Source organism: Channa argus, chromosome 6 (genome assembly GCF_033026475.1).
Source record: "Channa argus isolate prfri chromosome 6, Channa argus male v1.0, whole genome shotgun sequence".
In the NCBI taxonomy this organism is placed as follows: domain Eukaryota; kingdom Metazoa; phylum Chordata; class Actinopteri; order Anabantiformes; family Channidae; genus Channa; species Channa argus.
Window position 1 is genome coordinate 10,859,710 of NC_090202.1, and position 130,575 is coordinate 10,990,284.

General features: G+C 39.5%; 8 protein-coding genes and 4 long non-coding RNA genes across 18 annotated transcripts; 4 read left to right on the forward strand and 8 right to left on the reverse strand.

Moving 5' to 3' along the window:
• Nucleotides 1-15,138: 15,138 nt before the first annotated feature.
• On the reverse strand, nucleotides 15,139-27,693 carry scn3b (sodium channel, voltage-gated, type III, beta). 7 transcript variants are annotated; one of them, XM_067508436.1, is made up of 7 exons: nucleotides 27,285-27,674; nucleotides 26,882-27,143; nucleotides 25,267-25,433; nucleotides 24,942-25,170; nucleotides 20,538-20,676; nucleotides 18,100-18,183; nucleotides 15,139-16,131 (listed from the first exon to the last, which is right to left on the reverse strand). In XM_067508436.1, the coding sequence occupies exons 2-6, from the start codon at nucleotides 26,934-26,936 to the stop codon at nucleotides 18,120-18,122; spliced, it is 654 nt and encodes a 217-aa protein (XP_067364537.1). In that variant the 5' UTR covers nucleotides 26,937-27,143; nucleotides 27,285-27,674; the 3' UTR covers nucleotides 15,139-16,131; nucleotides 18,100-18,119. The 7 variants fall into 7 exon arrangements, with proteins under 7 accessions (XP_067364537.1, XP_067364539.1, XP_067364538.1 ...); XM_067508438.1 differs by having other exon boundaries at nucleotides 18,118-18,183; nucleotides 26,882-27,676; XM_067508437.1 differs by having other exon boundaries at nucleotides 18,112-18,183; nucleotides 26,882-27,676.
• A 5,557-nt stretch (nucleotides 27,694-33,250) lies between these two features.
• si:ch211-286b4.4 (uncharacterized) lies at nucleotides 33,251-58,961 on the reverse strand. Its single transcript, XM_067508170.1, has 42 exons — nucleotides 58,838-58,961; nucleotides 58,555-58,734; nucleotides 58,233-58,454; nucleotides 57,681-57,860; nucleotides 57,362-57,553; nucleotides 55,121-55,270; nucleotides 54,917-55,020; nucleotides 54,277-54,479; nucleotides 51,266-51,486; nucleotides 51,029-51,175; nucleotides 50,761-50,925; nucleotides 50,446-50,597; nucleotides 50,080-50,248; nucleotides 49,622-49,730; nucleotides 48,186-48,322; nucleotides 47,893-48,018; nucleotides 45,399-45,578; nucleotides 44,268-44,492; nucleotides 44,058-44,184; nucleotides 43,685-43,884; nucleotides 43,372-43,584; nucleotides 43,048-43,193; nucleotides 42,615-42,742; nucleotides 41,337-41,481; nucleotides 40,481-40,613; nucleotides 40,164-40,325; nucleotides 39,931-40,057; nucleotides 39,614-39,825; nucleotides 39,360-39,522; nucleotides 39,099-39,187; nucleotides 37,663-37,823; nucleotides 37,443-37,548; nucleotides 36,514-36,710; nucleotides 36,392-36,434; nucleotides 36,047-36,193; nucleotides 35,606-35,947; nucleotides 35,360-35,457; nucleotides 35,171-35,277; nucleotides 35,006-35,085; nucleotides 34,712-34,740; nucleotides 34,481-34,612; nucleotides 33,251-34,128 (listed from the first exon to the last, which is right to left on the reverse strand). The coding sequence occupies exons 1-42, from the start codon at nucleotides 58,959-58,961 to the stop codon at nucleotides 33,742-33,744; spliced, it is 6,660 nt and encodes a 2,219-aa protein (XP_067364271.1). The 3' UTR covers nucleotides 33,251-33,741.
• Nucleotides 58,962-59,339: 378 nt separating this feature from the next.
• LOC137129486 (uncharacterized) lies at nucleotides 59,340-63,201 on the reverse strand. The gene is made up of 7 exons (XM_067508701.1): nucleotides 63,054-63,201; nucleotides 62,676-62,894; nucleotides 62,306-62,476; nucleotides 61,858-61,992; nucleotides 61,095-61,310; nucleotides 59,609-60,479; nucleotides 59,340-59,496 (listed from the first exon to the last, which is right to left on the reverse strand). The coding sequence occupies exons 2-6, from the start codon at nucleotides 62,824-62,826 to the stop codon at nucleotides 60,238-60,240; spliced, it is 915 nt and encodes a 304-aa protein (XP_067364802.1). The 5' UTR covers nucleotides 62,827-62,894; nucleotides 63,054-63,201; the 3' UTR covers nucleotides 59,340-59,496; nucleotides 59,609-60,237.
• Nucleotides 63,202-63,300: 99 nt separating this feature from the next.
• LOC137129487 (uncharacterized) lies at nucleotides 63,301-65,860 on the reverse strand. Its single transcript, XR_010914715.1, has 5 exons — nucleotides 65,714-65,860; nucleotides 65,005-65,529; nucleotides 64,622-64,750; nucleotides 64,121-64,276; nucleotides 63,301-63,419 (listed from the first exon to the last, which is right to left on the reverse strand). It is a non-coding gene; the product is annotated as an uncharacterized lncRNA (long non-coding RNA).
• A 337-nt stretch (nucleotides 65,861-66,197) lies between these two features.
• LOC137129490 (uncharacterized) lies at nucleotides 66,198-67,305 on the reverse strand. The gene is made up of 3 exons (XR_010914718.1): nucleotides 67,075-67,305; nucleotides 66,735-66,922; nucleotides 66,198-66,315 (listed from the first exon to the last, which is right to left on the reverse strand). It is a non-coding gene; the product is annotated as an uncharacterized lncRNA (long non-coding RNA).
• Nucleotides 67,306-69,401: 2,096 nt separating this feature from the next.
• On the reverse strand, nucleotides 69,402-70,320 carry LOC137129489 (uncharacterized). Its single transcript, XR_010914717.1, has 3 exons — nucleotides 70,114-70,320; nucleotides 69,676-69,894; nucleotides 69,402-69,509 (listed from the first exon to the last, which is right to left on the reverse strand). It is a non-coding gene; the product is annotated as an uncharacterized lncRNA (long non-coding RNA).
• A 145-nt stretch (nucleotides 70,321-70,465) lies between these two features.
• LOC137129229 (multiple epidermal growth factor-like domains protein 11) lies at nucleotides 70,466-75,125 on the reverse strand. Its single transcript, XM_067508171.1, has 8 exons — nucleotides 75,032-75,125; nucleotides 74,243-74,422; nucleotides 73,618-73,734; nucleotides 72,317-72,466; nucleotides 72,031-72,183; nucleotides 71,653-71,868; nucleotides 71,121-71,225; nucleotides 70,466-70,626 (listed from the first exon to the last, which is right to left on the reverse strand). The coding sequence occupies exons 1-8, from the start codon at nucleotides 75,123-75,125 to the stop codon at nucleotides 70,466-70,468; spliced, it is 1,176 nt and encodes a 391-aa protein (XP_067364272.1).
• Nucleotides 75,126-75,369: 244 nt separating this feature from the next.
• On the reverse strand, nucleotides 75,370-76,541 carry LOC137129488 (uncharacterized). Its single transcript, XR_010914716.1, has 4 exons — nucleotides 76,467-76,541; nucleotides 76,172-76,298; nucleotides 75,951-76,084; nucleotides 75,370-75,561 (listed from the first exon to the last, which is right to left on the reverse strand). It is a non-coding gene; the product is annotated as an uncharacterized lncRNA (long non-coding RNA).
• Nucleotides 76,542-86,514: 9,973 nt separating this feature from the next.
• Nucleotides 86,515-89,021, forward strand: LOC137129099 (uncharacterized). The gene is made up of 10 exons (XM_067507952.1): nucleotides 86,515-86,625; nucleotides 86,781-87,077; nucleotides 87,217-87,270; nucleotides 87,391-87,426; nucleotides 87,549-87,665; nucleotides 87,773-87,797; nucleotides 87,887-87,927; nucleotides 88,018-88,068; nucleotides 88,164-88,276; nucleotides 88,718-89,021. The coding sequence occupies exons 1-10, from the start codon at nucleotides 86,526-86,528 to the stop codon at nucleotides 88,847-88,849; spliced, it is 966 nt and encodes a 321-aa protein (XP_067364053.1). The 5' UTR covers nucleotides 86,515-86,525; the 3' UTR covers nucleotides 88,850-89,021.
• Nucleotides 89,022-89,083: 62 nt separating this feature from the next.
• On the forward strand, nucleotides 89,084-98,313 carry spa17 (sperm autoantigenic protein 17). The gene is made up of 9 exons (XM_067508174.1): nucleotides 89,084-89,174; nucleotides 89,440-89,619; nucleotides 89,710-89,789; nucleotides 89,895-89,941; nucleotides 90,591-92,220; nucleotides 92,363-92,369; nucleotides 94,379-94,395; nucleotides 95,732-95,887; nucleotides 97,359-98,313. Exons 2-9 carry the CDS (start codon nucleotides 89,466-89,468, stop codon nucleotides 97,380-97,382), a joined length of 2,115 nt encoding a protein of 704 aa, XP_067364275.1. The 5' UTR covers nucleotides 89,084-89,174; nucleotides 89,440-89,465; the 3' UTR covers nucleotides 97,383-98,313.
• A 3,285-nt stretch (nucleotides 98,314-101,598) lies between these two features.
• Nucleotides 101,599-107,773, forward strand: hepacama (hepatic and glial cell adhesion molecule a). The gene is made up of 7 exons (XM_067507951.1): nucleotides 101,599-102,089; nucleotides 103,694-104,041; nucleotides 104,274-104,555; nucleotides 105,760-105,850; nucleotides 106,054-106,121; nucleotides 106,246-106,316; nucleotides 106,840-107,773. Exons 1-7 carry the CDS (start codon nucleotides 101,993-101,995, stop codon nucleotides 107,200-107,202), a joined length of 1,320 nt encoding a protein of 439 aa, XP_067364052.1. The 5' UTR covers nucleotides 101,599-101,992; the 3' UTR covers nucleotides 107,203-107,773.
• A 4,437-nt stretch (nucleotides 107,774-112,210) lies between these two features.
• On the forward strand, nucleotides 112,211-122,295 carry pde9ac (phosphodiesterase 9ac). Its single transcript, XM_067508667.1, has 19 exons — nucleotides 112,211-112,414; nucleotides 112,750-112,921; nucleotides 114,261-114,331; nucleotides 114,922-114,999; nucleotides 115,243-115,286; nucleotides 115,409-115,463; nucleotides 115,732-115,802; nucleotides 115,924-116,011; nucleotides 116,111-116,174; nucleotides 116,273-116,347; nucleotides 116,432-116,518; nucleotides 116,692-116,796; nucleotides 117,001-117,083; nucleotides 117,335-117,491; nucleotides 117,669-117,782; nucleotides 118,076-118,180; nucleotides 118,300-118,428; nucleotides 118,515-118,610; nucleotides 120,321-122,295. Exons 2-19 carry the CDS (start codon nucleotides 112,853-112,855, stop codon nucleotides 120,369-120,371), a joined length of 1,542 nt encoding a protein of 513 aa, XP_067364768.1. The 5' UTR covers nucleotides 112,211-112,414; nucleotides 112,750-112,852; the 3' UTR covers nucleotides 120,372-122,295.
• Nucleotides 122,296-130,575: the final 8,280 nt, after the last annotated feature.

Sequence of the window (130,575 nt, forward strand, 5' to 3'; positions counted from 1 at the left end):
GAGAGACAGAGAAAGGACAACGAGCAGAGATGGAGAGACAAGTTAGACTAAGAGGGTAAAGATTTTTTTAGACCAGCCTAAAGGTACCAGACAACAAGAGTTTGGATACCGAGATGCAGGGAGGAGAAAGATAAGAGCCAGACCTGACAGAGGTGAAAAATATCAGCATCCGCTGACACTCCATCCATAAAACTTTGAGGAGTAAAGGTAGAGAGCAACAATTCGTCTATGTCGGAAAGAACTGTAGGAGGCGTCTGCTGCTGTTTGTGCTGGATTGCATGGCAACATGAGAAATGGGGCCAATGGTGCTCTGTTGCTATACCTGGCCTCAGTGTGGTGAAGGCAATGACTGGATGCTGTTTGAGAGATGGATGCATAAGTGCACTTCAAAGGGTTACGCTTTTGTTGGATGAGTGGTATCTGCTTTTACAGCAAAATACTGAAACCGCTGCCAATCACATTACATTAAATGTCTCATTACTGCTTGTTGCATTTGGTGCCTTTTTCTCGACGGGGACTGACATACAGCATGGCACATACAGGCAGACATTTGAAACAGCGTACGCATTACAAGCTGGTCCTGGGTGATGACACTACAGCTGTGGGCCTGTGAGCAAACTACTGCTGCTAAACATTTTACCCACCTGGAGTTCAGGCTTTTGTAATCTAATATTTAGGCACAGCAACCTGCACATAGTAAGAGAAGCCTTACTAATTCCTCTTCCAGGTGATGGGCTTCTGCCCTTTACTGCTGGGCCGAGCCAGCCATCTGACCGCAGTGCCCTTCTCTAATTAGTTACAAGTGGTCTAGCTAAATATTTTATTTAGTAGTGAAGGTCACAGCCAAACTCTGTATAGGATGTGTTATTTGAGAAAACGTGTTAATTTATGCCTGCAATTATCAAAACCAGGTACTGTGACCAAATCCAGCCTCATTCTGCATTACTCAAGGAAATATAATGAAGCAATAGGAGCAGAGACCTCTGTGGATGTGTCAGCAAACAGCAAATGCGTGAAAAATGGCGAAATGAACCATGTATAACATGCAACCCCGCAGAGACAGTAAAGCAAATCCCACCTGCAGCATAGTGAGTGTAAAGCCTGCACAGTCAGTGAAAGGCCCGCATGCTGATTTTCATGACAGTGTAATCACTGCACATGGAGGTTTAGACTTACCTGTTTATATTACAATCCCTATTTCAAAAAAGTTTTGAAGATGTGAATAAAAACAGAATACAATGATTTGCAAATCTCAACAACCCATATTTTATTCGCAATAGAACAGAAATGACTTATCAGATGTTGAACCTTAGAAATTTTACCATTTATTTTTTAATATTTTCAATTATTAATTTGATGGCTACAACACATCTCAAAAAAGTTGGAAGAAGGAAAACAAAATGCTCAAAAAATCCAAAACAAATGGAGGAGCAATTGAAACCTAATTAGGTTAGTTGGCAGCAGGTCGCTAACCTGACTGGGTATAAAAGGAGCATTTCAGAGAGGCAGAGCTGCTGGAATGTGAAAATGGGCAGAGGTTCACCAATCTCGGACAAAGTGCGGCTAAAAATTTTTAATTGTAAATATCAATGGAAAATTGCTACAACTTTAAAGATCCCACTATCTACAGTCTACTACTCTCCTTTTGGCTTATCCCGTGAGTTCAGGGTTGCCACAGCGGATCATTGTCTGCATGTTGATTGCGGACAATTTGGCACAGTTTTTATGCCGGATGCCCTTCCTGACGCAACCCTCCCCAATTTCTACCAGGCTTGGACCAGGACTGCACAGCTGGGGAGGGGAGCGGGCTGGTTAGGGGTTCAGTGTCTTGCCCAGGGACACTTTGACATATAGCCAGGGCTGGTGATTGAACCACTCACCTTGTGGTCCATGGATGACTGCCCTTACCAACTGAGCTAAAGCCGCCCCCATCCCACTATCTACAGTATATAATATAATCAGAAGATTCAGAGAATCTGGAAGAATCTCTGTGTGCAATGGATGTGCATGATTTTCAGGCCTTAGGCAGCACTGCATTAAAAACAGACATGATTCTCTACTGGAAATCACTGAATGGGCTCAGGAACACTTCCAGAAATCACTGTCTGAGAACACAGTTCACTGTGCAATCCACAAATGTAAGTTATGCAAAGAAGAAGCTATATTCGAACATGATCCAGAAACACCCCTATGTTTCTCTGTGCCAAAGCTCATTTAAAATAGTCTGATGCAAAATGGAAAGCTGTTCTGTGGTCACTTCAATCAAAATTTGAACTTCTTTTTGGAAACCATGAACGGCGTGTCCTGCGGACTAAAGAGAAGAGGGATCCATCAGCGGAAGGCTCAAAAGCCTGCATCTCTGATGGTATGGGGGTGCATTAGTGCCTATTGTGTGGGCAGCTTACACATCTGGAAAGGCACCATCGATGCTAAAGAGTACATAGAGGTTTTAAGCTCCCATCCAGACAATGTCTCTTTCAGGGATGGTCTTGCATATTTCAGCAAGACAATGCTAAACCATATCCTGCATCCACCACAACAGCATGGCTTAGCAGGAGAAGAGTCTGGGTGCTGAACTGGCCTGCCTGCAGTCCAGACCTTTCACCAATAAAAAATATGTGCTGCATAAAAAAACAAAGACCAAGGACTGGTGAGCTAAGTCAACATTGCCCTGTTTCAATTTTTTGGAACTTTTTCCAAACAAGCTAATATTTTCCATGAAATGGTAAAATATCTCAGTTTCAACATCTGATATGTTGTTTATGTTCTGTTGTGAATAAAATAAGAATTGATGAGATTTGAAGTTTTTATTTACTGTTTACACATCTTCCCAACTTTTTTGAAATTGGGTTTGTAAAAGCATTACTCTTTTAAGTTCCACTTCTTTCATGTCTAGGTAGTGTGTTTATTTGTCTTCTCACAGCGGGAAGAATGCTTTTCATCTGCATTTTAGGATATTCATCCCCCTAAAACACTGAGAAACTGTGATCTGTATTTACATAAGGAGTCTGGTCCAGCCAAGGGGTCTCCTTGCCCACGGTGTGTTGGTTGTACCCAAGCGCTGTCTCCTCTGACTCTAGACACGCGTCCCCAGGCAACCTATGTACTGTTTGTATTCAGCCATAGAGCCTGTCAACTGTCATGCTGTCTCTCTTTTTCTCACTCTCCATCCAGCCCTTTTCTTCTTTCTCCTCTCTCACTTCATCGTGCAGTACCTCCACTGTCACTGTCAGCAGAAAGTCATCTTTTCGTGTCCTGCCTTCCCCTTTCTCGTTCTTCGTTGCTCTGCTCTTTCCTCTGCCTTTAGGATATTTCTACAGAACTGTATATGGAGTGTATTTCGCCATCTTACACATCAGCATTTTTTTTCAGAAGTTTTAATGTTGCACTAAAGTCAGTGCATCCATTAGGAGAACCCAGGGTAGGAGCCAACTGCAAGCCCTTTTACTTAGCATTTGCTTGTGCCACCATAAACCTGTGTTTGCCTTCAGCTTGTGTGTTAATGGATCTGTGGCATCCTTTCCTATTGGGGCACAATAGCATGCAACAACTCAATCGGCTGCCATGTGAATGATGTGAGGCAGAAGGGGAAGGGGGAAAAAGTGGGTTCAAAGAGAAGAGAAAGAGTGACAGCTTGGGCAGGGGGCCGAGTGAAGAACGAAAAAGAGACACATATGGAGGTTTTGGGGGAGGCCATGAATTATGTGAAATGACACCACAAAGGAAAGATCTGAAGTACCCTGCTGTCTCAAAATCAACATGGAATACAGTAAAAAATAAAACTCTGGGGGATTTAAAAATTCAGTCATTTATTCAGTGGAATACTGTATAATTAAATAACACATCCACAGGGGTTTCCTACCATACAGACTGTGGCTCAATATCAGTAATGCTTATGTGTAAACAAACTTCTGTTTTCTTGCAAGATGTTTAGTGAGTGGAAATATTCAGTGATTCAACTCTTTAAAGGGACATGTAAAGGACTGAGTACTGCAGCCTCAGGACTACGGGGCACAACAGCATATGGCATTGCTTTTCCCTCTGTGATCGTGCCACTTGAATGACACGTGTGTTGTGCTGTATGTGTCCATACACTGGTCCGTATCTAGTCAAATGGCAGAAGTTCTCACTACTTAATGTGTTATTGACTGTCACTTAGTGGAACCTTCACAACCATCACCATCAATTAATGTCTCAGCATATAGCCACACAGTTGGCAGAAGTGTTGCTTTCAAGGGCAACATGGAAATGAGCAGAGTAATCCACCCACACAGTTTACAATGGTGATTGATCAGCACACAGAGGAAATGAGAGAATCCTCAAGGTGGAACAAAGAGAAGTAACTGCTGTGCAATCATAAAATGGACTGTTGTGAACAACCTGCGTAGCCGAAAGATTCACTTTAGACATCTTATGTTTTGTACAATGTGTTATAGCACAAGAGACTTGAAGAACAAAGACTTATATCAAATACAGAAAAAGTAAAACTTTTTAAAGAATGTTTAAGCACATTGAAACACCAGTATATAAAGTATAAGTATCTACCTTTAATAATCACTGCTCATTAGTACTATACCCATCCCTCCTAACAGCAAACCCCTCATACTGCAAAACTGCAATTCTCCAACTAATGAGTTCAAATGTTGTGGTGGTGCCAGCTGAGTTACATTCAATTAGAGTGAATGTGTCCATGCTGGGGATAAACTGTAGCTCTCTCTAAAACCCACCTCAGAGTAATTTTAAAAATCTCTGCTGTCCTTTGCTGCACTCCGACATACTATGCTCAGTGTTTCAGGGTAGTGTCATTGTGAAATAAAATGCTGCGAAATGTTTTCCCTAATTGGTTAGAAAAGGGAATTAAAAAAAAAACTTACAAGTAAATATCCCTGTACGTCTTGCAGGGCTGTTTAGTGTCTTTGGGTCAAAAGAGGCTTCAAAAGTACTGCTCCACGTTGTGATTAGTTTTAGAACATGTTCACAATAAACAAATATTGGAAATAAGTTATGTACTAAGGCTTAAATTAACCTATTTTATTTTGCTTTCTACTTTTTACAGTAATTTTCTTATTAAATGTCAGACTTCACAAACGAAAAATTATTGGGTGCAAACAATTGTTTGTCTTTTACATGTACCAGGTCTTAATGGAAGAAAACAAACACAGCACCAGAACATCTCACAAGGTCGTCAGTCAGACTTGTATGTACTCTGACTTTGCTTTTTGTCTTGCTCAGTTTGGCAGCATGTGATTTAAAACAGCGACTCATAGAGGAACATAGTGCTCTTCTAGTATATTCAATTGTAAAGTAAAAAAGAAGTATGAAGGACCTGAAGAAATATAGGAAAATCTCTTTCATCTTCTCAAATAATAGTCTGATATTTTACTGTGACCTAAGCCCATCAACAGCACATCCAGAGCTTCAACATTCTCAACAGTGTATGATATTGATCCTCAGATGAGTGCTTCAGCATGGATTTATATCAATGTAGAAAGAATTATATAGCACCCAAAGTTTAGACTCACCTTAAGTCACACCAAATTCTCATTTGATATTTTATGAAATAATATGGGCTACGGGTGCTCTCCCAACTCTTCACTGCAACCATCTTCAGCTTGTGCTTGTTGTTGCCTACATCAGGTGGAATGCAGCACAATGAGATTGAGATCAGGAGTCGGAGTCTGTCAGTTGAGGATATTCTACTGCTTCACCTTGAAAAGATCGTTAGCGAATCCTCTGAGGTTATGGTTATGAAATGTTTTCTTTATCTTTGACAAGGAAAAACATAGCCAAACATTCTTGACTTGCTGTACAATCATTAAGGGATTTGTCTTCACCCAGACTTGAGTTCTTTCGTCTTCCAGATTATCTGACATTTATTTGTTTTGTCTCTGCCTGTTTTTGCAAGTGCTGATTTTGAAAAGTCCTGATCAATTTTGCTTATGGATTTGTCAGGATGTTGATTTGGCACAGTCTTTACGCTAGATGCCCTTCCTGACATAAACCTCCTTAATTTCTACAGGGCTTGGGACCAGCACTGTGCGGCTGGGGGTGGGGATCGGCTATTGGGGGGTCAGTGTGTAGCACAGTCGGGTGTGGTTGGGAAGAGCAGGGCGCTAACGTCTGACCTTATAGTAGGTAGGCGGGGGCTCTACCGACTGAGCCACTGCCACCCCCAAAGATCACCAGCTTAAGTGGAGGATTAATGGGCAGGAACCCAGCGTCTGTTTAGGTGCTGTCATTCACTATGCAGATAGACACAGAGTTTCCTGCTCTGTTCATTTATACAGTTGGCTCATCAGAGTCGGCCGAAATCCAGCAGCATACAAAAGATCAGGAAGTTATTTAAACAGTTCACAGTTTGCCAAGGGCACTATTTTATGTGGTATGTTTAATTTAGTGCTTTCAAATACATTAAATCCATTTGTTACACTTATTTGCTAAATTTCTGCTCAATGCTAAGCTTAACACTCAGGTGTCTCATGAAAGATTCACATCTTTTTGCACAGTTTACATACTGAAAGAAGGTTATAAGCTGCAAAGCAGCAAAGCCACACAAATGGAAACGTGGCAAGTGGAAGCATACACTTTACAAACCATATGACAATGTATGTGTGTAGTATTGTGTAGTCTGAACACAAGTAAGTAACAGCAAAATAACTAAAGGTGACAATCATAACCCTTAGTTTTTTAATACATTTTTGGTCAATAGAAACATCTTCCTCTTTTTGCCACAACTGTGCAGTATAACCTAGCTGTTATATAATTCCTTTAGACAGCTGGAGTTGAATGTTAGATGCTCTGCTCATGGGCACATTGACATTTGTTACCTCATGATCGTCCGTCACTTTCAACCCATGCACAGAACCACTGTTCCTCACTCTTGTTCTCCAACATTAAGGCTTCCATCAACCCCCAGTTTTGACTCTGCAACAATCAGACAGGTTTTTTATGAGCACAGTTGACCCGCCTTGTGATTTCTCACCAAGCTTTACCCGATTGATGTTTATCCATTCATGTTCAAAAATCTGCTGAATCCTGTTATTTACTGTTATACTGTTGTGTCATCCTAAAGCTTCCCACAGTCTCCACAGTGTTAGTTTTTTAAAATTTGGCATTAGTATGTATTTGCGCAAACTATTAAGAATAAATATTCCTAGAAGCAGCCATTTTCCAAACATTGCATAATAAAGAATGCAGGGAATGTAAAAATCTTTTAATGTGTCAATGAAAAAAAAGGTTTCTAAAGGTTGAAAGCATCCTGTTAGGTCTTATATTAACAGCAAGACAGTTTTTTATTATTATTTTTTTTATTATTTAAAAAAAAAAATTTATTATTATTATCTTGTTTCAGCATATCCTGTAACCTCGGGGTCACCACACCAGATCATTTGGTCTGCACACCAATTTGGCACAGTTTATTTACACCGGATGCAAGAAGGCCTACTGATGCAATCCTTCCCGTTTCTTTTACCAGGCTTTGGCCTGGTGCTTATGTGCTCTAGCTTGTGGGTGTGGAGTTTGGGGGTTCAGTTTTTTGCCCAGGGAAACTTAAATATGTGGCCAGAATCAGTTAGGATGCAAAGCTACAGCTGATGGTCAGCCACTCTATCAATTGAGCTACTGCTGCTCCCTTTTCCCATAAATGGAAAAAGAGGGAAAATGCCAAGAGACCGACTGAAAAGGTTTTTCCACATGTGGAAAAATCCCACATGTGCGAAGTATTTTGAGTTCAATGACAGAGGTTCAGTGACACATGTAATCTTCTTCAGTTTTGCTTTGAAATGTTTAGTTTATCCTCTGGCTCTAACAGTGAAGAGAAAAAGTCCACAGTATAATTTGTTATTTGACTGAGATAACTAAAAATATTCAGTCTGCCTGTTAGGACAAGATTGAAACAGGAAAAGCTCCAGCATAACTTTTTCCCCCAGGAAATTATTTACTGCACAGTTTATATCATGTAGTGTGTGTATGTGTATGTGTCTGCATACATGCATTTGTATATGGATGGATGTGTGTTTCCACCACTCTCAATTAAGGCAGCCTCTTAGTGACCGATAAAATGACCAATACCCCAGAAAAAAAACTGCAATACCTAAAATATCATTATCTTGTTTATACGTTATGCTCCTGTTCTCTCACCCTGTACAGACCACTCACAGTCACAGAAAGACTTATCTGCACCATTAGGAGAACTTTGGGAAATAAATTGATCTTTTAGATTAAAAGGAAAACCAGAGACACTTGCAGATTCCTGGTTGACTGGATAATCAGCTCAATTACTTCTATATTCTGTACCTAGCTGCGTGTGGTAATAATGAATATAAAATGTATTTTTTAATCTTGTGTTGGTTAAAGGAAACCTCAAAGTGAAGAGAAGCAAAGGAGATCCAGAACTGCAGCTGCCATGTGTCCCATTAGTCCTAGATTATAGACCCAGAGCTCAGAATCCCAAAGTTGGCTCTTTAACAAGATATGCTTAAAATTCACATTTCTAAAAAAATGTAAATCTGTCATCATTTTTTTCTTTTTATTCCTTATATGTATGTAGTCATACATGCAGACATTGTTATCATGCCATTCTCAGTTTCCACTCAAAGTGTACTACTCATATTTGTAAGTTCACAGGATAATTGTTTCAGGACAGCTGCTGAGAAGCAACTTATCTGCTTTTATCAGACAAGGCTTACCACAGTCAAGGTCTGTTCTAATATCCCATCACACCATCCCTTTGCTGGTTTCAACAGACGCACAAGACATAACCCAATCTAACTCCAGCTAGATCATATTCATTGGGTTAAGTGATTTTCATGGTGTCGTGTAGGTCAAATTTACTACGGGAGGCAAATTTGATACAATGCTGACAGATACAACAGAAGCACACTGTTAGGGAAAATGTAATGTTGTGTGGTAACTGTGGCAATGGTGTGGTCTGTTTTTGTCTTATCTCTGTTTCATACTGAAACAAATTAGTAGAGATGTACCAAACAGAGGTAGACATCACACAAGGCATTGGTGCAAATTGTAAATATAGCATGAGAAGCTAACAAATTCCTTTTTTTTATCCAGATGTAGAAACTCACTTTTGTTACTTTTGCTTTGGTTCAGTTTAGTTATGATTTTAGGCACACATAAAATTCTGTACACATATTCATGCTCCCCACAGGTTGAATTGTAAAAACTTTGCTCATAAATTTTGTAGCAGCATTGTTAGATCAACATTTTATTTTGTACTTTTTTATGACCATGATGTGTGGATTATGACCACATATCTGCAAGGGTGTTTGTGTTTAGCGCTAACAAGTTCATGCTAAGATATGTACAATTTTGCAGTAGAAACATTCTCCAAAATGTTCAGTGGGAGAAGTACGGTCAAAGGCATCTTTGACCAGCCATTTCTGAACAGCCTGACAACAGTGCAGAGATTTTTAATTATACAGCTTTTCAGTGAGACTCACCATTCTAACCAATCAGAGGAAGATAATTATTTCTGCTTGATCATTACCACCCACAGAGGTAATTTGTCCCTAACATCTCCGATGACCCATTAGGATGGTAAATACACATTAACCAGCTAACTGTTAACAGGTGAATGTACATTAAGATTGCGATTTAGAAAATAAGCTACAGGATGTGACTGACCACAAAGGTACAATGCACTCACTAAGCACAGTGATAATCTTTCTAAACTACAACTCTCTGTAATAAACAATGAGCTTCCCTTTTGAATTTGAACATTTAAAATGAGTTTTTGTAAACAACTTAATTCCCCAGTTATATAACAACAAAATATTCTATGCTGTACCATGAACCTCCATTTGATTGTTATTGATTTGGTCGGTTTTAAATTTTGCCCAAGGAAAACAGCTAGATGGCAATGGACCTTTCAATAATACCTCCTTTCCACTAATGTAACGTCCTGCATCTCACTAACACTTCCTGTTTTTTCCAAGCCTTTTGACCTGACTTGAGCCACATAGGGTCAGCTGTTCCCACTGGTAGTCAACTGGTGCAGCGATGTGAAAAGAATACTCCAGTAACTAGATTTGATATGTGGTTTTACCATTGATCCACTGTGTTCATTAGTTGCTGCCCCAACTTGTTAGTTAAGGATAGTCACATTCATCTCTGCCAGATATGCTTGATGTCTCTATCAAACAACAGAGGCCATGCTGCAAAAATTGAAAATAAAACTTCCTCGCAAATAAAATGTTCTGGGATTCTAAAAAGATTAAAGTTGCAGATAAAATTTCCCATTTCTTTGTGCCCCCTGTGTTAATTGATCCCAGAGGATTTGTGGAAAGGAGTTTTGACTTAAGTGCCTTCACAGACTTGGGATTTATTGTTGAAATAAGGGTCTCCCACCTTGCATGAGAGAGCAGTAGGAAAAGAACAGCTGTTATTTCTTACTGCTCATCTATTATCCTGCACAGATTGAGCCTGCTGGTATAAGAGAGAACTGAAGAGTTCAATTAATTGGGTCTTGATCCACAACAACAGGCATATAAGTCTCTGGTTGTGAGACACAAGTTATCATTTCTAATGATTGCCCTTGATTAAGACATGCTTGGGAGCATACTTTGGTGAAGACTGCATTTTTAATGATGGGGTAAAATAACATTCATCAGTCATAGTGGAGCTCCATCTAACTACCAGCGTCAAGAAAGATAGCAGCCAACTGCTGTCTTGGCTGCAGCACAAATGTAATAAAGCCACAGGGTTGTCAGAGGTCTGTTAAAGTTTTCAAACCTTCCTTATCAACTTTTGACTACACAGCATAATTAGAAATGCTCTAAAATGTGCACGGCTAATTTACCTTTTCACCACCATTGTAATCAAGTTTGGCAATATTTCATTGTCGGTGCGTCTTCTCGGTGTTGGAGGTCATGTAGCTCCACACAATAAATTGGAATCTAAACTGAACCAAACAATTGATTGATTAAATAAAAAAGCTGCATCTCAGGCACAGTACCTTTGAATTCAGCCAGCCTGCAATGTAATGTTCTGCTTTGTGTCACTTTGTGTGGAGGGCCTCAGGTGTGGCGAAACACACAGCAGTGATTTAGCACTTCTCTGGCAGCCAGGTGTTCATTTCACTAACAATAGAGCTGCGACGTCATTGTGCAATGGGCCAGCTCGATCCTCTCATCGCAAATTAGAAAGCAGGGCCCAGTCACAGCCTCGCTGCCGAGTCTGACTTGTAAATGGTCTTTTTATTTAAGGCATCCTCTTTGTCTCGCTAATCAAAGATGCCTCTTGTTTGAAATACGAGTGAATGAAACGGAGGCTGGGATGGTGGATAGGAGAAATGGATGGGAGAGAGGAAAGGTTAAGGTATACGGTGAAAGGCTTTCTGATTAATTCATGGATTCAGTTTTGATTAGGAGTTTTAAATAGCTGGGGTTTGGGTATCTTCCTAATATCGACTCTCAGTTTCACTTGTTACCTCATGAAAATGAACAAAGACCAAGCAAAGGTTTGAATTCAGTGATTTGTTTGCAAAAACACACTATAAAGGAAATTGTTATAGCATAACAATAAAAAAACAAAAAAACAATACCTCTCTTCTCCAAAGTAGGCAAGGAGAGGTACTGGCAGTCTGCCCTATGGATACATGTAGATTTACTGCACCTGTCGCTGCATCTGATTTTGCACTGGAAAACTCTTAAAGAAAACTCAAATCACCCAAAATAGTTCTTGCTGTGATAACAACAAAAACTGTCAAATCAGAGAAGCCACAACCGGTTAGAGGAATATTTCTTCACACATACACACATAACACCATGGTGAGATACAATATTTGCAATTAAAATCTACTGCTGCTCACAAAAGGTGAGAAAAGTGAAATACCCGACAGACCACTTGTTTAAAAAAGGAGCTATGATGGATTACAAGACAGCAAATGAATCTTCCTGAAAGGATATGCGTCTCATTCGGTAATCAGGAGCAGCTTTCTATTAGGCATACACATCTACCTCTTTGCTCATCTTTATGCCAACAACACAGCAGGGGGATGATAACAACTCAGTAACACAAGGTTGATATCATTATGCATACACTCAGGAATAATCCACGGGGACTGCGTACATTGTCCAATATCACATTATGCTAAACTTAAGTAGGAAGGTTCACCAGAGGTGCTTCAAAGTTGTGCAGGTTCAATTTAATAGCAGACAAAGACGCTATAAACACTTTACCGATTTCTGCTTTCATAATAAGCATTGACTTTGAACATTCAATGAATCAGAGGAGCAGGTTAAATCTCAAATCTAATATTGACCAAATCATAGGCTGCTAATGTGGCCAATTAGAATCACATCCAGACATAAGTATTACTGTACTGACAGAGTGTGTCTTTCAAAAGCTTTGTGACCTAGTTTTTTTTTTAATAAAACGTACATTTAAGATGCATTTGGAGTGATTTAAGCTACACGTTTACGTTAATAGGAAAATGCATCTTAATTTAAGGACATGTTTCCATGTGTGCGTGTTTAGTGAATGTAATGCTAAAATTTGTAGACAGTTTTACCTAAAATAAAGATGGGAATCGGGGACAACAGATAGACTGGCTCTGTCCATACAGTGTATGACAAAGTCTGTCTCCCAACACTTAACTACTAAAACAAAACATTAAGATGCTCTCTCATGGGGTGTACTTTGCCCCTTAAAGCTTTAAATAAAGATAACTGGCTGCTATTACATTTCTAAATTGGTTTGCCTTTTTTAAATAAGGCACAGAGGTGTTTTTCTATAACATCATTTGTTTTCAGAGGGTGAGTCTAATTATTTCTGATTTATTATCCACAGAGCCTGATCAGAACAAAACAACCTGACTTTAAGTCTATCTTTGGTCTGTGATTGTCTGTTTACTAAAAGACATATAGTTTGCAAACCAAAAATATCCATAATCAAGCTGAAACATTTTAGAAATGAATTAATAAGGTGTGGGCTTCTTTGCATGGCAAAGTCAACAGCCCTTCCCTGTCCCTTAGTATATGGCAGGAAATTTGTGAAGATTTACAGTATAATTATAAGTGGGCTGCCCATGGTTATCTCTGAAGAGCCTCCTTGAAATGATTCAATTTCTGTGCCTCAATTTGAAATGTGTGCATTCGTCCTCAGCTACTAAAAGAACTGGAAATCAGCAGGCAGGAGAATTACTCTGGAAACACCTTCTTGGTCCCAGCTTGGTCTGGTACAATGCTATGAAAAACCCCTTTAGAGACTGCACCACACACAGTGTGGACCCCCCAGGAGGAGAAGAGAGGAGAGGAAACAGGCCATGGTATCCTAATTTATAAGCAGAAAAGCAAAACAATAATTACTGATTGTGTATGCTATCACCATGTGCTCATTTATCATAACCAAATGGGAACAAAACAGATGCGGGAAAGTGAATATTGATCAACAATCAATAAAGTGTTTCTTGGTTGCTGCAATTTCTGGCAGCACACAGCAAGCTGCTCTAATGCTCAGGTCACAGCTGGGAGTTTCCTGCCAATATAAAATATTAATTGTTTATTTAAAAAAATAAACAATTGTAATCAGCACCAAATTTCCAACCAGAAGTCAATAAATTGAACAACATATCATAGTAAGAGCCTTGTTTGATAGAGAAGAAACCTTGACAATTGATTACATGTCAACCTTGATGACATGATGTGCTTTACACTAGGGGGAGACAGAGACCCTTTATAGATGGACAAGCTTTGTTTTCTGCATTTTACATAATTAACGATTTAATGTCCTTCTATGAAAAATTGCTACAACTCTTTTGGTCGTCTTCAGGCAGTGACTTGAGGCACCTTCAAAGCGAACAACTCATTACAGAAAGAACAAAAAGCAATATTGTATGTGCAGACTCCTTGCCAGTGGGAAATAGAGCTACTAAATCTCTTTGTGTCAATAGTGGCACTTTGTGTGATTAGCTATTCCCATTTACGAGCACAGAACATGAACTCCAAATTAAGAGTGTTTATAGTCACAGCTAGTTTGCCTTGATGATGTGACTTAAATGCTTACCAGAGTACAGAGGAAGTTGAGGCCCGGTTTGTTTAATTGAAATTTATTTCAGTACAATGTGGGCCATATTACTGGGTTGTATCCTCAGGGAGGCACATTGTAACAATAGAAAGTGATGAGGGAGAGATGCAGACAGGGAGAAAGAGCGATGAGACGGGGTTACACAATTGCACTTTCACAATACATCCAAAGCCATAATGCCACACCGTTGAAGAGTTTATGGGATATGTTGCAGAATCAATAACTAATTTATGTGAACTTGATGGATGGATAAAGGGTACACTTGTTACTGTACATTACCTTGGCATTCAGACAGTATACCTGACCTTGGAAGGTTTGTGGAGGCATTTCTTCTGCTCCATAATGGTCTATCAAGCCCGATCTATTTCTCTTAAAGTAAAGCAGGCGTCATGGCTGCTAACTTCTTCACATTATGTGCATAGTAAGTAATAACTTACGTTACTACGCATAAATAAGTGTGCCTCATCTATTGCACAGTAATGTCTTTGCAAGGCGGTCTGCCTCGCTACAGGCATGCCTGGGTTGCTATAACAACAGCTGCTGCTATATCTGTCACTGCTGTGGGTCACGGCTAGCTAAAAGAGCAATGCACATCACATCTCTCTCCAACTGCCAGTCTTTTTCACATCCTCTCTTGCAGTACCTTCACCTTTTGCTGTCTTTCTTTGTCTTCCACAACCTTACTGGTCTCACTCATCTGGCCCAGCTCTGCTCCCACACAATGAAATTCTCTGCTATACAGCACTGTGTCTCAGCCCTGTGAAGACTGAAAATTAAAATACTCATATGATTACTTCAAATAGAAACAAATTGAAAGCCCTTTTGATAGCTGCTACTCTGCAGTGCAAATGAGAGCGGGACAAACCAGAGGTGTTTACTGTGATTGATTTAGAGCCTACTTATTTTCTTTCATCACCACCACAGTAAAAGATAATAAGGAGAACAAAAGACAGAGGCTGCTGAGAGTCAATACTACATTTACCTCTCAAGGCCTTCTAAAAAGTTGACAAATTTCATTTTGCAATTTTAGTTAGCATTAGCATTTAACACTGAGGCTAAGATGTTTTTTACTGAAACAAATAACAATAACACAAGCAGCAGAATGTATTGTATTTAATAGTTCAGAAGCAGTTCACTCACACAGGAGATATATGTGTAGTGGACAAAGAATGGCGTGTTATGGTTGGATCACAAAATATATACATGTCTACAGTGTTGTAGAAGTAGGCACACATTTAGTCTCAATAGCAACGCTACTGTAGAACATCAGCGACAGTCAACGCTTAATACATTTTAAAGTAAGACTAGTAATTTTATTTTGATGTCAGTGTTGAAAATGGCTTCAAGATTTACACAGAGAAGAGTACAGAAAAACCTCTAGATTAATTTTGAGCAACTGAAATAGTGTCACTTGAGTGGAATCTGTCCGTTTTATACGTTTAAATGACACTGATACTATGAGCAAAACAGGGATAAATGCACATCCATACAGTATAAAAGCTTTGCAATCCATCTCCTGAAAAAAAGATACTGGCCCATAGAAATAAAAATGTGACTGAAAAGTTCAAAGTGGTCTATAAAATTGTAATTCAACAAAAAGAACTATACAAGTACTATGTAGTCAGTATACCAACCTTGACAGCAGTAGGTCAGTTTCTCTTATCTGAAATCATATACTGTTTATATTTGCTAAAAAATCACAGAGGCATCACTAACTACTAGGAAAAGTAAGTAGACACACTGACAGGTCCAAGTGAAGCATGGCTTGTACTTATATGATAAGAAGTGCAGCACACTGACATTTTTGTTCTCTAACCTGCTGTATTTGTCAAAGCACTTGATTTCTGATGCCTGGCACGAAGGAAAAAAAATAAAAACGAGAGGAACAGGAGCAGTAAAGTTGAGAAGTTGGACATTTTTGACTGGTTCTTCACAAGATGCAGTCGGTACATGGGGGAGCAGGTCAGTTGGCAGGATTATCATGGCTTTTCTGGGAGTAATGATACCTTCATAGTGACATAGATGGGATTGTGAGATCTTTGCCAGTTTCAGTCACATGACACTGAAAGTCTCATCCTGATTGGTCAATACCTAAAAAGAGCAGGAAACACATTGGCACTTGTTTATCATGGAATGGTTTATATGTTTAACCACCTGTGTTTTATCTGCAGTATTAAACAATAACTAGATTCCACATCATCTGATTCGTTTAACCAAACTGTCCTTATCATTATTGAAAATTATTATCCTTATTTCATATACATGCAAATACCATGCACTGTGATAACTGACTATTGGAAGAGAGTTTGAGGGGCATATATGTATCTGAACTTCATGCTAATGCTAATATGCAGAATTAATTATTCATTCATTATTTCAGTTTCCACGATTTTTGTGCCTATAGAGTATTCGGCCCCTTAGAGGATTTTACCTTTTTCTTTTTTTACATCATTGAATCATGGTTGATTTCATTTGGCCTTTTCCACATTGAAACTAAGTGAAAACAAATCTCTATAAATCAGTTTATTGCATATAATTATAAATGTAAAATTAAAAAAAGTAATAATAAAGTAAAAAAAGTAAAAAAAAAAGTAAAGTAATAGTAAAGTATTTCCCCACTTTAAAGCAAATAAATCATCACTGTTAAAGAAAGCAGGTCTCAGTGGATGGGTACAAAAGAATTTCCTGAACATCCCTTAGAGTACATGTTACATATAAATTCATCATTAAGAAATAGAAAGAATATGCCATGTTTCTTTAATCTACAGCAAAATGTCCTCAAATACTGAGTGACTGCAAAAGGGGATTAGTGAGAGAGGCCACCAAGGCAAGATTCCTCTATCATAGTTACAGCCTCAGCAGCTGAGATGGGAGTTTTGACTTGTGGAAGTTGGAAAAAAAAAGCTCATGGAGTTTGTCAGAAGGTATGTAGAAGGCTCTGTCTTCCAATGTCTGGAGAATCGGGTTTTGGACATGGCCCAGAGTTGGACACAGTGGGAGATTTTCTAAGTCAAAAGTGTTCTCACGTGGGAGGAAACTCTTTTAATTTTACTGAGGGTTGGTACCTGGTGAGAACATGCAGTAGGCAAAACAAGCAGTGTACTGTAGGACACACACAGTGTTTTCTTTACAGTGCAACAAAGCTTTGTCAGTCAAAAAACAAAGATTTTGTATCTAGGGGGTAGGATAAGTCTAGGTAATGACCAGGCCACCTGACTCGGACATTCGCATAGTCACATGCACCCCTGGCTTATGTCTAAAGAAGTTTATGTGTGAAAGTAGCTCACTGGCTTCCTTCACTACTCTGCTTCTTACACACTTTGTTTCTGAAGACACTTTAGATTTAACATGTGCCACATTTCCTCCATTTGATAATGATGAATTTAACTGTACTCCGGTGACTTGGATATTTTCTTGTATTAATCCCCTGACTTCTGTTTTGCTTGATTGTGTAACTTTTGGCAAGTATAGTAAATAACCAGTAACTGGACCTTCGAGATAGAGGTGTATTTATGCTAGTACCCCTGAAAACACTCTCTCTGCATACAGGTGGTCTACAAAAACCAAATTGCTGCAACAGTGATAATTTAGTTGTTCTAAAATCAAATCATTTTCGGTTTTATATATTTTAAATTAATTTCAATCACTTTGTACTGATATTTTGACTTGAACGCGTCTTTTTGTTTTTGTTAATGAAGCCATAATAAATCAACCACAATTTTTTTTTTTTTAGTGAAAACTTCTACAGGTACTGTAAAATCTAAACTTTTTTTACACACATGTTTAACAAACCTGGATGCAATACCTTCTAACATTTCTTGATAGAAGGATAATAACGCTGAATGGAAAGCGAGTGCGAACGGAGGACTTGTGATTTGACAACAATTTCAAAAATGGCAGGCATGAACACCCTTGTTAAGGGAACTAGAAAGAGGAGACACAGAGGGGGCTGATGGAACAGGACTTCACTACAGAGAAGCACAGTAATGACTAATAAAGAAACAAACAATGATTAGACAGAGTGGAGATGATTTCAATCGAGAGTCACATGTAAAATACCGTTTCACTGACAATCACTTTTATTCGGGAACAGGAGCGGCTGGACTGTCTTTCTGCTCAGAAGGAATGGCTAAGTAGTTTGTCCTGCAGGCAGTAGAAAAACAGAGGAATGTCTAAGACCCTGAATGTCTATTTCCCCCTGATTAATGAATTGACACCTCAGAGGGAACACGTTTTAAAATATAAAACCTCAGACCACAATGCCTTCTATATGCACAAAGTCCAGTAGATCTGCACAGATACTAGCAGAGAAAGATTTATAACTTTTGATTGAAAACATAATCTCGGTTCATATTACTTTATCACATTATGATATTTGCTGCTGCATTCATCTATCCCCTCAGTAAAATGACTAACATGATTGGAGGCACTAATGCATCACAATATCTAACCTCAAATTGTTGAAGCTCTGGTACATATCCATTAAGCCTGAGTAGCTAAGAGACCAACCACGAAACAGCCTCTTTGAGTGGGTGTAGCTCTTCACTGATGTGTTGTCACACAGGTCAATAATGGCTGTGAGGTGGCCACAACCCATTAACTCTTTCAGGTGCGGGAGCTGATTCGGAAGTTTACAGAATTATGCACATTCAATCACTTGATGCTTAACTTAATGTGTCCTCCTGATCTTTGTGTGGATCGATACATTTTACCTGAATGCTGAAAGCAAAGTGGGGTTTAATTCCTGCTTGAAAAACTAATTAATTAACAGTCCACTGCTGTCTCAAATGTTTTGGTGCATCAAAAGTTACTACTTTGATTATATGAGCAGAAACCAAACCTGTTTATATAATGTGTTCCCTGCTGAGTTCTAAAACTGCAGTTATTTAACATATTATCAGGAATGTATGTACTGCAAAACATTTGTTAAAATGCCATCTACACGAATATCTCTACTTTGAATTTTAAGTTGTTTTGTTTTAATAGATTCAATGTTAATTACAAAAAAGAAATGCTGATCACAACTTTGCAGAGCTGACGGTCGCATCTTCAAATTGACATTTGCATCAGCTCCCACCAGCAAATATTTAGAATTTTCTGTTACTGAGTATAATAAACGATTATTCAAAACACTGGTAGAATAATTTTACTTTAATTATTCATTTCAGCTCTAGCACTAACTAAATGGGAAGTCATAGGTTGTGCTTTGGTTATAGAACTGTTTTATATATATACTGTACAATTTATTTATTTTAATATTTTGTTCAGTTAGCTTTTATTTGCAACATTCAAATAATTCCATATCTTTTCCAAGGAGTTTGCTGAAACAAACTTAAAAAATAGAGGTTTATTTGGTGCTAATTCAAATTATTAAAACAAAATAGTTCTTAGTCAAGAGTACAATCAAGCATAGTGTGTGCATAGTGACAAAAAAGTTTAAAGTAATCAAGACTCCCTGGTAAATAACTTACTGCAGCAAATACAGTAGAAACTACTATTGCACTGCAATATATGTAAAAGGTATCTGAATATGTTGTATTGTATCCACTCCCTCTTTTGAACACATAACTTGCATTAGCTTTATGCACTACGTTGTGTGTTTCTGTTTAATTCAGATTTGGAATAAGGAATAAATGTCTGCAAAGCCAAACTAACTGGATCAGCACATGTGCTGTGTGTTATCTGTGATCGTTCTGTACTTGACATAAATTGCCTATTCAAAATTTGTCAACCTGGACGGACAGGCCCAGTCAACAACATGACAATCCAGTGAGAGCTGACTATATAAGTGCATTTGGCTTTTTGTCAGTGCTGACAAAGTGACGCAAAAAGCTAGTTTCTGATGAAGTTGCAAATCCACCATAGACATGAAAAGGTTGTTTAAAAAAAGGAGCAGTCAGCAGTGCTTAGAATCATTCAGTCCTGTCAGGCAGCCTAAGTGAAAAGACAGATTAGTGTTGCAGGAGGGTTCCAAAACTAATGCAGTGTAGACTCAATTACCTCTCTGTCAGTTTGTCTGTTTGCCTTCCTGATTCTCTAACTTTCTCTCTATCCCGCCTTCTTCTTCTTGCCTCTCCATATTTTAATTTATTGTGTTTAATGGCTTGCTGTGTTGAATCATTAAAATGTCGAAGTCATTAGAGATTTGTACCTGCATATACAGTTGTATGCAAAACTTTAGGAACCCCCGACAATGTACACGATTTTCATTTATAAATATTTGGGTGTTTGGATCAGCAATTTCACTTTGCACATATAGCGCATTTTCTGTTAATCCAATAACCCTCATTTCACGACTGAAATATTACTGTGTCATTCAGTTATTTGATAGATCAAAAGGAAATTGCTGATCCAAACACCTAAACTTTTGCATACAACTGTAGCATGTTAGTTTTCACAGTTTTTCAAAAAGCAATATTCAGCTGTACCTCGACTCACACGTGTCTGCGATGGTGTCTGTGTGTGCATCTGTACATATATCTCTGTGTGAGACTCACGCTGTATCCTGAGCCTGTTCCTCAGATTTGGAGATCTTCCTGTAGCAGTAGACCATTTCTACCAGAAGCCAGAGGGTCAAGAACACCAGCAGCATATACATCGTGATCTCAGAGTAGACCGCTGTGGTGTCTTCACTGGCTGTGGAGCAAAAACAACCGCACAGGACATGTATTATTCAGTATGCAGCTTTTCTCTGAATGCTTTTGTGGTTAACAGAGCATGGGAGGCTTATTTATGATGGGTTTAAAAAAGTATACTAAGTTGTTCGTGTATCTACAACCATTTTAGAACATAATCAACAGTGAGACAAAAGGAAGGGTCATATTCTACCGCATACTGTAGCAGTTCACTTTTATCTCCCTGCACTTCCAACTCAGTATATACAATTCTGATGTGCATAAAGAAAAAGTGTTGATGCATTTTAAAAATGGCGCAGAAACTATGTTGCATACAAAGTTTTATGGCCATACCTGGGGATCAATAAAGCCTGGGGAGTTAAAAGTAACCTGTGGAGTTTTCTTGCTTAAAAAAAGGTTTTGTTAACATTCAGTTGTTCTCTCCAGAATACATTGCACCATTGTTTGGTGAATACAGTTGCTCATAAAACATTTATTGTTTTGAGTTGTTATGTTGGACATGCTTACTTGCATATAAGCTGTTTTCTTGATGGATCTATTTGCTGGTGTTCCCCCATCCATACAGTAAATCAGTAGAACTGTGGGTATTTAAGTGCATGGATAGCCTTGTGGTTGTGAACAAAGAACACTGGGTCCCACTCATAAAAATATTGCTCCTCTGCACAGCTAGTGATGAAAAACTCCACAGTGCACCTTTAAATATGAAATAAAATGGATATGGAAAGTCACAGTGTTTCTCAGGGAATGACACCAATATATCTTCTGGATATTTTAAGTCATGTTAGATGAGTCACTGCGTTACTGTAAATCATTGCATGTTTCTCTCAAGTATTTATTAAATCAATATTCATATGCCCGTATAAACAATAAGACAGCTTTATCTGTAACTATTCTTCTTGTTCATACTGATCATTAAAGATCCTCCCGTGTTTACAGTGGTGGACAAAAATCCAGCAAAGATTTGGCTTCATTTTAGGCTTCAGCAGCCTGAGCTTATTAGATATAATTGGTACCTATTACAGCATTTTTAGTAGAGAATACCTTCTTTGTGTTTCCATGGACACCATACGTTACACTGGAAATGCATTAGGAGGTGATCTTTTAATGGCCAGCATGACAAAGTGAAATTACTTTGGCTTGAAAGAACTGTTTGTACAAACCAGCACACAACAATTGTTTAAAGACGATTTGAAAAAATGTGACCCTATTGTTCAATCAATCAATATTGTTGTGAGCAACTGGGAACCACTGTGCTTTTGAATGTGTACCCAATCCCAGAAAGCCCGTTGACCAGAGTGTTGACAGCTTTTACTGACAGGATTCTGCAATCCCTGCAAATAGAGGCTATTAGTGTAATATAATCTCCTACATGGTAAAGCATAGAGACATTTGCCGCGAGCAAATCCATTCTACTACTCTGGACATTATTACTGTAACATGATGCCAATACTATAATGTGCAGTACACTGGCGGAAGGCTTTGTGAAATTTGATACCACTGCTGTATGAAACACGAATAAGAGTCTTTTAAGTATGTGTAAAATGATATATTGTAGAATACTGTCTATATTGTAGAAAGTTGTACTTCAAAAAACAAGCTCATCTGATTGGCACTTCTCTTTTTCTAGGTATAAACCAAACACTGAAGTAACCTCTTTATTTGCTGCTGATTGTGAACTATAATTGCAAGAAAAAGTAATGGCACTGGTTTTTTGCATAAATTGATTAAGAAATGTGATGTGATCTTCACCAAAGCCACAAACATCAACAAAGACAAGATTTCTTAGGTGATAAAGGACAAAACGTCATGTCTTCCATGAACACACCCATTAAAATGTACAAAATGATAGTGAAAAAAGTAATGGCAACACTAGGCTTATGATGTCACTAAACGTCAACTGAACTCAGGTGTTAGCAAAGCTCAATGAAAAGAGAATGGAGGTTAGGTTTAGGACTGACTGAAAAACATTCAAATACTCTTAGTGGGCTATTGACAAGCAACATTAGCTGATGTGAGCCATGCATCGCAAAAAAAGAGATCTCAGAAGACCTATGATTAGGAGTTGTTGATTTGCATGTAGCTTCAAAGGGGTGTTAACTCAATAAAGATGATGTTCAATGACCTCAAGAGAGCCGTTCATGCGAGGCTCCTAAGAATGTGGCTGATCTGAAGACGTTCTGTAAAGAAGAATGGTTGCCATTACTTTTTCCACCTTCACTTTGTATGTTTTAAGGGTGTGTTTGTGGATATTAGTGACTTTGGTGAAGATCAGATTACATTTCATGACCAATTTATGCAGAAAACAAGAAAATTGCAAACAGGGCCATTACTCTTTTATGTGACCGTATATACAATGAGCAAGCAGATATAGAAAATGTAAGTTATACAAATGAAGAGAACTAAGTTATGGCAAACATACATGTTGTATATTCGATCAAGGTGAAAAATGACACATTCAGCAAGCCAAGCATTCGAGAAGCAGAATACATTACCCCTTATAACAGAAAGTAGCAAAGAAGTTGGTTTGAATTAACCCCTTCACTGACAACAGAAGTAAGCTTCGATGGCAGACAAAACAAAACACACAAAAATTATTTTTCATCATACGGATACAACAAAGGGGAGAGAAGGAAAGTGGCGTTGTTAGTGACAGGCTGCCTTCACGGTGATGCATCACTTAGTGAAAACAACCCACTGAAAATCTACCCTCACTGGCCACCTTCTTTGGTACACCTGTTTAACTGCTTATTAGCACAAACAACCAGCCCATTACATGGCAGCAACTCAGTGCATTTAAGCATATAGACACGTTAAAACCAATCTGCTGTAGCTTCAACTGAGCATCAGAATGGAAGATAAAGGTGATTTAAGTGACTTTGACCGTGGTCACCAAATTTAAGAACTGAGGAGTAAAAAACGTGTTGCCTGATGAGTCTCGATTTCTGCTGCAAAATTTGGACAACAGGGTCAGAATTTTGTGTAAACAACATAACAACATGGATCCATCCTGCCTTGTATTAATGGTTTAGGCTGCTGGTGGTGTAACGGTGTGGGGGATATTCTCTTGGCACACTTGGGCCCTTAGAACCAACTGAGCATTGTTGAAATGCCACAGCCTAGATGGTCAGTGTTTTCTACTGACCATGTCCATCTCTTTATGACCAGAGGATAACACACCATGCGACAAAGCTAAAATCATCTAGAGTGGTTGAACATAACAGTTCACTGTACACTAATGACCTTCCTGGTCACCAGATCCCTAGCCAATGGAGCACCTCTGGAACGTGGTGAAACGGGAGACTCACATCATGGATGTGGAGCTGACAAATGGGCAGCAACCACGTGATGCTATCATATAAATATAGACTAAAATCTCTAAAGAATTTTTTTAGCACATTATTGAATCTATGCCATGAAGTTCTTAAGGCAAAATGGGTTCCAACCCATGACTAGCGAGGTGTACCTCTTAAATTGGTCGGTGAGAGCACAATAAAATACAAAACTCACTTAAAGCACTATGCAACACTAAAAGAAGGGGAATGTTCAGCACAAAGAGCACTCTGAGGACACAGAAGTCAACCCGGCACACAGCAGGAATTGTAAATTAATAATTAATACTGTGTGTAGCTGTATCATTAATGTCATATTTAAAATAACACAATAGCTTGTACCATACTGCAGTGAAATGATCAGTTGTACTGACCCTAAATTTTCGTTTGAATAAATGTATATCAGGTCTGAGAGCTTTGGTTAACATCAGGTTTGCTGATATGGCCTAGCATGTAAGGAAAGTTGCGTATCATATATAGTTTAATGCTCAGTAGATTTCTTGGCAGTAAACCAAACCCTTTTATGATACTTCTGGACCATTGCTGGCACTGACTTATATTAAGGACAAATTTGAATTATGTATTTGCTTTGAGATTTTGAACATATTTCCTGTTGTGTTCATTTTTAACACGTCAAATGAAATTTATATCTGATACCAATAGCAATAACAGCCTCTAAAAGACAGCTTGACGCAGATTTGAGTTGTTGATCTCATGGGACTGCAGTCTATTTTTGGTAACCTTACAGAGGCATGCCACTGCCTGAGAAGCACTTAACAGCAAACACAGGTCTGAGATTTGAAAAATCTTATGTACAGCTGTGAAATCGCCCTGGTAAACTGATTTATATCATCACAGAAACCACGCATCTGTCCAAACATTAGCACTGAACAGGACATAATAACATAGAAGGAATTGGAAAACAAAATAGCCACACCTTTCTCTTTCACGCTCAATGTGAAGTTCTTGGATATGGAGACTGAGGGAGTGAAGACATCAAACTCAAACTTGCGAATCACACGGCACTCATAGATACCACTGTCATTAAAGGTGACGTTAGTGATTTGAATGGAGACATCTTGCAAGTCCTGGCTGCCATTCCATGTCAGGCGGCCCTTAAACGGTCCTTCTGATTCTTTAGGAGTATCTTCTTCATACTTGTATATCTAGGAGAGAGGGACAGCAAAATATCATTGATGTATCTATGGACAGGCTACACTAGTATGAATAAACACAAAATCAATAATGTAGCAGCAACTTACGCTAATTCGTGGGGTATCTTCATTTGGTAGGAAGTACCAGTCCACACGTGTCTTTGCTCGGACTTCCTCCCGCCTCATACAGGAGATGCAGGTCAACATCATTGGTTTCCCCAGGACTGCTTCCGTGTCTGACGGGACATCGACACATACTGGCAGGCTCGGGTGAACTGGAGGAGGAATATTGCACTTTTAGTTCAGCAGCTAATCTGATAGGCTTGAGTCAAAATGTTGATGTTCAAAGCTCCTCTCCACTTAAAATTTCACCTCAGGTGGATGTTTGACCTTCATAGACTAGACTATAGCAGAACTTTGCACTGGTTTTATGTGAAAACTTGAATTCACTCATGAACAAACAGACTTTTTAGTTTAGTAGAAGGTGCAACCAAAAGCTTTTGAATACAAACATTATTTGCATAATAATTAATTTCTTTGAATTTTTATATAAATATAAATTTATATTTTATAAATTTTATAAATTTTATATAAATCATTATAAGAAAAATATTTTACAGCATATGAATTTTACAGCATACAGATGTTAAACCTTTTTATCATCCAACCAAAGACAAAATGCGGGAGCATTTGAAAGTAAAATGTTATAACATATAACATACAGTTATAATTCATCATATACAAACATGAGGAATACATATTTTGTGTGTGTATAGCAGGCAATGATGTCAGTTTCAGTTTGTGTTCAGTGACTGTGAAAATACAACTATGCACACTATACTGCACAGACGGTTTTTATCTGTAGTAATAAACTCAAGGCTCAGCCTTTCTTATTGAGGTCATCGGCTTTTGCTCTCTGCACATTGAATCCAATGCTGAGCCAGACACAAAACTCGGTAAGCGTTAAAAAGACATACATTCAATTATACAGCTCTGTGAGCACAGGAGAGACTTGAGTCACAATACTGAAAGCAAATCCAAGTTCATCCAAGCCAGTAAGCACTAATGATGGCCTCTGCCCATTAGTAAAGGCTGGCAGATGGAGGAATAAATTGGGAGAGGAAGTGTTGAGTGCAGGTAGTGTAGGAGGAGGACAGTAAAGTATTGTTGGAGGTGGTGGTGGGGGGGCTGATTGTGGAGTAAATGCATTACAACAGACAGGATAATTAGAAGAAGGTGGGTAGTGGATGAGAACATGGAGGTGGCTGTAAACTAATAGATGCCTTTTTCCTGTAAAGTTAGGTAGGATAGTAATCTCAGTGAGCAGCACATGGATGTCTTTGTGTCAGTGTTGCAGTGTTGGGTCCAGTGCTCTTATATAACCAAAGGTCCCCCCTGGGCACACAGTGACAACATCGATTCCATCTCTCTCTCTCTCTTTTTCTCTCTTTTAGACCTTTCTCATGCAAACACACAAACATTGGACAGAGAAAAGGACGGATTAATAATAATTGTGGTGTCCTCTGTTCAATTAAAAGTGATTTTGGCTGAAAGGTTGACACAATTCAGCCATGTTGTGTCCAACACAGCCAACAAGTCTGCTTTTAAACTGGGTTTTAAATCACAAACAGCTGGAAATGTAACAACACACGAACAGGGCCTGTGACTGCCAATCTATGCACGAGACTAAGCCAAATCATATCTAGTGTCCTGTCATACTTACCAACAAAAATCAAAAGTACCAAAGCTTGCAGATGAACTCTGGTTCGAGTTAGCATATTAAACTTTTTTTTTCCCCGACAGTGTTTTTCATGGACAGTGTCCCCTTTAACTGTTGCTTTTTTGCAGAAACCCCGAGGAGGCCAGGAGTGAGACAAGAGGAGTTGCTGAAATGACTTCGAGACCACGGACAGCGCCTCTCCTGGGCTGATGCGTGCGCAGATAACTTCCCCCTTCACGGCTGAAAACTCAAACCCAACTGGCTGCTAAAATGTAAGATTTCAGACGGACGAAAACAGTTGCAAGACATGGGAAAATTATGTCAAATCCCTGTGATCTCAGCTAATAATTATTCCAACAACCTCTTTGCTCGCTGTTTATCCAGAATCTATCCAGAAAGAACTAACTTCATCATTGTCTCCTCTCGGTGACAAAGTAGCTGATGTGAGGAAGGTACTCGAGTGATGCAACAGTTCCTACGCCCACAACTGCTTCCAGTCCAGAACCATCCAGAAACCCAAGGAAAGAGGATTTAAAAAAAAAAAAGCCGAAGATGAGAAACCTGTAGAGTCACAAAAGGCGATTTATTCACTTACTGATACGGGATCTGGAGTCGTGTTCAAACACACAAACGCTTAAACAATGACAACAGTTCTCCTAGTTCATCCTTCAAAGAATAACGCTATTGATTGTTGAAGTCTATTTCCTCCATTAAGGATGAATGATGACATTTCCCAGCTGCGGCTCACTGCCTTTGTTTTTCAGCGCTGGCACAGGCAGAGGCTTTGATACGCATGCGTGAATCACTCCCTCCTACACTACAATGTGCATGAGCATATTACTGTCATTAGAGTAGGCCTAACCACCTCATCAGGCAAGCATGTTTGCTGTGGCTTCTCTTCTGATTCCAGGCTGATGCTGAAGCCTCCCCATGAAAAACATTAATGTGTCTCAGTGGAGTATATGCAGTTTGCAGGAACCCACTTTCGTGGGAAAGACAATGAGACAAAACTGTCTCAGTCATGTGTTTTCATAACATTGTTTTAGCAGCTGTCAGTAAAGTTTATCCTCGGGACATTTCATTTGTTACACACATGTACTTCAACAAGACCAGCATTCATTCTGTCAGTGGTTTACAGTATCACAGCCATGCGACAGACTGGCTGCAGGACTAAAGAGGCAGGCAGGATTACAAAGCGAGTGCACTGTACACGCTTTGCACCGAGTTGTAAAAAACATAAAATAGGACTACAAAAGGTTACAGCCTTATTTTTTTCCATGATCTGTGTTGGCAAGAAAATGTGACCCCTTTAGTATTAAATGCATTTATGTATATAGTTGTCTTGAAATATGGTCAGTGTACAACTAATCTATTTTAGGTGCAGGTCTTGCATGTATTGAATACAAACCATGTGAACCTCTGGACTAATGACATCAACCAAAGCTAATTGGAGTCAGGAGTTATCAAACACTGAATCCAATCAATAAGACAAGATTTTTTTTTTCTTTCATTGATTGGACTGAAGGTGTGCGTTAGAGTTTCAAAAATACTGTTTGCTCTTCAAAAGATGCATCTGCTGATGTGAACCAAAGCAGAATGTTTCAGTGAGATAACAAAGCAAATAAGAAACACAGAATGACAACTAAAGGAGTCACTGGAGCTGGTTAACATTATTGCACATCTGTTTGCTAAAGAGTAATTTGTTGCGCCACATCTATTGAAACCAAAGTTGAACACTTTTGGGAAACAAACAGCAATAAAATGTGTAAGGGAGCCCCATACAAACATGAACACAGTAATAAAGTACAGTGGGGGGAGTTACATGATTTGTGTGTGCTTTGCTAACATTTAGGCAGGGACTGCTTCACCATGAAGGAGAAAATTAATTTCCAAGTTAAGCAAAGTATCTTAGAGGATAATGTCAGCGTGGCTGTCTGCTAGCTGAAGCTCAGGAGAACCTAGGTGGTGCAGCAAGATGATGACCCAAAACATCAAAGTAAATCTATTACACACTGACTTCAGGCATGATTTTGGAGTGACCCAGTCAGAGCGCAGACCTCAAGTCAGGAGAGAGGTGGTGGAATACAGAGCTGTTCACACCAGACGTCCTCAGAATATGGCTGAGCTGAAACAGTTCTGTGAGGAAAAATTATTTAAAATTCCTCTTGAACATTGTGCAGGTCTTATCCTAAGCTGTCTGAAGTGCTTGCTTGAGGGTAATGGTGCCAGTATAGCTTCAACCATTTACTGTATTAAATCCAAAGGTTCTCTTACTTTTTTTCACAGCAATGTGAATGTTTTAATGGGTCTTTTCAATAAAGACACGAAATATTATAATTGTTTATATGTTATTAGCTTTAATTAGTACAATGTTTTTACCTGTTTCTGTTTTTACCTATTATTTATTCTGACTCATTTCATTTTTGTTGCAGAAGACTAAAGAAGAAAATGAAGAAAGAAACATTATTTGGTCATGATTCACTGATTCGGAAACGTCATCCCCAACCATCACACCCACACAACCTGCACCATGAGGAATGGCGTGCCTGGAGAATAATATTTTTTTTTCTGTCACTGAAAGAGCAGTGATTTAATCTTATTCTTTTTGAATTGCAAAAAGGTTATTAATAAAAGACTTTCAATATTTCCAACTAGCTTTACAAAAAACATAAATGCTTGTTCTATGTTGTGTCAGCATGTCACATACAAAATTATTTTCCTTTATTTCAATTTTTTCTTTCACCAGAAAATCATAATTATTGTGATGTTTAATGTTATCTGTGAATATGGCACTTACAGGGCTCAAAGAGTCACACTTATCTCATTGTGACATCACAGCATTTAATCTAGTATCTATTGTATGTGAAGTAATGAGAGGATTACCCCAGAGAAGAAGAGGAATCCAGGGCTTTATGGTAAGAAAACAGAAAAAAAAGCATTTTTTTATATCTACCTCTAGATATCAAAATGAGCATGCCTGGATGCCACAATGTGTTAGAGCTGTATATAAAACTGTTGATTGATTCAACAGTTTTTGCAGTGATGCTTGGAGTTGCTGGTGCAGATTCAAATGTAAAAAGAACAGCACAGATGCAGGGTACTCTTGCATCACTGTCAGCATCAGCAGTAGGCTGGCACTACTAAATATGGCAGGCCTTGTTGAACCGCATCCTGCAGATAAGGAAACCATAGCAACCGTAATGCTGTGCCATGGTGACTACAGGAGGCCTGTTCAGCATCCTGCAGACTCTGGAAGACAACAGGTAGCCTCAGACAGTATGTTTAGCTTACTTTCTACAAAGAGCAAAGCTTTTTAGAGAAAAACGTGAATAAATAATGTGTTTTCCCTCTTCGAGTGTTGCTCTGAGATCAGGTTTACGGGCTTCACCACAGGGTGCTCATGTGTGATGAATGCATTAAATTTTTAGTATTAGAGAGACAACCTACGTTTCAACTCTAAAATATCGAAGCCATGGGACAATTTGCCGAGTTGAATTTTAATGAGTTTTAACCTGTCAGCCTCATCGTGTTTGTTCATGTACTATATATTTATGCGTGTGTGTGTGTATGTGCAGGGTCCCTCAAGGATGCCCCATGGAGAGCAGATTTCTAGGGATTTGGAAGGATTTCAAGATTATAACATGATTACAGCAGACAGCCATGGATGAAACATGCTGGAAATTGAGATGTCAATCTCATGTGCTGCTTGCTAAACCTCTTAATATTGCAACTTGGACAGTGTTAGCAGGACTTTTATCATCCCTCATAATATCTGTCAATATTAAGTCATATTAAGCCATATCCTGTATGTGAGTTGACAGTATTTGTCCTCTACATTCAGCAGTCTGATGCATTGAGAAATTACATGTGATCAAAAAAGTTTATTGTCATTTTATTGTGAAACAGCTGCATGCTAATGCCAAAAAAAAAACACCTGACCTGAAAACACATAACCATATGTGTGTACTGTATATACTGATATTTACTCACACAATCATCTCACAAAGAGACCTAAAAATAACCCTTGTGTTGATCTAAACAACTAGAGCAAACATAATGTTGTTCCACTGCATATCACCACTCAAAGAGCTCAGCATGAAGTCATATGATGCCATGTCCCACAGCATCGCAGGCACATAGGCCAGATCAGTGGCACATAGCAGCTAATCTAATTGATAAGGCAGAAAATCTCAGGGAGCCACTGAACCACACCCCTAATACACACAAACATGGAGCTACGGGGCAACACTTGATTTAATCTAAGGGACTTGGCACAGACCACTAAGCTAACACTGATAGTAAGTGAAGACTTGTTCCACCTGACCTTGTGATTTGACTCACAGCCCCCCGTAGGAATACTCACTTTCTATTATAAGCCAGACCCCGGTACGTCAGATAAAACATCGAACCAGAAGAAGGCAGCAGTGTGCAATCCAATAGGTTTTTATTTTAGTTTCACTTGGTTAGCCCGCTGATTGTAGCACAATCTCATAAATGAGGGTGAGATTCTTGAAGCCTGGCCTGCCCCTGAAATGGAGTCCCACCTGAAATTGTTTTCCTTAGTACACCTATTTGATTGAATTATGTAATTCTTTAACATACAGGTTTAAACCTAGACAAATAAGTTGGGGTAGGATAAATGTGTGCATGTTCTGACAGTTGTGGTACAAAATCCATGGTTTTCCTTTTAATATGCAAATGTGTAGCACCTTTTGTATTTTTTTTATTTTCATATTCTACAGGTTTATGAGGTATTCTACATCTGTGCTGAATTCCATAAATTTATTGACATAAACTGCTTCTATGCTTTGTTGGACCAACATCCCCCCCCCCCCCCCCCCCCCCCCCCCCCATTCTACAAACCAAGAAGAAAGCAGCTGGCACAGGGAAAGTAGCTGAACCTCTGGGTCAGCTGCTTGTAATATTTGACCTCCAGGTAAGTTATTCATACTTATTGGTGCATGACAAAGCAGGTTTTAATTTATCTTTGGTAGAACCCTTATGTCTAAAGATTATGTCATATGGCTGCACTGTTTAGCCTCCATAGTGAAAGAGTTTTCTGAGGTAAGTCAGCAAAACATTGTTCAAAAGTCAGAAACAATAATATTAACAAATCATTCTAATATTACAGTCCTCAATAAACCGTTATTTATGAGGGTAATGTGTTTTTTTTTTATGGTTTTGACTTATGTTGTTTGGTCATTTTTGAGCATGTTCGTTTGCCAAAAAGAGTTTCTTAAATTTAGTCTACAACAAGACTTTCATGAAGATGGGATTTACGCTTAGTTGTTAACTTAGACAGCTTTAATTTTTAGCATTACAACATGATAAACATCTTAAAGTGTCTGTTGATTTACACATTCCAAGATTTGCAGGGTTGAAATAATGATATATTGAAAAAGATCAACAGTTGGTTATAATATTCTATAATTCAAAACAACCAGGTGGAGTGGAATTCCCACCCACGGCCTTCTGCATCCCAACTCAATGTTCTACCACTGAGCCACCAGACCCCCTACAATTGAATCTAAAGTAGTATATTTGGTAATTTCTTCTTTCTAATTTGCACTAAAGTTTTCTTACATCTATCCCAAGGATCAGTTGGTAAAAAGGCAAATTAAATCAAGATTAAATGAGGAAATGTAAGACATCAAATTAGGATATCCATTTAACACTGAAGCTGAAGCTGAAGGCTTAAATGCACCAGATTTGTTTCAAGGTAGTTTTTATATTCAAACAGGATTACTTTGATGTGATCATTAAACAAATCTCAGACCACATTTGATTCTTTTCTAATATATCACTGTGCCTTTTTTAAGGGAGCGTCCTTTGAAGGTTAAGGCAGGGGTGTGATAATGGCACAACACTTCTGTCTTTGTCTCACGTGGCACAGTGTGATGAACCAGACACCTTTCAGTCAGCACCAGTTCAACCGAAGCCATCTTCTACTGTCCAGAGAGAATTGCAGTTGTGCTTGAGGGTAATATAGTTACTAAATGCACCCATACTGGCCGATGCATTCATCATGCTTTTTGGACTGATTTAAATTGAACTTAGACAGTTTAAGGAAACATAACATAAACGTAACCAATTGCTTTTAGTTACAGGTAATAACTATGTAAGTTACCCATCCTTAAATTTGATTTGTGCTTTTGAACTAAATACATAGTAAAATATACTTAGTAAGAAATTTTTCTTCAACTTTAAAATTTGTTATTAAAAAACACACAGTAAAAATCACTTAATATAATGTGTCCTTAATAATTATTATAGATTGTAAAATATGTATAGAGACATCAGCTCTGCACAAGGTGAGAAAGAGAAAGGTTGTTGTGAACAGAAAACAGAAGAAGTGTCACTGTGTGTTCATTCAGTGAAGTTTATTAAGAATATGATAATAAACACAGCCTGTCTAACAACTCAGTATCAACTCCTGACTGAGAAACTATTTGGAAACGATGACAGATTGTCACACCGCAGCTTGGTGCCAGAAATTATTTTTGTCCTGGAACACAAATAATTATAAACAATACAGCTGCATTGTTTTAAAGTGGGTGCAATTTTCAGACAGAAGTCACTCGAATAATTCTTAAACAAGACAATATATCATACAGTAAATAAAAGAGCACAATTATACTTAGAAATAATACTGAGAGAGGCGCATAAAAGAACATCATTTCCACTATCTATTCGTGTTCATCAGTCTAAATCTAGTTTCTCATCAGCAGGTACCCCCATCAATATCATCATCAATATCTCTAGGTGCAGTTGTGTTTTGTCATCTGACTGTTTAGCTCCAGTTTTAATGGGGCATTAGGATGTAGCTGATTTTGGCTCTCTAGCATCTGACAGTCCAGCAATGTTTAAGGGTTGTTGCTATGGACCGTGTTACTGCTCTGCTGGTCAGGAATATGACTCTTCAATTTATAGTTACCAAGACCTCTGCTCTCTACACTTTGTTGGCTGTGACTCTGGCTGGCTGAAATCTTTTCCTGCCACTGGCCATCAGCCGGACTGCAGACATCTACACAAGGATAATGCTCCTTCTGCCCCATCTGAGTGGTGCTACTGTCTGTTTGTGTACACCCTCCTGTCAGGTCTTTTGGCTTGCTGTCATGCAGCTGGCACTGTCTCATCTGGCCTAATGTGATTTGGAGCTCATTGAGGCGTTGTGATACATAGCGTCTCTTCAGTTCCAGCAGGATTGTTCCATTACGATTCAGCCTTGGCATGCTTGTTGGTGTCGCTCTCTGCAAAAAGATAGATTAAAGAGTATGTCTTGATGATTTGCGGTAAAAAGGTAAAAATAAATTTGTGCACAGTGTCAAGCAATGATGTACGTATGCAAGTGCAGGTATACTCACATTCATGCATACCGATTTAAATGATTAATCACCAATGAACCATATAAATCAACGTAATGTGACATGGTTAAAAAATGCTTTATTAGTATTGAAAGAGTCCGACACAATCTTTGCATGTTGAAATTTGTGGGACATAAAATCTTTACTAAGCGCTTTACAACCTAATTTATTTCACATGCACATTAATTCTCTAGATTACGTAATTATACATGTAATGTGTAATATTTTAGCTAATTACCGCTGAATCATTGCCGGCACTCTCCTCCCTTTCCTTTTGCAACGTGCTCATTTGAGCTCTTTTCTGTAGCTGCATGCTCAGCTGCAAGAAAGACTCATTCATCCGGTCAATTTCTTCCTCTATATAGGACATCTGAAATAGAGGAAATGGCAATGTTGCATGTGCTGCTTAGTGGAGAGGGGCAATTTTCTTAAAAACTAACATACAGCATGATTTAAAACAGAGAGATACCTCGATTGGTGTCCCTTTTGGTGCAAAACCTGCAGAAATTTAACAAGACCTTATGTGACAACATGTAAACAAACTATTGCCAGCATTTAGAGATGCAAATCATCAAATCCTGAGGATGCATCAACAAAGACGTTTTCACGTTACACAAAACATCTTGCAGATGTCTGTACCAATTTACTAATGATTTTGGTTTTCCCCATCTAGTGAATAGGTTTGGTCTGAGCAACTACTGTCATTAATTTCACATTGTGTATAACCTATCTGCATATTCCTAGAAAACAACAGTTGTCTTACCTGTGCTGGAATTCTCATTTGAACTCCGTTTGAGCTTAGAGATGAGCTGATCTAACTTAAAATATTTATATTTCTCAAGTCTAAATTGGAAGAAGGGGAGAAACAGTATTACATGCACTTAAAGAAATATTATAGAAAAGTATATGATTCATCTTTCTCACCCACCTGCTGGCTAATAGGTGCTCAGTGAACTGTGCTTCAGTGGGAACTCTAATATTGAGAAATTCTTCAACTAATGCACCATGCAGCCCCTCTGAAGCATCAACTTTTGACTGTAAAAAAGTAGACAAAGTTATCTGCCCCCGCTTGTGCATTATAGTGATGATGTGTGGGGTTTAAATAGCCCTTACACACCTCTGCTGTGCTCCATTTGAAAGAAAGAGAGAACAGCTGAAGGCTTAGAGAGGAAATAGCCTCATGAAGAGCTTGCACAAAGCTCTGGGGTTTAGATGCTGGATAAACAAAAAACAAACACATTGTTACCACAGAAGATTAGGTTCTTGGCATTCTTTGAAGATATGTATACAGGATAAATTATTATGACTGCAAAAAACACAAGACTGGGTTTTCAGGACTCTACAGTGATCACTGTTCAATTACCTGATGCTATGTAGGCCATGGACTGCAGGATGATAGCAATGAAATGTCCCACATGCTGAATCTTTGCTTCTGAGACGTAAAGGATTTGATTGGTCACATCAAAATAAAAGTCCCCTGAGCAGTGTGGCAGCAGAGCATCAATACAAGAAGATGAAGGTGAAGAGGTAGGGATTGACTTGGCAAGTAGAAGAAGCACAGAGGGGAACAAAGAGCAGTTTGCAAGCAACTGCATCACCTGACAGCCAAACAGGTACACGGCAGAGTGATGAGGTGAGAGGCTGTCTAACGCAGTCAAGATCAGTTGCCCATCGTGGCGGTCCTGGACAGAATGCTCCATAGCTGCTTAAATGGAAAATATGGTTGTTGGGTCTCAAATTTAGCATACAGTGTTGTTAGTTTAGTCTTTCTAAGAGCACTAAAACGCTTTCAGAGTGTAAATACCATCGTGGAGATGCTGGCTGGGCTCAGTTGTGGTGAGGTTCTGTAAAGCCTGCTGAATATCCTGCAGAGTCTTGAATAAAGGGGAAATGGTGACAAGCTTGGACAGATCATGATCGCTTAGACAAGGAGCTGCAGTCTGTATATGAACTAGGGAAAAGAGAAAAACCTTTTTCAGGATGTATACTATAATAGAATGGAATAGAAAATAATTGAATTGAATAGACAGAATTTATTGTCATTGCACAATAGGGGGTGCAACAAAATTGTAGGTACTCTGCCAAAGACATTTAAGATGTTTAATGTTCTCACAAATGCAACAAACCACTATAAAGACTAGTTGTTAACCTGGCTCATGGGGAAGGGCTTCTGCTTTGGTCATTGAGGGAAACTGTGAAAATAATTTGAATAAAATAGTCATTCTCCACAAATATTCAATGATACAAAACAGAACAAATACAATACAGCACCTGTATATAACACATGTTGGTGTCACCGGGTTGTGCATATCCAGCTTGTGGTTCACATTCCCTGGCATCATGAGGACCTGTCGGACAATATGAGGGACCAGGCAAATCCAAGTTTTGCCAGGCATCTCCTGCCAGCCTGAATAAGAGGGCTTCCACCGACCTGAGAACATCTCCCAGTAGTGATATAGATACCTCAGCTGCGGGCATGGATAGGTTTAGTCGCAGGCATGAAATGGTTGAGAGAGAATTGAATAAATATTGTGGCATGGGCTTTAGTCACATAAAGCACAGCAAGTGATTTAAAGAGAAGAGTGTGAGTGTAAATCGTACAACGGAACTGAAGAAAGTACTTGAGCATTTGATGTAATATACAATGTACAAGACTAATTTAATAATTACTTCCTGTTTCAACAGTATGTTAGTCACATTACTGGAAATACTGTTGTTTTCTTTCTTTTTGAGTGTTAGAGAGAGAGTCTAAAGAGAATCTGCTGTACTATCTACAAAGGATCTGTAACTAACATGTTATATCTCATTTGTTCAATCAATCTTAAAAACTAAATTATAAATGTAGTAAGTTGTGGTTTGAAATTGCAGAGCAGATGAGCATATTATAGAATTAAAATGAAATGTCTTCATTTATGATCTTTAGTAGTGCAGAGGAGTTTGATACCTTTGGGCAGAACCAGGCTTCATGATTAATCAAAAGTGCTTTTGATACTTTCATCCAATGCCCAATAAGAAAGTAAATATGCACACACTGTTTCTGTTGCCTTTGTTTTAGGATGAAAAAGTAGAATCATGTACGGTAAGCACATGATTCTACTTTCTTTTTTCACCACTGTTAGTAATTATTTTCTCTGCCCAGTGAGGACTGCTTTGAAAAGATCTGTTATCCCAATCAAGCAAATGTCATTTTTATCAAGTACCTTCGGCATTTTTTTCTACTCCAATGCCGTTATCCCTCATTGCCTTGTGGACTAGCAGCTCTTTAAGAAGACTCAGTTTTTTATAGTCCATGTTCTCAAATACATTCTGAAAGAAAATACACATTTTACTCTTTTTCTTTGTGGTAGAAACAAGTACAGGTTTTGACAATTTTACACAACAGCCAATATTTAATGCTCATATTTCTTTCAGTCAACTCACCTTGAGTTTTTCAGTCTGTTCACAAATGTTTCTGTAGAACTCCTGTGTGTCTTTGCGGTGTCGAGCCAATTGTGAGGCTATGTGGAGGTTTTGATCCTCTAGTTTGTCGTATAGAGTTTTCACATTGAACTCCTCCAAATCACGGTGCCCTGACACAATCCCTAAATGGGAGCAGAAAATGTCAAGTTAGACATAAAAAAAAGTCTCATTATCATGTTGATCATCCTGGAGAGTTAGAAAGAATAAACCAACACAGTGAATGACTGCACCTTCAATGCAAAGGCTTCCTCAGCTGGGCTCCATAATAAGTCTGTCTACTTTTCTAGTCTGGGATGGAGCATGCACTGGATAATAAGAACTGGAATTAAAATTGTGGAGGCTAACTAGTAAAGCTAGAGATAACAGCACAAGCCATTAGATTGGGATATTAGCCATTATTTTCTTTATCATAAATCAAATGGGAAATAGGCTGTTAACTGCTACCTGGTCATGCGTGTTGGTTTTATAATTACTAGGCCAGTGGACATTTAAACACCCTCTCATGCTGCAATAATTAAGCAATGTGCACTAAGTGAGGAACATAAAAACCAACTCTACCTTAGTCATTTCAAATGATCAATTTATTAGATTATCACATTTCAGACAGAAGCAATGTCCAATATATTGAAAACCAGCACACACACAGACACAGACACACACACACACACACACACACACACACACACAAACAAATGCACACACATGGTATATTTTAGCCTTAGCTATATTTTGTGCCATGATAACAGTGAAACTCTATAGATTGTTTTTCAGTTGATCCACCAATTTGCTTCAGACTTAAAAATCACTATAACTAGTGGATGAATTGCCACTGTATTTTCTACAGTTATAATTCTCAAGATATGAATCCTCATGCCGCACATCTAGAAGGTAGCGGGTTCAGTGTGGATTGTGGGGAATAGCTGTTCTCCCCATGCTCGTGTGCATGGGTTTTCTCTGGGTACTCTGGTTTCCTACCACAGTCCAAAGACATGCTTGTTAGGTTAATTGGTGACTCTAAAATTCCCCATAGGTGTGAATACTTGTCTATCTGTGTATGTTTCTCTGTGTTGGCTCTAAGACAGAATGCCAACCTGTCCACGGTGTACCCTGCCTCTTGCCCTATAGGCTCCAGCCCCTTGCGAGGCTAAACAGGATAAACGGTTACAGAAAATGGATGAATTCTCATCTACTGCCACCTTCAGGCCATGTTTTTGATTTAATCTTGCAAACCTATAATTTATGTCAACTGCTAGAAGGCTAAGTGCTCACAACAACACTACAACTTCTGAGATGATCTTGTGACACTGAATGGTCTTTGCTCACAGATAGTTATTACAAAAGGAGTGCAATAAACACTGTTTAGAAGAAAGCTACATTACAGTTTAACAAGTACTTACCTCCTTTTGAAATAGAGGGCTCTTCAGCCTCTGCGCCTTCTCCTACACCCCTGATGCCTAGGATGCCACCCATGCTGGGGGCAGCTATGCTGGAAAGCACAAAATGAACCACTCCGTGTGTTATAAAGCCATGATGAAATTAATGAGAGACATCATGCAGCTTTGAACTTTAAAATATCATCAAGAGGTCTATAGTCTACACCAATACAACATCCTAAAACATAAAAACACAAAACTGGCCCTGCTGTCATACCAACAGACCTGTCTTTATTGCAAACACACTCCACTGGACAGAAGGGCTCCCCGAGGCTGCGCCACTTTGGCTTTGTCTTCCACTGCGAGACAAGTTTTGCCTTGCTGGGTTGCAGAACTAGTACTGTGGTGGTCAATACTACAACTGCAACCACAAGGAGGCTGAGAATACCTGCAAAAAGTCGGCATATTGTTGCAACAAAACGTTTATATATTATTTAACAAAGTACTATAATGTTCGAACATGATCAAAAAATAGACACCTGTAATCACTCCCCAGTCAGGTAAAAGGTTGAGTCCGTGCCGCTTGACAATGCCATACTTGACCAGCTTTGCTGGGGTCATGGGCTGGAAGATAGCAGCCCTGGGGTCACACTCTGTCCCCTCCTCACTGACCACCACCACCATACTCCACTCTGGGACAGCACTGTCCACAAACACATACTTCCCTGTTTCGGAAAACACATGGGCAAACCTGAGAGAGGAGAGAAATTTGCTGTCAACAAGAGACGTGGTTGCAAAATGTGATTTCACATAATCTGCACTTGAGGCATTATCTTGTGTATGGACTCAACACTACCTGGTGGAATTAAAGTTCGTCTGCTTCATGAGTATTTGCAGACGTCTGAAGGCACCAAAGTCCCAGCTCGGGTTACTATTAAACAGATGGTCTTTCTGATACACTGGAAAGTGACTCATATGGCGGTCTTGGGGGTATAAATTAGTTAGGAAAAAGATTGCAAAGCAAAGCATAAATCACAATTTCAAATAAAGTAAACCAACAATCATGTTTAATTCAAAAGACTTGAGTACCAGTGTGGTTGATGGTGAGGTGGAAAATAAGCATATCACCACAGGACAGACAGGCGATGGGGTTGGGTATTCGAGGAAGGACAACTAGGTCACCATCAGGATCATCATCACCTTCTGTATCTCTCCTCATTCTATGTCCTGGATTTAGGAATTCTATTGGTTCTGATTAGAGTAGAGGTATATCAGTGTCAAATTAACGTGTTTGGGATTCAGACGATTAAGTAACAATTTCAATTATTGGCCTGTAAAATTAAAATAAAGTTGACTTTGATTTAATAAAAAGAAAATTAATCAATATGACAAGATAGCCTGGTCACCTGACAGAAGCTGGTTAACAAGGTCTCTTCGTGTAGGAATCCAACCAAACACTCCTTCCGAGTCAAACTGAACCAAGTGGACTTTCTTGATTTTTCTTACATGGATATCTGGACCCAACAAATCCTTGACAGTCTGAGGGTAAAAACAAAAACTACAGCATTATGTATGTTTCTAAATCTGGTACCCATGCTGAAACATATGTGTAATAATGCCAGTCCTTTATGCAGTAAAATGTGTCTTCTGTGGCTAATTTTGTTAAAGAGAGTTAAAAAAAAAAAGTTGCATTTCTGACACAAAATGGTTTAAAGGGCACGGTAGATGCATGTCTTACGGTAGAGAAATGGACCATATTCCATTAACAAATAGCTGTATAAATGTTGAGGCTGCTGCATATCCACACACACAGAACATGCACATTCATAGATGATGAAAGAAGTGGAAAATAATGAGCCCAAGTAGTTAGCTTTCTAAACCACCAAATATGTTTTCTTGCATTGAGAAGAGTTCAATATTAATCACTTTCTCTTTGCCGTAATGCAATGATATCATACAATTTGCAGCAGAAACATTTTTCCTAATGTCTGCTGACACTCGTACTGGCCAGGACCATGATAAATGATAAACCAAACTTTCCACTAAGTAAGGCTAAAGTCTACAGTGTGACAGGTGTGCATGATGATACTAATGTTGTATTGGGCTTATTTTTATCTGGAGGCAGCAGCCACCAAAAATCCTCTCATTCATATACAGACTTAGTGTAATTGATCTCTTAGTATAAGGTAAATAAAAATTGCTTGAGCTTGCAATGTGTGGCTGATTATCAGTTTGTAAATGGTCTTGTCGCCTGTCCCTCACCCTGGCCCAGATCATGCCGTTTCTTTCTTTGAAGTGGAGCATGAGGTGTCCATCTGCTGAGAATAGGGTAGAGAGCTGAGGCAGCTTGGACAGGCAGGATATATCACATAGCTCCTCAGCAGACACATATCGCTCACACTGACAACTAGGGCCCCATGATAAGGCAGATAAGACAAAAGACAAAAATACAGACATAATGTTAGTCTGCAGCTACAAACAAAAGTTTACAAATACTCATTGTGGATATAACTGTCATGGCAATATGGGGTTTCGAATTATTTCTTTAAACTTTTTTTTTTTGCTGAGGCACAATGATTGAATAACATACATCTTTAATAAATGAAAACCCCAGGAAGTAAGTGCACAGGGATTCATTTATTTGGGGTTTAATTTGTGCAGCTGACAACCACTTCCTGTTAGTGATTGGGATTGACTTCTCTGTGCCAACATAAAAAAGGGACTGTCTGTTTCATAGCATGTACTAGATTGATACACACAGTACAATGGAAAGGTCCAAAGAGCTTCAATGGATGAAAGATTTACACAAGTTTCTAAAAAACTGCAAGAATACCTGAATTATCTCACTCCACTGAGAGGAAAATTGGCTCAAACAACCCAGTAACCATCATAGCACAGACTTGCTTGCTTCCTGCTAGAAAACCAGTGTCAATGTCTACAGTCAATGTTTACAACATCATGAAATGCCCTTGCTTGACTACATTTCTAATTAATACCTACATAAACACAGCACTAGTAGAATCATGCTCTGAGGCTGTTTACTGTAGCTATCATGGGACCTGGTATATTGCACAAAGGAGATGGATTATCTGAGAATCCTTCCGAATAACTTCAAACTATCAGCTAGATGGTTGAAACTTGGACAAACTTGGATGTTCCATCTCAACAATGACCCCAAACAAACTTCAAAGCCGGTCATGGAATGGATAAAGAAGGTTTTTGGAATAATCTCCAAAAGTCCTGACTTGAACATATCCAAAACATGTGTCGTGGTAAAAATATGTCTGTCTTACAAAACCAACAAATTATAATTGAGCTTTAATTAAAAAAAAAAAAAAAAAATATTAAACTTTTTGCACCAATTTCATAGGAGTTTTATTATTTAAATATGTATGTTGTACAATCATCCTGCCTTAATTCTGCATTAAAAATAAATTTAAATCACAATATCCCATAATCACAATCATGCCCGTGATGAGGGTACATTGACTTTCAATAAAAACTGGGCTTTAAAAAGGTGAATAGAAAAGAGAGATTCACATGCCCATCTCCACATCCAGAGTTCCTCCATGTGGTCCACAAGTGATATTACAGGAATAAAGGGAAGGTGAAACACAGTCTCTAGTTGCTGCCAGACGCACCTGTCCCGCAGCACAACGTCTGTTCACCTGAAAGACACACAGACAGACGTATAAAATCACTTCAAACACACAGACCTTGCTGGTCCTTACATCATTCATGGCTAAACTACTTTAGAGAGTTTTTTTCCACCATCCTATGTATGGCTTTGTGTTTTTTGACCAGAACCACAAGTAAACTTTTCAGAGAAAGAACTGACTCAACTAGTCATTTAAAAGAAATATTTTAAATGGAAGTAAATCTATTTGGGTAACTTTCCCAAGTGTGAATAACAGGAAGCTTGCTAAAAAGATAACTTGGTAGGAAAAAAATGGATTGTAGATGTGTTACTGACCTCAGGCTGGCAGTCTAATCTACTGTCAGAGATAGAGCTTTTGAAATCCAGTTCATTGTAGAAGATAAAACCAGTTCTGCACAAACATGAACCATCAGAGCGTTGGAACGCACGGTTCTTGCCAATGCAGGTACAGGAGGATGAACCTGAGGAAATGTGTGATGCAACATGGCACTATGGTCAATATATTATTGATATTCACAGTATCTGAAGAGCTGAAAGGGTCTTTGAAAAATACAGTGTAGGGTCTGTCTAATATCTATATCTTGTTTAATGTTTCTTTAGATGAAAGCAGTTATCTAGAATCAGCTGACAGGGTCTAACCAGCTGGTGAAGTGGAGGAGCTGCCACAAGGAAAGCAAGCCTTTTGGGCATGCAGGTGGTTGAAGGTGCCAGCTGGACAAGGATGACAGTCACTCATTTTCCCAGCTTGAGTGAGGTTACCGAAGGAACCAGGGGGGCAGGGCACTGGTTGAGTGGATCCCATGGGACAGACATACCCAAGCGGGCAAATCTTAATCTTGTAATGTGCAGTACCTGTTAAATTAAAATAAATTCACATTTCATTTGGAGTAAGGCAATAAAATAATACACTCAAACTGACATCTGGTATGATTTATTGTGTTGGTTACAGTACCAGGGGGGCAAAAGTATCCTGGTGGACATGAAAGGCACTGCGGGATGAGGGAGAGGTAAGTACGATAGGTGCCCCCTTCACACACACTACAGCAGCTATTTTTGGATGCTCTGAGCCCACTGGTGTTGACAGGCATAGAGCCCCCTTCACAGGAATACATGGTAGAGCTGTTGGCTGGGCAGTAGTAGGGAAACACACATCTGTGTAGCATAGTAACAGGGTTGTTTATATTGCGTTAGCCAACACCAAGTAGAATCTGTCCAAATCCATTATACTTTCATCATTTTGACAATAAAGCTTTTAATTTCCATGTCAGTCTCACAAATGTGTTTACATTCAAGGTTGAGGGATATTATCCCTTTCAGGCACTCACAGTTGTTTTGGGGTATTGTAGGAATGGGATCCCGCAGGACAAAAATAACCTTCAGGACAGACTTGAGGATCAGCAGTCTGAGGTCCACAGTAAGAGCCAGCTCTGCACAGTCTCTCTGAGACTGCACCTGGATCATGAGCGAAACGTCATTGCAGCAGTAAATAACAGAAGCTAATATGCCAACAATATCAACTATGTTCATGAACTTACCCACAGGGCATTGATACGAGGGCCTGCAGGGAACCCCCTCCACATTGGGTTTTCCTGTTGCCCGAGGGTCTGGGCAGAAGGTTCCCCCTGCACAGGGTTCACACTGACCTGGTGTACCAGCACCAGGAAGCTGCCTCATGGTGCCTGGGGGGCAGAGGATGGGGGGTCCAGACCCACTGCACCAGTGACCAGGTGGACAGGGACTGTTGGTGTAGTCTGTAAGTGCTGAAAAATAACAGTTGTCTAACAAAATATTCCTCACTTCACGCACTTTAAGATAAAAATACATTTGCTGCTTCATCTTCTGCACAGATTTAGCCCGACCAAAAGTGAAATAAAAACAACCAAAGCCTAAAGCTTATGAAAATAACTCCAATACAACTTAGACTTTAACCACTGATATTTACAGTACACCTTCATTTGTACCATACGAGGAGGAAGAGAGAGAGACACCTTGAACCAAGTATCATCCACTAGATAAGTGACAGTACGGTTTTATTTATAACAATAAGGCATTTGTGAGGGAGATTAAAAAAACTTTATAAGTCTACCACCTTATCATCCCTGTAGCCTGAGGTATGACACATTTTAAATGCACTGCCTTTCATCACATAATACGTCTACTATTCTTATCGCAGGCACACAGTCAGGCACTCGTCTAAGAGTGTGCATACATAGAGAAATTAATGCAATCTACAATGCAATTTGCTTTCAGCTGTGCTTGCAAATGTAAATGAAACCAAAGTGCAAGTCAAATTTAAGTCAAATAGCTGAGAGAGGCATATTTTGCATTTTATATTTCATTAAATGTTATATAGATATTATATGTCTTTATATGAGAATATAATATATAATATTATTATAATATAAGAATAAAATTTAATTGACTTTGAGTTCTTAGCTAAAAGTAAATTGAAATGAAGAATATGATGTAACATCTATCACCTGCCATGTCAGCCTGGCAGGCGTTTATGTTTAAATATAGAAATCACAATTAAAGACAATTATTTATAGGATAAAGCAGAATAGAAATAAAATCTGTTAATGAACAATTATGGAATTTATTATAGCTGTGCAGCATATTTATTGATTTACATGAGTTTTCATGTGTATGATCCCAAAGTGCCAAACCTGTGCTGTTACAGTGAGAACCAGGAGGGCAGGGGAGGCAGTCACCCTTGCTGCCCGCTCCAGGGGAAGCTCGATATGTGTAAAGAGGACATGGCCTGGGTCCTGTCCCTCCATTGAAGTCACTGCCAGGCAGGCCATCACAATAATGACCAGCAGGACACAAATAAAGAATTGGGTTTCCTGCAAGGAAACAAAATGTTAAAAGTTTTAGAGGGTAAAAAGAGGCTGTAGAGATTTTCATCTTGTTTTATGCTACATTTGTTACACTCTTGCTTACCGGTTGAAGCTCTCCCCTTTGCAATTATTATCCTAGAGTTTTAGCAGTTCTAGGATCCTGCTTATATTTACTTTAAGTTAACACGAGACACCCAGTAATTGGAGACTAGTAAAAGCATTTCCAAAAATAAAATGCACTGTGAATGCTTCAGCGCTAAAAAGATTTTCCAAGCAAAGCTGAAAAAAGCGAACTGTTGACCTGATTCAGGTGTGAACCATGGCAACAACTGCTTTCAATCTGCTGAGGCAGTCATATTTGCTGAAAAAAGGTTATAAACTGCTCAGACGTTGCCTCAGACTTTGAAAAATGTGCAAAATGTGAAAAACTATTAGTCCTATTAAATAAATTGTAAAACTGAGTGGCAGAAGGCTTCACTGAAGACGGTGATATACTTTGTTTGAAGATACTCAATGACATGAAGGCAGTTGGCAAATTTAAAACACCCCCCGTTTGTGATTTGAGAATTTCCCGACCTCCATTATAATAGGCTCGAATGGGAGTTTTACACGGCACTCTCTCAGCTGAAAGAACCATAAGTCCTGTGTCACTATGAGTTATATTTGCTGCAATAACACAAAAATACCTACATTTTATGTATAATTGTTTGAGGAAAGATGAAAGTTGAGTGAAGAAAAGAAAAAAAGAAGAAAAAAGTAAAAAAAAAGTTGAAGCTGAGACGTTAGTCACCCACTGTAGCTGGGCCAACATTCTGCAATACAGACTAATGGAGAAGTTGAAAATTCACCAAAACTGACCTCAAACTAATAAATATATAATAGCAGAGTAAAATGCTGATAGTTGAAAGTCTTGTGATTTGCAGAATGTTTCAATGGTCTCTCTAGGCTGAAGTATGACCGACTAGTTAAAGCTGAAACAGGACAAAGCCGAAGAGGAGCTGAAGAGTCTCTATTCATGTGAAAGAGAACAAATTGCTGAAAAAAAGCTGAATATTTTAAAAAGTACAAAAGTTGTTAAAAACCTAAATGGAAAAACACATGTCCTTAATAAGCTTAATAACATTTTACAGTTCAAACTGTGTTTCTATCTGTAAGTAGGCTGAAGTACTTAAGTGCCAAAAAATATACAGAATACAGAAATTATAATAATAATAAAGATTAGGATAACATATTGTGATCACAGTAGAAATAATTAGTAGTAGCAGAATTAATAAAAACTAATAATAATAATAACAAATATAGGGATAATATACTATAACTGCTGAAAGCATTCACAGTTGATTACCTGGTAGAAAAGCAAAAAGTGGCACAAACACGGAAGTCATTTAAAGGTGCAAGTTACAAGATAAGATATGATAAACCTTTGTTTGTCCCACAGCGGGGACATTTTCATGTGACAGCAGCGGCAAAAGTGTGCAAATGTGCAGCAAGAATTTCTGTACAGAATGAAAAACAAAAAGTCAATATAAAAAAATCTACATAAATAAGAAAAATCGAAAATATAAATAAGTACAATTTTACTATCGTACAGTAAAAATAGGTTTACAAATATTATTTTTGAGCTTCAACAGTTTAGTGTAAAAATGTTTTTCTTGTACCATTCATTTGTGGATGGCATTCAGTTTCTCTTTTATTGCTCAGTACTTGTTACTGTCTGTAGCCTATAAGAACAACCTTAATAAGCCTATTAGTCTAGTAAGATTACAGGTAAATGTCATCCTGCGACACGATTTTTTGTGCACCGAGAGGTGAGAAAAAGCCAGGTGATTCTCTGATGTGTCAAACCCTCTTTATAGTGAATATAAGCTGTTATGTGAGATAAGATATATACATTTAAATACCTCAGAACACCCCAAAATAAGCCTTAATTCATTTTAAGAGTTAGAAGAGCTATGTTGTTGCATAGCTATATGAGGTATCATATGTATGTGACAGTGACAGTATTTTTTTGAAATTGTGGTAATGCTGTAGTGCTACTAGAGTTATACTGTACATGTGCTGCCCGTGTCAGAAATTGTTTTACTTCAACTTAGGCTTTCTATGCTTTTTACCTCCAGGTCAGTGGTTACATAGCCTGACCTGGGCACAATCTGGACCACTATAGCCACCTGAGTTGACTCATTATTTCTTTGACTCATTACTGAGTTGACTCATTACTCCTGATACCGATGTGTGTATTTTACAGAATTTGTCTCATATGCTTTTCTATTGTCAAGCACACCTAACAACTAAAAATAACAAGACCATTATTTACTCATACCTGGTTTACACCAATACTGAGGTGGGCAGGGTAAGCAGTCCTGTACACTGGCACCTCCTGAGAAGATTCTGACAGTATTTGCAGGACACAGCTGAGCCTCCTCTGTGCCCTCAGGACAATAGAAACCTAAAATAAACAATGCAGTCAGTATTTTATATACTATCCTATTAACCAATTAACCACCAATATAAGAGTGATTGATTTCAAAGGTAAAAAAAAAAAAAAACAAGAATAGTTTAAGTGTTTATGTACAATATTAATAATGATAATTGCTAAAAATTGGCATATTATACCTGGAGGACATGGCCCAGCACACTGCATCCCCAACTGGCATTGGGTCATATTATACATTGGTCCCTGAGGGGTAAAATCTGCACTCCCCGAAACACAAAGATAACCTGCAGCACACACACCCTGGATCCTACCAGCCCTGTGAAAATTATATATCAGGTTATAACCAAGAATGTTTTCTTCATCAACATTATGTTTAATTTACATTTACCTAGTACAAACCCAGTTCTTTCATATTTAGGAGTAATAAAAATGGCCAAGGAGTATATACTGTAAAGGAAAGTTATAGTGAAATAATACAGTTTATTATCAGTGCAAAAGTTTGCCTCCCCTTTGACCTTATAGGTAATAAACTTTACCATGTAAAATGACGTGTTTAATCTTTTAAAAAAAGGCTTAACTCTTAATATTTGATGAGTGGCACCAGCTGTGTTAAATTCAGCTTACACTTTAAATTTGTAGGTGGGTAGATCTCTAGGGGCAGACTCAGGCAGTTAGCTGAGATCCGGAAAACAGCTTTTAGAAGACCTCAAAATGAAATTGGTAAACTTTTTTAAAGCTAAAGAGGGATATAAAAATATTTCACAGAATTTAGGAATACCAGTACTAACTGTGAAGACCTTTTTTCTTTTTTTGTCCTTTCGGCTTAGCCCGTGAGTTCAGGGTCGCTACAGTGGATCATTGTCCGCATGTTGATTTGGCACAGTTTTTATGCCCGATGCCCTTCCTGATGCAACACTCCCCAAAGGACCTGTACTGCGCTGCTGGGGTTGTGAAGGAACTGTTGGGGGTTCAGTGTCTGGCTTCGACATATAGCCGGGACCGGGGATTGAACCCTGTGGATGACTGCCTTACCAACTGAGCTACAGCCGCCCCACTAACTGTGAAGACCATTGTCCAGAAAGAAACATGTAGACACTACAGCTCTTTCAAGAAATGGAAAACCAAAAGAAATATTTGGAGGAGACGGTAGGAAACAAGAGCTACACAAGGATCAGACAGCAGGGGACCTGACAAAGTCGTTAGAGTATACATCTCTACAACCAAGCAATCAGGTGGTCTTGGAACCATGAAGAATGGTCTAAAATGACACCTGAACAAATACAAACACTGCTCAGAGGTTACCCAAAAAGTCTAGAGGAGGTTATAAAGGCAAAGTGGGACTGCACTGATATAATCTTCATTATTTTATAATAACTTTCTATTCACGTAAATTAAGGTGTTAATTGACTAAAGAGGTCATTTGGCTCAGTGAACCAGACACTGTGACATTGTGCTTTCTTGCATTCTGCTAGTTGTGGGTAAAATCAAAGCAGAGATGAGTGCATGAGGAGTGTACATGTGCCTAATTGTGTATCTTTGTACATGTCATGCGTGGGAGAGACAAGTGCATATTTGAGTGCTTATGCATGCAACCAATGCTATGTGTCCAGTGTACCTGCAGAATTTCCCTGGAGGACAGGGTAAACACTCTCTCTCTTCCTGTAGTCCTCTCTGGTTTGAATCAGTGTATGTCCCATTAGGGCAGGGCTGAGGCACCATTGTGCCTAATAAAAATGTAGTGGAAGAGAGAAAAGCTACATGATGTAATACATAATAATTTTCAGAATGGCAGTAACTTCATAAGTGTAATAATATTAAAGGACTAGCTAATTCTTTTTTAATTAAGGTAATCAATATTCTTGTTGAAAGTTACACGAGAAGATTGATATGATTGATATGAAATATGAAGCTGTAGCCAGCAGCCCTAGCACATACCCCTCCTCTGAAAATGTATATTTTTAGACTTTGTTTTAACACATTAAACAAACAAGATGCAGTGTGCTAATTAATGAGATACAGAGATGCTTGTGCAATAGGTCGGTTTTAATAGTGAAAACAGCCTTTTCATTGTACCTGCAGGGCAGAATGAGTGTGGTGGACAGGGCCATGGCTCTCCAACTATGGCCTCCTCACAGTAGAATCCAGGTCTGCAGGGGATACAGCTATCTGTGCCTGGGTTTGGCTGGTACTCTCCTGTGGGACAGGGCAAGGCCAGGGCAGAGCCTTCTGGACAGTAGTGGCCCTAAAAAGATTGAAAATGACAAAAGTGCACCTGTGATGTGGCATTCAATGCATCAGGGTATTTTGGAATAAACAATGTGGCAAAAGCTTCTCTCTGAGAGAAGAACAATGGGTAGTGGAAGGATAGGAAAGGGATTTCAATGGAAGAATGAGAATACAAAGAGAGAAATAATGAGAGAGTGTATGAATAATCCCTACCTTGGGACAGAGGAAGGCATATGGAGTGGTTGAAGAGAAGTCAAAAGGGCAGTAGAATCCAGCAGCACAGGGGCCACTGGGGTTGGACAGACCTTCATTGGAGCAATAATAACCTGCAGGACAGGAAGTGCAGCTCTCCATGGACACACCTCCTATGACAGGAGTGCAGCAGATGACAGGTCAGACGATCAGAGATCATACCTGGACCTCTTTCAAATACAATTTAGACTAATTTAAGATATGAAATGGATAACAATTTCATCACTGTCATCACAACCTGAGGTGACTACCAGAAAAAAAGAGTGGTAGTTGTACCAATGGTGTTGCGAATGCTGCCATTAGGACATGGAATTGGGGAGAGGCACCCTGCTGGACAGTAATGGCCCACAGGGCAAGGGCCGTTCCTGGGAAAGTTGTCAGAATTCTGTGGAGTCGGGCCCAGGGCACCACCTTGGCAGAAATGCCCCTCCAAACAAGAACCTAGACAATAATATAAATTCAATTGTTTTGTGATTTTTGTTTGTAGTTTACTTGTTAAAAAGGGTGTGTAAATGTCACAAAATTCCTAAAATATATTTGTCACCTTGTGGTGTTGAAGCTCCATAGGAGCTGCAGTAAACTCCAGATGGACAGGGGGTGCATACAGAATATGAGTGGGCACCAGTCTGGTTACTGAAAGTCCCCCTAGGGCAGGGCTCAGGCAGGGCTGTCCCAGCTGAACAAAAATGGCCTAGGAATATAACACTTTTTTTGTTCATCCTTACATTATCATTACATTGGAAATTTCACCAGTCAACTCTCTCACTTTCACTATCCTCACCAGCTGGGCAAATAGAGGGCTCTTGAGTAGCTGAGGAGGAGCACATGGTGCCTCTTGGGCATTTTACACAGTGTGCTGCTCCAGGGGCAGGACTATAAGTGCCAGGCTCACAGGGCACCTCACTTACAGAACCAACAGGACAGCTATGGCCAGCGGGGCAGATATAACCATGGGAACCATCCAACGGGGTGGGACTGGAGCTGCCACCCAGACACACATGCCTGCAGGGATAAACAGGGAAAACAAATTTTATATCGCCAATGTTGCCACAAGCTGACATTAGTCAGTTCAACAATCTGAACTGACGTAATGTAATTTTGTTGAGTTTAGAAAAAACTGCAGTACAAGTTTGAAAATGGGGGTCACTTCAGGCAACACAAAACGTTGTGCCCCAAACACTCTTTTATTAAAGCAGATTTTAATGGGCAACAATCCTTTTGACAATGAATGTGTTTGCACAACCAGATGTGAGACGCGGACACTAAAACTAGTATGTTTTTATTCAGGAGTGTTTAATTTCTTTGATAATAAAGCCTAATTTCATGTAATAATCAGTACGTAATGAAATATCCCAAGATTCTATTGTTACAGTCTCATTTATGACCCGATTGTAAAAATGATTGTCAGATGTCAGGTTCAAAAGAAGGCATGAGCCAGTGTTTGAAATGGTCATCAGGTACGCATGTAGAAAGGCAATGTCTCTCAGGCATCGCTGCCTGGATGAGAGAGAGACATCTTCAGCTCAACCTCTCCAAGGACGAAGTCCTTGTCTTCCCAGCCAGACTTTCGACACAACACAACATCTGAATCCACTTTGGATCTGAAGTGATTGTCCCACTAAGTCAGCCAGTAATCTGGGGGTCATCATCGACGACCAACTGAGCTTTAAGGACCACATCTCTTCAGCCTCTAGAACATGCAGATTTGCCCTCTACAACATCAGAAGGATCAGACCCTACCTCACGGAATGTACAACCCAACTCTTTGTACAGGCGCTGGTCGTATCTCGTCTTGATTATTGCAACGCGTTGCTAATGGGGTTACCGGTATCAAACTGTAGCAGATGATCCAAAACGTGGCATCGCACATCATTTTTAATCAGCCAAAAAGGACTCATGTCACACCACTCTTCAGATCTCTACACTGGCTTCCTGTAGATACTCGCATCAGGTTCAAAGCTCTGTCTGTCGCCTACAGGGTGATCAACTCAACAGCTCCTGCTTACCTCAACTCCCTCATTCAGGTCTACAATGCCTCCCATCTGCTGCATCTGCCAGTGAATGATGTCTGGTGGTCCCAGCTCCACAAAAAACTCTTGAACTTAATGATCCCACGATGGTGGAATAAGCTACCAAACTCTGCACACTCAGCAAACTCTCTCCCAATATTCAAAAAACTGCTGAAAACAGAACTCTTCTGCATCTTCCTATGCACTTAAATATATAAAAAAAAACATTTCTGTTCTATTTTGCACTTGCATCTCATGAAATGTAAACATTTTCTGATAGGACTTTGCTTTGATGTTTTATTCTTGACTTGGATTTTTGCTGCCTTGTACCTCCTGTGTAAGTCGGTTGTGATAAAAGCGTCTGCTAAATGATGCTGGAGTGACTGTGGGAAAGATGACAGACACTCCAACTTGTTAAAAAGACGGCCAAAAGACTCTCCCATTTGATTCCCTCTCTCTCCCATTTGATTTGGGAAACTGAACTTTTCCAAAGAACCCTCATTCTTACTCCAATGAAAGAAAGAGTTTAGTTTAGTTGCATGTTTCTTTTAAATCAAATCAACCGAAAAACATTCTGCCAGAGGTCCGCCAAAGCCAAGGCCGGCTGGCCCTGTATCCAGTCCTGAGGTTGATAATATGTATTACAAGTACAAGTACATTTAACGCATGACCTTGACAAACCATAATCTCTTTAAGTAACAAATATGTTAAAACTCATGGTATAATGTTGACAGTAACAGCCGCTACTAACAATTTAAAAAAAAATTAAACTTATACTCCTTTACCTATAATTATTCTCAAGTGTGGACTGTGTGTATTGCACATATTCAGAGAAAAATTAACCCACCTAAAAAACTGGCACATTGTTATGTCTGACTTACTGTCAGACATAACAATGGGACTAAAATAGAGTTTAAATTAAACTGGATTTTATTACTATTACACCCAGAGTCACATCTCACTGTTTACAACTGTTTAACTTAAATACAAATTAATTCTCTCTCACACACACAAACACATACAAAAGTACTGCAGGTGTTTTAAAGTAGGGTTATCTCAGAGTATCGGTATCGCTCTTATTTACAGCTAAATGTAATCCTCAGTATATTGTTTCAAGTATGGACCTGACTGACAGCACCTGCTCCCTGTCCTGCTGAGGCTCTCCTATGAAAGACGTCTATTGTCCTTAATTATCGGTTTAATTTTTAGTTCAAGAAATAAAATTTCAGTTGTTGACATATAAATTCATGTTTTAAAAAATGCATTAGACATAAGGTAAAGGTAAAAATACTGTGTGCATATGTATATATATACATACACACACACACACACACACACACACACATATATATATATATATATATATATACACACACATGGTCCATTCAGATTATCCTGTGAGTTCATTGTTGCCACAGTGGATCATTGTCCACCTGTTGATTTGGCACAGTTTTTACACCGGATGCCCTTTCTGACGCAACCCTCCCAAATTTCTAACGGGCTTGGACCAGCACTGCGCAGCTGGGGATGGGAATGGGCTGTTAGGGGTTCAGTGTCTTGCCCAGAGACACTTCGACATATAGCCGGGACCAGGGATCGAGCCACTGACCCTGTGTCTTACCAACTGATCTATAGCTGGCCCCTGCACATATACATGTATATACACATAAATGCACACACAGCATTTATACATAAATGTACATTATTGTTTTTAATGAAACTGAAAATATTTAGAAGAAAAACTGAACACAGAGGTGATGAAATTTGAAACTGAAGTGTTTACCCAGCATGACATGGGTGAGCATCTGAGAGTTCTGACATTGCAGGCCTTTCACAAAATAGTCCAGATGGGCAGGGTGGGCATTCCTCAACTCCCCTTAGCCCTTGGGAGATGGAAAGAGAGCCTGCGGGGCAGGGGAGTGGATTTCCAGTCCCAGGGGGGCAGTAGTGGCCAGAAGGGCAAAGATGGCTTCCATCAGAATTTCCCTGATAAAAAGATTTAAAAAACTAAAAACCTGATTACACTAATGATTTTTGATTATACATTTTGCTGAGAATGCATATTACTGTAAGCTTCTGAAGTTACAAAAATTGGGAAAAGAATGAGAACTTACAATTAGATAGAGATGAAATATCTTGTATCTTATCTACCAGTGGAAATTTAACCAAGCCAAAAAAAAAAAAAATAAAGCTGACATTAAATGTGATGGTGAAAGGTGAGGAGGAGGTCATAGATTTCATAGATGAAAAAGGTCAGTCCAAGGGACTATGCTGAGTATGTGATCTACCAATTACATTTTGATCTTTTATGTGTGCATTAAAGGCCTATGGTCCCCATTAAAGTACCAATAAAAATAATTCACTAAGGAGTTATTGACCAACTTCCCTGGACCTGCAGAGTCAACAAAGAACAAGCACACAACCTGATACTCAGTTGAGTTTGGGCTGGGTGATCCAGTAGGACAGTAGTATCCTGCCTCACAGGGCCCTGTGGGCTGGGACAGAGCAGGATGAGAGCAGAACATTCCTGCAGTAAACACCAAAAAGATTAAATAAACATCTTGATTATCAAGATTTTACAAAAACTGCCAAAATTTAGTACAAATAACTTCCTATTATATGCATACCAGAAGGGCAGGGCAGGCAGGCATCAGGACTGGAGACTCCACGCCGGCTCTGCACCGTGCCAGGTGGGCAAGGGAACTCGAATCCTAAAGTCAGTCCTGGAGGACAGTAGTATCCAACAGGACACAGCACAGGCTGGACAGTACCTTCCACTGAACCACATCAAGACAAATTAATGAACATAGATGATATCTCATGGTACCAATTAAATAAACAGCCTTTTTACAACACTGGAATGTCTGTCATCTTTTACTTTGAAAAGACAAAGCATCATAATTTACAATATATATATATATATATATATATATATATATAGAGAGAGAGAGAGAGAGAGAGAGAGAGAGAGACTTTTTGACACTTTAAAAATCAGATTAGCTAAATTGAAGAGACTTCTGATAAATGGCCTTTGTGTTTCAGGTGTAGGTACACTGCTGATTCTGGTCCTGAGGGGTTGCTCCTGCTGTGCTGGGCCATCCTCTTGTGTAGAGGCTGTTTGGTTTCTCCAATGTAGATCTCTGAGCACTCTTCACTGCACTGGACTACATACACTACGTTGCTCCTCTTGTATCTTCTTGTCCACCCTGTTCCCACCTCCCACCTGACTTAGCCTATAAGGCCAAGATGGAACAAAGGCCTACTCTGGAGGATATAACTCCCCAGCCACTTTATTCAGACTGAAGAAGCTGCTTGGATAAAGAGGGAAACATTTCTAACCAAGAAAAATAAGTCTAGTTGACATGATTCAATTTCAGATCATAGAATGGGTGGGAATTTGTTACTCTCATTAAACAGATGTGGGTTTGTAAATACTTGTAAGCTAGCTATTTGTGCCTTTCTAACATTTCTGCAGTCATAGCTGTCTCCTATTAGAATGACTTACTAAAATACACCATGTATTGTGTTTATTATAATGTTATATTTATTTAACCTTTATGTATCAAGAGTAAATAGAATTGAGGTTAAAGAAGAACTTTGTTCATTTCCTAAATAATTGTAATTGTACATAATATCCATACAGCTAAATGAAATTTTCTGTGGTCGACCAGATGTTTTGGAATAAAGAAAAATGTCACCAAGAAAAGTGGCGTGTCTTGCTGATGTGTTTTCAATAGTTTTTGAATAGTACTGAAGGTATAAGGCACTGGAGGTATAAGGCATCCAGAGTCCTGCCTGACAAGCGACCAAAGAAACCAAAAAAGTGGCAGCAACCAAGTGCCAAGCACAGAATCCTGATGTAATCTGTTACCAACCATAAGTACAGCCTGAAAAAACACTGCTCTACATTACTCACCCTACTAACTGGTCTGACTATCCATTGTTAAGTCACATTTGTTTTAGCAGTATGATTCCTAGTATTGAACATTTAGACCAAACAATAAGCAAAGCTAAACAGCACCGCTTCTTATCCTAAGATGTAAAGACATTTTTTTACTACTTTCATTGCAGCAATGATAGCATTTTGCTGTTTCCTGAAAGCAGATTGTTACTTTACATGTAAAAGTGCTTTTAACTGGTGATTCAAAAGGGATTTTTGTTGGAACAAACATATTGGAAAAAATTTCGAAGAGGAAGTGTTACTACCCCCTAACAAGTGTGTTATAGCTTACTTCTATATTCACAGGAATCTTAGTGGTAACTAGGGTGAAAATGAAAATATGTATAAGGGGAAAAGCAGTAACATCTGCAGCAATCTTAAAGAAATAAGCTTTGAAAATATCTGGACCCACATGATTTACCAAAACTGTATACACCGTAGTTTAGGTGAAAAACACTGGTGAAGGAGAATTAATATTTCCAGAGCTTGTCACATAATCTGTGACATCTGACACATTTACAGTTGGAAAGCTAGGGAGCCAATTTTGTGATGCTAGAAATCTGCCTTTGACACTAGAAACTTTTTTTACCAAATGTGTCAAATGATGCAATAAAGTGATTATTTAAAACTTCAGCTATGTAATGTTTTAATAACAATGGCCCCATTTTCACTATTAATAATGTTTGGAGCAGCATGGAAGTGTTTTTTATTACGTTTTTACTCATCTAATTACATTACTAGATGATACTAGATAACAAACTGAATCTGATTTTCATATATGGTGATGAAGAGGTTCCTTTACTGTCTGAAATTCTACCCAACGCTATAATGCATGCTAACAAAATATAATTATTTATTTCTTTTCGAGGTTCGAGGAAATTTGCCAAATCAAATACTCTCTTACTTTAGGATGAACCACATTTCCTACCTTCACAGTAGTATCCAGGCGTACAGACGGTGCAGTTGTCTTGATGAGTGTTTCCTGTTTCAGAGCTAAATGCTCCTGCAGGACAGGGCATGGGGATAGTTGTCCCACTGGGGCAGAAGAAACCAGCTGGGCACACAGCCTGATCTGCTCTGCTGGAGCCCCAGTCACAATAAAACCCTGCCCAGCATTCACCTAGAGCAAAAATGCAAGACAAACAGAGCTTATCACCTTTAACATTCCTAAAATCATCAGACATCGAGTTTACTGAGAAACATAAATATTTATTTTATCATCCAAGGACTGTCTTTGTTCCATCTACCTGCTTGTTGCCCCTGCTGGCAGAAAATCCCAGGTGGACAGAGAGATCCAGTTCGGTTGTCAGTCGGGTTCGGCACTGTGGCACCCGTTAGACAAAGAAACCCGGCAGCACATGATCCCGAAGGTTCGACCAAACCTTCAGACCCACAGAACTGACCAGCTGGACATATCAGGCACTCACCTGCAAATGCAGAGAATGGCTGCAGTCATAACATAGACAACAAGCTACCTGAAAGGGGAAATCAATCAATATGTTTTTAAGACAGCTGCACATTTCTGTGTAGAGTCAGTCTTTTGAACCAAAATATTATAAGAAAGATGCCTTTGCTTTACGTATTTGAGAGTTTGTTTCTATTAATTACCTCATCTGTAGGTTGTTCTGATAAATCAGATTTAAACAATCAATAATCAATCTTCAAGTGTTACACTGCAAAACATGGGCCTTATCATTTACTCTCTCCTTCAGTCTTTTTTTTTTCCAGAAAAAAATGGGCCTATAGTGCACAAAAAATGTTACTAGTTTCCTTTGTTCACAAAGCTTCTGTTCTATTACCTATTGTTATGAGACCCTGGCTGGGATTGAAGGTGCCTTTGGGGCAGGGGACAGGCTGACTGTGTGGACTCTGACTGGGACAGATGTAGCCAGCAGGGCAGGGCAGAGGGACGGATACTCCAGTGGAACTACCCCTGGTGGGGCTAGGACTCAGGGGCTGGCAGTGGTACCCAGGAGGACAGGGATTACACTCTTTCTGGCCTGATAAATCCTGGAACGAGCCTTGGAAAAGACATCCAAACAGTCAGGGTGAGGGAATTTGTGCATTACAAAAAAAGCCAATTTCTGCTGTAAAGTTCATATAATGTGACATCTTATTTACCAAGAGGGCATGGTTTGCAGTCATCTTTGCCTTTTCCACCAGTCTCATGTTGGTAAGAGCCAGCTGGACAGGGTGTGGGTACACTACTGCCTTCTGCACAGTAGTGGCCTTTTGGACAAACACCTCCAGATACACCTGACATTGGAGTAGCATTTTGGGAACCCTCAAGACAGTAGAAACCTGGGGAGAAAACCCTATATACAACTTTTGGAAACTCACACTCTTATTATTAAATAGTATAATATATCATGCCAGCATTGCTGAACTGTTGTAGTGTTCTTACCTGGCAGGCAGGGTCCAGAGACAGCAGAGAGCCCTGTCTCTGAACAGTAGAAGCCAGGAATGCAGCTACGACACTGAGAGTCATCTGCAAGCCCACTCTGCTCACTGTCAAAAGTTGCAACCATTTTAATATGTATAAACCACAGTAGGTAATCACATTATTTCATGCTGGTTAGACTATAAATGCCGAGCATTACATCAGAGATCGCACTGCCTGGGTAACATTATGTTACCTCTCATTTCATCACAGTATCACAATGTAAACTAACAAAATTTTAAATTGAGCACAGATCATTACCTGCTTGGATATTGGGGATTTAATTATGTCTCATAAATGTCAAAAATTATTAATGATCTTACACTGTAAGTAATTTATTTATTTTTCTTAGTTATTTAAAATCCGGTTGCGTCTTAACAATTTAATGTTTCAAATCATTAGAGAAATAAAGGGGATGTAATTCAAAAGACTGTTAAGTATACAGAGATACATCAGATACCTGAATGTTCCTTTTGGGCATGGTTTTGGCACAAATGTCCCTGTAGCACAAAAGAATCCAGCAGGGCATAGGAGTCCAGTCCGACTGTCTGATGGTGAAGGTTCAGATGCACCTCCAACACAAACAAACCCTGCAGCACATGGCCCAGTAGGGAAAGTCTCTCCTTTAAGCCAAGATGATTCAAGCAAGGTTTAATTCACCCTGATAACAGTGATTTACCTCTGATTGTTTCAGGTATACATCACAAAATGTAAACTACACTGGACTCATTGTACCTGTTCCTTTACAATACATCCCAGGGTCACACAGTAAGCACTGCCCTTCTTCAGCCAGTCCTGACATGTTTCCATAGGTCCCTGCTGGACAAGGATGTTGATTTGCTGATCCACTGGGACAATAAAATCCTCTTTCACAGGAAAGTGGACGTGTCATTCCTGGTGTGCAGGAATAAAATTGAAAAAGAGACATTTAGTTCAATTTCTTTGGAGCATGACCATGATTTACAGGATGATTACATTTATGTTCCTAAGCTGTGAAATGCTTCGTCCTCTAACAATTTGTCTAGCCGTCAGCTTTACCTTGATCTTGACAATAGAAACCAGCAGGGCATGTCTCACAGCTGCCCTGGCCATGTCTGAGCTGGTAGCTGCCTGGAAGGCAGGCTGTCTGTCTGACACTGCCCTGAAGCAACCATTAAATTGATTTTATTAGACTATAGATATATGGGGAATAACATGCATCATCAGGCATAATCAGAGTGTAAAAATAACATTGGGAACTAAAACTGACACAGCACAGGAAGAACCCTGGGACAGTCAAGACAAAGGACAACTGGCTTGTAGTCAATTGACTTGTCATGACAGAGTCAAAGACACAGCCAAGGAGGAAGACTCACACAGAAACATCACATACAAGATTCAGCAGTGATGACTGACAATAGCTTGAGGACTAATACTGGATGGCTGACCTTCTCACAGTAATGTCCTGCTGAGCAGACATGTTGTTGTGGTCTCTCAGAACTCTGCCCCTCAGGACAGTAGTAGCCTTCTGCACACTGGCCACTTGGCTCAGCTCTGCCACTCTGGTGGCAGTAGTGACCTGGAGGACACAGCTGGCAAGACTTAATTGTAGATCCACCAAGGAAACCTGAAGGAAGGACACAGTATACATACTGTAGCTAATGGAAATTAATACAGAAATAATTTTTAAAAATGTTCTGCATTTTATCTATACATCCACACTCACATAGTGTCTCAGGACTTGGCAAAAAAAAAATCACTTTGTAAAGATAATAGAGGTAATGAAATCATTTAAATAGATAACAATGTTATTTTGATGCAAAATATATACACCTATTCCCTCATCAGTTTCTAATTCATAGAGATACAAAGGAGTTACAGCACATTTTAATGGGATTCTGGTTGTTCGCCGCGAGACAAGAATACAATTACACGAATAAACCACTTTGTGACTGAAATTATTCATAGGCGCCCAAGGGAGAGGAAAGGCTTCAGTGGAAGTTTTCATATTTCCACCTCACTGAACTGCAAAGATAGGCACCAGTTCATATAAGGACATTCACAGGCAAAAGCCGAAAAATGTGCCCGACACAGAGGACCTGCTGTTGTAGGTCTCAGTTTAATATAGTGTCTGAGTCATCATTAATTCAGGATTGAAAAGGGCATGGGGTTACTCTTTACCTAGAAAGTAGTGCAACACATGATACAATTACAGCTAAATTACAAAACAGCAATATCTCACTTTTTATTGTTCCAGGAGGGCAGGGCAGAGGAAGAGGAGTGCCAAAGGGGCAATAGTGTCCTGTTGGGCAAAGGGTAGCATGGGGGTCTACAGAGCCTTTGGGGCAGTAATATTCTTCAGCACAGGACCCTGAAGTTGTGTCTAAACCAGTCTGGTTACAAAAAGAACCAGCGTCACAGGGCTGGGGATAGGCAGAACCTATGGGACAGTAAAAACCTGAAAAATAGCCAAAAAAAAAAAATCATCAACTTCAGCAAGAGCAAAAGTCGAATAAGGAAAATTACTGCTGTAATGTACACAGTCCCTCTAAAGAGATTTTCTCTAACACTGAACTTTTCCCCACTCTGTTATTTTGTGCTTCTTCTTTTTACAGGTGACTCACCTCACTCATTTAATTTTTCATAGGCTGCAATTACGTTGCAGGGAGAAGGTGCAGGTGCATCTGACAGGGCCTTTTATGGTATATTTAGATTCCTGACTTTGTTGTTAACACATAAAACAAACTGGACGATTACTCTTCAAACCATATCATCCTCATTTACCTCAGTCACCACATTTTAAAAGAATGCCCAAGAAAATCCAAGATAAACTGTTGTCAAAGTTAAATATGCTGCACACACATTACAGATAAGGTGAAATCATTCATATGTCATAGCAATTACAGTAAGTGGGACTACCATGTCATGAGGAGGTAAGATAACACGTGTGCCTGGAGGAATGAACAAAGTATCTCATCGAGTGCACAAGTTCAGGATTTACCCACCCCTAGGGCATATATCTCCTCTGTAGGTGGAACACGCATAATGTGGCTTCTTGAGACACGGCGGTGTGTGAGTCACAATATGGTCGGAGTCTGCCTGCAGCAACATTACCCCTTCAGTCCAACCCAAGTCACTCTCTGTGATAGAGCATGGCAGATAAAGCATGAGAGATGTCTGAGTGAATACCTTTTTCTCGTGCACAGGAAACCAAAACAAAGCCTTTCTCCTCTTTGTACATGTCATTTAACAGTTTGTCTGTCTAGGAAACAACAGTGATAAATCGTAAAATACTACAAAGTCAAATCGAAATGTTGTTGCTTTGTACGACATTTATCACATAAGGCACATGAGGCTCTGCACTCTGGTGGAATTGTTTAAATGAACAGATGTGACATCCTTTCAAAGAAAGCTTTTAATAAGCTTTTACCAAGTGAAAAAAAAAAGCTTTACCAAAATCATCAGAGTTATTAAAGCAGGAGGCATTTTGTATCCAAAAGGCAGCCTCTGTCTTTGTGGCATAAACGTCCAGTATTTCATGAAGACAACTGAACAAAGAGGAGTTGGCTCGAGGCGTGGGACTGTCTGCACCTCCAGAACAGAAGAAACCTGCAAAACACAGACCTAACACATATATGTACAGCATTATAAAAGGCCTTAAAGTATGGATTGATTGACTGAATACCAATAAAACGTTTTGTGCAGTGATCCAGAAGTCTGGAACTAGACTAACTCGTACGTAGTTGGCCTATGCTGCACACTCACTAAGAAATTTTAAGCCAGATTTTCTTTGACTAATGAAAAATCTTGTGAAATCCCCCACCTGTGGGCTGTGAGAGTGCAGGACTGAAGCAGTATTTCCCCGGGGGGCAATCGTGGCAGTGAGAAGGGGAGAAAGCTCCAGGCTCTGGGAGGAAGCTGCCTACAGGACAGGGTTTGGGTGACCGACTGCCCTGAGGACAGAAGTGTCCCATTGGACAAACATCTCCATAAGGCTGGGAGACAGGAGAAGGTTCAGTGGCCCCCAGGGAACAAAAATGTCCTATAGTACACAATGTTGTTAGACATTTCATTGAGAACACTGCAACATGTATGAGGTTGTGACTCATCAGAAACTGTGCAGAAATACAGAAAATACAGTCTTGTAGTCTTGTGGAATTCTCTAACTTTATTTCCTATGGGTGGTAATGGATTGTTAGACCTGGGCTGCAAGGTCCAGAAGGTTGTGTCAGAGCACTGCTGTTACAGAAGGAGCCAGGAGTACAGGGAGAGCAGTCACTGCTGGATGTCCTCCTAGCTAATGGACTGAAAAAGCCAGCTGGACATGGAGACGGTGCAGATGAGCCCGCCATGCAGTAGAAACCTGGGTAGAGTGATGTGTCTTATTTTATATTAGCCCTTTTTTGTGTGTACAAGCTGCTGTATAAACTATTTTTTTTGTTTAAATCACCTGGTGGGCAGATGTTACAAATGGACTGTCCAGATGAAGACTGAAAAGTGCCAGGACTACAAATGGTGGGTTCAGCACTACCATGTGGGCATGAATAGCCAGGGAAACACTGACATCCTGTGATACAGTCAGACAAATGAAGTTCAGCATTGGCACCTCCTTGTTTAACATGACAAAGTAATGTATATTATGCATATAAAATATAAATGTAATTTATCCTTTTGATGACAATAACCTGTCTATTTACCAAATCTGGCAGTGTTTGTCCAGTATGAAATAAAGAAGGAGGCAACAAGAAAAAAAACAGCCTCAGCACCAAGTACAGTCAGTCTGACAGCAATGAGCTGGAGACTATTTTTAGGTTCTGGGGCAATTCATGCTCAAATTAGGAAAACATCGTCTTGATTAAAATCGAAAAGGGAATGACGAGGCCTTTCAAAGAATCTGTAGGTGCAAATGTAAAATAGGAGGAGGAGGAATGCTCATCAAAGGCTTAGTCCATGCAGTGTCTGATTTGTAAAGTAATTGATGAGCGCTGCCAGTTACAGAAAATTAGGGAGCAGATGAAATAACACCTCGTGAAAAATGCTTTAATAAGCATATTACAGTTCCAATTTACAAAGGTGGATCCTAAAGTAGTTCATCTAAAAATCTATTAAATACTGTATACGGTATATCAAAGAAAACAGTAAAACCTACCTAAAAATCAGACATACTCTACGTGATCAGACACGGTGTAAAAGAAAATATATAACATAGTGAAGTGCTAAGACTATATCGGCTAAACTTTAACTAAACCCTGATGATGTGTCCTGTACCTGGCTGATGTCCAGAGACTGATCCTGCTGGACAGAACCACCCCGGGGGACAGAGAAGATTAGCAGAGGTCTGGGCCGCTGAGGGGCAGTAAAAGCCTGGGTAACAAGCTTCACAGTCGGCCTCAGACTCAGCACCAGACCTCACTAAGAAAGTTCCTTTATGGAGTAAAAAAAGAAAAAAAAAGGAAAACAATGGTTACAGTATTGTGCGTGTGCACCTTCAAAGGTTCAATTTAGTTACGTGGCTAAGTAGCTACAGAAAATGACTGCTATGACAGTTTTATTGGACTCTTGTTAGCTTTTACAACTTCCTCTAAAGTCTGGTTACAGTTAAACCATTTTACTGTACCTCTGGGGGCTTTCTGCCACTGTATACTACATTTGGAAACAGCTTAATAAAAGCAAGAGGTCAGACGTAACTCGTAACCGAGAAATGACAGAGGACTTACATACTTCTGTTAACAGCATGTCATGCTATTACTGGATATGCTGGCTTTTTACCTGGAGGACATGGGCTTGGCTGTGCACTCCCTTTAGGACAATAGTGGCCTGCGGGGCACACATCACCATGGAACTGACCCGGGGTTGAATTGCCAGGAACTGGGGATGAAGATGTGGCATCTCCTGTAACTGAGACAATAGACCTTTATTGGATGTCATTACTCATTAGCTTAGTGGGTGAACTAAAAGACCAGAGCTATTATCTGAAATGAAAATGTTAAATAAAAACAGAAGTGCAACACGGTGCAGAGAACAGTATTTTACCAGCCTTCGTCAGATTAGCCTAAATGTTTTACACTACAAATACCATTTAACCGGATGTACACATTGCCATGCATTTATTAACACTAAATAAAGGGCAAGAAAAAGAATTGGCCTGTTACCTGTGGTATTACCCCAAGGTGTGGCTGTTCGAGATCCCTCAGTGCAGTAGAAGCCAGGGGTGCAGGGGCCAGATGGGGAGGAGAGGCCAACCTCGGCACAGTAATGGCCGGGCAAACACGACCGACATGCTTCTATAGACACTGCTCCTGATAAATCAAGATTACAACTCATACATTTTATCCCACAGAAAAAACCATAAAAAAACCATAGTTTAAATTAATGTAGAGTGAAAATGTTGCCCTACCCTTGTGTAAGTATTAAAAGAAAGCAAAAGTTCTGTCAATGCTGACAAACATTCATAAACATTAATAATAAATATTCATAACTAAGTCCTTTATGTTCAAATGTCATGAACTGTGTTTCTGCTTAATCATTTCATGTCACCATCCATAGAGCTGAAGGTGCCTGCAGGGCAGGGGACCATATAGCTGGTACCCTCAGGGCAGTAGGACCCTGCAGAGCAGCGACCTCCTGTTGGGCTCTCATCTGGCTGAGAGGAAACAGAACCATGGATACAGAGGTAACTAGGGGCAGAGAAATGATGAGGACAGAGATGATTGGGAGGGTGATGTGGGATGTAGGAAGTGATAGGTGAGAAAGACAGAGCCAGAGACAGAGCATAAGATATGTTTAATTATACACAGAAACAGGATGTCACATCTTTCACAGTCGATCTGAAAAGTGTGTGTTTAGTTTGTCTGTGTTTACCCAGGAGTGCAGACCCCAGTGGGAGCAGCTAGTCCAGAAGAACTGCAGTATCTCCCCGGAGGGCAGGGCTCACAGCCTGACTTATTGGACAACCCCATCTGCCTGCTGAAGGTGCCAGCTGGGCATGGGAATGCTACACCAGACTGTGTTCCTGTTGATAAATGGCACATAATGTCTACAGATGGCCCTGAACTAAACATCACAGAATGGTCTGTGAAGACCATCCGTATTTTTTGATTATGCGCCAAAATGTCCATTTGCATAATTAGAAAGCCATTCATTGTCACATCTACATGTTCAGGAGTAAATACTAAATAATATCACTATTCAACAACATGCATGCACCACTTTGGTATTTAATTAATCAATATCTCAAAACCTGCAACACTTTTTTTTAACACATTTATATCTGATAAAATTATCTGAGAACATTGTTCATTTGTCATGAATGTGCTAGAATAGCTGAACTGTTGTATACTACCTGGTGGGCAATAGTGTCCTTTAGGACATGGCATGGGTGTGTGAGTCCCAGACACATGGCCAGTGTCAGTATCCACTGAGCCAGCACAGTAAAATCCTGCTGGACATTTAACACACTCTGTCTGTGGAGGGGTAAATTACACACATAGATTATTTTTCACAGTACAAATACCAAATTATGACTACAGATGTTCACTAATAATAACAGAGATCAACACTTTACATGCTTCTTTTTGAGATGTTTTCAAAACTAATGTGTTCTATCCTGCAATAAACAGTATTGTTGAAAAAGATGGACCAGTATGTGGAAATAACTAAAGCTCACAAAACATTAAAAAGATATCTTTTATAGTTACAGTGAGCTAATATTACTATTTTAGATCTTGTGCTAGGGTAAAAGTAAATAATCGGTTCAGTATTTTAAGACATATACTGGATGTAGCACAGCGACTGCATTAAAGACCACTGTAGGTACACTTTGACTTTAGGACTATAGGACATACAAGAATATTACCAGACTATCAATTCTCATCTTCCTCACCTTCCCAGGTAGATCCTGGTAAGTTCCTGGCGAGCAGGGTACCTGTAAATCAGATCCAGGAGGACACATATTTCCAGGTGAGCAGGGTATAGAGGCTGGCTGGCTGCTGTTTTCTCTGCCTGGGCAGTAAAACCCAGGTGGACAGAGATGGGAAGGGAAACAGAGCCCTCTGGTGTCACAGAGGAATCCTACAAAACAAGATGAACACTGTCGATCAGTGGCAGGCATTTTGTAAGAGCATTGTCCTTGATAAAACATGTTATTTAATGAACGCTTTATCTTCTAAATAGATAAAAGACAACACTAAAATGTTTACAGCATGTGCTAAATCAATACCAACCTGGAGGACAAGGCAGGCATTCAGAGAGGTGAGTGTTTCCAGTTTTGTTGGAATACAGTCCTAAGGGACAGGGCAGTGGGGCTAAGGAGCCCTGGGGACAGTAATGACCTTTAGGACATCTGTCTCCTGTCATCCCTCCATCATCTGGTGTAGGTGACCAGGCTCCAGAGAGGCAGTAGTACCCTGCACTACACAGGCCTGATGTCACAGCCTTCCCAGGGGAGGCACAGAAAGAGCCTGGTACGAGAAAAAAAGGATTAAAATTGAGGGAAATAAAAAATTAATGATAAACAAGAGTTACATGCTGCAATAATCTGATTTTGCTTTGATTATTCTCTTACAGTTATCAATATTGTCTGCCTATTTTGTACTTATCCATGTCCCTACTTATTATATTAATTATATTGTTAATGTATTATTTAATTGGCATTTATCATCAAAGTCAGTCTAAAGCCTCAGCCATCTACTTAACCTTAAGAAAACTCATAATTAGCAGTAAATGGAGTGTGACCTGGAGGGCAGGGCAAGCAGTCCTGGAGTTTTGTCATCCGAGTGTGGGGGTTGATAAATCCAGCTGGACATGGGTACTGGTATTTTGACCAAGTTCTGGATGGGCAGTAATGACCCACTGGACACTCATAACTCCCTGAGAGAGACCCATTACTGCTGCCAGGACAATAAAAACTATCCAGACAAAATATAGATGGAATAATTTAGTCCTCGGCTGCTGCTCGTAGCCTCAATGCATGTACTTGTGTTTGTATGTATATGTGCATCTAAACTGTGAGGAAAACTCATTAAATCGTATAAACATTAAAAACGTATATATATATATATATATATATATATATATATATATATATATATATATATATATATAAGTTTTTGCATAATCCATCATGTTTGTGTATGTATCGTGGCTGATAAGCGAGTTTACCCCTGGGGACAAGCGTTACAGCTGGTTTGGCCGTCTTCTGTAGTGATGGTTCCCAGGGGGCAGCGCTGAGGAACCGCAGAGCCCTCAGAACAGTAATAACCTGGGTGTGTATAGACGAGAGTCATGAAGTCGTGATGCACACAAACACACACACACGCACGCATGCACAGTCCCCAGGGAATATGGTTCGATTTCCAGTGTCAACACAGCAGCTGCTTATGTTTAGCCCTATTAACTTAAAAGAGTGTTTTGTTTACCTGTTTCACTAAGATGAGTTTTTCAAACTTAATTGGCTCCTTCACAATTCCCATTTCCTTTTGTGTTTCCTACATTCACATGCAAAGTATAGCTTTTTGCTGCTGGTCTAAACAATAGCTACCTGATTACATTATCCCTAAGCTTTAGCAATTGACTGCCTACGCTGATGATTTCCTTACATTTACATTTACATTTAGCAGACGCTTTTTCCAAAGTGACTTACAAGTGGGGTACAAGGCAAGCAAAGCTCTAAGTCAAGGAGAAAACATCAAAGCAAAGTCCTATCAGAAAAGTGTTCACATTTTTTAATCCTTTCTCACTTTTTGTGAGTTACAGGTGCATTAGTTCTGAAGAATCTGATCACCTTTTGGGCACGGTCCTCCACGGCTGTCTCGCAAAGGAGGATCAGGACGATCTGCACCTCCCAAACAGAAGAAACCCTTCCAACATTTCCCTGAAGGTGTTGTCAGACCCACAACAGCACAGTAGTAACCAGGGAGACATGGCTGGCAATCCTCCTGAGAGGGAAAATGAAAGAGACAAACAATAGAGGAAGAGGAAGACAGAAAAAGGCTATAAGAATATGAATCTAAAAGAAAACAACTCATTACAACCTGTAAGCTAATATGTTAGAATGTATGTTACTGTATATCGTGTACAGGGCTGGTGTAGTAGGGCTATACATCACACAAGTTGAGTAGCAATAATACAATATAAAAATGAGAAATTAAGACATGCCATTGAATAAATAATCACATGAAAAACCACAAGTATAAAATATTTATTTTAAAACACCATTATTCAATATTATTTTTACTGTGTTGGCAGATGTGTTGGCTGTTTGGTCTAAACAAATATCTAGTGTGATTATTTATTTCATTTCTAAATTGTTGATTAAATATTGAGCACTAGATCAACATAATAATGGAGAAAACATCTTGAATTATGGAGGTACTTTGAAAAATATAATCTTTTTTATAATTCACAATAAAAACTATTTCTAAAAATGAAAATCACAAACTAATCTGAGAATTTTAATTAAATTATAGACTGTCGTACTCTGAAATATAAACGCTCTCTGTCAAGTAAACATGTGAATCTGGTAACCTCAAAGTATCAAGAATCAAAGTAACCTGGGAGATTAATTTGGTGAGATTAGAGAATGTTCCACGTGGACAGGGCAGAGGATGGTCGGAGGCCCGGGGGCAGTAATGACCAGCAGGACATGGTCCTCCCTCTTCTGGTGAGAGACAAAGGGAACACAGCTGCCGTGTCAACCATTTCAAAACAAGAGTATTTGGATAGTTATGAGGCTGACCATTCAAAAGTCTCACACAATAGTGAAAAAAATATATATATTTAGACTATATTTTACTGTATGTTCTCTATGTTCTTTCTGTCTTTACCTGAAGCCGGAGAGAGAGGTTGTGGAGAGGTATTTCCACGCAAGCAGTAATGTCCTTCCTGACATGGTCCAGTGACAGCTGTGCCATTTCTGGAAGAGCAGTAATGGCCGCCGTCACACTGCCTGCACTGAGAGACAGACCAGTAGCCAGGGTCAGGACCATAAGTTCCCTCTGGACAGCCTCTCAAGTCAAATCCAGTTCCTTCAGGGCAATAAAAGCCTGTAGGCCACAGTACAAACACAGGAAAATCCCTTATTATGAATAATTAAAAGACCTGGGTTAAACTGTTGTGTATTCACACCAGCTTTTTCTTCAACCATTGATGTTTGTTTCTGCATTTGCAATTTTTGGCAAAAGATGTGATTTAAAAAAAAGCATACTATTAAAAACATATTTGTATGGTGGTTTTTAGTACAAACAAAACTGCCAAGCACAAACCTGCAGGACACAGGTACAGAGACCCAGACACACAGTACCAGCCTGGCACACAGGGATCACACTTTGTGGCGAGTGTAACAGCTACATAAGTCCCTGGATCACAGGGCACAGGCTGGACAGTTCCCTCTGGGCAATAGTAACTCTCAGGACATGGTCCCCCTGTAATTCCATCAGTAGGGGTGGGTGTAACAGCTCCCTCTAGACAGTAATATCTGCAGGAGAAACACAACATTGAAACTCTAAAAAAAAATGTAGTTGAACCAGTGATCCTAGTTATGAAATCTGTCATGATAAGACGGGTGAAACAATATTGATAATAACAAGTAAGAGTACAAGTTTTTATTTTCTATGTTCAGAGGGTAGTATACCCTCCACTGCAGCTTCCACTAGGTTTTGTGAGGCCAACAGAGTCGCAGTAAAATCCCCCCAGACAGGGTTTACAGTCTTCCTGGCGACTCAGACCTGAGCTGTTTGACCAGCTTCCTTCTGGGCAGACTATGGGAGCTGTGGTGCCTGTACAAATGACACAAACATGAACTCATCTTTCAATGCTAGGAAGCACAGCCTGTAGAAATAAGTGCAACTAATTAAGTTAGACATGCAAGCATTCATTGTTATGTGCATGGTTGTACAACTCAGGACAAGGCCGACTTTACCCTACACTAGCATTTAAAGCATAGGTCAGTGGCCCATATCAGAGAGAAAAGGTGTACAAATAATTAGACAAAACTCTATGAAAAGTTGCAAGATAAATGTCTTGTAGGTCACCAAATGGTAATTAGCATGAATAAAACATTGTAGCCTTAGAATATAATAAAGCAGAATGTTAATGGCCTCACCGAGTATAAATTTGGTTACATTAGCCTATGCATCAGTGTTGGGTTACAAAAGATCATTATTTTGAAAATATTTAACCGCGGTAACGTGACAGTTTTCAGGCATTAGCTGTGTAGCAGCACTTAAGCAGCTGCACGTGGGTAATTACTAATTAAGGAGGCTCAAGTAACCTGAGGGGCAGTATTGACCAGGTGGGCACAGGGAACCTGAGATTTCATCCAGTGGGCTGGGAGAGGATGATCCTTCTCTGCACCAATAACCAGCATGGCATGGCCCTATGGGAAGAGGAATATAAAAGCACACTATCAGTATACTTATGTAAATACAAACTTCCATTGCTGTATATAAAAAGCTGGATCAACTTATCTGATGGTTGAATCGTGTCAACTGAATTTATGTGATTCAACCTTCGGATAACCAAACCTGGATGACTTCACTGACAACTGGATCATATACAAAAAGTGCATTTTTTCCACTTATCAGTTCTGTACTATGGTGGATTTTCGGCCTAGCTCGAGTATTTTTCTGATAAAAATCTCTCAAACCTTTGGAAATTGCAGCAAATCCAAAGCTATGCTCACTACCATTACAAGGAAACCTCACTCTGAACCTTATAGCTAAAAGTGAATCAAACTATATAGTGAATAACAGGAAGCGAAGAGATGAAAAGAGAGGAGAAGAAAGGAGAACTCTCTCTCTCACCTGATGGCTCTGACAGTCCTACAGAAGGACAGTATTGTCCAGCAGCACATGGTATGCAGCCTGCTGGGCTGTCTATGCCCTGTCTAGGATTGAAGGAACCTACAGGGCAGGGGTGTCCATTGGACAAGGATGTACCTGCAGGGCAATAGTGTCCTTTCGGGCAGGGCCATAGCAAAGAGGCATTGGCTCGACCAAGCCTTATATCACAGTAGTAACCTTGGAAAAAGACAAATGCACAATTTTAAATTAGGACTGCTAGTAGAAAGTAAACAGCCTGTTCAGTGAGATGCCAAACACTGAGACTTATACAAACAGAAAGAAATACTAAAACAGTCAAACCCCTCTGCTGAGGAGGTAATGCTTAAATAGGTCTCCTACCTGCTTTACAGATAGTGCAGACTGCCTGTTTCTCTCTGTCCTGGTAGGTTCCTGGTGGGCAGGGCTCTGGGGCCGCGCTACCGTGTGGGCAGAAGTGGTTTAGAGGACATGGTAGAGCTGTAGCCACAGTCTGACCAGGAGGGCACCAATAGCCTATCAAGATGACAAGAGGATGGAAAGGATGGCAAAGTGGTTAAAGGTTTTAAAAGAGTGCATGACATATTTTTTTTATAAAAAAAGACAACACCAATATACCAATAACTCGTTAAAAAGTGCATGGACTGACCTTGGCTGCAGGGTCCAGTTGGAAGTCTGAGACCTGGTCCTCCGCAGTAGAAACCTGCAGTACAGGGCTGACAGCCAGCTTCGCTGCTTACACCTGGCACTGGGGAAAAGGTACCAGGTGGACACATCTCTGGCTCTTCAGATCCCTCAACTGTTGAAACAGTTGGAGTAGGTCATCATTTGCTCATCTATTCAAGCCTATGCAGTGTTAAAAGGCCCTGTTACTTACCCGGGTACACTGGGCAGAAAGAGTGGTTATACACTTATCAACAGCCTAACACAAATAGACACAAGATGATTCACACAGGGTGTGCAATCCACCTGAGTCATACAGTAGTTATTCCTATTTTCAAGCGTTCGATCCATCTAATTTGCATAGCTTTGGGGCTGTAGAAATAAGTAGGAGAATCTAGAAAAAAGCCAGAGGTTAAAGGCTGGGGTCCTCTTGCTATAAAAAAACAATTTCAAAGAACTTTTTAATGAATATAAAGTAGCATATGATAAGAGTTTCCAGACTTTTCTACTCTGCTGCTGCTCTGTGATGACAGTTTATTCAATTTACTTGTTTAATGGTCTCAGCTTCCCTTATCATCTTCAGTCTACTTGTGCTTAAGTTTGCATTGTTTTACCTGTATACAGGAATGTGTATTTAGATTCTTATATAAACACAAATTCACGCTCTTCCTTTTCAATTCTGATGGACAAACACTAAAACTGTGTGTGGTTTTGTATCGTATATGAAGTCAATTATTAAAGGGCGACTTTACCGAATTTCAACTTGCTCTCTGTGGCTTTAGTTCAGGGTGTAAATGTACATTAATGGTTTTAGAGTTCCCTATGACTTCTCTATATTAAAATACTTCTCCAATTCTAGCTGAAAAACTCCTTCAGATGACATCACTCGGAGGAGTTTTTCATCATTAGGAGTTCAGAAGATGTCATCTGTGGGGAGCTCTTTAAAAGCAGGCTTACCACGATTACAAACACCGTGGTGTGAGCAACAAGATAACATTAACTGAACTGAACTTCGTCCAAGTGATGTCACCTGGAGGCATCTTTCAGCTAAAGTAGAGAGATATTTTGATACAGGGAATTCAAAGGGTTTAGTTTAGTTTAATTGCATTTAGGTTCATGTACTACCCAAACTGGAACCACAAGTAGCAAGTTAAAAATCAGTCAAGGCATCCTTTTATATCAAGCATCCATCAAGCATCCTGTCAGGCATTGGTGAACTCAATCTACTGTTCATTTATATACTTTACAAATATATAGTGTGAACAAATGTGGTATAGCAGTGCTTACCACAGTACGTCCCAGGTGGACAGATGTTGCCGGTTTCTCCATCAGTTGGACTGGCCTCTGTTGCTCCTCGTACACAGTAATACCCAGGAGAGCAGGGACCCATTGGCAGTGCCAAACCTTTAGAGAAACACAACTACATTTGATATTTGTATTTTATGTTCCCAAACACACTTTACTGCTTTAGAAAAATATTCTCTTCTTCAGAATAATTATGTGTTTGCTCATAGAAGACTGGAACCAAATCACCCCAAAGTTGCAGTACCTACACTAAAACTACTACAGCACCATCCATAAAATAAAATAAAAACATAAATACAATATGATATTTGTCATAACTGCAGCATACACACTAGGAAATAAAACACTTACTGCACCATCTACTTTACAGATATTGATTATACTGGGTAAGACAATATACTCTACTCTCATTTGCCCTATAATTTTCAAGCAAAGATCACAATGTATTTTTCTACACATTAAAATACTTTTTAATAATTTTCTCAAAAAAGTATTGATAGATCAGTGAATATCAAATGTAATATAATATTTGTAGGCACATCGTGAAACAGGGCCATAGACCTCAGACATGCTGAATGTGGACTAGTTATTATCAGTGCCTAAATACCTGAGATGTTACAGAAGGTTCCAGGTGGACAGGGCAGGGGCTCTGAGCTACCAATTGGGCAGTAATAGCCCACCTGGCAGCGCCCCCCTGTAGAGGTAGCTGGACAAAGACAGTTGGCATTTGTGTAATTGTCCAGGTCAAAGGGCTGTGAGTTCCATGCTGCTGACACACAGAACCAACCTAAAAGGAACAGACACGGCAATAAACAGTCAAGAGACAGTTAAAGGTGATGTACTAGTTGTTACACTGCTGTCTGTCTCTGTGAATTACAAGCACACGTAATGCTGAAATGTGTAGCTTCACTGAGGAGATCACATGATAACTTTCTCAGCACAGGGAGAAACAACAGAGCAGAAAAACAGCGGAATGAAGCAAGGTGAGAAAGATGAGTACTCAAGGAGGGAAAACTCTTACAAAAACAAGTAGTGACTGTTCTGAAATGTGCCTGAGACACATGGAGGCAGACTGTGCATATTGCACATAAAGAAAGTTTGTGGGATTGTTATTTAGAAGCCACTATTGTTGCATGCTGAAGTGGTAGAGTCATAGTGTGAAGAGGAGATGTTAAATAATGACTGATGGAGCTGGCTGCTGTTGAGCTGTGACGTTTGTGCTTATTGTGCACCCTGTGTTCCCTACCCCCAAGCCTTGCAGACTGATTTGGACTGCCTTGCTGACTCCTAGAGCCAAATAGGCTGGCACAGAGAACAAAGCCCTGACACTGAGAAAGTAGCTTCTACAGCTGTGATTGTATTTTTGGTAGATATAAACAAAGGCACTTTTACTGACCAGCTTTGCATTTTCCAGAAACTTTGGTTAACCTCTCCTTCTCACAATATTGTCCTGGAGGACAAGGCAGGCAGCTGTCCAGACTCTGGGTCATAGACTCTGGGTTGTAGTATCCACGAGGGCAGGGAAACTGAGTGGCATGCCTAGTACCTAAACATTAAAAAAAGAATTTAAGAACCACTGGGTTTAACTGTATTCGATGGGAAGAGTTTATCGAAGCAGTGGAGCAAGAAGCTCCTATAAGAGGCTACAATTGACTTTCAATCTGCCACATTTTTTAAATTGTTTGTGAAGAAACACAACAATGATTGATAGGGTTTTGTTGAGTCTACCATCAGGGCAGTAGAATCCCGGGGGACAGGGAAACTTGGTGAAGTTGGCAGTCTTTTCTGGACAGTAATATCCAGCAGGGCAACGGGAGCACACTGACTGGCCCGTGAGATTGGTGTAGGTTCCAGCTGGGCAGGGCAATGGGCTAGCACTACCGTCAGGACAATAATGAGCTGGTGGGCACAGGCCTCCTTCTGAGCCTGGACCAGGAAAACAAATTAGAAATGGTAAATTACTGAGATTAGGACTGTTAAGCTCCTAATGTGATGAATCCTGTGATAAACTCTGATTAATTTAGAATTCATTCATTTAACAAAACACCCTTACACATTGAGATCTCCTGCATTTATCACTATCTGTTTCTCTTCTATCTGACACTTATACATAAGACTTCTGTTCATAAATAGTTTATTAATTAGTTATAAATACCTTGATTAGTCACTGATTAAATAAGTGCTGAATCATTGTGCTGATTTTTAAATATCATCAAATAGAGTTAAACCTGCAGAGTTAAACCCTAAATTAACCCTAGATTACTGCAGTACAAAAGAAAAAATAAGAGAAAAAAGTCCATATTTTGCAGTTATACCTATAGCTGTTGTGTCTCCCCCTGGACAATGGAATCCTGCAGCACACAGTCCAGATGGACGAGTGAGACCTGCAGTAGCACAAAAATGTCCTGCTAGACATGGACTGCAGCCAGAGGTGTCTGTTAGATGAAGACTGAAACCATACACACAAACATGTTACACAATGAAAAGATGCTAAACTTCTCACAAGTATGTATGTGTAATAGTTTGGCAACTGAACCTCTTAGAGTAAGTCCCTGGTGGACAGGGCAGTGGGAGACTCGTGCCCTCAGGACAGTACCTCCCCTTTGGACATGCCCCCCCAACTCCTGTGCTGAAGTTACCATCTGGATTCTGAAAGTTTGCACCTTGAGAAGTTGCACATTTGAATTAGTTTAAGTTGTCAAATCCAGTGTAAAGGCATTTGTAAATTAGCAGGTGTTTAGATTAGGTTATAGCAATATTTAACATGTGGATAACTTATGTTTACTTATAACAGTTTACTTATAACAGCTGGTATTATACATGTAATGTACCTCCTATGCAGTAATAACCAGCCTGGCAGGGCCCAGTGGGTTCAAACAGACCCCAGTCCTCACAGTAGAATCCTGTCACCAAAGCATAAAAAATGGGAAATAACTTTTCAGTGAAAATAAAACTTAGAAATCATCAAAGTGTTTTTGAACAAATCCGAACAAATCATAAAATATCTTTTTCTTTTCTGTTTAATGGTATGTGATGAAACAGTCTGTTATTCTCCGTATTTAAATACATTTAAACACATCTAGTTTTAATTCAAATCATTAAAATCCAATTAAGCTTATTAAACGTTTAATGAAAACTGTGTCGAGCAGACAGAGAAATGGAGACATCTAAAAGACAATACTCTCACCTGCTGGACAAATGAGGCACTGCTCCACTTGGCTGAGGCCAAAATGTGGGCTGTAAGTGCCAGGAGGGCAGGGCAAGATGCTTTCAACACCACCACCAAGACAGTAGTGTCCTGCTGGACAGGGCTGGACACCCTGTTCAGACAGGCAGTAGGTCCCTGGGGGGCAGTCCTTACACATGTCTGCACCTTCATCCAAGAAAAAGGGGATAATAAATACAGGGCTTTCACCTTCCAATCTTTATAAATGCTATGCAGCGCCAGGTATTTTCTATACCTGTACTGTTCGAGAAAGTTCCATCCGGGCAGACTACAGGAGAAGATGATCCCATGGGACAGAAATGTCCAGCTGGACAAATATCTCCTGTCTCACCATCTGTGGGCGTTGGAGACACTGCTCCTCCTGAACAGTAATATCCTATACATCCAAAGAAATACATTTACTGACTTAAAATACAGAAGTGGTGATGTCATCTTGACCGAACTCTTGTCTGCTCCAGTTATTACTTCTGTTGATTTGCATTCAGTATAAAAGACTTAAAAATGCGTAAAATAAATTATGGATGACATGACATAAAACAATATTTTAATACATCAAATCTACACATTCACTAAATAAATGATCTTACCTGTGTGACAGACTCCTGAGGGCTGGCTAAGTCCAGTACTGTTACAATAGAGTCCTGGAGGACAGGGCCAGCAGGAGGACACATCTTTGGCTCCAAGAGTGTTGCTAAAGGTTCCTAAAGGACAGGGATGCTGCTGGGGGTACATGGTCCCTCGTGGACAGATGAAGCCTGCAGGACACATGCCACCAGAGGTCACAGCCACCTGTGGGAATGTTGAAGTAATCACATTATTTTGATAAAGTTTGATCGATTTGGCTTTCAATTCTAGTAAGAACTTAAAAAGTTGAAACTGTGGACAGTTTGAGTTGGTAGCTGTCATTCATTTCCCACACACTGCAGCTTTTCCAAAAGAACACTTGTGAAAAACAATTATTTATTTAACTAATGCAAACTTGAGCTAAACATGCCTCAAAATCCATATTCATATCAAATGACAGAAAACACTTTAGCAGTCAAAGTGTGTGGGAAATTAATGGCTGTCATCAAATCAACTGCACAGCTTAGGCAGAAATATTCAACCTAAAACCCAGGATAGTTATTTAATAATTTTCCTTCCCCATGGCTCATCCACTATCACATGCCAGGAAAATACAGGGTTGCCAAAGTCCAGAAAAAAGCAATTATGAGAATAAATCATCATCAAGCACATAACAGACATAATGTCAAAGACTTTGCTGCTATCGTAAATATGAAAGACAGCGTAGACTTGTTCCGTGCTACATTGCTGGATGTTATGATGTGAACAAAATATAAATTTAACCAACAGTTTGGTTTGAAATTATTTTAATAACTGTGGAATATGTTATGTGAGTTCCTTCAATATTCATCAGTGCACATCAGATGCCTCACCAGACGTCTAGACTATTGTTTTAAGATGAATAACTTTCACAAATCAGTGCCTAATTATGTTTCTCTTCAAATGTTCATATTACCACTTTTTTACTTTTTTGAGTCTTACTGGGGAAGCAGTGGAGGCTCCGGAGGTACAGTAGTGTCCCGGGTCACAGAGACCTAGAGGGTCAGAGAGACCGGCTCTGCTGCAGAACCATCCAGCCTCACATGGGCGACAGTGCTCCACAGCTTCACCACCAGGCTGATCAGAGTAAGAGCCCTGAATAATCAGATAGTGCAACATAAACTGTGTGAATTTGATGGTGGGTAAATGAAATTCATAAAGATAGCCACAAGATACAACACTAGGAACATACATAGCAAGTACACTAAAGAAGTATGAGCAGCTAAATAAAAAATGATATATTCTCACACACACACATACTAACACACAGATACTGACTGGAGGACAGGGGCGAGCAATAGAGGACCCCAGAGGACAGTAGTATCCTGTGGGACACAGTGGTGCCTGGGACAAGCCTGTCTGATTACACAGTCTGCCTCGTTGACACTCCATACATGACTGTGCACCTCGATGCTGTGGAGGATTTATAGACAAGGGAAAACCCTTGAATGTAGCAACATCTCATTATCTAATTTCAACAGCACGCTCTGAGAGCTGCAGCACTCGCTGTTCTGTATGGATTAGTTCCTACCGGCTGAAAAGTGCCAAGAGGACATGGATGTGCCCTGAAAGCCCCTTTCAAGGTGTAATAACCCTCTTGTGCTTCATTCTGAACAGGTGAAGCTGAGCCACCAGTGCAGTAGAAACCAGGAAAACAAGGTCCTGAAGGTGAGGTGTTGTTGTAACCTAAACAATAGAAACTGAAAGAAAGGGAAATATATTAACATATGAAATATGAGACTTCAGTTTTCTGTGGTCCTCCTATGAAAATGAGCAAGTATCCGAAAACCCATTTTAATTGAAAGAACAGTGAGTGGATAAGAGTGGTATTACCCTAGTGGACAGCTGATGCACTCCTCAGGAGTGCTGAGGCCAGTGCTGCTGCTGAAAGTGCCTGGGGGGCAAGGGAGGGGAGAAGAAGAACCCACGGGGCAGTAACTTCCTGCTGGACACAAACCTCCTGTCGGACCATTAACTGGAGTCTGAACACAGTCACAGTACCAAGACAAGCCCAAGCGCACCACAGTAGTGTGTTATTTTTTTAATTTCACTGAAAGATGTTTAGTGGACCCCAAGAAAACTAGTGACCATATCTAATGGGGACCATAACAATAAAAGAAAACAATTAAGAATTAATGACTAAAAACTTCTATATAGTAAATTATTAAATAGCATTCTCATACTGCAGACTTGGCTCCCTCTCTGCAGTAGAAGCGCTCCTTGCAGCTTCCAGAGGGCTCTGAGAGTCCCACACCAGTGCAATACTGGCCTCCACCACAAGGGGAGCACTCAGACCCATCACTGAGACCAGAGTGTGAGCTGTAGGTACCTTCAGGACAAGGTTTGGGGGTAGAAGTGCCCTCTGGACAGTAAAAGCCCTGTACATACAGTAATAGGAAAGAGAGACATAGAGATAGAAAGAGACTGTAATCTTCTGGGATCAAATATTTGTTGTGGCAACGGCAGCTGCAGAGAAGTTACATTGTCCAGTCAACACAACAAAACATCCTTTTTTATGTTTAGTATTTCCACTGTACCTGAGGGCAGATTAAGGGTATGTGAGTTCCCAGTGTGTTGCAGGAATAACTAGAGGGACATAAAACACATGCTTCTCCACTGTGACCCAGTATGTTTTTCCTATATTGGCCAGCCTTGCAGGGGAAGGTGTATGGGAAGCCAGTCCCTAGGGGGCAATAGTGACCATCGGGACACACACCTGTCTGAAACATTACAGCATACAAAGAAACTAACTATACATGTTCCTCATTTGAAATGCTTTATATTTAATGTATTTTATGTATGTGTGTTTCTTACAGGCCTGGTAATAGGTTGCTCATAAGGCTGCTCAGAGTAACAGTACTTCCCCTCAGGACACTGGACACACTCACTCACATCACGGAGACCTGGAGAATCACTGTAGGTACCATTGGGGCAAGAAATGGGATTGGGATCCTACAAGAGAAATCATTTGCAGGTAGCTTATAGGACCAAAAGTGCGATAGATATTTCGAATGCTGATATTTCGAGGTAATGTTCCTTTTGCTATATGTCACATTCTCGGACTCACAATGCCTCCTCCAGGGCAGTAGAAGCCTCGAGGACAGAGGGTGGCTGAGCGTTGCGGGTCTCTAGCCAAACCTTGAGAGCAGAGAAAGCCTGGGGGGCACACCATGATGCTTAGCATGGCTTCTTCACTAGTGGTCTCATTACTGCAGTAATGGCCCTGCAAGCATGGAGAACACTCCACAGAGCCCTCGTCCTACACACAAGAGAAGAAAGATTCAGATAGTCAAAGTTAAAGATATCAAGTAGTATGGGGGAGGGACGCAGCGAAGCACAGAGTCAAAATGCAAAGGAGAAGACAATATACTGCAACTTAGAAAATGCTGGAATGATTCAATGCTGAGAGCAAAAGATCAACAATAATAAAATTTGACTTTAATGACTCCTCATGTTGACTTTTATATACATGATGAGTAATTTTAGACCATATCACTGTGGGCAGAAAATGTTCATCTAAAAATAGGATAATCAGAACAGCTAATGGAAAGGCAAGACTAAAACACCAGCTCTGATCGCCGTTGATTCTGTGCATTGACCAGTAACAGTGGACTGTGGTATATATGGGACCTTACAGAGTAGCTTCCTGCTCCACACACTCTGGGGTTGACAATAGCTGACTGGGGACAAAAATAGCCAGCAGGGCAAGTAGAGCAGTCCTCCAGCCTCCGACCTCCTTTCACACGGCGAAATGTGGAGCTGAAGAAAGACAGAGTAGAGTGGGTATACTAAGTCAAAATTATGACAGCAGCTTCCTACTTTCTGTAACTCGTATGGCAAATTCTTTCTATATCATCATCCACTTCTTACTCATTCCCATATCTTACTGCTGATATTCAACACACAGCTAGTGCTTACGGTGGGCAGGGGGAAGGTTTGGAAGTTCCCTGTGGACAGAATGAGCCTTCTGGACAAATTAGGCACTCTCCTCTGTGTCTGTTACCCATTTGGATGCTGTAGGTGCCTACCGGGCAGGGAAACTGGGTTCCATATGCAGTCCCTGGTGATGCAACATCAACATAGTTATACCCACATGAATGACTCATTATTACAGCTGTGGACGAGGAGACAAGCCTTATAAAATCAATTTCAAAAGGCAAGTTTAGTTTGCTGTCTGGAAAGTAAACATTACTTTGGAGATTTTGTGTGTTATATTTTATAAATACAAATGTAAACAAATGTCTTGATTTAATTTAGACACTACCTATTTTACCGACCTTCAGGACAGTAGTGCCCAGAGCTGCATCTACCAGACGGAGCTCCAGCCCCAGCCAAACAGTACCAGCCCTGTGGGCACAGCTGACATTCACTTTCAGCTTGCAATCCACTGTGACCACTCCATGTCCCCACAGGGCAGCTATACTGAGTGGGGAACATGGTTCCAGGAGGACAATAATGCCCTGCAAAGCAGGAGAGTGGTGGTCTCTGGATCCCACCAGTTCCTGATAAAACATAAATAATATGGGATATAAGCTTCTAAATTCACATCTTCTGATGCTAAGGCATATCAAACGCTTTTAAAGGTCAGCAGAACATGTTCATGTGTAAAAGGTAAATGGCACCTCGAAGACAGGCATATCCTGCTGGGCACTGTTGACACTGTGAGCGGTCAGTGAGGTCAGTGCGATTGCTCAGTGTACCTGGAGGGCAAGCATTTGTTGCGGCGTTGGGTTTAGAGGAACCAGGAGGACACACAAACCTAACAGGATTAAGGCCAACGTATTAAAACCACAGAATAACAATGACAAGGCAGGAGCAGATCTTATGAAGGATTACAGAAATCAATTTTCAAAGTGAAAACAAGCCGACAGTATCACTGCAGCATCCTACACAGAAAGCCTTTTGAGAGACCTGCAGAGGTCACTTACCCTTGCATGCAGTCGACATCAGGAGCCCGCAGAGCAACTTGTGTGCAGGCTTTTCCTGCATAGCAGTCTCTGCAATCAGCCAGCTCATCCTGGCCCTCTAAGGGGTTGAACGATCCCGGTGGACAGGGCACAGGGTCACTTGTCCCTTCAGGACAGTAGAAACCATGTGGGCATTTGAGACAGTCCTTCACACCTGAAGAAATAAGTTGCAAAATGTTGTTGTTGTTGTGCTTAGATTAAGTTAGATTTAGAGCCCACTGTAGTCCTGCTGTATCAGGATCTGTTGAAAAAATTCTTCCTTCAAAAAGAATAATTGGTGTTTCTGTTGTCTACCCATATTCTGCTCATCCATTCTCCCTTCTGGTCTCCTTTCTCAACCATCAGTGTTTTTTCTATAGGCGACTCACAGCTATAGCTTGCCATGCACAGTTGTTTCTTTTTCCAAAATTAGACGATTTATTCCTTTGCCCTCTTGGAATCCATCTGTTACAATATCTCATCCATATATCTTGGCTCATCACGGGCACTCAACAACACATATTTTTATATAATCACTGAGTTTTGCAATGATACATTGTTATAGATGTGAGGTTTATCTAAGCTTCTGTAGTAATGTAGATGATTCCAAATAATAATTTTTACAATTTAAATGGCACTAATGGCATTAAAAATGACTAGATGAGCGGTGAGTATAAGACTCACTTATTGCCCCTTGATGGGGGGTGAAAGTGCCTCGAGGACATGTCACTTCTTCCAAGGTGCCAGCAGGACAGTATCTTCCCCGAGCACAGGGCAAGCCAGGACCCGATGAGCCTGTTGCATCATGCACAAAAACATCCTCTAAAATCTAAAAACATCTTAATTTTCTGTATGTCAGAAGGCGCTTAACTATGACACATTTTTTAGTAATTTAGCATTTCTCTTCAATAAAGTCATTGTACCAGTGCTAAGACTTACCTGCAGGACAGAAGCGTCCCTCTCTACATCTCTTACAGGCTGCCCTACTTGTCTGACCCAGTTGTTCCCCCGCTGTACCAGCAGGGCAAGGTGACCCGTGAGGGGTGGCGGTGCCCTCTTCACAGTAATAGCCCTGTGGGCACAGGAGCTGGGAGTTGGGTCTCTGTGAGCTGCCTTCCAGACAGTAAAACCCTAGAGAATAATATTTATAGCTAAGGTCACAGGGACATTTCTCCGGATGCCATGTATGTTAAAGACATGCAAAACAAACAGGTTTAAGTTGAGGTGAGTGAAACTGGTGTACAGTTTTGGGGTTGAGAAAGTTTAAATGAGTGGGAAAGTTTACAGTTATAGCGATATAATTTCATGCACATAACCTGAGAGTATGTAACAATATATTAGGCTTAGAGTATAACAATATAACAATATATCAGGCAATATATTGGGCTTGTTACTGTTAGTACTCCACCTGCAGGACAGATTGTGCATTCTCTCGGTCTCTGAAGACCCTCTTTAGCGCCATACGTCCCTGCAGGACAAGGTACAGCTACACCTCCTATACAGTAATGACCTGGGGTTAAAAAGAGCTTGTATTGTTACATCCTAGTCATCTTCCAGGAGGAAAGGAAAAAATATAAATGGCAATATGCAGGAATAAACACTAACCTATGGGGCAAACAATGCAAGCTGCCTCTTCCTTCGTGTCTTTGTATGTTCCTGGTCGACAGGTAATGGGTTGACTAGATCTGTGGACTAGTTGGCTCCAAGCTCCCCCGCACAGTGGGGATGTGTCATTGCAGCTAAGACAGGCTGTCTGTCCAGGTGTGGAAGACCAACCAGGGGGGCAGAGAAGAGGCTGTTGCATTCCACTATCTGGACAGTAGCTTCCTATGGCAGACAGACACATTTTTATCATTGTATGACCCCATTGTATGACCAAAGTCAACAGATTTATTAAAAGTCAACTACTCACATATCATAAAGATTATATATTTGAATTGTCTTATATGACTACAATACCTGCTGGACACTGTAGGCACTTTACAGTACACAAAGTAGAATAGAAGCCAGGGGAACAGTCTCTACACACGGTGTGATCTGCACTGGGCTCTTTGCCAGGCACACACTATATGGCACATATAGTGATGATAAATTAAAAAAGACAAAAATAAATTTGTTACATTAATTCTAAATATTAGACACACAGGCTTTCTTGGTTCCTCAGACAACAAAGTTTTGCGAATATCATCACCTTCTGAGGGAATCCTAAAGTGCAGACAGAATCTACAGGGCAGGTCAGACACTGTAGGACCCCCTCAGGAGAATGTTGTCCTGAGGGGCATAAAGAGAGGGTCCCATTCGCGGGATCACATGAGAAACCTGAAGGACACAGCCTGCAGTCGACTCTGTCTTCTGTACTGATTAGACCTGGAAAACAAGGCTGCAACACAAAGAATTCATCATGTTAGGATGACACGCAAATAATGAGACAAAAAAAGTGTGTAGTAAAGCTGGAACCAAAGACAATGTCACAACAAACATTTTAACTTGTCAAAATGCAGTTGTAAGTCATTATTCATTTCATGGTAATTGCATGAATTTAATATTACAAAAGCTGCTGGAGCAGCGTTCTTGTTAATATAATAAGTTCCACATGTTCTCTTCATGCAATGACAAGACAAAATGTCTGCTGTGAAGGAGGTTTATAATTCTGCTTCACCAGTAGAAGGTGTAATAATTAAATATGAGGTTTTTTTAAGGTTTGAAAGGAGGGTATGACAGAAGACATTTGGGAGACACTGAGTAACAGTTGTTTTCGACCTTGCAGTCATGGACACCACTTCTTCCTGTGTAGAGGTTGAATGTTCCTTTTGGACATCTATGAGGTGCAGATGCATAGCCAGGGCAACTGCATGACAAAAATATAGTAACTTATTACTATATTACAGTAGCAACCAAAAAAAAGTGTAATGTTACTCTTCAAAGGAAGCAAATCAATGTTTCCTTTACACTAAAGTCTCCTCTGTGTGCATAGTAAAGTTATACAGGTAAGCAATTTCTAAGATGGTTGTTGACTTACAAATGACCGGCAGGACACTCTAAACAAAGCTGGTGGGAGAAGAATTTTCCCTCTTCACATTGATAAAGATCTGTCTCTTTGCTGAGGGGGAGGTCTTCACTTCCTTCAGACGATTCTTACATATACACATATAAAATAATGTCAGGATGAATGCAGAAGTCTGCCATGACTGTCTATTTTCTCCTTGAATTGGCGAAGCAATCATTCCTCTTACCTAAGGTGGCTCCAGATTGTTTCAGAAGCAGAAAAATCCACGAAGCTGAAAAACGCAGGAGATTTATTACTTTCCATGAGCACATCATCATTGAATGTCTAATTAAATATCTGGTTATTTGTATATTTCCAGTCAAGTCTGTATGGTCTAAGGCCACAAGACTGATTGTTTAAAGTCATGAATGTCAGAAGCCCTCAGTCACTGAAAGTGAAATAAGAGCACGAAACATGATTCCGAGGTGCCCTAGCTAGTAATGGTGTGCGATGATGTTCTGCAACTGTACCTTCCACTTTCATAATGCATGAGTATGTGCTAAAGCTACCACACACTGTATCAATTACTGAATGAGTTCAATTATTTATGTGACCTGAGAAAAAAAGGGGGGAAAAAAATCTGATTTCCGGAATCAGTTAAATTAGGCTAACGTTAAATGCTTCATTACACAAGGCTCCTTTAGTATTTAAAATATGTATTTAAAAAATAAGTATTTAGACCAAAATGAATGTCAAACACATTCTGTTCAAGAACAGAGTGAGCTGCATTCTCCATCTGCAGCTACACTGTACTGTATGTGCAAACCACATTATCAGTTTTTTCTTTCAAACCAGCTGCAAAATGTGCGCATTGTAGTATAAAAGCACAAACTTTATTTATTTATTTGGGAACTGTAGCCTCATTGGTGTCTTATCCTATTCAAGAAAACATTTTCCTTCTTAACATTTGCAGCAGAATTTGGCTTTGTAAGAAGTAAGATGCAATAAATGGAAACTTTTGAATTATTTTTAAACAGCTCTAAATCCTGTTGTATACCACTTCCTGTGTGTGGGTATTTCAGTATTTTCCTGCAGGTGCAAGCATCATCAAATTACAAGAGAGCAGGATATGTTATTGCATGTTTTAAGGCAGCAGGAAACAGAAATAAACGCAGCTACAAAGATGATCTCAGTCCTCTACACAATGCTCTTTTTTTGGGTGACACAAGGTAAAAAGTACATTTTTTCATTGGATTGGGCAGTACATTGAAGCATGTAGTGTACAAGTAATGAATATTCGTCTATAAAAAAGATGCTCGGTAGTACATGTACTGTAATTCAATCTTTATTTCTGTAAACTAAACTAAACTTTCGCTCTTTGCAGATTTGACTTGTGCCAGTATGAAAATGTCCACTGATTACTTGACTGTAGGATTAGGGGAGTCTTTGACATTGGACTGCACTTACAATTGCTCTACTGGATTTGTTCGTGGCTGTTGGCATAAAGACAAACCCGGCTGTCTCGGGAAAAACAGCCAAAACAACTTCTGCACCGTATCACTCCATCTAATAAATGTGACCACTGAAGATCTTAACACGACCTACACTTGCTACACAGAAGACAAAGCGGATCCTCAACTTCTCCAAAAAAAAGAGCGCATTGTTAAATTGCAACTTAAAGGTAGAAGTTGTTATGTGAAAATCAGCTATATCTATGCTATATCGATATATGACTTATATCTTGTCTTTGGCAATTCCGAAAATAACTACATAATGAATGTGATGAATGTTTTTATTTGTTTTTTGATTTTTGTTTTTAGCTCAGACAGATACGCCAAACTGGACAGTAACCCCAGGGACTAAAACTACAAATGGTGAGGACCTATTTTGAAAAAAAAATTGTTGGATGTCTGACAATTTCACATTCGTAATTCTACATTATTTGCGTGATTTGCTTGGATTTATTTTTATATATCCTCTTCTACATTTCTCAGCATCTCTTCCTGATAGGCCATATGATTCAAGTGGAGGTGAGATGACACAATTATAATGTCGTATTTCTGTATATATTCATGCATGTTAAACAGATAAGTAAACATTGCTCTTTCAATCCACTACACTAAAGTTGATACTAATGTTTCCACACTAACAGGAGAATTCACAGGAATTAAGGTTTTAGCAACAGTTACTGTTGCTGTGGCCACAGTTCTCGCAGCACTGGCCGTTTACCTGTGTCTGAGTCGGAACAGACTGAGCTGCAATTGTAAAGGTGATGATGAAATGTCATATGTGCTGTAAAAATAAGACTCTCTGATTGGCAAAATAGACACAATGTTATCCCTAGATAATTGTAATAATAATTTAAATACATTCCAGGTGAATCTGTTGAGTCCAGGTCGGGGTGAGTATCGTTTAGAATAACCTTGATCTATGTGTTTAATAGCAATTTAAAATGTATGATTTTTAATTTTTATATCCATTTCATTTTAGCTCCCCACTACCTTATCATGCTGTCTTGTCACCAGCACAAGGTAAACAGCATTAAATTTCAATATAACATGCCCACTTTTGGTCTACAAAAGAAGGCCTGCAACTTATAAAACACCTATCTATTTGCCCAGGGTCACTGTCAACACATAGTGAACGAGTAACTTTAAGGATTCCTATACCAGGTAAGGTCTCTGGTAAGACCACCTGTTTCATTCTTCTAAGTGACACAGAATAGTCGGTACACTTCGAAAATAATTAAATTATTCCTTTGACCCAGAAAATGAGAGTGACACTGAAGTTCCATATGCTGACATAATGATTACTGTCCGCGGTGTCAGTACACCAGAGCTGACACAGGTCGGCTACTTGACTCCTGGAGAAAAAAAAGAGGTGAGGGATCCGCACAGACTCATCATGATTGCCATGTTTATTTTACTGAATCTCACGTAAAGCTGGTAAATATCAAAGGCATGTTAACGTCATTACCAATTGCTGTTGCTGGACAACGAGACATGATGGGCATCCAGAACAGACTTGCTATTATTTTATTTTATTGCTTTATGGAAGCTTCAAACTTTATACTACTATGGGGAACATACATCATTAAAGGGAAAGTCAAACAACAGATGTGTGGTAATTTAACTTGTTCGTATGCATTATAGTATGCACCTTATATACAAATTTTGCTGTTGCTGTAACTTTTAAACAAACCACATATTACAACAACTTTTTGTTTTTCTGAATAATATGAAGTAAGCGGTCTTGCTATTCCTAGCATGCTACATGAGCTCTTTATCTCTCTCTCTCTCCCTCTCTCTCCTTCCCCTCCAGTGGTGGGGAGATGAATCGAGGTCTCACCTGCAGGCCTCGCGTTCAGCTGACAGACTGCACGTCCCCCAGCCCAGAGAGGTCAGCCGCAAGATGAGCACCAACTCTGAGTATGCGGTCATCACATATGCCTGACTGCGGTCAGTGCTGCTGGAGGAAGAAGAAAAACACACTTCTGTTTATTTTTCTTTTACGTGCTAATACATGTTCACATACTTATCATTTATTAGACAATTGTATTTTATATGTGATCGTACTGTTGTTGTATCTAGCTGTGCCATGTTTAGACTTCAATAAAGACGTTATTTCTTCTCAGTTGTACGGGATTTGAGCCTTCTCAGTATCCGTAGTTACAACCGTTGCCATGGAGCAGTTATCAACAAAACAAAGACGCTTAGTTTTTCTAGCTAAATTACAGCGCTCGGGACTGAGGGTGGAAACGAGTTGCAAGCAATTTCAGGTAACCACTGTAATTACTTACCATGGTTTGACATTTTCTAAATCTTATATATAAATATATATTTAGACATTTTTGATTTGAGTGTGTGTGTGTGAGAGACGAATTGCTTTACTGTAATTACTACATTTAAGCTAAATAGCCTGAACCGTCACACTAGCGTCAGCTAAATTGTGTAGTTTTAGCTTTTAGCTAGCTTGGGTCGAAAACTGATTACGGGGAAAAAAGAAAAAAAAAAACTTGACTTCTACTGATCACATACGTCCAGCTGTCAAAGACGTTACCGTCCCAGAAATGTCAGTACCTTTCTCCAACACTCACCTGCGGATCCCGCAAGGATTTGGTGCTATCCTGGAGGGGTTGACCAGAGAAATCCTAAAAAAACAGCCTGAAGACATTCCTAAATATGCCGCACAGTACTTCGATGCTCTGCTCGAACAAAGAGAAGGTAATTGCAATTGCACATGTGGGAAAAAGCCAAATGTAATTAAGTACTTTAAGGTTATTTTTACTATTTTTTTTACCTTTTTGCGTCTAGAAAGTGGCATGGACCCTGCTGAATGGGCCGCTAAATTAGAAGATAGATTCTATAACAATCATGCATTCAAGACTACTGGGGTACTACCTACAACCAATTAGCCACTACTATATAACAATATATACTCTTTATCAATGTGTGTCTACTGCTTACCATTGCACTTTTATTTTCTTTTTGTTCCCCAGTTGCCTTGTCCTGAAAAAAAGTCTAAAACAGACGTGACCAACTCCAAGTGAGTCTCACCTTATTTGCTAGAAACAGCCTGGAAGATCAACAAGACAGGGAGAGGAAGAACTTGAGGGAAATGATAGTGACAAACACAGAAGACATGCCAATAAAATATCATTTTTTGTGTTTATTATGAAACGTTGGATGTGGTTGATATTTTTGTCCTGATTGGGAATATTGAATTAAGAAAAATGTTTACAACCTTAGGCATATTACTAATTATAATAGCACACTAAGGTTGGGACATTGTTCCAACCCCATGGAACACGTTGTTTTTTAAACCCGATAATCATTATATATCTTTTTAAAAATATGTGCAGATACTCTAGCTCATAGAAGTTAAGGTTGAATCTGATTAGAATAGATTAGAGGTCTATGTAAAAAGAATGCAAACCAAATATGCAGTGTAAAGTAAAGGCACAGAAGTGGCACAGAACATCAACTTAGTAGTTAAAGGTATGGTTAACAGTGTCAAGAGTGAGAAGAAAGAGAAAAAACCAAGAGAACAGGGGCAGTCGCAGAACAGTGACTGTTGGTAAAGGTGTCACACAGGACTTTTTGACACTTTGTTGTAAGCATCATTTGAATCACTTTTATGATTTAAATGTCACATTTTCTCACTCAAGTATGTCATTTCTATTGGTACTTTTTAGAGACAAATCTTATGAGTCCCAAACAGAAGACGACTCAAGCCACTCAGCAGGAGAGTCATATTCTAATATACAGGCTAATGTCTCAGAGGAGATCAATTTAATTGAAAATGAAGAAGACGAAGAAGGGGGAGAAGAAGAAGAAGAAGAACAAGAAGAAGAAGAAGACATTTCAGCAGAAATGATGCTTTCAGAAAGGGAATCAGTCAACAGACACTTTGCAAATGTACAATCAGATGAATTGAGAGAGACAAAGGTAGAGAAAGACCCATCGATAAGTAAACTTGACAAAGTTTACAGAGAACCTAATGAAAATGAGAGCAGCTCTGATATACCTCTGTCTGAGTTAGAATCCACTGACATGTTATTCAGTAGGGATTTAAATGTAGATGTATGTGCTGAGGAGTTAGGAGCAGTAGATAATGTGGGAGGCGACGAACCACAGACTACTGTTGCATATAAGGATATTTTAGACTCAGAAGAAGAAGAAATTTCTAAAGTTGAAGAGCCAGTGCAGGTCTTTCCATATTCTGGGCTGGCTGGTGTAGATGTGTGTGGCACAGAGCTTGGAGGAACAAAGGCAATAATAGAAAGAGCCTCTGTTGACAGTGATATACTGATCCAGTGTGAGGAAAGTCTTGTACAATCATCATTGTTTCATATCTCTGAGAACAATCAACAAGAAGCAGAAAACAAGCAAGACAAAACAAATCAAAAGGAAAGAGTAGCGACTGAAGCTTCTTCTGAGGAAACGCATGAACATTTAGATCACATTGAGGCTTGTACAGATAGTATTGCTATACCAAAGGGCAATACCTTGGTTGAGATTAGCTCTGGAGATAAGGTTACTACAACAGGCCGAATAATATCTTGTACGGAAGACGACCATAATCAACTTGAAAAGGACAAAAGTGACAAGGAAGTTAACTCCAAGCAAGGGGAAGTGGAAAATCAGCATGAGGTATCTGAAATAATGAAGAACAAAGTAAACACAAATGATTCTAATCTAAATGATAGTGGTGATGATGATGATGATGATGATGATGATGAGAAGGGAGAAGGCGTTAAAAACATCAGCTTATCACATCAGCCCTCCACCGAGGCAGATGAAGAGGACCCAAAGGATGAAAATGATCATAAAAATGAAGATAACAACATCATAAGTGCAATGAATGAACATTTTGAAAAAGAGACAACGGACATAGTTGGACTGGACAAAAAGGACATGTGCATAGAGGGCTACAGTGAGATGGAGAATGATGAAATTAATGATGGTGATGCAGAAATTCTCTCATCACAAACAACACAGTCCAATGTACTGACTACTGAGAGTGAAACTTTTGAAGTAAGTCCACAACATCTACCAGAGGAGAACAAGGAGAGTCAGAGAATGCTAGAAGAGACGCAGCCAGTGGATACATTGGAAGAAAAAGAGTTTACATCAAAGGAAGAAGACGAACTTGTAGAAAAGGACATGATTGATTCTGAAATACAGGAGAAAGGCGATGCAGTGTGTGAAGACGAAAGCATCAGCCTCGCTCATAGTACAGATGGGATAGTTGCTTACGACCAAGGAGAAGAAAGGTCGCTTGGGTCTGAAAAGGACACCAAAGAGTCTGAAGGCAATGACAAGGTATAGTTTGATGATTCTTCCAATACAGAATAAATGAGTGACCCTTCATGTTTTACACACTTGCACTGATATATTTGCTTCAAATGTTTAACATGCATTTAACTAAAGCTGTGTCTCACCACACCTCCACTTCTGTTAGCAGGCTGAGAGTAAATGTTCACACACTTTGAGACAGAGGTGTCTTTAGCTCGACTACAGTCTGCCATGCTTCCATTCTTGTCTCAGGTAGCCTATATTAAAAAACACTCTTCAAGGACGAGTCTGATCAACAGTGACCCTCACAGATTTTCTTCCCTGGACTCTCCGGGGGTACGTGATTGAAAATATCTCCAAAATATCAAATTTTCTGCATTATGCATGGCAGTTGCTTTGATGAACTTTAAATGTCAAGAGCGTCACAATTAAAATATTCAAAGTGTACCAATTTTCTAGTTTTATCTTAAAGTTTACCATAAAGTCTTTTTTCATTTTGGAGCAAGATACTGTTAGAGGCCTTTAATCTGCCGCACGCTCATAAAACTGTAATACAGATGCTTTGTTAGTGCCAGATCCACTTTCCTCTTGGGAGCCACCACAACTTACACAGATTGAAATTTGATTCAGTAATCTATCATCATAAAAGACCAGCTGAACAATTTGTCTTGTGAATTAGGCCTTTAACATTTTTGCCGCTGTCACAGTTAGCCAAGTCTGATTTGTTTGGACCGACAGCGCTCCAACCATGCAGGGAGGGAAGGTAGAAAGGGGAACTAAGAACGTTGCCATGGTAACGCCTCACCATACTGCTCTCTCTTAGTGTCGTCATGGAATTAATAGGAGATGGTGATGCTGATAGTTGCTAGGCACCATCTGTATCAGTAATCTACCTTTAATAGCACTTCTCGAATGACTGATTAAACAGTAAACCAGCACTTTAAAAATGTTTCTAGATACAGTGCTGTTTTGTTGCTATTAGTAGCAAATTTTTTTCAAGCTAAAACAAAACTACCACAAAACTGTACTGTAGGGCAGCTATCCTATCGCTCAGACACGCTGACTCTTTACTGGAACTTTTATGACTTTGATTCACACTTTAGAAGTGCCCACAATGATGTTGCTTCAGCAATTATCTTAGATGGATGCATACAGTTAAATACACACATTTGTAGGCTTATATGAGCAGATTAAATACATTTTAATTGATTACATTAATTTAATTACGCAGTGGTTATCATCTCTACATAATAACAAAGTGAATTCCTTAATGAAGCAATTCATCTTAGTGAAATTAGGCATAAGGATAACTTGTTGTTTGAATGGTTAGCAAACCAGCAGGAGAGCATTAATGTCGAAGATGTAACTCAGATAAATGAATGTTTTCTGTTTCTCTCCCTCTCCGTCTTGTCTCTGAGGCTGGCAGAGGAGTGTGGGCGGCCATACCAGCTGGGATCAGAGGGATGGAGAGGGCTGTTAGCTCACTCTGCTTCTAATAAATTTCTAACACCTCCTAGTGTAAAACTGCCCAAGATGCTTACACTGTTTTATTTTCACACTATTAGTAGAATTTGAAAGTCAGCAATTATTGTTTTATGGCCATCTGGCTATTCCATAGTATTTCTATGTTGGTCATCTATTATTATTTGTGGAGTTTATTATTGTAACACTGCAACTTGTGAATATTTTTTGATGCTCTGTGTATGAGGTAGAGTTACTCTGTATGTTTCTTAATAATATTTAGACAAAATGGTTTTCACCTTTGTCAAAACTATCAAACTATAAACCACTGAAAAAGTCTGCAAACACAGTAATTAAATATTCCAGGCATGTTTGGTAAATGTTGTGCTCTGTGAGAGGTCTGTAACAGTAATGTGAACACAGTAGGTCAGCAACCTTAATAAGACTAAAAAGATAGAACACATGCTGTCATGTTTGTAGGAGGTCTCTCTTTCCCTCCCTCCCTCTTTCTCCTTTCCTCTCTCTAACTGCATGTCTCTCTCTCACTCTTTGCGTGAGCGGGTGTTACTGAATATACAGTGATTGTTAGTATGAGCCAGTGAGGCATCTGTATTATACCGGAGACTCATTTACAGAGAGCTTTGCCTGGTCCACATAGAAATTGAGGCATACAAGTCATACTAGGCCAGCTCACCTGAAGACTGAACTCATCTCTGAGAGTAAGACATGGACTGTCACAATGTAAGTAGAAGCTTCAGATGAACTTTTGATAATATTTTTTTTTGGTTTGTTTGTTTTTTCGTTTTCATTGTTAAGCACTTATTAGTTTAATAGGGAGAAACGCAAAGGGTTAATTGAATAATATGTCATTTTATTAAAGGTTTTGTACAAGTATTTTGATGTCTTTAGACTGCATACTACTGTGTTTTTGATGCTTTCGCACTATAACATCAAATAAACTATAACTATTTGTGAAATTATGACTTTCATATGCACATTTTTCCACATTTAGTCCTTAAAAAATACCTTTTAAAAAATTAATTGCAAGTGGAAGACATTACAAGAGATTTGCCTCAGAATATTTTTAATTCGTCTGTGTCAGATTAAGACTTAGGACCCTGAGGTAATGAAAACCAGAGCCCTGAGAAGGTGTGTAGCCTAGCAGTAAGAGATCTGGATTCTGGCTGCTTGGTGAGCAGTCAGACAGAGAGGCTAATGAATGCTGGCTGAACAGGTGGGTGGTCACACTCCTACACTGAAGGGGTTTCACTGGAGACATGATGCGCAGCTTCACCGAGGTAGTGGGATGACAGTGGGCTCTTTCAGTGGGCCGCCTTTGTGTGAAATGTCAATCTGTTTCCATAAGCAAAGCTCAGGGGGTAGCTGATATGTGTTGGCCACGGAATTTGAATTGGTGTTTACATAACTCATCAACAATCTTAGTGTTATTCCACTGACACTTTCTGACAAGCCAGAATTTCTCTTCCGCCCACCCCATGTTTCCTTTGGGACAGTGGATGCTGTACTTCTGTCACTGAATGAGCTGCTGGTGTTGACTGCAGTAACATTTTCGCTGGGTCATTCTTTTTCGGCTGAAGATTTGCCTATAAATAGATACAGTAGTCTTGGAGACCAACTTTGTTTCTTAACAAAAACAATGCTTTATTTTATCTACTGAACAACAAGCTTGTAGTCACTGACTGATGGTCAGTTTAGGTTGCTCTTCTTAGCCCTTTCCCCAGATAAAAACACCATGTTAGAAAATGACCATGGTAATTTGTTATGAAATACGCTGACTCGGGCAGCAGTGTATTATACAGTTTGTAACAGGCAGATAGGGAAAGCAAAAAACTAAGTAAACATGGGTTATTGCAGTCCTAGAAACCCAACTGATGTCATGCACACATCCCCTGCTGTAAAAAAGACAGCAGGGGATGTGTGCAACTTTACAAAATATGGTGTGGCAATCTGTTAAGGATAAAATTAATCTACCAGTGTTTGGGGAAGAAAATCTCATGTGATCATGTAATATGTTCTCCGTCTGTAATAAACTACTCGTTTGTGTGCTCCTCAGCAGGAAGAATGCAGCCGGCCCCAGGAGGAGGAGGACATCATGGACATACCCTTGGATGACCCAGAGGCCAACAGGGCTGCAGCCAAGATCCAGGCTGGTTTCCGTGGCCACATGACCCGTAAGAAGTTGAAGCCGGAGGACAAAGCAGAAGGGGAGGAGGTGAGCAGCACTGGGGATGTGCTCAACGGCAGCCAGGGGGATACAGGTCAGTGGTGTAGAACCAAGGGATAAGACTAGGTCACATAATGCCAGTAAAGACGGCATTATGGCTATTGACTATAAGGATGGTAACAGAGGCTCCCATCAGGAGCCGTATATTCAGTAGGTGATAAGAGGTAAGTGATGTAGAGCATATAAAGAGGCTTAGAGTTAAAGAAAAGCAGGCAAACATTAGGCATAATGTACCAAATCAAGTTACCATAGTTAGATCCTTAAGGATGTTCTGCATGTTGTTGGTAGGTCATACTCAGTTTAATGGGTTTCTCGTTGTATGATGAAAGTTAGAAAATGTTGTGACTATAACAGTTTCTCGTAGCCCAACACCTGAGCACAAAACAGGAAAACAAACTGATTTCCTGTTTTACACTTCGAAAAGAAGCCATTTGAAATTTGTGCATAATTATATTAGTTTCCTAGGGGGTTTTCCCAAGTGTGAATATTGCAATAAGTAACTGAGACTTACTTAATTACTAAAAAGGTCTCTGACAGTAGATAATTGAATCTTTCAATTCATTCTTCTCTTAAAGGAGTTAGAAATGCATCTGCTTCACATGGGGTCTTGCATTTTCAAGTTGCATTATCACTATGGTAAACATGTTTTCATAGGAAAGTAGGATTAATTAAAAGTACAGATATTACTCGTTTTATTTATTTTTTTTGCTGTTTCTGTTGACATGACAAGCAAATGTTGCACTTACATTTGATTTTTAATTCAAACCAACTAAAATCATTCATGCATTAGATATTCACTCAAATCATGTTTTAGAAGCAGAAAAAATAAATTATAAAGTGTTTCTCTTAAAAAGTTAGCGATTTTAGATTCCCAGCCCTCAATATTCACCTTCTCCTGTAAGACAAAGCAGCATTTTATAAGGGGGTTGTGGCTGACCCAAGGGATCTACGTCACTGGTTCTGCCTAACCCAGTTGCTGGCTGCCTTGCCTCCCTTTGTAGGAGATGTATTTATAGTTCCAGGTGCTGTAGGTACACTATATGCTTTAGAGGACTGAGCAGAATTAATGGACCTGTCGGGTAAAACCGAACACAGAGTGCCCATTGGAGAAGACCCCCTTTTTACAACAGAAGTGTGTTTTTAAGCTTGACAGTTATGTCGGCCGTTACTGGGAAACAAGTTCTCAGCATCACAGTGTACTTTAAAACCTAATTCTTCTGAAGGATACTTTTATAATAGAAATAGTAACCTTCCCTGAAAGGTTTTCCTTCTCATTTCACTGCTCAATATAACATTTTCTTCAAGTGTTTTTTTTTTTTTAACAATAAATCCGCCCACAAGTGACCTTACAGTTTTCAACTGTGTATCGAAACCTTTAACAGCATAGAAAGTGTCATAGAAACTGTTTTTTTCCAGGCTGTGCAGTCCTTAACGATGCCTTGCCTATTTCTGTTTTTAGAGACAGGAGGATCGGGGGCAGTAGAGAGAGACGACACATCTGTGCCAGAGCAGTGACACCCCTGTCCTGACCTGGATGAAGAGAAAGAGGGGGAAGCAAGGTAGCGAGAGATGGCTGGCGTAGGCTGACTGGGCTGGCTTTCAGCACACCTTTTTACCCAAGGAGTCATTTTCTTTTTCAACACAAATTAGCAGTAGGAAATGAACAGTTTTGAGGGCGTGTTATGTGAATTTTGTGAACTTTAACACTCCTTCTCTGCTTCTCCAGCAGTCTCATCAGTACGGATGTCTTTGACCCAGAATTTGCAACTCACTGCATGTACTTGTGAAACTTCTGGTAGTGTGCTAGTTTTTAAATGATGATCTGTGAATGTGTAAATGAATGTCTAAACAGGGCTTATTTTGGATGGATCAGTTGATACCATCTGTGCATAAACCTTGTATGCATTAGCATTAGACTTTGTGTAATTAGTGGCTTAAATTATTTGTTATTTTGCTTTGTTTTCTGATGTGCTTGTATCTTGACAATTATTTAACTATTTGACTTGCTTATAAAAATGATTAAAATATCAAAAGAGAAGTAGCGATGTACATTCTATTAATTCTACTGAATTCCAGCTGCAATTGCCTTGATTATCTTTTTCATCACAGGATAAGTATGTTCTCTTTTCACAGTTTCAAGCATTTTCTATAAATCTGATCTTCCAGAACAGTAAGCATGCAGTAATTCCACTTTTTTTCCAGATGCATTTGGTACAGCTTGGCCTTATGAGACATTGGTTTAGTATGCTAAGTTGTTGTATTGGTGGGTTTGACTTGTTTGACTTAGATCAGGTATGTGAAATTCCACTGTCAGAGTTTGCAGAGCCTTCATGCTTTAAAACTAAATGAATAGTACATTGGCGTACTTTGCTGTAGAGTGTTGGCATTCCACTAATAAATCCACCTTAAGTGTATGGCAAAATGTCTGTTCCAATTTTCGTTCAGTAATGGTAAGGATCAGATTGTTTCAAACATGACATCCTTTTATATAATTTGTCATCCCATCCCTGCCGGTGACACTTTGAGTTACATTACAGGTGCTAAAGCTGCACATTTTGTCTCACTGTGAGCACAGCCGCTAACTAGAGCGATCACAGTTCTGTGAAGCTGAAACAGTGTTTAGTCTCCTGTGCACAAGGAATCTTGTGAGTAACTCATAACATAAAGATGTGCATTTCTAAAATGCACAACTGCTAGTTACACTAAAAATTAACAGAGTTCATATAAACAATAACACATAATAAACAGGGATTTTAAATTATTAGTTACACAGAGTTGCAGAGGCTGTGTGCATTAAGCTGTCGAGTGTTTTCATCCTATGAAAAGGTGGATTGTCATGAACACCTACACTAGTGCTGTGTGTTTGTGTCAAATATTTTGCAATACCTGGCCGAGCTTTATTTTAATAAGGCTGTTCAAGTCACAAAAGAATAAGACAGTTTTTGCTTCAGTCTTATTCGCTTTATGAGAAACAGGCTAGAGCATCTTCAGTCTCCCAGTGCTCCCACTCAGCCCACCCACACACATCTGAGCCATACAGCACGCTGCACAAAGTCAAACTGCACATGCATTTGCACACAGGAACAACACAACACAGACGTTGGCATGCAGATAGTATGTACTGAACTCATTCATTCGGACAAGCACACACTTGTTTTTGATTGTGTCGCAGCTGTAGAGATAGGACAATTGGCGCTATATAAATAAAGTTGGATTGAATTGAACTGACAACCAATATGAGTCTTGCTCTCAGTGGTTTTTTGCAGCCAGAGTGCAGAGCACTTCCTTCTCAGGCTGACATTCCTCCTCCGCCACGCTCTCATAAACATCCTCTATGGGTTTTATATGGACCTATTCTCTCTCTTCTCCTACTCAGTCCCAGAGGAGCCATGGCCACGTTCTCCTGTCTCTTTAATGGCTGTGGGTGAACAATCAATATTCTGCAACACCTCCAAACATAGCACAGCACCCACTTGGTGCAGAAGACTGGATTTTGTGTGAGGCAAAAGACACATTTTTATTTTCAAAAAATATATAAATAAATAACATAAAATAAATGAAAAAGCGAAGAGCAAGGACATTGTCTTAGTGAAGGTCAGATCATACGAGTCACATGAATGAGTTTGTAAAACCTTTATTCGACTTAAACATACCAACAAAGAATAGTTTGGATGTGTAAAGTTGGACATGGACTATTTTAGGAGTACATCCTATGAAAGATGGTATTGGTTCGTTTGTTCTCTTACTCAGACAGCTCATCAGTGTAAAAAAAAAAAGATCTCTGTACTCTCCTGGGTGATAATTAGTGATGAATAAGCCAGGATTCACAGCAGGGGGCACAATTATCAGCTTTCCAGTTGTGGCATATCCATCTTATGAAATACATGGGTTTTTTTTTTTTAAGTCGGTTACACAACTTAGCTGTAATGAGAGGATACACATTTGCAGACGTTATTGGTACAGATGGAAGTTACACTTGAATACAGCATTTAATACAAAAACGACATTAGTTAAACTGTCAAATAAAGGAATCCCAGTCACAAGATGTGAGATCACATTGATAAGGTGCATTTTGACACAGCTGAATGTCAGTCACACAGGACTGAATGTGACAATAGCATCTCAAGCATTAACGGAAACACACAGGCCTCCATTTGTGCCCCATCTCTCTTACTACACCACTGACTGGAAACTCTCCCCCTTGATGTAGAGAAGTGTTAGAGGATGAGAGGAACAGGGAGGTGCTGCTGTTAGGAAGGGCAGAGGTGAAGGGGAAAGGGTCGGCTTTGATGGCTCGCTACTCAGAAGCCTGAGCCCTGGGACAGACATGGTGAAAAGCAGCTGTTCCCACAGTCCTGGTGCTTTCTATCCACCATGTTACCTCCTCTGCATAAAACCTCGCTTTGTTGTCAGACAAAAATGTTCTAAAAACTCATGACAAAACACTGCCTGCTCAAAGTGGGGGAGATGACTCAGCAGTGCGTGCAAATTGACGCATCAGTCTCTAAAAGTAAAACTTGACTGATGTACCATATGTGGAGTGTATACGTTGCATCATGTCTAATATAATACAAAGTGACAGTCAAGCTGACAAGTTATTAGAACAGTTTCTGCAAAATTTAAAAAAATTCTCCTTGGTTCAACAAAACAGATTTGTGTATAAAACAAATGTGCTGATTGAGCTCATGATAAAAGTCAACAATCAACAAAGAAATAAGCACTTGGATCAACACACACTCTTTGCAGAAGCAAATACACTCTTTCTTCCCTGATAAGAATTAATCTCATATTAGCTTCATTGTACAAAGAATCTGTTGTCTTGAAATTCCATCTGCTTGTCTATGAATGTTCCCGAATACTTAAAACAGACATCTTGTACAGGCTGATGAGAAAGTGAAAGATGTGATTTATGGCTCCTCATTTTCCCAACATTACCTAACAAGGAACAAGATGTATGCCATTCTTCCATCCAAGTACCTGAGCAAAATGGTCACAGCTGTTGTTATATTTAAAAAAGGTCAGTTATGGAGATATCACAGGCATGTTTTGACAATTACTGTCCTGCAGCTCCATGTCATTTATGTACAGAAATAAAGAATGTGGATAAAACACACCCCAGGGGACAGCTGTGGTAAAAGTGATCTCATCAAATTGAACATCATTGATGGAGACTTTGCAAACTGTTAGGAAGTTTATGATCCATGCTTTTTTGTTTCTTACATCCATACCAGATGTTTCAATGACAGGAGATGAAAAGAGCAGCAGCCTCTCTTTATTCCTGTCCTCCAACAGTCCATCAGATCCCTGCCTCATGTGGCTTCTATGCCACCTAGAGGTCACTTAATGTACACTTTACTTTTACTTTTTTATTTCTTTTCCTCTTATTCCTTACCTTTTTTAACTTGTCTTTTTTTTTTTGCATTTACCTCCCAGGGATGTGCTGTGCAGTGGATCATGCACCTGACAGAGTACCAAAATGCTGCAGGGCTGAATGTTTTTTGTGTGTGGATCAGCAGCAGGGTTGGTTGCCAAGTTTTTTGTGATGTTCCGGTCCAGAGAGGAGTTTGTACAATGTAACAAAAGTGGGCCAGAGGGGGGAAGTATATTTTTCACACTCAGACATTTCAGAGCTTTCAGTGAGTTTTAACTGAGGTTCCAGCAGGAATTCTTGCAACTTACCTTAACTCGTGGGTTTGTTTAGTTTTAGTTTTAGTTTTAGACACTTTTCTAGGAAGGTTTAAGACTAATAACTCTCCTAAAAGCAAATTTTTTTCTTAGCTGTTTTCTTGGTGGAAAGTGTGGAATAAAAAAGGGGAGCTCATCTACACTGTGTCTCTGTCCTAAATGAAGACAAACACACATGGAAACACACACACCGGCCACACACACACACACACACACACACACACACACAGTACAGTTGGCTGTTGTTGATTGTGACTGGGGTGCTGTGAGGAGAGTGGGGCTCAGTGTGACCAGGCAGAGGCCAGTGTTGCAGGCAGGCAGTGGAGAGAGTGTTGATCAGTACAGACGTGCCCAGGGTGAATAAACCATGCTCACTAAGTGGGAGAACGACTCAGCCCAGGACACAAGATGAAAGTGGAGAGGAAGACCTCCTCTACAGGCGACAGTTTTACAGACGTTCCTTCACAACTGACACTCTTTGGCCTCCTCCTTCTTCTTTTTACAGGTAAGTTCAAACATTTGTTGGGCTATCCGCATATTAGAGCAAAGAATCTCTCAGGGATTGCTTCATGTTTCACATGACAGTCAAACAAGAAGATTATTCTTAAACCGTAGAATTCTTTTGATTAAAAAGCAAAAAGAAACCCAGCTGGGCCTACTATACGTAATTATCATTTCAATTAACATGTGTTTTCATTTGCTGTCTCATTTTACTGTCTTTGCTTTTTTTTTCTTTCATTGTATTAATTTGCGCCACAGCAAAAAACTGATTAAAATGTTTGTTCTTCTGAAATTAAAAGTAATCCAGATTAATTTAGTCACAGAGGTTTTAGCTTGTGCTTGTGTTCCATGGGCGGGAAACACAATGGATTCGTTGATGGGTGGTGCTCTACAGTAGATCAGGCCCCATCAAATGCTCAAAGGAACCTGGAGTGGCTATTGTAGCTGTGTAAGAAGGCGATGTGTAGGTTAAGTGTGATTATATCAAGGTTTATTGATGGCTGTGGAACAGGTCAGGGCCTGCTCTTTGTGAACTTAGACCAGTTCATCTGTGGGGAAAAAAGCAATGTCGAGTGTTTACTCTGTGCTGATTTGGGCTTACAAATGTGTGATTTGATTTTATGGCGTATCAACATCCCAGTTTACCCAGCCAGGCCAGTTTTGGTAGAATCACTGGATCTTGTATCTATCTCCAACTTCACCAGTGACAAAGACTTTCTCTCTCTCTCTCTCTTTCACTTTCTCTCCCTCTCTCACCCTCTCTCACTCTTTTCACGGAAGGAGAGTAGTTCCAACAATCATGGCCTTTGTCTTATTGCCTTGGCAACCCCTGTCAGGCAGACCAAATGGTTACCACGACAATGAGCCGATGCCCTGCTAACTGCCTCACTGCAAAGAATAGTGAACAGTCCAGAGTTTCCCTCTCTCTCCTTAACAACTCTCTTTCCTGAGTTGATCTTTCTATCACTGAGCACTAACAGTAGGCTGCCTCCATGTGTCCAGCTACAGCTGAGTTATAGGAACCTCCACTGTGAACATAATAGCTTTGCTGTGTTTGGTTTCCAAGACAAGGCTCCTCTATAAAGGAAGAAATGTGTCTCTCACTGTAATACCTTATTCTCGTGCCCCTGTGGGAGGTGGGGGAAAACTAGCGAGCACAAATCTAAATTAGTGCATTGCTTGTTCACTACGAGGGGTCACGATGAATTCCTGCACGGGGGAGATTCTGGGATCGGACACCATGGACCAGAGTCAATGTGTGTATATATACGTGTGCATGTAGTACGAACGGATATAATGTTCAGCAACGGTAAATCTTGCGATATCTTCAATGCAGGGATGAGAAATAATAACTCACAGCAGGAATATTCTAGTCAAAGGCAAAAATGGTAAGGTGTCATTGTACCTTTGTCCATGTAGTGTATGTTGCCTCTGTTAGTGTTAGTTAGTGTGTTTTTGGATTTGGTGAATACGTCATTCCTCTGGTCCCTTGCAGCCCTAAAAGCTGCAAAGTGACAGTGCTTTGTTTACTCTTAGGTCCCCGGACAACTCTGTACTACCACTCTGTGCCCTCAAGACCCCAACACTGTCTCTCTGTTTTTATTCAAGGTGAAGTCTCGGGGGTAAATGTGACCAGCCATACCCAGGTGGTGAGGGGCACGGTGGGCAAAGAGGCCCTGTTGTCAGTCAGCTATTCCAGCAGCAGCTCCGACAAGCCCGTGATTAAGTGGCAGCTAAAGAGGGACAAGGACAAACCCATTACATTGGTGCAGTCCTTAGGAACGAACATCATAGGGAACCTGAGGCCAGAGTACCGCAACCGTATCGTGGTGTTTGAGAATGGGTCACTGCTACTTCACAACCTGCAACTGTCAGACGAAGGGGCGTACGAAGTGGAGATCTCCATTACAGATGACAGCTTCACTGGGGAGCATTACATTGAGCTCACTGTGGATGGTATGCAGAATTACGTTGCTTTTGAAAATATGGTTCTCTCACATTTCAGAACATACTGTATGAGCAACCAGAGCAGGACAGTAAAGAAAAATCATTAGATAAAAGAACTGTACTAGTGAAGTTAACTTTTTCAGACCATGATAAAGTGTTGGTGGTGGTCATTTTAAATCAACCACCCACTCTTTAAATTTCAATCTCAAGCTCCTCGTGCATTTTGCCCTGTCATCCTCAGTTCCTGTGTCCAAACCTTACATCCAGATGATGGCGTCGTCCGTCCTTGAGTACAGTGAGTACTTCAACCTCCGCTGTTCCCATGATAACGGCACAAAGCCAATCTACAGTTGGCTGAAGGGAGGCAAGGTGCTGACCAATGACTCCCACCTGCTGCTTTCACATGACCAAAAGCTGCTGACCATCTCACGCGTCCTGATGTCAGATGATGACATTTACACCTGCACAGTGGAAAATCCCATCAGCAGCATGAAGAGCGTACCTGTCAGGCTCACTGTCTACAGTAGGTGGCACGTTACAGCAGCCGCTCTCCAGTTGCATTGAAGACATAACGGCATAATAACATCCGATCCTTAAATTCAGCTGTACCACAGCGTTAAAATGTTTCCCCACAATGCAAAGTTTGCATTAAAAACAGTATTATTGTTGTCATCAAATGTAATGGTCATGTATAGGATGACTTTGATCAGATCATATATCGTTCACTTATGCAGCAATATGCAAAAAGAACTTACATTTTGTAGTGGGTTCAGGTGGAGTCAATGTAGAGTACTTTTTGAGTAAATTAACAAAATAAAACTATTTTTATATAGCTGATAGATACTCTACTGTAAATATATTCTACTTCTATATTCTAAATATAAAATTCTACTCAAAAGCAGTACTTGTGTACCACCATATCTCTGTACTTCTCATAATGTATCATTATTAGCAGAGCAATTATGATGTTATGTTGACCCTTTAACAAGCATGTCTGCCTGTCTAACAATGCTGTTTACAACAAATGAAAATCCAGGCAGTGAGTGCAGAGTTGGCTCAGAAATGGCTGTTACTGGGCGCCAGCACAGAGCCACATGTCAGGCCGAGAGAGAGGGAGAGGCCATCTGAGCCAATGAATGGACAATTATTTATGAGGAGAGAGCAGAACAAGCGAGGCAGGTGGGGAGGACACTTTGCTTCAGTGGACTTCAGTAATCCTGACTTCATTATGGCTGTACTGTAATGTGCTGCATGAAGAGACCACTACAGGCCCTCAAACTGCTCTTTATTTGCTCTGCATCCACAGCAGCATGACACAAACTCCCAAAGTGACTACCCTAATGTGCTACTTCCCTGCACCTTCACAGACTTGGCAAGCACTTTCAAAAAATCTAAAGTTTCTGCATACTCCATATCCTGGCTTTGTTTCATTGAAAGGCTTATCTTGAGAGAAATAAGGACAGTCCACAATAACAAATGTATTGCCATGAACTCAACTTCAACTAATCCTGCAAAAAATTACCTTTCCACTGCCAAAGACAAATATAGAAATAGGCTGGCAGAGGTTTGTATGCAATAAATTTGTAAATCCCTTCACAAGTTTATAATGTTATAAATCAAGTGGTCCAATGAGATGAATACTGCATTGCCTTGCGGTTATTTGGACCAACCATTCAATCTTTCTTTCTTTTCATTCTGCTCCACCCCTCTGTATCGCTCTGGTTCAGGACGGAGCTCGCTATACATCATCCTGTCCACCGGGGGCATATTCCTTCTAATCACCCTGGTCACAGTGTGTGCTTGCTGGAAACCTTCCAAGTAAGAACTGTTCTTTCTTCACTTTATTCTTTACTCCACTTTGCCTTTGATGAAGATGTGACAAGAATCACAAGTAGCTCAACACTGTGTCTATAGTCTAGTAGTCTTGCATAACTTATAGTTGTGGACACCAAGACCTGTAGCCTATAATAAAAAATAAAAGTATTTATTTATTTATACTTTTATTTTTATTTTTGCTGCAGAAAGAAGCATAGGCCTGTCCCACAAAGGGCCCCTATCTACATAGAGCAGTGTGAAAATGGCCATGATGGTGAGCAACAGTTACAGTCATACCAACGCAGTCATAAACTGTCCTCAATATGATACATACATACATTTATGTTTTATTATTATTTAGCAGATTTAAGTTCTAAAATCAGCACATTTATTTGCAGTGGATGTTGTGCCCAAACCAACCACACTTGGTCGAAGGAGTCCTCTGCCTCTGTATGTTCTTAATGAAGATGTAAGTTACTTTTATCATGTAGTATCTATTTAAGCCACTGACAATGTTACAACATGAAAAAATGACCAAAGAAATGACACCATACCTCATCTCAATGATAAAATAGTCGTAATTACAATGATAAAATATTGATATTTTACCAGGTATTTATTTTATTTGTTTACTAACTCAGTTTGACATTAATAGCACAGAGCAGGCTGATGAGAGCTGTCATTAGTTTTGCAGGTAGAATCAATAGTAATGCACAAAGTCCCATTTTGACCCGGCAGTGTCAGTCACTAAAAAGGTAAATCATTGCATTTCAGCCTCAGGAGAACTAAATGTCATGTAGTGTACAAACCACTAAATGATTTTATCACTAAAAAATAAAACTAATATGAATTTCATGGTGCCACTAGAGGAAAAGTCAGGACAAGACCATTAGGTTTCATCCTCTGGGCACAATGAATGTCTAAGTAAAAGTTAGTTATCAATATACCAGCCGTGCTCTAGTTCCTCCACATGCATTTTCATTTTGTTCCAGGAGACCCTGGAGCGTTTGGAGGAGTGCCCTGCCAATGCTGTCAGCCAATCAGAAATGAGTATCCCTGACACCTATGCTCCAGTCCTTCCTCCCTCCTCCAACAGAACTGAACGGCCCATCTGGTCAACCCCACGCCGATACCCCCGCAGCCCTTCTCCACTGGCGCAGCCTCTTCCACACCCCCTCCCGGGTCCTTCCTTACGCCCTGTCCACTCACCTGCTCACTCACCTGGTTCCTCTCCACGCAGTTTCAGCCCAATAAGAAAGGTCCGTCCTCCGGTAGGAATCCCAGCCAGCCCTCTGCCTGTAGAGGCAGAGTGTACAGACCCTAGTGATCAGACTCAATGTCCACCACAGCAGTGATAGAAGCTGTCTCTCTGAAATATGTTAAGTAAATGTATAGTTTGGGTTTTCTATTGCATCCTGTCGCCAGAATAATGGATGTGATGCAATAGGATAAGACAGTGGTTCACTTTTAGCTTACTCTTTGTCTTCATCCATTATTTATCATTTAATTCCTTTATAATTATGTAGTCTTTTGATGTCCTGTAATATGAACATGTATATTCTGTCTACCAGCATGTAGTATATTATATATATGTTGCTGAGACAGTAAAGAATTTTCAATTCTGGTATATTTTTGCTCCTTGCTATATCTTACTGGGAACTTTTGATAAGTGCCTGCACATCCAGTATCCATTCATCCACTAGCTGTACTGCTTATCTAATCAGGGGTTGCAGGGTGCTGAAGCCTATCCCCTCTTTTAGTGGGCAAGAGGCACCCGTACACATGTGAGTTCATAGTTGTGAGGATTCTTGTGTGTTTTTGTTTGATGCTTGTTTGTTATTTTAAATAATTAGGCCACAAAATGTATTCATATTCCAGTTTACATCACTGTATCTAAGGTAATAAAAACTATTTAAATATCTTGTACTTTGTTATTAGTTTGTAACAACAACCACCACAACAACTCACACAAGCGTTCACTTCCTGCTCGTTTCCTACCTCATAGGATTTGTTCAGTAAAATTGTGTTATTACCCTGTAGACACAACAAGTCATGATGTTTTACACTCACCTTTCACTTTTCACCTTCTGATCTGCTGCTCGACTATTAGCGTAATCCCTTCATCGCCCAATAGGTGTCGCCCACACATTTCTTTACAAAGCTTACTGCACTTCAATGCACACAGGTTACCTCACTAAAGAGTTATTTATAAATATGCATTATACCTTTAACAGTTACATAACTATTCAGCATTTATCAATTGTTTGCTTTGGTTGTGTTGCGACTGTTTTCCTGTAGCTGTTTTCCCTGAGACAAACAGAGAGAAATACCTTTTTACTTTACACATAAAGTTTCTGTTTTTGTTTTCCAAACTATAGTACTGATACATACAATAGAGAGTTTTATTACTTTTTCAACCACAATTTCTACCACTACTCCCGAGTGCCAAAAACACAGATGGCAAATTAAATGTTTTCCTTTCACTTGACAGCTGTGCTCTTTTTTTATACACTGTCGCCATAGTAACCATAGCGATGTTTTGCCCTTTTTCTGTTATTTACAAGAAAGTTTGGTAGATTTCACCTTTGAATGTTTGTTTACAGCAGAAATGTGATGTGAATTTACAATAAATTCTTTAAAAATGTTCAATTTCACTGGTTTGTAGTCTCCAACATTTGCTTTTTTTGCTACTTACTAAAAAGCCAGTTTTAGAAGAAATTACATTTATGTTGTATAATTTTCCAAACTTGCCATTCAAGTTATCAACAGCATGAAGTTCAACAGCATTGAACTTTTTTTAAAACTGTGCTGCAAGGATAATCGTGTAGTTTACGGCATTATTTGGTTTCAGGCAACACTTGCCGGTTTTCTTTTGCATACTAAGTCTGAATACTTCTGCCTCCTCTGCTGGTATCCTCAACAGTATTTGTGTATAAGAGTCTTAAAGTGTGGTTTATTTTATCCTAAAGGAAAAATTCAAATGTCCTTCCTTTATTGGACATATCTGTAGGTTTACTCACTAGTCAGAAAAAATGGTTAAATAGGTTTTTTATTATTTTGTTTTGTTTTTTTAAAGATTAAGTTGGCAGCTGCAAACTTAAAACACGCAAAGCTGCAGAGAAGCCTCAATGTGCTTCACACAGAACGTATTAATACATTTTATGTTTAGGATTATACTCAGTGGTTCCATGCTAAGTGCAGTCTATTTGTGACATGTAGTTATACAAATGTACAGCATATTACCAAGATTGATTGGTTTTATTCTTGGCTAATGTCATTTAGTCAGTGTCCACTTGTCCGTTATAGTTGTTTTAGACAGACACTACTGCTGCTAAGACCTACGTACTTATTAACAGTATAAAGTTAACAACTGTCTGGCAAACATGAACAGTATAAAGGAAGAATTTATTTCATAGCTATTGTTGGGGATCCCATTGAGTCAGGTTATGGTTTTATGGATACTCAGGCTTTGTGTTATCACACTGAAACCTGAGATCCTAGCAATGACTCATATCACATGAGTCATAGGTTGCACTGCTTGTTAATGTTGTTGCATCTTTCCAGACCTCATTGTTTAATCCTCTCTCATATATGGACATTTTACAAATTTCAGGCCAGGCACCCCTCTCCGCAAAGCTGCATTCTCTGTGTTGCTTATTTTAATTTCAATGCATTAAAGTGTGTTGCATAAAATCTTTTCTGTAAGCAGTTTGCCCAATTTTGACTTTTTTGTGCTATTTGTGTTTTTCCATCTATTAAATTTACTTTGATGAGCCTAAAATGGACATTAGTCTTAGTTGACTAAAAATGAAATAGGTGGTACTAAAAATGACTGTGAATATTTTATCTCTAAACAGAGACTAAACACAAGCATAACATAATTAGCATAATTAACACAATTCTGAACAGCATTTGTTTGAACACACACATAAAAAGTGGCCTTGTCCATCACCATTATCAGGAAAATGTGCAGGGTGCACATTATCCTGAGGGGTGCACAGAGCTCCAGCTGGACACCTTTTGTCATAAAAATCTGCATGGTTTTATGTATTGCTTTTATCTTCAATCCTCCATTACTGACAGTGTGATGAGTCTTGTGGTTGCATATGCAAATCAAATCAGTCTGTTTTGATCAGGGCTATGTGGTCTTTTGTAATATTTGAAGCACTGTTTCTTCCTTGACACACCGACGCACAAATGCCCATCATGGGTGCACACAAGCAGAAGTGAGGAAATGAACAAAGTGGATCATTCTTACTGAGCTTGAAAAAGGTTTTGAATCCATTTTGATCTCACAATTTATATATATTAGTTCTGTCTAATACGTTCTGCCCAATCATGTTGGGCTTCTCCTTCAGGAGCTTGGAAACACATGAGGTAATTAGACCCTAGAGAGCAGCATCACGTCTGTGTGCATACAGTGTGTGTGTGTTCTTGTACCTGCAAATAGATGTGAACAGAGATGATGTATGATGCTCTCCATCTCTAATTAATTACCTCCTCCTGCCTGCCTTCTCACTAATGCCCTTGTTAACACCAGCCTGTTGAAATGTGAAATTCCCAGTAGAACAGCCTTTTTGTGTCTGGGCCAGGACATGTCGGTAGCTTATAACAAGTGGTTCCCTGGTAGAGCACTGGCTTAATCCAGGTCAGTGAACAAAAGTAAAAGAGAAAAGATTGGTGGTAAATGTTTTAACATCTTTAGCTGCACTGCTCTCTGATCCACAATATTTAATCTAATCCCTGCTTCATTTTGCTCCAATTTCCTGTCTTATAATGCTTAATATTTACTTAAATCTACAGTACGGTATGTAACCTTTAAAAAAACAAAACCTATAAAACTACCTAGAATTATACTCCAATGCATGTCATAATGCGAAGCTTCCTGTGATCCAAGTTTTTGAGTGAGGCTCACCATTCTAACCAATCAGATTTGATTGGTTGAATTATTTCTGCTTGCTAAGTAAGTTTGGCAGCATCCTCACTTATTTTGGCATCATATCAAAGACTACGTAAAGCGCTGGGCAAAAGATGGCGTGGAAGATGATAGAAGAGTGTAGCAGAGCAGGGTGATTGAAGGCTTTGTGGAGTCTCGTGCAACATTTTTTTATGTTTACCTTGCAATTAGCATGTCTTGTGAAGATAAGATAAGATTCACTGCACAAAAATCTGATTAATGTTTCTCACTGTTTTATCTTTACAAGACTGGAAGAAGTCCAGCAAAGTTGATCCATCCAAAGTCTGAAGAAGCTTGATCAGGAGTGGAAGGGAAGTTTTCCAGTGAAAATAGTGGCCTCTGTAAAAGAATCTGTGAGAAAATTCTCACAATTTTTTTGTAATGATTCAATCCTATTTTTGTCCAGTCAATCTGATCTCATCTGCCCAAGAGAGTTAAGGACATCTACTGGTGGCCTGAAATTTTTCCACAATGCTGTATGTATGTAACTCTCCCAACTTAATATTTTCATTCTGAATTCTACAGTACAATTGTACATCTGCTACTTCAGTTTGTCTGAGCGTACCTTGAATGTCTGTAAATTTACTGCAACATTGCTCCTTTTTTCAGACGTCTAAGCTATTGTAACTTCCACTGTAAAGACATTTTCCCTCCAAACATCTCAGGTACTTTCTCATAAACAGCTGTTTCATGCCTCCCCCGAAAAATGTCCCAATATACACTATAAAGCAATTAGTATTTTGTTTTAGTATTTTATTTTAAACTTTGTTTCATACATCCTCTCACAACCCCTCAGATTTATCCTGAGAAGCCTTTTCAGAAACGAGAAAGAAGAAAATTTTTTTAAAAAGCCCAACAGGAAAAATTTGAAATTTTTGGGTTTAAACATATGGTCAACATCAATAGTGTTCTAATTTCTTCATGTAACATATGCAATAATGTTGTGTTGTCCACGTGCTCAAATATACAGTAGTGCAAAAATTAAAATGCACTCTTAAATCTTCTGAGTGTGGTTAGTGTACACAAATACACACACACATGCACGTGCACAAACACACACACAGTACATGCATGTGTGTAGAAAATAAACCCAAATTCTTGTCAAATGAACAACACGTGCTTACACACATATACAATACTGCTGCAGCTCAGCAGTTCAGCAGGAGGCCCGTCCTGGGTACAAGTGGTTTCCCCCTGATAAGATGTATTTTTCCATGTATAGCTGAGTGCTATCAGTATTAGTATTTGATGAGGCCTTAACAATGATGTTTTTTGATGTGAGATACAGTGAATCAGTCGATTATCCCTGCACTACGTAATACATTCAGATTGTTTTTTGTTTCACCATAGTAACAGTCCCCTGGCAACCAGTAAGAGTGCCAGTTAAATTCATGATACACCAAACCCCTCTAGCACACTCACACATGTCCTTCCTCACCTTCTCCATCATTCACAGCCTATCTCTCTTCCCCACAGCTTTGCCTTTGTGTGTGTGTGTGTGTGTGTGTTTGTGTGTGTACTTATGAGTGTGTCTGCATGTGACTCAGCTGCATCCTCAGCACCTGGGATTTTACCTCCAGCAATCTCCACGGCTCCACGTCGCTGACACTGTGAGTTTAACAGATGTGCTTTTGCTTTTTCATTAATTTGTTTGTCTGTAGTTTCTTTCAACTGTATTTGTAATTCTTTTTTTTTCATTCAAAGTGAATGTTTTACTCTGTAAAATTATTTATTGGTAGTAAAAGGCCATTTCATTTACCATGTTTAATGGATGAACATTTTCCATTGGAGATTGGAAACAGCAAAAGCATGTGAATAATATAACTCTTTCTTTCCTTGACAGCTGGTGTTTTCCTGTACTCTGATTTCATAATTGCTTTTATTAAGCTTGACACCTATCTTTCTCAGCATGAATGCACTGAACACATTTAATTTGTTTACCCAGTGCATCCTTGGAGAAAGACTCTGGCATTAGTCTTCTCAGGTCTGTCAATCAGAGCTCCAAGCCAAATTCTCTGCAGGTGTGTAAGAGAGGACAGGGGGACAACATGGGCTCCAGCTCCTCCTCTTATGCCCCAAAAGCTATTTACCTGGATGTGGAAGGAAAGATGCAAAAGGTAGGTCCAAATCCAGAGATAATTATTTCAATTATTTCTGTGTTAAAATTACATTCAAGACCCCAGTATTTTTTAGAATTGTAACATAAGAGCCATTGTGTGTAAAGGGCTATTATGACTAAAAAGTCAACTTGTTCAATAGCAATATGGTATATTTCTGCTACTAAAAATGCTTGTAAGAGGGAATAAATTAAGGTTAGAATATATTCAGACATATACAGATTGAATATACAGCTTTAATATATAAACTTGTTTATTATGTTTATCAAAATTTTTTGTGTGCAGGGATTATGTCTCAACCTAATTTGATATTCATTTATTTATAAGCAATTTATAAACAATATTTCTTAATGATCAAATGGTGGCAAATTTCTTAATTATTGTCACTCTTTTAAAACGTTAAATCCGAATCATAAAAACAACCTTGAACAACCTTAATTGTAATAGTGGATCTACAGCAATTAAAGGTTATTTTTAATCCCCTCCTGACCCAGATAGTGGGTATTCCTGCTGGACTACACTCACCTTAGACAGTGATGCATCACGTTTTGCATACTGGGTGTTACTGACAGAACCAAACACCTGTTGCTGACAGTATATTCACAAAATGGATTTAGATGTTTTTGTTATTTCTAGAAGTTTCTAGAAGCACCTGGTAAGCAGTTAGTAACTGGCAAAACAAAAAAGGTGATCATTTCATCAGTCATCACAAATGGTTTTGAGCTTAAGTTTCATGCTTTGGCCTTCCATACATACAAAGACACACACACATACTCTCGATAAAACACTCGCTGATGTGGTGAAGTAAAGTGCTTTAAGTAAAGAGCTGCTGATCACAGTGTGACGTCTGTTGAAGAGCCCTCGGTCCATAGCCTGAGGCTGAATGTTTGTCGGCCACATCTGCTGTTCACAGTTTTTGCTCAGGGTATATGTGCCCACTCTTTGCCGCAAACCTCCATAGATACAGTGTGTACTTGTAAACAGGGTTGATTTGTTTTTAACGCAACAGCCGTGGATAATGTTCTTCAGGAACACTCACTCTCCAGCTGTCCTCTTATTTCACATTGTTCCCTCACTGATCTCTCTGACTTGACCTTGTTCGACCATAAACCCGACCAACCCTCACTTGACCTTCCAGTTTGGGCCAGTTGCTTAAAAACATATGAAATGTGTCCACCTTCCTCAAGTCTAAGTTCTTATATAAAAACCACATAAGCTGTTTGTGTGCCTTCGCCTTTTGAAGCCATAAAATTGCAGACGTGCTGCATTTAGTTGGATTTGTGGGTCACGGAGTAGGTTTTATATGAATGCATCAATAAAAGTTTTGTGTAATTTACAGGTGGTGTTCAGTCGGCACTGCAGCCCATGTGACATCAAGGAGCTTTTGTGTTCCTCGTCTAATATTCCCAGGTTTGTCCTTTTGTTTCCTTGATTTTTTTAATTTGTTTGCTCATCTTAACTTTATAGCATAGAGCTGCACAAGTGTCATACAAGCATGACAGCAATGCAGTCATCATAAACCAGTCAAGCAGACAATCATAACTGAAACAAGATGTAGTTGCCATCTTCCTTCAGTTTTTGTTTTGCTGTATTTAAGGGACAATTGTTGTTGCTCTGTTAGCTGTCACTCTCCCCTCTTTCTCATTCACTCTGCAGTCAGAGAGGGGTTGCACAAGATATCATTGCAAGTGGTGCCAATTCGTCTGATTAACTTTACCAACTGCCTTTGTAAAATCTAAAGTGATTAAAGGTACAATCCATGTAAAAACTCAATAGAACCTACAATGTTATTAAAATTACCTTTTTTAATACAACTAATACTGCAGCAAAAACTACATAACTGCTGTTTACGTCTATGCTCTTTCCATCCAATAATATACTCACATGTATCTCGCCTCTGTGAAGAACGGTCAGAATAATAAGTGGTTAAATGTTGATGAGTGTGAAAAGAACTGTGAACTTTGACTTTTTGGACTTTTCTTCTCATCATCTCACTACAGGAACGCCGCCATCATGCTAGTGGACCCAGAAGGTGCTTTGGTCTCTATAGATCCAACCATGCCCACCAATTCTCCAAAGTAATGTTCTCATGAAGTATTTATATTTAAATTATATACTTATGTCTTGCTTTGTCATGTTATTCAAATTGCCTGCCAAGTTAATACGTTTTGCTAAACACTCTTTTTCATTAAGAATGAGATTGAACGCTTTAAAAATTGTCCCTTCAGTAGCTTTTTTACAGCTTTTTACCATATTTTTTGCATGTCAACAATATTTGACTGAAAATCTCTGCAAAAATATATTTGTGTTTTTTTTTACAGCTCTTTATACAAAGTTATTCCTCTGTCTACTTGTCAAGTTGAAGGTAAAGTGTTCCTCCAAAAGAAGTTGTTCATCAATGTGAATGATGAGTTGAACATATCAGACTTGTCAATGTGATTGCTTTTTCATAACGACTATCAGGAATGTATTTCTGTATTTCTGCAGAGAAAGAGGAAGCGCTTCAGAACGTGTTGTCACAGGTGGCTGAGCAGTTCAGCAGGTAACGCCTCAGTGGTTTATTTTGTGTTATGGCTAAAGTTTGCCCCCACCCCCCAGTGTACCTCACACACATACCTGACACCAAGTGTACTTCAGCGATTACGCATGCTGCAACACACAGAGGCAAGTTATTTCACATTCAGTTATTTGTCATTTATTTTGACAGTCCCCATTCCACTTTTATTTTGTCGATGTGATTAATGCCCTATATAAAGTATATGCGCTTCTCTCATCATTCCCTATTATTATGATTTATTTTTCTGCCATAGAGCCTTTCACATCAACGAACTGAAGACTGAGGTCACAAACAGACTGGCCATGCTGGAGAAGAAAGTGGAAAGTGAGTGGCACATTTGACAGTGCAGTGAACCTGAAAGCAAGCCCTGTTTTAATGCACTACAATTTATGATACCAATACAAAACAAAGCCAAACTGTGATGTTACCTTACATCTTGTTTCAGTGGAGGGCTTGAAAGTTGTGGAGATTGAGAAGTGTAAAAACGACCTGAAGAAGCTTCGAGATGAGATCACTTCAAGAGGGGGCAGCAGGTGAAATGTTAGACATGAGGCGTGGACTGCATAAAAAAATTTCAAATGTACTATTAAAGACAAATACATTTTCTGGAACATTTTCTGTTTGGATTACAGAGTAAACTGTTTGTGCAATGGGACAAAGGTCACTCCTAGACGAGATGTCCCCAGTTACCCAAAGGTCTGTGTGCTTCAATAACTCCGTTCTTCTAGAAAAAACTAACTTCTTGAGTATCTATCTTTTTTACAATGTTGCCTTTATTTATCTGCCATGTGCAGTACACACTGTCACAGGAGACTGTTGAGGCGCTGAAGAAACCGACATTTGATGTCTGGTTCTGGGAACACAACGAGGTGTGTTATTACCACCAGCACTCAGCTTGGTCAGCCATTTTCATTCTACGACTGAGCTTCATTACTCTTTCTTTGTTGCTGCAGATGCTGAGCTGTCTGGAGTATATGTACCATGACTTGGGACTGGTGAAGGAATTCAACATGAACCCCATCACACTCAAACGCTGGCTGGTAAACAAGCACATGCATACAATCCAGATTTCCGACACGATTATACGTAAAAAGCTGAAGCGTCGATAAGAGTCAGTGTTCGGACACAGATTACAAATTAAATTTCAAAGGGTACGGGGGGGGGGGGGGGGGGGTTGCACTGTGCCCTGACTGAGTAATTCTGTGTCTTCTAGTTGGCAATTCAGGAGAATTACCGTAACAACCCTTTCCACAACTTTCGTCACTGCTTCTGTGTTAGCCAGATGATGTATGGAATGATTCACCTCTGCAACCTGCAGGTAAAGTGCATTTTTGTCAGTGTGGTGTGTGGTCGGGCATGTCAAGAATATAATTTAATTGAATTATGCAACATTTGACCTGCATTCTTAAAAAACAAATGACAGACTATGCGAAGTTTCTATCTAAAAAAAACAAAAAAAACAACTACTGTATTTGCAGACTGGAAAATTTTAATAACACCCTTCATTTACTCGGTTCTCCAGGAGAAACTGACTCTCACTGATATGGGCATTTTGATGACAGCTGCTGTTTGTCACGACCTGGACCACCCCGGCTACAACAACACGTAAGACTCCCTTTTCTGTCTGTAGAACTGTAGACAGATAGAGCCATAGTATGTGTGACATCCTCCGCACAACACTGTTGTTAATGAACTGTGAAACTAGTTCAGCTTGGAAAGAGTTCTGGTATGAAAACACATTGATTGAGATTATCGTACTGTTTTTGGTCGAGGTTAAAGGAAGGCGAGGAACCTTTCGTTCTAGGTAAACTTTAGGAGAAAATACTGTCATCCATCATCTGTCATCCCTCTCGCAGGTACCAAATTAATGCTCGCACAGAGCTGGCAGTGCGCTACAATGACATATCTCCGCTAGAGAACCATCACTGTGCTGTGGCCTTCCAGATCCTTTCTCTTCCTGAGTGCAATATCTTTGCAAATGTGGAGCCACATGCTTTCAAACACATCAGACAGGTGAAATGGTGGAGACAAACCTCTAGTTAGTGAGCAGTAAGGCAACTTCACATTCAATATCTTCTAGGGATCTATTTGTGAGAAATAGTCAAATATGTAAATCTGAAGACTATTTTTAATTGTAAATAGCATGCAAACTCTTAGTGGATGCTTTGATTTCTGCCCTTATATTTTCAGGCAATCATCACCCTCATTCTGGCCACTGACATGGCCAGACATGGAGAGATACTAGAGTCCTTCATGCAAAAAGTGGACAACTTTGACTTCTCCAACCACGAGCATGTGGCGTGTGTATGTATGCTCTATGTCTTAACAATATTACATTGTTTCTCCAACATCAGATGAGGAATCCACAGTATAAACATGTTTAAAGTACACTGTTTACTGAGCAGCACACCCAAGGTTTGACCTTCGCCCATTAATTATCTTTTGCAGAAACCAAAAGGATAATAGTAGTGTAATCAGAAATATGGTCCCAGATATACAGCCGATGCCATAACACACACGTGTGTTACTGTAATGAATAGGCTTCATTGTCCTCAGTTTGCACATATGTTTATACATCTGTGCCTTTGTGTTTTCAGCTGAAGATGGTTTTGATCAAGTGCTGCGATATTTCCAATGAGGTGAGGCCAACTGAAGTAGCAGAGCCGTGGGTGGACTGTCTGTTGGAGGAGTACTTCATGCAGGTGACCACAATCAAAGCATTTACTTGTATCCTCGGGTCCATGATCTAATGATGTCAACTTGAACAAAGGAGTCACCACATTGGATCGAATGACTGTATCTCCACTTGTGTGGTTACCAGAGTGACAGAGAGAAGTCCGAGGGTCTGCCAGTGGCTCCCTTCATGGACAGAGACAAAGTCACCAAACCCACTGCACAAATCGGATTCATCAAGTTTGTCCTCATCCCAATGTTTGAGACTGTCATGAAGGTATAACTATGTTTTTATGGATGGCTGTCTATATAAATACTCTTTCTTCAACAAATAATGTTCGTGCTGTGGCTTTTTTCAAACAGCTTTTCCCTCAAATTGAGGAGCTCATGGTTCAACCCTTGAGAGACTCTCGTGACCATTATGAAGAGTTGAAACAGATTGATGATGCCATGACAGAGGTAGAACTTATCTATCTTTATATCTATTTTTACTGCACTTCATGCCACAAAGGAATCATATTGTGCTCTGTCTGTACTGTATATGCTTCATGAGATGCACCTCGGAGCTATTGGAAAGAAGTAAATGAACTGGTTGGCTTCACACATTGCCCTTCATTATAGTGACAGTCACATCACTTGGCCCCAGCAGGGCCACCTGACAGATCCCAGCTGAGAAATAGTGTTGTACATAACTTTACACTAAACTGAAAACTGACATTTTTAATAAGCATAACAGTTAATAAGCATACTATACAAGCAGCTTAAATAATGTAGGAAATGAGGCTTTGATAAAAATCCACAAGGAATGCAAATTTTTTTTGGTTATAATGTGTGTGTGTGTGTGTGTGTGTGTGTGTGTGTGTGTGTGTGTGTGTGTGTGTGTGTGTGTGTGTGTGTGTGTGTGTGTGTGTGTGTGTGTGTGTGTGTGTGTGTGCTTGTTTGCCTGTTTATTTTTTTTACCAACTGCAAGAAGCATGAATTACAGTCATTGTAAAACACAGCCTCAATTTAATGTGCCAAGACTGGCTATTTGTAGTATTGGCACCAGGAAGAAGTGTAATTTTTGCTTGTGATCATAGTAAAAGTGATATTTCAGGGATTGCAGTGACACTGCTTTCAGCTTAAAGTCTTGTTCTCTGCCTTGAGGTCACAATATGACATTGTATGTTTGTTCACACACACACACAGACACACATGCCCATCAAACCGCTTGCTAACATGAAGACGTGTCTTTTGTTTAATGAGGCACAGAAGAAAAAAACTGAAAATGTGTCATTAGGCGGGAAGAAGAAGTAAACTCTGAGTGAGTGCGTGCAGGGGTATCTGTGTAAGTAAAAGTAATTACTGTAACTCCTTGGTTGTGTTTTAGTGCTTAGAGTCTGTGGCATGAGTGCTGTGTCTCTGCGTCTCTCTGGCCTCTCCACAGCTGAGCTCTCCTCTATACCCAACTCTGTCTTCAAAAGCCAGACTTAAGGAATGTGCAGCACTTCCATCACTTTGGTTCTGCCTTTTGAGTGAACGCCAAGGAGTTCATATCACTGTGCTCGCAAAAAGCAAATGTCACCTCAGGCAAAATTGATGAAGGAGAGAGTAATTGTTGGCAACTCTCTAGCTGTTGTACAGAAGATCAGGGGGTTACAAAGAAAAAATAAAGAAAGGCAGAAGAAAAGACAGAAACAAAATGAGAAGGAATCCCAACAAATTATCATTATTGAACGACTTGAGAACCAAAGAAAACATCCTGACCTCCCAAGCAAGCCCAGTGTTCAAGTGCAGTGGTATTGTGCTTCAGTTTTGAGCATATTGGTAGAATAAAATTATTTATTATTCATTGTCGTTACCCTGACTGAGATGCTGAAAACAAAGTGATGCAATTGTTGCCTATTTGTTTCCCTCTTAAACACCATGCTCTCTTTTTTCACAGTGACAAGATAATATTTTCAGCCAATGAATTGAAGCTATAACCACCTTTCAGTCATTGAGCGTATCCCACAGAAATGCAGTAGAATGATGTTGCCAGCAGATGTTGAGAAAATTCTGACTCTGACCCTGGTGATAAATGGTTTGTGCTGACCTATAAGCACAGCTGTCTATGAGTGATTTAGTTTGAGCTTTGCTCCCTACCATCCTGCGTCCTTCTGTCTAATTAAAGATCTTGCTTTATTGCAGGGGTCTTTGTTTGTGCTCAAATTCAGCAAAGACTTTAAAAAAGGTGAGTGAGGCCTGGGTGAGGACAATCTGTGCTGCTCCCTGTAGGTGACAAAAGGATCAGGAGGAGAGGAGATACTGCCCGGCTACACATGTGACGACATTTCTTGAACTTTGACTTCGACTTTTGGACTGATGTAACAGAGAGGGCCCTGCTGACCTCTCTGTGTATTTATGGTGTTGTTCTCTCTGTTTTATTATTTTTTTTATGTTCGAGCGCCTCAAAACGTTTGAAGACTGATTTATCTACAACAAACTTGAAACCCAATTATAACATTGATTAACTGGCTACCGAAAAAGCCTTGTGGGCCAAATGTTTCGGAAAATATTTCAGATTTTTACCCCAGTGTTCACATTCATAATTAAATTCACCAAAGTGAAATGTTTTTAGCTTATTTACTATTCAACAAGCATTTTATGTTTTTGTATATTACAGCTTCACAACTGTAGCATCAATATTGTTTTTTAAATGCTAAACTCTCACAAAGTCACACATGGGCATGTAGCTACTTCTTGGAAGTGTTACACAGTTTGTCAAGTAAATCTGATTTAATATGTCCAGGAACTTGTACAACAGTGGTTTCTATGACTGTTTATCCCTCCAACCCTTTGAGTCATACATGTAAATTTTAGATAAGAGACATTTTAGTGTCTTTGGTTTAAACAAATTGAAAACCAACAAATGTTGACCAATGTTTGTTAATAAAACGCCAAAAAACACTTAGAATTTAAAGGGGTAAGAAAACTTGGGAGTCGATTCTGTGATTTCTGGTCATGCCTCGTTAACTGTTGGGAGACACGGGCGCCATCTTGTGAGTGATGCCATCTGTTTACTGGTGCCTTCCACAGTGGTCTAATGACAAACAGTAACAGATGAAGAGGAGGAGGAGGCAGACAGTGACAATGTTGTGACAATTGCACTGACAGTTTAGAGAGTGTTTTTGATAAATGAGCTAAGACAACTGAGAATATCTGTACTGCACAGAGATCACCAATTACCACAGCACAGACCCATTTAGATCACAGAGGTATCATTGAATTTGACTCGACACACATTTTAAAACATGTACTTTTGAACAGAATTTTTCCAATGCAATGCAGAACAACAAATTAACCGACTGTGAAAAATGTGTTTAACAATTATATGTAGTTTTAAGCAAGTTGATGCTTCATGCCTGTAAAAATTTGTTTGTGTACGTACATTGGATGCAAACCAAAAGGAATGTAATACCTATATCTAAAAACTCTGACTTATTTATGCACTTATCAGTCAAACTTTTCTCTCTTTTGACAATCTGCATAGGTGCAATATTTGGCATCATTTATAAAACTGGATTCTTTTCACATCTTAAGTTGTGCAGATGTTGAACGCAGCCCCTCTGGCCACTGACCTGATTGAGGAACATTTTATTGCTTCATTTTAGATTCAGGGGGTTGAATACAGGCACCAAAGGTGCCACTTATCTCAGCCCACACCACGCCCCCTTTCTGCCTACAGCTTCCCTCAGAGCCATATCAGATCTGGGTGGTTTGCCTTCAGCTTTTCCACGGTGTTTTTTATTACTGTGTTTTTTGGCAGCACTTTGTCAGTTACTCCAGAACACTTATTGCTTCACATTCTGGCATCATGCCGGACACACTGAATACCACCTACACATCTCACATGAAAACATATTAATAACTAAAAATAAATTGCATGAATCACCAAATACATTATTCATACTATCAGTTTCAGTGTGCCTTCAATCAACTAGGAGAATTAATAAACTCATCCTCACTCCTCTAGTCTTTCAATTTATTAGATAAATGTAACCTTTTCCTCACATAAAGAGGTTTTCTTTTCTTTCGAGCTTGTACTACTGTAATCTTACAGGTTCGTGATCTCAAAGCATTAAAAAAATAAAACAGTAGAACACATTATTTGAGATGAGAGATAGTGAGCAAACCTATTTGTGTTTGTGTGTTATTTTAATGAGTGTAATTACCCATCACCTTCACCACATAGCGTGATGAAGAGTATTGACATTAACCTACATGAATGCTCCGACATGCCTTCCTATCATGAAACAATGCTGTGCAGCTCTCTGCCGCATTGCCACAGATTAAAACAAAGCTGCCCACAAATAAAACAATGTTTCTCGGCAAGCTGAGACAATGTGCTCGGCTTGTTTATGAGAGGTAAGTGAACAAGGCGTGTTAAAATGCTCAACGTTGTCGTCTTGGTAAATGAATGAAAACATGGTTCACGCAGATTTTCCTTTGACTGCTTCCAAAAGCTCACAGCCTCTCTGCCTTTCATTTCTTGTTTTAAAAGATACATCGCTCACATTGAGTAACTTGTTATTCGGCTGACTGTTAATGTGTTGCAACACTAATTTAAGTAAGTGATATCTTTAACTCTTTAGTCACATTCACTGCTTTTAGGCCGGGTGTCACATCAATGTTAAACTGCCACAAAAGTGACAATAGAAGCGTTTGTTAATATGAAAGTGAATACTGCATCTATTACAAAAGAAACTTGAGGATGGCTAAATGCGAACGTTTTTCATTATTCTTTCATTGAGTTTGCACAATATCAGACCTTTTGCATGCAAAGGAAGGCGAGGCAGTCTGGCAGTGACATTTGATCGAGGAACATTATCCGTGCTAATTTTCTCTCAACATAGTAGCAGTTTTATCACCCATAAACACACACACCAAAGCTAACTGGGACCTCCAAAGGAAGCATTTATGTGAATATGAAAGTAAAACACATTGTTCATATTGTATATCTATAAACCCTTGTGTAAAGTTAGTTGTAGCTTAATCTAGAACTTACAGATCACTAAACAAATAAACCTGAATTTTTTAAAATCAAATGAAACTAGTTCACATTTGAGATAAGTCCTCATCCTTACTTTCATTCTCAGTGGGTTGTAAAAGAATATAATTTGAAAATTCTGAAACATCTGCTAAAGCTGATGCCTTGTGCTTTTGTTTGTATAAAAATACAGTAATGGAAATGGATAGTGCTTTCTCTTAGCTGCTTTATTTCAAATAGATCTAAAGCCCATCCCTGAAAAGCCCTTACACTTTCATGTGTGTTCTTATTAAAATAGAGCTTTTCCAGGGGTTAAGGTAACAGAGTGCTCTCTGTGTGTGTGTGTGTTTGTGTGTGTGTGTGTGTGTGTGTGTGTGTGTGTGTGTGTGTGTGTGTGTGTGTGTGTGTGTCTGTGTGTGTGTGTGTGTCTGTGTGTGTTTCAACAGGCTCTTCAAACTTGAAAACTTGCAGGAGGAAGACATGGCTGATCCATGGCCTAGTTTCATAGGAAACACTGTAAAATACAAAGCACATGGCGTGGAATGAATTCTGGCTGTGCTGCCCATTAATCTGCTCTTCATTAAGTACTTCCAGCATATCTAACAGTTTTTACATTAATCTGAACGAACTGAATGCAGCAGCTGTAGGAGCTTTCTGCCAAAATTCTCCCCTTAACTTTAGTCAGGGAAGGACAGTTTTCTCTGTGGACCAGACAACTGCGCGTCCCAGGCCCGTTTCATGTGAGCGAGCACATCCCCCAGACAAAGCCATGTATGTGAGACAGGCAGTTAAATCACTGTGGATGTCCCGTTCTGCTGACTCCCACATTCACGAGAATGCCTAGTTCCTTGTTTGGCCACTGGACTTTGAGGACACAAGCTAGATTTACTGAAGACAGTTACATCCCTGACTAGAATGGCAAGAAGTGAAAGGTCAGAAGTGAGAGTTAACCCTGAATACTGGTCCTACATTTTTGTGTCAGTGACTAAAGATTCTGTGGTAAAGCAAACAAAGAGCAGTGTCAGAAGGTGTAAATCTCCGCACCACAACAACATAGTTTTCCTTTCTTTCTGTCAGAGATTTAACATCTGAAATGGTAGGAAGTCTGAAAATCAGTGTCTCTTTAAGTTAGCATTTGCTATTTTGTCTTCCAAAGCGTCTTTCTTAATGTTTTGTCCAGCTAAAAGAATAATCTGATCCAAACGTCAGCCTTACTGATGGGGAAAGACTTTTTATACAGGGCTGGAAAACAGACTTAGCCATTTGAGTCTGAGATGCCTGATTCTCTTTCCATTAAGTGCAGAAAATGAAAAATTCAGGGTTTCTACCAGTTTAGAAAAATCACTACAATGATACAAGGAATTGTACTAATTTGGATGCTAGGTTTGGCCAGAATTAGTCTTGAAGGTCCAGGCGCAGGATTTCATTGTAAATACACTTCTTACAATCGGCGTACAACACTCAAAGACACTGTACACCCCTCAGGTGTAAAACAAATATGTTTATGTTTTTAGATACCTCATAATAACCAACAGTGGCATTTCAGTGTTTTGAAACATATGTTTTTGACAGTGGCTTGAAGACTGCTTCTGTTTTTATTGGTTTTATGGTACAAAAGGGAAATCACCAACAGCCGATGTGCAATACTGCTTTCTTTTTCCAAGAGTATTTCATAACCCTCATACATGTGGTGCACATGTGGGTCCACTATTATATGCTGGTCAAAGTTACAAACACCTTAGGGAGATTCACATCATCATCTCATCAAAGCTTTACTCATAATACAAGCAATAAAATATCACATATCAGTGTCACAGGGGATTAACTATCAAAGTCAACACTGGCTTCAAGTAAATATTGAACAATCTGGTTTCTAAAGAGAAGTGCTCATAGAGGCAGTCCCAGCTCTAGTATCCATTTCCTGCATACCAGCATCTTTTAGGTAGTAATGTTGCTTCCTCAGCTGCCTCATGCAAACTAGGCCGCTATAGTAGTTATTCAGAAAAGGTCTTCTTCTCAGTGACACGCCTGAATGTGATCTTTGTCTGAGCTTTTTCAATCATGTGTTTTTGGTTATGTGATGCAAGAAGCTGAACCTTTATACAGGTTTTGTCCTTCATAGTTGCAAAGGCCAAGCAGGCTCTTTCAGCAACCCAGACATCCTAATTTAAGTTTAGCAAACACATTTTTTATTTCTCTTGGAGGCCGATTCTCTCTCTCTCTCTCTCTCTCTCTCTCTCTCTCTCTCTCTCTCTCTCTCTCTCTCTCTCTCTCTCTATCCCATTGATTTAAAGTAAATATGAGCAACTATTCAAACAACAAATATTGTGACATCAAAAGATATTCCTTTTTTTCACAAACCACCAAGGCTGTTGTGAAATATGAGTGTTTTGTTCCACAGAAAATAATACAGTCACAGTCCCTGCGGTTATTTCTTTATACTTTAACAATTCTTTGGATTGAAACCATAGCAACTATTATATATTTACACTTTTTAGATCCCAGTGTTATGTTTCTATGGTTTAATTAAAGTTTACACACATAAAACAAAGACTCACTGCTATAAAAGACAACGCTAAGGTTTCAACTCATTTACAGTTTATAGTCTTCTAGACACAGATACTTTACCAGTTGGCTGTTTGATTATTGGTTCCTCCCAGCCAAACAAAGCACCAAAGCGATGTACTGTATATAACGCATTACTGTCATGGAGCACTGATTGGCCCAGATTTGTGTTTTTGTACATTGGATTCTTTTGTTTAAGACTCATCTACTCAGGATGTAAAGAGAGAAGCATGAATCCAGTCTGGCAGTTGATGGCTGGAAATGCTAATCCCAGCACATGAAAGAGGCCTGACAGCTTACTGAACGAGGGGCCCACACCAGTTTGTTTACAGCGTGATAATCTGGACCAGGCATCTTGATTGTGTGCTGGCAGAACATCAGCAGCAGTGCCGTGACAGCCGAGCCACACGGCAATTATACTGGCCTCTTATCTGTATGAATAGCAGGTCTTTAACTCCAGTAAAGCAGGCCTAATGACAGATGGACATATGGAGTATGATCACAAAAAAGGAAAGTAACCTATAGAGTCGTCCTGCAGTAATCTCAGTGTGGGTAGTAGCATGGCTTAGAAATTGGCTTAGGATGTAAAGTGAAGGGTAATGTTTATGCCAATCAGTATTAACAAAATTATTTTTTGAGTTTTCCATTTTTAAAGTGGTTGGAAGCACTGCTTCACATTATATTATGGTTACAGTCAGCATAGGGTTAAATATTTGCCTTAATTCAAAAAGATGAACTTGCAATTTTCACCTTTGGTATTAGTTGGAAATCAGATATGAAGTCACAGTAGTGTTTGATGAGTTTACATCAACTGACATTGAAGTTGCCTGTAGGGAGATGCAAACATAACCCTGGAGCTAACATAATAATGATAAACACTGAGCTGGTACAAAAAGTCAAGGAGTTTATTTTTAAATCTTTATAGTAAAACTGTGAAAATTACATCGCCCAATAATTTCTGACAAAGATATGTTTTAAATATTGTGCTAATAAAAGACAACCTTATTACATGCGGAGAATTATTACTAATGTCTACTCAACCCCAGCAGATCAAGAGATTAATTGATTAATTATGAAATATAGAAGAGATCTGCCCTGTATCCTGAACAGATGTTTTCTGAGTCATATTCGTCTTCAGAAGATTTTAATTGATGCCATCTGATGAAGGGGGGAGTTTCTGGAGTTCCACCTTAAAGCCCCAGATTTTCCCACCAGCAATATTTACACGGGCTACAATTTTCATTTTCATTAAGGTGCTCTGCAAGATGGTTGTAATCATGTTTCTAAATGGAAGATTAACGTTTGCCAAATGTGTATACACAGGCAGTGTGGGACGGACTTCTTCTGTTTTGTAATCACCACGGGTGCATATAGATGCTCAAAGTATTTGTATATGTATCTTATAGAAATAAAGGAAGAGCTAGCTCCACCTTAGCCATTAGATCATAACAGCTTTGGTTTGCCTTAGTGGGAAAAGATAAATGATACATTCCTATGCCTGTGTTTAATGTGGGATTGTCTTTCATCTCCTGCTGGGACTATGCCAGGAAAGATTCTCACACTGTGGTTTTAATGCTCCGAGCCATAAGCCCAAACATGTTTATTTATTGTTTAACAATTCAAAAGAGCCTTTTTCTCTCCTCTAGCTCTTCCCCCTCTCTCTATCATTAATTTTATGGGAATTTCCATGGAAATCTTTCCTAATATAAGCAGTTTTGTGACATAAGGAAACATTCTTGCGTAAAGTGAAGCTTTGCACAAAGAGGTAAGGGTTAAATGATCCGTCCTGTTATTTCATTAAACTATTCCTTTGAACTCTGCCTTTGCTGGGGATGACACATCTGGATGTTGCACTCACAGTGACTCATTCCAAATGATGTTGAATCATTAAACAACATCCAAACATTTGTTTACTTAAGCTTAAAGATCATGGAACAATAAAAGCCGCTAACCTACACTATGTATAAATGGTTTTGTTGGCAAACTATCTTCTCTCAATTAAAAAGGTCTGGTTTTTCATATATATATATAGGCAACTGTATCAGTAGGTATGGCAGCTGACCAAGGACTACAGGGTCAATGGTTGAAAACTGGTTTCTCCTAGTTGTGCTGAAGTGCCCTTGGGCAACACACCGAACTCCAAGTTGCTACGGGTGTGTCGGGGGAGCACCTTGCAGATGTTTGTCAGATCTCCATATAGCACAAGAAACAATATATACATATATATAGTTATCTCATTAAGTTGAAGACATAACTGTAAAGTTAACATTATTATATATTTTGTAATAATGTATTTAATAATGTTAGCTCCTTATGATGAAGTTTTATGTATTGCATCATATTTTACAGCCTTTAATGGGTGAAGTATAATTATAGCTTTTCTTCCTCATCTCCGTTCATCTTTTCTTAATCTTCATTTATAGCACAACAGGTTTTCCACTTATAGTATGAAATTAGATCCAACCCATTAAGCTTTACTTTTCTGCCATGCAACTCTGTGCTCCAAAAGGGTTACTGTGGCCCCAGAGACCTACATGTGTAAGGGAATATCTTCAGTCAGCCTACAGCAGGGAGCTCACCAAGCAGTTGGCTGCTGCCCCAACACACTGTAGGCAAAGCAATTAAACAGAGGGAAGAAGAGAAGGGGCAAGGACATTAAAATATCATCACAGGACTGGAAAGCAGCTTGATTTCATCTCTTGCAATCCTTATGTAAATAAAGTACACATTTTGAAAGTGCACAAATGCACACATATGCACACAAACACTTCTGTCATTTGTCTGGAGGAGAGATCAACTACAGATGAACCACAGAGCTTGGCTCCCCCCCACTGCCTGTCCTCATTGTGCAGCGCTGAAGAGGTGGAACATCACCAGCTTGTTGGTTTTAGAGGCTTCCTGATTACTTCTGAATACTCTGTTCAAGCAAGCTACTGGGAAGAAAGAAGACAAATACTACAGCCACACAGGCAGTATTAGAGGTATTACTGTGTGGTTACATGTGATGGTGATCAACCCCAGAAAAATATTGTCTTTCTCCATCTGGAGTTTTCTTTTCTTACTACAAAAACAAAGCTTACGATCTGAGGATTATGCTCTTAATCAGTGTTACTACATTTAAATAACGACAAACCTGATGGGATGCACAAGAGTTGGCCCAGTTTTTTTCAGCACATTTGCAAAAGTGGCTGTTTTGGTGAAAAGCTTTATCTGGGTGGCACAAAACCCCTGTCAAATTTAAATTTTAAACCCCAGATAAACACACACAACCTTGGAATGTAGTATTAGCACCTATTCAATGACAAATACCTCACAAATACGAATGAAAATAAATACAAGTCTTTACAGTAAAAATAAAAGTGTATAAGAGATAGAGAAAACACATCCGCTGTCCTTTGTGTCTACAAATGTTTGTGCAGTGCTACAAGCCTGCTTTTGACTTGAGTATATAGGCTGTTAAAAAGGACTGAAGTCTTTATTGGAGTAATGTAAATGGATAGTGCTGAATGTGAACCCTTTCTCTCTGCCGCTTTATTTCAAATAGATCTAGAGCCCATCCCTGAAAACCCCTTACAGCTTCATGTGTGTTCTTATTAAAAGAGATTGATTTACAGGTGGAGTTAACAGTTTTGGCCAAAACTAAGGAAAATGTCAGTCTCTCTTTCTTCCCATTTTTCTCCCACTCTTCCTCCCCACTTTCTCAGGTCACAATGCACTGTGGAGAATTCCTCCCAGCATGAGCTTTTCCAGGGGTTAAGGTAACAGAGTGCTCTGTGTGTGTGTGTGTGTGTGTGTGTTTGCTTTTTCAACAGGCTCTTCAAACTTGAAAACTTGCAGCAGGAAGACATGGAGGATCCATGGCCTAGTTTCATAGGAAACACTGTAAAATACAAAGCACATGGCGTGGAATGAATTCTGTCTGTTTTATTACTGTGCTGCCCTTTAATCTGCTCTTCATTATGTACTTCCAGAATATCTAACTGTGTGTGTGTGTGTGTGTGTGTGTGTGTGTGTGTGTGTGTGTGTGTGTGTGTGTGTATTGTTTTTTATTTTTGTGCAGCTTTCTTATTTTACATGGTTTTGGTCCTTAACACACAGTAATGGCTTCTACTGTATTAATTCTTTATTTTTTTATTTTCAGGAAAGAATAAAAAAGAATGCATTTGGACTAAATCTCTGCAGCTGTTATTATGATAGAGCAAACAAGTAGGGTGTCTACATGAGACTGACCAGACAAGACTGTACTCTTTGTCTCATAGATTTTCCCTTTAGGAATGAAAACAGCTTCACTCCAGTACAGCTCAAAAAAGGGTAGTTATTATTCCAGTAAATCTGAGCATTGTAAGTGAAAAATGTGATAAATAACGTAGATAAGAAAATCAAGTGAACAGCAGATTAATGTAAAGTCTTTTATTGCTGTAAACACAAATACGAAGGGTGTTTGCATGAATTTTGCTTTCACGTCTTTAATACAATAACCACACAGATTTTGCTCTTCCCCCATCACAGTCCTATAACAGATCAGTGAGGTAAGACACTGACGTGGTCATCAGTCCTGCTGCTCACTGTGCCTGTAGTTACAGTGGAACAACGCAATTGCTAGTTAATCATAAACACCTTCTGTACCCTGACGTTCGTGTATCTCCTTGCTATCTGCCTGTGTCACTGCAGGTGAAACGCCTCGCAGGGCTTCTGCACTTTGGACTGCCCCAATGTGTGTGTGGATTCAACCTGTCGGTTCAAAATGAAGCAAGTGCAAGTACAATCGAGCATGTGATTTAGCTGCCAAAAAACTGTTGCATCTGAACATAATAGTTGAGCTATAGGTTTACCGTACATGGTTGCTTACAG

Coding starts and splice junctions, on each gene's coding strand:
- LOC137129486 (XM_067508701.1), bottom strand. CDS start 62,826: ATGGGACACTTCTGTCCTCAGGGCAGTCGGTCACCCAAACCCTGTCCT. Junction 61,993..62,305: donor TAATAACTCTGATGATTTTG/GTAAAGCTTTTT, acceptor GCTCTATCACAG/AGAGTGACTTGGGTTGGACT. Junction 60,480..61,094: donor CCCTCCTGGAACAATAAAAA/GTGAGATATTGC, acceptor TCCTTCCTTCAG/GTTTCCTTGGTGGATCTACA.
- LOC137129229 (XM_067508171.1), bottom strand. CDS start 75,125: ATGACCCAGAGTCTGGACAGCTGCCTGCCTTGTCCTCCAGGACAATAT. Junction 74,423..75,031: donor TTCTGGAAAATGCAAAGCTG/GTCAGTAAAAGT, acceptor TGTTCCTTTTAG/GTTGGTTCTGTGTGTCAGCA. Junction 70,627..71,120: donor TGGTCAATACTGCCCCTCAG/GTTACTTGAGCC, acceptor TCATTTGTACAG/GCACCACAGCTCCCATAGTC.
- si:ch211-286b4.4 (XM_067508170.1), bottom strand. CDS start 58,961: ATGGTTGCAACTTTTGACAGTGAGCAGAGTGGGCTTGCAGATGACTCT. Junction 54,480..54,916: donor CAAACTCAACTGAGTATCAG/GTTGTGTGCTTG, acceptor TCTTTTTATCAG/GGAAATTCTGATGGAAGCCA. Junction 40,614..41,336: donor ACGGCATGATCTGGGCCAGG/GTGAGGGACAGG, acceptor TTTTACCCTCAG/ACTGTCAAGGATTTGTTGGG.
- pde9ac (XM_067508667.1), top strand. CDS start 112,853: ATGGGCTCCAGCTCCTCCTCTTATGCCCCAAAAGCTATTTACCTGGAT. Junction 116,175..116,272: donor ATGTCCCCAGTTACCCAAAG/GTCTGTGTGCTT, acceptor TGCCATGTGCAG/TACACACTGTCACAGGAGAC. Junction 117,492..117,668: donor CTTTCAAACACATCAGACAG/GTGAAATGGTGG, acceptor TTATATTTTCAG/GCAATCATCACCCTCATTCT.
- spa17 (XM_067508174.1), top strand. CDS start 89,466: ATGTCAGTACCTTTCTCCAACACTCACCTGCGGATCCCGCAAGGATTT. Junction 89,620..89,709: donor TCTGCTCGAACAAAGAGAAG/GTAATTGCAATT, acceptor TTTTGCGTCTAG/AAAGTGGCATGGACCCTGCT. Junction 89,790..89,894: donor ATGCATTCAAGACTACTGGG/GTACTACCTACA, acceptor TTTGTTCCCCAG/TTGCCTTGTCCTGAAAAAAA.
- hepacama (XM_067507951.1), top strand. CDS start 101,993: ATGAAAGTGGAGAGGAAGACCTCCTCTACAGGCGACAGTTTTACAGAC. Junction 104,042..104,273: donor CATTGAGCTCACTGTGGATG/GTATGCAGAATT, acceptor TGTCATCCTCAG/TTCCTGTGTCCAAACCTTAC. Junction 105,851..106,053: donor GCTTGCTGGAAACCTTCCAA/GTAAGAACTGTT, acceptor TTTTTGCTGCAG/AAAGAAGCATAGGCCTGTCC.
- scn3b (XM_067508438.1), bottom strand. CDS start 26,936: ATGCTAACTCGAACCAGAGTTCATCTGCAAGCTTTGGTACTTTTGATT. Junction 25,171..25,266: donor AAGATACCCCACGAATTAGC/GTAAGTTGCTGC, acceptor CCTCTCTCCTAG/ATATACAAGTATGAAGAAGA. Junction 18,184..20,537: donor GAACAGGCTCAGGATACAGC/GTGAGTCTCACA, acceptor TACTGCCTGCAG/GACAAACTACTTAGCCATTC.
- LOC137129099 (XM_067507952.1), top strand. CDS start 86,526: ATGTTATTGCATGTTTTAAGGCAGCAGGAAACAGAAATAAACGCAGCT. Junction 86,626..86,780: donor CTTTTTTTGGGTGACACAAG/GTAAAAAGTACA, acceptor CGCTCTTTGCAG/ATTTGACTTGTGCCAGTATG. Junction 87,666..87,772: donor ACTGAGCTGCAATTGTAAAG/GTGATGATGAAA, acceptor AATACATTCCAG/GTGAATCTGTTGAGTCCAGG.